Source organism: Onthophagus taurus, chromosome 3 (genome assembly GCF_036711975.1).
Source record: "Onthophagus taurus isolate NC chromosome 3, IU_Otau_3.0, whole genome shotgun sequence".
Classification (NCBI taxonomy): Eukaryota; Metazoa; Arthropoda; class Insecta; order Coleoptera; family Scarabaeidae; genus Onthophagus; species Onthophagus taurus.
Genome location: NC_091968.1, coordinates 11,369,132 through 11,508,508, shown reverse-complemented (window position 1 = coordinate 11,508,508; position 139,377 = coordinate 11,369,132). Strand labels below are relative to the sequence as shown.

Below are 139,377 nucleotides of genomic sequence, written 5' to 3'. Positions count from 1 at the left end.
CATTAACCTCAAAGTAAATTTAAATCTTAATAATTAAATTATTATAAAAATAGAATTTTCAAGTTATAATAGACAATATCAACTTTAATTTAACTTAAAATACCTTCTTAATTTTCAATAAATAACTTTTCAAATTTGTTTAAACATTTAGATAATGTGATGATGATGACATTTAATAATTCAATCGGAAAAATATGCCGGTAAAGTAGATAACTATCACCAATTTTTAAATTAAAACCTAATAATTAATAATATTAAACTAATTTGCTTCTATTTAGAAATAAATCTATAAAAAATAAAAACATTAATTTATTAATCTAAACTAAATTAATCTAATTAATTTATGTAGTTAAAAACAAAAGGTCACTAAAATTAATCCACAAATTGATTACTGCCACATTTTATTAATTAGCAAAGTAGCATCATTTAACTGCAAGTTGTGATATAAATCGTTTCTTAACTCCAATAAATGATGTCAATAAGATTTTTTTTAATTTCGACGTTTCTGAACGTATCCTATTCAACTTAAGGCCTCTCTGAATTAAGTTAAATGAGCGCTGAAGAACAACTAAAACTAGAACTAACACTAGACCTAGAACTAGAAACATGCGAGTTTAGCCGTCTTAAGAGACTTACGGCTAAACCCGAATGATTTTGGTCTACTGGTTAAACTGGTAGTGGTAGTTCTGGTCTAAAGAAGCACCGCTAAACCCGAAACTTTCTAGTACTAGGTCGAGTGTTAATTTTACTTTTAGTTCAAGAAATGTATGCAACAATCTACCACTGAATAACAATTAAAACTAGAACTAACACTAGACCTAGTACTAGAAAGTTACGGGTTTAGCGGTGCTTCTTTAGACCAGAACACTGAACGCACGCCTAAACCCGAATGTTTCTAGTTCTAGGTCTAGAGTTAGTTCTAGTTTTACACTAGCACTGTTACCTGTTACTATGTAGATCTAATACTATACCTAGAACTAGAATCACTTGGGTTTAGCCGTCTTTAAAGACGTGCAGCTAAAATCAAATGTTTCTAGTTCTGGGTATAGTATTAGTTCTACATAGTTTCAGTGGTGGTGTAAAATTAGAACTAACACTAGACCTAGAACTAGAATCATTCGGGTTTAGCCGTCTAGTTCTTGTTTAAACATTTAAAATGACATTTAATAATTCAATCGCTAAAATATGCCGGTAAAGTAGATAACTATCACCAATTTTTAAATTAAAGCTTAATAATAAAATTAAACAATAATAATATTAAACTAGTTTACTTCTAATTAGCAATAAATCTATAAAAAAATAAAAACATTATTAATCTAATTAATTTAGTGAAAAACAAAATGTTACTAAAATTAATCCACAAGTTTATTACTTCCACATTTTATTAATTAGAGAAGTGGCATCATTTAACTTCAATTTGTGAAGTGAAAGTGAAGTCAATAAGATTTTTTTAATTTCGACATTTTCGAACGTATCCTATTCAACTTAATTCCTTTCTGAAGAATGAACGCTGAAGAACAACTAAAACTAGAACTAACACTAGACCTAGAACTAGAAACATTCGAGATTAGCCGTCTTAAGAGACTTACGGTTAAATCCGAATGATTCTGGTCTAGTGTTAGTTCTACTTTTAGTTCAAGAAAATTATACAACAATCTACAGCTGAATAACAATTAAAACCAGAACTAACACTAGATCTAGTGTAAGTTCTAGTTTTAGTTCAATATGAAGTATACTATAATCTAACGTTGAATAACAACTAAAACTAATACAAGCATTGTAACTAATACTAGACGTAGAACTAGAAACATTCGTGCGTCCCTTAAGGCGGCTAAACCCGAATGTATCTAGTTCTAGGTCTAGTGCAAGGTCCGTTGAGCAAACATACTGTATGAGGTTATCCAACTCCATATGAACACTATTGTTATGAACGTATCCCCCCGCAAAAGCCTTGCTGTGACGTCATTGGAAGAATTGACATTTCTATGTATTTATTTATGCAGTGAATTTCACTTAAGAAGCAATATACAAAAATATATTTCCATAGAAACCAAAGCGTACCTACTTACTTTGTCCATGTCAGTGTGTCCCCGGATTGTGTCCCCGTAAGGTATAATTGATGATAAAGTTTTGAATTCAAATTCCATCTTTTGCAATTAAAGTCTGGATGTCGTAAAACGAAATATAACCAAGTTTTACGTCAAATGTCCTCAAAGTACCAAAGTTAACGCAAGAACTTTGTTAACCGTTGCAGGTAAAGTGGTCTTTCTGAGCAATATAGAACAAAAGTTGATTAAGATAAAATGTTTGTTATGTTAAATTATAGCGATATGCCGAATTTTATTAATTTAGGATATATAAGCAAAATGCAGATTTTAAATCATAAGATTAACATTTTCGATCTAAACTAAATTAACATAAAAGCTTATTCAATGATACCACCACCAACAATAACACATAATTCAGACGTTTTCCGACATTGTTTATAACTTTTTCTAATATGGTCCAACGGAATTTCTCTAATAACAGTTTCAATTTCTTGTTTTAAATGGTCTAAATTGTTATTCAAATTTTCAGTGTACACTTTTTGTTACATAACCCCAAAAATAAAAATCCATAATAGATAAATCCGGACTTCTTGGTGGCCATGGTTGCGGACCATATCTACCAATCCTTTTTTTTCAAAATGACGTATTTAAATAATTTCTAATTAAAATGGTCGAATGTGGGCCGCAACCATCTTGTTGAAAATATAATTTATTGCGTATTTCTACATCCACGCCGTGAAGATAATTAAATAAACAATTTTCTAGTATTTCCAAATATAGGTCTGATTCAAATTGCCATTTATGAAGTAAGGTCCAATAACACCGTCCCACGAAACAGCACATCACACATTCACTTTCTGGGAATACTGACGTTTACAAGCTATGCGATAATGTGGATTAGTCTTTGGCCAGAATCGACAATTTTGTGATGTATCCACTCCATTAGTATTATGTTTTTAACAAAGTTCTGTCTTTCAAAATTTTGTACCCAAGCCACAAACAATAATCTAAACGGTTTGCTTTATCACCTAATTCGATAGTGTGGGTAAATTTTGGTGTATACAGCAATATTTTATTTTCTCGATAAATTCTTTGTAAATGGGATTTAATTATACCGACTTGAACTGCCCTTTTTCTTAACGACACCTTACCGTAATCCATTGCATTCGTTACTGTTAACAATCGACCCCGCATCATGTTCATCCAAAAGGTTTTTTTCCTCCCTTTTATTTTCCACAATGCCTGTTTCCGAAAATTTTGTAACAATTCTCTTAATTGTTTTTTTATCTACTAAAAATCCAAATTTTTCCTCAAATTCTCTTAAAACTGCATTGTAACTAATGTTCCCCAATCCATAGCACTGCACTATAAATATTTTATGTAAACATGATCAATTAATATTTGACAATAGGCTAAAGCTAAGCTATCAAATGTTAATTGTTACTTCACTCAGATCATTTATTTTTATTGTAAAACAGAATATTAGAACAAAAATTCCAAGAAAAACTCATTTTTTCTTTTATATGCTAAATTAATAAAACTCGGCATATCGCTATAATTTAACATAACAAACATTTTACCACCACATTTGACCACTTTACCTGTAACGGTTAACAAACTTCTTTCGTTAACTTTGGTACTTTGAGGACATTTGACGTAAAACTTGGTTATATTTCGTTTTTTGACATCCAGACTTTAATTGCAAAAGAGGGAATTTGAATTCAAAAATTTATCGTCAATTATTCCTTACGGGGACACAATCCTGGGACACACTGTATATATAGTGTATACAGTGCGCGTCATATGTAACCCCCCCTGTCTAACTTGAAAACGAATGGAGATATCATGAGCCGAAATGAGGGCATGAGCCGAAACACGTCGATTTTTATTTTTTGCTAACCCAAATAATTTAGCATAAAAAATTGTTTATCAGTTTTAGTTTTTTCATCTTTAGAGACATGCGGCTAAACCCAAATGATTCTAGTTCTAGGTATAGTGTTAGTTTTACATAGTAACAGTGCTAGTGTAAAACTAGAACTAACACAAGACCTAGAACTAGAATCATTCGGGTTTAGCCGTCTTGAGAGACGTGCGGCTTTAGGATTTAGCCGCAAGTCTCTCAAGACGGCTAAACCCGAATGATTCTAGTTCTAGGTCTTGTGTTAGTTCTAGTGATAGTGCTAATGTACAACTAAAGCTAACACTAGTATTAGAAGTAGAAATATTCGGATTTAGCCTCACGCCTCTAAAGACGGCTAAACCCGAATGTTTCTAGTTCTAGGTCTAGTGTTAGTTATAGTTTTAACTCTTTATTTCTTGAGTTTAATAACACTTGTTAGTGTTTAAATAATTATTAATATAAATATTATTATTATACATTATATTAATATTATACAGGTGCCCATTATGTATGGAATATAGCTTATATCTTGGCACGTATCAACTTTATAAAAAAAAATTTATATAGGGTGTCAGATAAAAACGCCCAAAGCTTAAATTGAAGATGGCCTTGGAAAAAAATTATTTGGTGCATAAATCATAGTATTCATTAAACCATTTCATTTGATACCTCGCTCATGAAAATCGGAATGTAAATGACAGAGTTACAGCTTGGGGCATTTTTTATCTGACACCTGTACATAAGTTGTTTAATATTTTATTTGCCATAATAAGACAGCATTCAATTGTTTTTATTTCAGAAAACAAATGAGCAACGAATAACACTTGAAGTTTTTTAAATGGCAATGTACCCTTTCGTTAGGCTCATTTGATAGATTTTTTTCTCTTTACGATGATGTAAAATCAGAAAATTTTCGAAAAAAGTGTAAAAATTGTTTATTAAGAAAATTTAACTAATAATATTAATCTAGATATCCGAGATCGTCAAGTACCTCGAATTATTGGAGATGTACACTAATTTTTCGTTTATTTCTTTTATTTTGTGTGTAAATTTAATTTACGGTAATAATTCGAGGTACTTGACGATCTCGGATATCTAGATTAATGTCATTGATTAATTTTTATTAATAAACAATTTTTAAACTTTTTTCAAAAATTTTTTGATGTAAGGGTACAAACATTTTACGTCATCGTAAAGAGAAAAGTAAACTCTATCAAATGAGGGTACATTGCCATTCAAAAAAATTCAAGTATTATTCGTTACTCATTTGTTTTCTGAATTAAAAACAATTGAGACAACAATTAAAGACTGCATTTATTATGGCAAATAAAATATTAAACAACTTTTGTATAAAAAGTTTGTTTATAAAGTCAACATTTACCGAGATATATACTATATTCCATACATAATGGGCACCTGTATGTATATTATATTATATTTTTCTTCCGATGACGTCACGTTTCGTAGCTCACCCCGTCAACGTCAGTTTGTTGGAGTTGGATAACCTTATAACCACAAAGTATACTCTGTGCTTATAACTACTACACAACGGACCATACAGTGTACAGTGCGTTTCAAAAGTAACGGATAAATTCAATAAAATCATTACAAACAATTTATGAAAAAGTCGCTGAAACGGGTTGAAAGATTTAAATATTTTGCAATTTTTTGGTGTATATTTTAAAATTTTCTGTTATTTTTAAATGAGTTATGACGTCATCGAAGTTTTTTTAATCGGAATTTGAAAGAGGAGATTTTTTTCTGAATTATGTACAATAACTATTAATATCGGTTACATAAGAAAATTTTCGAGAAAAATTAATTTAAAGTTTCATTATTTCCCATTCATTTGATATAGAAAATAGCAGTAGCAGTGCGTAACCATGGCAACTGTAATAAACTAAATTATTTATTTAAATTAATTATTATTACTATTATACTATAGCTTGTTGCATCAAACGCGTCAAAATAAAAAAACCAAAAAAAAGAGGGGGTAATTACCCCCCCCCCCCCAGAATAACGCGAAAAGAAAATGTGTAGTTTCATATGTATATTTTTTTTAATTTACTACTACTTTAGGGCTTTAGCAATAATTATATTTCTAATTTCTGACGTTAATGTTTATTTTATTTTTCCCCATAAACCTTGATTCTAAGCACTATTTGGCGAGCATAACACTGTAATGTTTCTAAATTACCCCCCCTAGAAATAAAAGATATCTACGCCCTTGGACCGTTAGCGGCAAGGCAATATCTTAATCGGGAATCAAACGCTTCTTGAACGTTTTGAACCATATCCGGGCTGATTAATTGAATTTCTTCTGTAATTTTTTGCTTCAGATCTTCTAGGTTATCAGGCTTATTAAAATACACTTTAGATTTTAAATAACCCCAAAGAAAATAATCTAAAGGGGCCATTCAATACGTCCGCGTCTGCTAATCCACTGATTGGGAAATTTTTGGTTGAGGTATTCTCGTACAACTAGTGCATAATGAGGAGGCGCGCCATCTTGCTGTAGCCAAATTCTGGGATGTAGTGAATTTGCATCTTCTGCATTTGGAAAAATTGCAACTAAACTTAGAATTAATTCTAATTGAAGAAAATTCAAATACTGTTCTATATAGAGAAATACGGTACAATAATTCTATTTCAGCCCACACATTGGCCTTTTGGGGATACTGTGTATTTGCCTCGGCTTTCCAATGGGGATTTTCAACTGCCCAATAACGGCAGTTTTGCTTATGGAAACCATTTAAACAAAATGTTGCTTCATCAGAGAATAGAATGTTTTCCATGAATTCCGTTGCATACTTACGTCATTGTTTCGCAGAATTGTACGCGTCGATCAATATTGTCATCGGAAAGCTCTTGCACCAATGTGTACTTTGTAGGTGCATCTAGATCAGGGTTGGGCACTTTTGCACTACCACTAAATTGCACTAGCACTGTCTATTCAGTGGTAGTTAAAATGCAAAATCCATTAATACTGAAAATTTTGTGACAGTGAAAAAAAAATTGCATTATCAGATATCTAATATTTTTATAAAATCGGAGGTGGCCAAAAGGTTGAGCGTATGGCTAGCACATCGAAAATGCTTTGATAAACCACTCTATTTTCTCTTTTCCACTCTAGTAATAGTGGAAAAAATGCACCATCACTAAACTTTTAGTGAAACATAATCTTTAACTAAATACATTTGAATTTATATTTTGTCCGATATTAGTTATCAACTAGTTTGTTGATAAAAATGCTTCTTGGTGTATAAATGGTTAAACGTATAATGTATAAATACCCGGTATAGATGAGTACCCTTATTATATGTGTATTAACTTTTTACATTTTACTTAACACAGGTGTACAAAACTATGGAATAAATGTAATAGGCTAAAATAATAAAAACAGTTTTATCTTCGCATCTGGTTACGCCTTGCGTTACAAGATGGAACTCACTGTATGATTCGGTTTAGAAACTAATAGAACTCAAAACCAGATTAGGTGAACTATGCTACAAGCTGGAAATTTCTACTTTTAATGAGGAAGAAATTGAATATTTGGAAGAATATGCAAGAATAATGCAACCTATTGCAGAAGCTATCGACTTTCTTCAAAGAGACCGAAATATGTTCTTTAGTTATTTCATTCCCACTTTAGTATCCATCAAAATAAAAATGCAATGAAATTTCTTACGGAAATTAATATTCAAATGCAATCAAAGTTACTGCAAAGGTTTGAAAAATATTTTCGTTTGCACTCTGACTCCTGGGATGCAGTTATTGCAGCAATCATCATTCCCGATATCAAGTTAAAATTTTGCAAAGTCTTGCTGGAAAGTGTTGAGTCATACATAGGGCTTGCAATACCGGACCAAAACCTCAATACCGGTATTCGGTATTCAAAATTTTTAAAACCGGGATACCGGTATTACTATAAAAAAGTTTACTCACTAAATTACAATCACTAAATATATCTAATTGTAAAAATTTTTCCCCTCTGCGGCGTCACCTCTACTACAAACAGGTTAATTCCTACTATATTTTTAGATTGGCAACAAAGCATAAGATACAGAATCTGAGAAGATAATCAAAAAATGGAAAGATATTAGGAATCTGACAAAGTACCAATAAACTTAAAGGTCTGGATACCATAATTGTTTTGTTGTCTTTCACTTGGTCCAAAGGTTCAACTTCACTGCCGCGTCAAAAAATGAAATTACACTTCATCATCTGAAGCTCTGTGGAATTCTTTTGAATTCCTGCTTTGGAATTTTCTGGAAAGGTGCAGATTCAAGAAAGAAACTTTAACATAATGGCTCTTGGTAGTTTGTCAGACTTATCATACTACTGTTATACTTGGTGGGACATTACGCGAATCAAACTAACCTGAAACACCATTATGGAGTAAAAACTCCAAAAATAGTTGTATGCAGAGTATTTTATTGTTGGCTAGGTATGACAAATTTATTGAACACGAATATTAAGTTGTCGTCATCAAAGGTTGAGTCTTCGTTAACTTCAACATTCTGTCAGAGTGCAAAATGATATTTCTTGTAGATGGCACTGATCAAAAAATGTTACTTGAAAAAATGAGCTTAGTACAGACATACGATAGATAACAAATTTCTGTTTGGTCAATATCATTTTCCAGCACAGCTTTAAACAAACACAGCCGTTTTTAATCGGTCGCTTCCGGCTAACATTTTTTTAATGAAACGTCAAAAAATGTCGCTTGAAAATGTAAACTTAGAACGGACAGGAAATAGATAACAAACACGAATCCTCTACGTCATTTTCCAGCATGACTTCAAACTAGCACGGCCGTTTTCGAAGACATCGGCCGCTCCCGGCCATCGAGGGCACTAAATAAAAATAATACCGTAATACCGGCATTTTGCCATCAATACCGGTTTTTAATACCGGACAAAAATTTTAAAAGATCTACCGACTGTTAAAGTCCTGCTACAAAAAACTGAAATACCCTGTATAGACTCCCATGGCGGAGTTATAGCAACTGCAGTAACTTTGTACTTGAATGACGATGAGCATTGATGCTTTGCACCACTTTCCTATTATAAAACAAATACTTTTAAAATACAACACGCCTCTTCCTTCCTCTGCGCCAGTGGAAAGACTTTTTTCCTTTGCTGGAATTGTCAATCGATCTACAAAGCAAAATCTTGCTGACCGTAATTTTGAAATGTTGGTGTTAAAAAAGCAAATAAATAATGAATTATGTTTTCTTACTTTTATAAGGCATAATTAGAAGTCTCTACTCAAAAATATGGTTTATTTTGAATACATTTCCTTATACTGCTTCAGCTTATATAGTCTTACTTTTATTCTTCAAGAAGCAATGTTATATTACTGAATAATAATGTTAATTACCACTAAAGGTTTTCACTATCACTAAAGATTTAGTGATAATGTAATTTTTTTTCACTATCACTAAATATTCAGTGATAATGAAATTCGTGTTTTAAGTACCACTGAAAAAGTAGTGGTAGTGAAACGCTTATTGCATTTATTTTTTACTGCACTATGCCCAACCTTGATCTAGATGTATTTAAATTTGCAGCAATATTGGAGATGTTTGAATGCGGATTTTCCTCTCGGTTAACAGGATATCCAATTGACGGTCTTCATTTAAGGCCAATGGAGTTCCAGTCTTAGATTTATCTCGTACATGAAAGAAATTTACTCTCAATTCGACTTATTGTCGATAGTGATATTGGAGTACGGTTTGGATGATTTACGTTAAACAATGCACGGACTTCATTATACGTTTGGACTCTATTTCCGAAACTAACCATTCTAAGAATCTCGATTCTTTCAGTTTCAGTAAGCGCCATTATTACTTTCTTACTTATCGTACAGTCAATAATTAAAAAATAACCAATAATAGATAAACAATAAGATCAAATAACAACAAAAAAATAACAACGAATAGCGATGAATAGCAACAAGTAACAACGAATTACAATGAGTAACAACAATTAACACAAGAAACTCCACAATACTACTCAAAATAATCTCATTAACGCACAATAAACTGTTTCAAATCGAATTTTGACACTTGGAAATTTTAAATCAAAACAATTGGTTGCCATGGTTACGCACTGCTACTACTATTTTTTATATCAAAGAATGGGAAATAATGAAACTTTAAATTAATTTTTCTCGAAAACTTTTTTATGTAACCGATATTACTAGAAGAAGAAGAAAACAATATTTATTTGGACTTGTATAAAAATAATAACAAATACGAAAAGAAATACATATATAAAACAAATATAAAAAAAAGAGTCCAAAAGGGCTATAGACCTTAGTCTTCCTGCCCGTGGCTTTGAATTCGGTTTGGTTGTATTTAGGTCTTCTCAGTTGGGTCTTATCTTTTTAAGCAGTGTAAGCCGTGTTATGGGACAGTGGGTAAGGGAGAGGGGAGTGATGATGAAATTTTGTAGGGCGTTTTTGGGGAAGTTCATAGTTGCTTTAAGGGATAAGGATTGTAGACGGGAGTTTATAGGAGGAATCTTTGTAAGATCGTACAGGAGTTCGTTGGAAGGGTTGAAAAGTGGGTTGTGAGGGTGTCTAATGCGAGTGATAATTCTCAGGGCTGCTCTCTTTGCTACTTCCAGATGGTACTGTGATCCTCTCGGCGCTTCAGTCATGATTAATGAGGCATATTCGATAATAGGTCGGCATATTGCGGTGTATATGTGAGTAGCGCATTTGGTGGATATCCCTCGGCCTCTATATGAGAGTGAGCGGAAGTGTTTGGCGCGGTTTTTGACTTTCATTTTTATCTTGATGGCGTGGGTAGAGAATTTAAGGGTTCTATCCAAGGTAATGCCGAGGTAGTTACAAGTTGGTGAAGCTGTTATAGGAGAAGATTGAATTATTATTGTGGGAGGAGCAACGCGAATAGGGAGGAAGGGGATGAAGAATTGGGTTTTGGAAGGATTTATCAGGATACGCCATTTTCGGTACCATTCCTCTATGTTTTGGATGAGCGTCTGCAGCCTTAGGATTGATGATGGAATGGCTACATCATGTGCGACGAGAGTAGTATCATCGGCATAAAGTAGGGCGTAAGACATCGGATCGAAGACGTCTGGGTTGTCGTTGTAGATGTCATGGCAATAGACGTTGTACAGTGCTGGCGAGATGGAAGAGCCTTGAGGGAGACCTTGTTGAGCGGTGAAACTGTGAGAGTAGTAGTTCTTCACTTTAACCAATGAGGAGCGGTCTGAAAGAAATTCTTTTAGCAGGTTAAGAAGATAAGATGGGATTTTCAACATAGCTAGCTTGTCTATTGTGTTTTTGTTGTGAGGGCAGAACAGGGCCTCATTGCTGAAGGAAAACACCCTCTCAAGGTATTCAGCGTGGATATTTACGATTTTTTCCGGACTAGAGTATCAGCAGCCATCCGTAGGGTCAATAAGCTCCTGGGTTTCTGGGGACTTTTGGTACTTCGAAAGTTTGCGGACTTCTTGCCAGTAGTTTTTACCCTTGCTTCTGTTGATTTTATCACAGGCCTCAATGAATTTTTCACTTCTGAATTGCTGCACTAGCTTTTGGATATTTTTATTAAGCTCATTGAACATTCTTTTCAGAGCAGGCTCCTCATAGGATCTAAAATCGCGGTAGAGTCGTCTCTTTTCTTTAATTAAACGGAGAATAAATGGTGGCAGAGGGAAATTGTAATATTTCTTGTTGTAAGAAGACTCGGGTGTGATAACAGGGTTAGATCTCACATATTCCTTTATTCCTGCGTTCACTCTTTCCATATTACAAAGTTTATAGTTTTTGATCAGAGTAGGAGCTACTTTAGGTATTCGAGTGGTTGTATTAATGCAGATCACAAGACCCAGATGGTCAGAGCACAGATCAGGAATGACATTAACAGACGTGATGAGCGGTCTTATGTTGTTTGTGCAGAAGATTAAATCAGGCTTGGAGTTGGGATTATTTGCCATTACAAACGTCGGAGGTGTTGCGATGCGCACAAAATTTGACATATTCACAAATTGATTGATGTGTCTGTTTTTGGCTGGGTTTGGGTTAAAGTCACCGATTATTAGACAATTGTCGTACCGTGCAGCCATGTTAAATATTGTTTCTTCTATCTTGCTAAAAGGATGTATATAAACCAACAATATATGTATTCTTTCTGTGCCAATCATAAAAGTAAAATGGAGGGCGTTGTTTAGTGGAGAATTTATTCTGGGAGGGTTAGCTTTTCCAATTTGTAATGCAGGTCCGCCCATAACCACCGCTCCTCTGACACCCCTGTTCACAATATTTCCCAATTCTTGGATCATTGTCCAATCCCTGAAGTTAATTGGCCCGATATTACTATTTATTGTACATAATTAAGAAAGAAACTCTCTTTCAAATTTCGATATAAAAAATGGGGTGTTCCATTTAAAAAAACTTCGATGACGTTTAAAAATGGCGGAAAAAATTAAAAATATTCACCAAAAAATTGCAAAAAATTTAGATCTTTAAACCCATTTCAGCGATTTTTTCATAAATTGTTTATAATAATTTTATCGAATTTATCCGTTACTTTTGAAGCGCACTGTATAACAATCTATCGCTGAATAACAACTAAAACTAGTTGCATGATTATCAGCCAGTAACATTAAATCTTAAAACCTGTTTTTATCTCGAAAAAATTAACCTAAAAATAAAAAAAATCATTAAACTTAAAATAAATTTAAATCTTAACAATGAAATTATTACAAAAATAGAATTTTCAAGTCATAATAGATGTCATTATCTTCAATTTAATTTAAAATATCTTCTTAATGTTCAATAAATAACTCTTCAAATTTGTTTAAACTTTTAAAATGACATTTAATTCAATTGCTAAAATATGCCGGTAAAGTAGATAACGATTAACTATCACCAATTTTTAAATCAAAGCTTAATAATTAAACAATAATTATATTAAACTAATTTACTTCTATTTAAAAATAAATCCATAAACAAATTAAAACATTAATTTATGAAATTAAATTAATCTAATTAATTTAGTGAAAAACAAAATGTCACTAAAATTAATCCACAAATTTATTTACTTCCACATTTTATTAATTCAACTTCAATTATAATTATATACTTAATTTGGGCGTTTTAATCCATTAATATTAAATAAAATTGTAAAATATACGTAAAAGGAAAATTGTTATTGCAATAAACCATCTTCTTTATCTGTCATGATCGACCCCAATCTGTCAAAAAGTAAATTTTTCTTAACATTTAAAACATAAACCAACATAAAACCAAGATAAAATCAGTACGATAAGCAACAAAAAGCACAGTTTTATCATATAACAGTGTGTTTTGTTAATAAAAATTCTTTGGAGGACCAAAAATCGACTCTCCACCGCATATTTTTAGGTTAGGTTGCTTGTCATTGTCCATAGGATTAAATTTTAAAGTGATAATTTAACATTTAAAAATGGATGTGGATAATAATGCGGATGGAACGGGAGGTGGAGGTATTGATATTGAACAGAGCCTCCTCCAGCAGTTTAGTTGTATGGGTACGACGGATCGGGAGGAATTGGTTCAACAGTTACAAAAGGTTTTGGGGAGTCAGTTAAATTATTCAACCGCTGCATTCTTTTTGGATATGAACAATTGGAACTTACAAGCAGCGATTTGTTCATACTTCGATGTAGAAAATCCCCAAAAATTACCATCAATGGTTTTAAATTCCGATCCAAAAGCGAGTGAATCAGAAAGCATTGAACCTAATAATAGGTATATTTTGAGAGATTATTATGAACTATTCTTTATTAATTAATAAATATTTACACATAAGGTTTCATAAAACTTGGAGTATAACAAATAACGGATTAGAATCTTGGCCAACAGGTTGTTATATACAATGTGCGGATGGTGATTGTTTAGGTGGTGAAAGAAAATTAATTTCTGCATTACGCCCCGGAGAAAACGGAATAATTACTTTAGAAATGACCAGTCCATCAACGCCTGGAGTTTATCAAAGCAAATGGAGGCTTTGTACCCCAACCGGAACTTATTTCGGAGGTTAATTAATCTATTTTTCTCATAAAATACAAAAATTATATTTAATACTTTTAGATCCAATGTGGGCGATTGTAACTGTTGTTGAAGAAGGTACGATGGCAGTAACACAACAACTTCTTGAATTACACGAATTAGGATCAACACCTGGTCAAATAAACCCTCCAAATCCATTTGTACCACAATCGTTACAGCATTTACAAGGCGAATTTTCTCCAGATGATTCAAATATGTGTTGATGATGAGTGTAGACTTTTTCCTTTTTTTTTTGTGTGAACGGTGGGGTTAATGAATATTATAATGGATTTATTTATGACGATGAGTAGAAATATTTTAGTTTCAAGGGATTTCGTTTATGTACTATTTTTCAATCGGGCCTAAATGTTTTTTAGGCATTCAAAAAGCTCAATTTTCTATTTCTTTGTCTTTTAATGTCACGGAGATTGTTTCAAAGATGAATATAATGAAAATTTATGATAGATCTATCCTGTACATGTTAATTTCGTTACGGATGATGATGATGATGATCATTTCTAATGTGTAAAGTTCAAAGAGAAATACATATTTTATATTTGGATGTGATTATTTTATAACCTCACTTAAGGGGGGAAATTCATTTCAAGTCAAAAATGCAAAATTTTGTTCTTTGTTTTCAAAAAAAGTTGCCTGAACATCTTAAGAATGTGATAGCAAAAGTTTAGAGCAAAATTCTAAGTACTTCTGTCAAAATAGCATATTTTCCCGGTGCGCGTTCTTCGTGAATATATGGACAGCGTTATACATCATGTACAAACTTATATCATGTACAGGGTGTCCAAATTTCGATGGGTTTGCAGGGTATCTCAGTTATTATGAAAGATAGAAAGTTGCGGTTTTCGCGAACCTGAGCTACTTTTTTGTGAAACTTACAATGCCGCAAACCAAATTTTCATAGACCTCTTCGTTTTTGATATATAGAGGGAGTATTTCAAAATTTACGATTTTCAGACACCCCCGTATCTCGGCTATCCGGAAACTTAGTAAAAAAGTAAAAACGGGTTCTAATAGATTTTTTCACGTAGAATCCAATGATGCACGTAGAATTTTTCTTGACATCACGGTTTTTGAGTTATAAACACAACTTAGGTTTTTTTAAATGGAACCACCTACATTTTATTTTTTTATTGAACTAGAATTTTTTCAAGCTTTTCAATGATATATAATACTCTATACTTACCTTTATAATTAACCTCGAAATTAAAAAAACCACATTATTTTATAAGTAGGCTATGATAAATTAAGTGATCGCGTTGCTAGGATACCAGAATAAACAAAGAATTTTGAAAATACTATAATATTAATTATTGACTTATTAAAAAAATGTATCTATTAAATTTTGTTTGCTAAAAACGAAAAATTATTAAAAACTAAACAGAGGAATAGATATAGAGGAACTAAATTCAATATTATTTTGTGCATGGTTCAAATACCAGTTACAGAATTCCAAACGTCGTTCGGCATCTCCCGGGTGTAAGTGGTGAACTATTTGTTCTTTGTAGGGTTTATATTTATACTTTTTTAGAATCGCACAGGCTGTCGATTTTTTAATTCCAACTTAACATTCAATTTCCCTACATGATGTTTTAGGCGCGGCTTCCACACATCCTAACACGGTAATTTCATTGTTATTCCGATTTTCTTTATTATATTTTTTTGGCCTTGGCATCAAAAAACTTCCATAATTGATCAAATTACGCTTTATTTGCAAAAAAATTTTTGAATTTGGTTGCGCTCTTTCTGGATATCTGAAGTGAAACAATCTGCTAATAAAATGTTATTGCTGATAAATGTTGCATTCAATTATTTATGTATAATTCAGCAGCTTGATTAACATTTTCATTTGCATGAATGTAACATGCTAGCATGTCATAATTTTCATAGCGCTCCATTTCAAGAAAAAGATAATTAAGTTAAGTTAATTAAAGGTAATTAAGTAACACACGACTTATTGTTAGCACAAAATTCAAAATTAAGTTTGACAGTAATTAACTATATTTACTTTGTTTATTCCGGTATCCTAGCAACGCGATCACTTAATAGACAACCTAAGCCTTGACGTAACAGAGATGGGCGGAGCTTATATCGACTCCAAACATTTTCATAGCTAAGTGTGTTGCTAACGGTAAATCACCATATGCAATTTTTCAATTAGTGTTCAAATAAAAGTCACTTAGTTTAGACTTTTTATGACATTTCAAATGACATTTTTATTACGGTTTATCATTAGCAACTGTGGTTAGCAACGAAATTGTTTGGAGTCGATATAAGCTCCGCCCATCTCTGTGACGTCAGGCTAGGCAGTCTATTTATCATTGCCTACTTATAAAATAATGTATTTTATTCAATTTCGAGGTTAATTATAAAGGTAAGTATAGAGTATTATATATCATTGAAAAGCTTGACAAAAATCCAGTTCAATAAAAAAATAAAATATAGGTGGTTCCATTTAAAAAAACCTAAGTTGTGTTTATAACTCAAAAACTGTGATGACTAGAAAAATTCTACGTGCACCATTGGATTCTCCGTGAAAAAATCTATTAGAACCCGTTTTTACTTTTTTTACTAAGTTTCCAGATAGCCGAGATACGGGGGTGTCTGAAAATCGTAAATTTTGAAATACTCCCTGTATATCAAAAACGAAGAGGTCTATGAAAATTTGGTTTGCGGCATTATAAGTTTCACAAAAAAGTAGCTCAGGTTCGCGAAAACCGCAACTTTCTATCTTTCATAATAACTGAGATATCCTGCAAACCCATCGAAATTTGGACACCCTGTACATCACTTGACTAAGCGACATTTTATCGTTTTTAGAGATTTTCATGCCGTCTGGTAGGTAAAGGTGTAACTTATCTTAACTGACCCTTCCACGATCAATAATATTGACAATAACTTAGCATATTGACAATAATATTGACAGTGTAATGCGCCTTTCACACGATCAATATACAGGTGTGTTAAATGTCTGGAATGTAGCCAATAACTTCGTCATTTGTGGTTTAAAAAAAAATTTTTCAAATACAAGTATCATTATTAATCGTGGCGTATTTTTTGTCGGTATTTGCTTGTTTGTATTGTTTTTGTTTCGTTGCTATGGCAACCAATATTATTATTTTAAATGGGATGCATATGTTTTTTTTGCATACTTTGATAAAGGATAAGTCTCTATACAGGCTGTCCGGTATCTTCCGCATCAGAGCATTATACGGTTGTAGGATACATTATTCTGAAGCGATCTTTCTAATAAAATTTTTTCGATATGTTTATAATAACCGCACGGGAACTGTTTAAACGAACTGTTTTTCCTCCAATCAGCAGATCGCAATTCAGACTCGGGTAATCGGTGCTACCCTCGGCCAGTCCGCTACGCCGATAATAACTCGTTTCCCACGTGTACTCACCAATAGATTCGTCATGGAAAGAGAAATAAACTTTTTCGATGAATCAAAGTCGTCCGTTATTAGTCGTCGTTAAACAGTTCCCGTGCAGGTGTTATAAACATTTTTCGAAAGAATTTTATTAGAAAGATCGCTTCAGAATAATGTATCCTACAACCGTATAATGCTCTGATGCGGAAGATACCGGACACGCTGTATATCAGAGATGAGCAACATGCGGGCCGCTTGTGGCCCGTTAAACATGTTTATGCGGCCCGCCAAGCATTTCTAAAATTGAATTTATTTTATCGACTTTCTCCCATCATATACAGGATGCTCATTATGTATGGAATATCGTATATATCTTGGTAGGTATCAACTTAATAAAAAAACATTTTATACAAAAGTTGTTTAACATTTTATTTGCCATAATAACACAGCATTCAATTGTTTTTCTTTCAGAAAACAAATGAGCAACGAATAACACTTGAAGTCTTTTAAATGGCAATACACTTTTTCGTTAGGCTCATTTAGTAGAGATTTTTTTCTCTTTACGATGACGTAAAATTTTAGTACCCTTATATCAGAAAATTTTTGAAAAAGATGTAAAAATTGTTTATTAAGAAAATTTAATTAATAACATTAATCTAGATATCCGAGATCGTCAAGTACCTCGTAGTACCTCGAATTATTGGAAATGTACACTAATTTTTCGTTTATTTGTTTTATTTTGTATGCAAATTTAATTTACGTTAATAATTCGAGGTACTTGACGATCTCGGATATCTAGATTAATGTCATTGATTAATTTTTATTAATAAACAATTTTCAAATTTTTTTCAAAAATTTTCTGATATAAGGGTACAAAAATTTTACGTCATTGTAAAGACAAAAGTAATCTCTATCAAATGAGCCTAACGAAAGGGTACATTGCCATTTAAAAAAATTCAAGTGTTATTCGTTACTCATTTGTTTTCTGAATTAAAAACAATTAAATGCAATCTTATTATGGCAAATAAAATATTAAACAACTTTTGTATAAAATGTTTTTTTATAAAGCGAACATTTACCGAGATATTGTAGTAATTCAGACTGATACGAATATCTGATCCATATCCATTCCAAAATCTTATTTTCAAAATTCACCGATAATGATAAAGACTTATTTAAAACCATATTCCTGAAATTGAAGAAATTTAAACAACAAATCGATACAATTGGAAAAACGAAAAGGAAAACATTTAAAATATTTTGATCGACATTGTATGTCATTCCGAAATTCTACATAAATTATCTTTTGACGTATCTTATAAACCTAAATTTGAATTATTTTTGAAATAATCCAAGATTGCCAGAACTTAGTCGCTATGCATTTTGATAAAAAAATTGAAGAACCGACGCTTAAAAAAATAACAAACAATCCAAAACAATCAGAGTTATTTTTGAGAATTTAATTTCGATTTAGGATATTCAGTCCGAGTTAACAACATCACATGATATAAAATTTAAGCCCGTATTAATAATTAAACAATTTATTAACTTATTAATTTTTTTTTATTTTTCTTTTTTTAATTAAATTGGTCTTTTGAACTGAATCCACAATTGAACCCTGAAAAGAACTTTAATTCGTCGATATATATATTTCTTCCATAATTAGTACCAATACAATATATTCTATATTCCATACATAATGGGCACCTGTATTGTTATAAAATTAATTATAATAAAATGGTAGTACAACCGGAACAATTGTTTGTGACGTGTCACACAATTAGTCAGACTGGTATGCTTTTAACTAGCAATTTTAGCAATTCTTGTGTTTCTTGAAAGGTGTGAGTGCAATATTATTGTCAAAAAGGTAATATTAGAGTTTTTTTACTTTCAAATTTTTAATCCATAATAGCATGTCGGAAAAGCAAACAAAAAAACGGAAGGTTGCGGATGAGCACAGACATTATCAAGAAAAGCGGAAATTTGACAATTTTTTCAGTTTCGTCAAAGATAAAGCTGTATGCTTAATATGCTCAGAGACTGTGTCGACATTAAAAGAATATAACATAAAAAGGCATTACGACACAAAACATGAACAACAATATAAAAACTTAACAGGACAACTCCGGATAGATAAGTTTAATCAAATGGAAAAAAACTTGAGAAAACAATAGGCTATTTTTTAAAATCAAGCTATTTTATTAAATATGGCAGTAAAGGCTAGTTTTGTTGTCAGTCAAATACTGACAAAAAAGTGAAACCCTTTGCGGATGGAGAGATGATAAAAGAATGTTTGACTGAATAGCATTTCCTGACAAAATAAATATTATTTCAAACATTAGTTTATCAAGTTTCACTATTGCAAGGATAACTGAAGACTTGTCCGAGAACATAGCAACAACGCTTCGTGAACGCGTTGCAAAATTCGAATACTGTTCTTTGGCACATGATGAGAGTTGCGATATTAGCGATACAGCACAACTGGCTATATGGTTAGGTAGTATTGACACCAAATTTAATATTACCGAAGAATTGTGTTCACCGATTCCAATGAAAGGAACTACACCGGCCAAGACCTGTACGATGAACTAAAGTCTGTGTGGGAAAATTTTTCATTTTTATTAGAAAAGATATTGCTATATCGACAGATGGAGCACGAGCAATGTCAAGGGAAATATTCGTTAACCACCGCATAATTCACCAGGAAAATTTATGTGCGAAAAGATTGAGTTTGCCAAATGTCACAGTACCAATAATTAAAGTAATCAATTTTATAAAGTCGCGCGCGTTAAATCACTGTGAATTTAAAGAATTCCTGAAAGATTTAGAAACTGAATATGGCGATGTGGATTTTAATACCGAAGTACGTTGGTTTAGTAGAGGTGCAATGTTAAAAAGAGTATACAACTTAAAAAGCGAAATACAATTGTTCTTGGATATGAACAGTGCGATTTTGGGTTTCTTATCGACATGACTCAGCATCTCAATGATCTTAATGTGGAACTTCAAGGCAAAGGACAGTTTATTCATAATTTGTATGATAAAATTCAGGGCTTTGAGCTCAAATTAAAATTGTGGAAACAGCATCTTTTGCAGAATAATGTGTCTCACTTTCCACATTTAGAAAAAGAAAACGTTTCTATTTCTCAAGAATACGCACAATATATAGACATTTTAATCAACGAATTTCAATTACGATTCAAAATGTTCAAAGCTGAGAAGACAGTGGTTTCCATGAAAATGTTTTCCTCGCCATTTAATATCGATGTGGTTCCCGAAGACTGTTGAATGAAAGTGGTTGACATGCAGAATAATACCGATTTAAAAAATGTATTTTTCTCAGTAAACATCGAAATTTTTTTCTAAATCTTATGTCAGCCCTGAGAAATTTCCACTTTTGACGAAACATGCAAACCAAATGATGTCTCTGTTCGGAAGTACGTATGTTTGCGAACGATTATTTTCAACCATGAAATTAATCAAAATTGACCATCGATCAAGAATGAGTGATGCATGATTAGAAAGCTGCGTACGTGTAGCTACCTCATCAATTCCGGCTGATATTGATCAGCTTGTATCGAAAAAACAGTGCCAAATTTCTCATTAAAAATTTCAAGTAAATTCGTTTTTCTGTTTTTTGTTTGTTTTTATTTTGCATTAAAATTTATATATAAAATCTTTACTTTTTTTTTAATTTTATATTTTTTTATCCTAATGTTATAAATAAAGTTTTGTAATTTATTAATAAGTGTTACTTGTTGTGCGGCCCGCCAAAAAATTTTAAAATTTAAATTGGCCCATTGATTAAAAAGGTTGCTCACCCCTGCTCTATATGATGAACATATCAAATCATATGGTTGTATAAGAAAAAAATCGAGAAAACTGCGTTGTCCGAAAATATTAAATCAGTAATTTACAATCACAGTAGGCACCGAAATAACGCCGTTGACAGCTTTAAAGTCAAAAAATGACAGTTTCAACAATTATTAATAATGTATGGGTACGGTGACACACATTAATGTAGTTTCGTCGTTGGTAGCTGTCTTCAGGCGTCCACTTTTTGGAAAGTTTTTAACACTTCCGATGTTAAGGAACTTTTTTTAATATTTTGGATACTGTGGATTGTGTATCCGGGTAAATATTATTGAACAGTGTACAAACTTCACTTTGAGTGCATTTTCTATCACCCTACCCATACAGCATTAATATTTGGATTCTTTGTTGTTCGCTTAATTGCGCCATATTTGTTTAAACTGTCAATTTTTTGACATTTAAAGCCGGCAACTATTTCGGCGCCTACTTTGATTGCAATTTGTTGATTTAATATTTTCAGAGAACCCATTGTTTCTCGATTTTTTTCTTATACAACCATATGATTTCATATGAGAACGGCTGTCTAGAACGTTTGGTCACTTTACTATGGCACGTTAACTTTTCAAAATTTGGAAGTACCATAACTTCATTTTTTTAAATGGCACCCCCCATATTTTATTACTCAGTCGTCTTCGGCGTCTCATTCTACTTTTATATCCCATATGTCCCATACCTAACATTAATAGTTTAGGAGATAATTAGGGTTTTTTGAGAAATGCACATACAGGGTGAGTCAATAGTGCGGGGACGGAAGATAGTGGCTATACTATTGAAAATAAAAGAAATGTTTTTATGCCATCATATATTACCATCAAAGCTGTATCGATTAAAATTATTTTCAGCTATACAGGGTGTTTCACTATTCCAGGACCATACTCAACTTCATTTTTTTAAATGGAACGCTATGTATTTTTTTACATATTCTGATTTGCTGTCTTAAATGCTACGACTGCATATCTTGTTTTTAAATTTTGAATGCAAGGTTGCCAAGTTATTATTTTTTTTGTGAAAAAGTTTGAAAATTCAGGTGGTCACTTAAAATTCGTTATCTGCATTAATATTGAATATTGAAGATTGCAATTTGGGGTGTCGATAAACAAAGCTTGGGTCTTTCGAACACTGTTCATACTATTGGATATCATTGTACAGGGTGTTTAGCAAAAGCGATTAATTTATGCAATGTTTGGAGAACCATAACTTTGTTATTTTAAATGGAACACCCCGTATTTTTCTAAGGTTTCGGATAGCCTTATTAATTCTCTTTTATTTTTGTTAAGCATATGATATATCTAATACGTGTACTTTTTGAGAAAATTAGACTGTTTTAAAAATGTCAGTATAAACGTGATTTATTTACAAAATGTAGGCTATGGAACAACATTTTTGAACATATAAGTAAGTTTATGTCGAAAAAGATATAGGTGCAATACACAATATTAAAAAAAATACAATGAAGAATTAAGCAACAACCATTAACAAAACAAAATTAAAGTAAATGTTCAATATAGCCTCCTTGTTGTTGAACACAAGTTTCAATTCGTCTAAGAAATGAAACATTAACGTTCTGCAACATGTTTACGTTTATTGTTTCAAACGCATCGCGAATACGATTCATCATATTTGCTTTCGTCGTTGGTGGTTCTTCATATACCAAGCTTTTTACATATCCCCACAAAAAAAATCTAATTTTGTCAAATCCGGAGAACGTGGTGGCCATCTAACAGGACCTCCTCTGCCTACCCACCGATCAACAAAAATTCTGTCTAAATGTCTTCTAACTATCCTACTATAGTGAGGTGGCGCACCGTCGTGCTGAAACCACATTCTTTGCCGAACGTTTAGTGGAACATCTCCTAAAAGTGCTGGCAGGTGATTTTCCAAAAAATTCCAATAAGATTCTCCGTTAACGTTTCCCTCGAAAAAATACGGCCCGATCAAACAAGATCCTACTATCCCTGCCCAGACATTTACAGACCATCGATGTTGGTGGTCTACTGGTCGTATAAAATGAGGATTGATAGTATCATAATAATGAAAGTTATGGCGGTTAACGTAGCCATTTTTGTGAAACGTTGCCTCATCGCTGAATAATAGATAATCAAAAAAATTATACTCTTGTTGAACTTTTTCTAATGCCCATTCCGAAAATTCTAGCCTTTTCTGGAAATCAGTTGCATCAAGTTCTTGTACTAATTGAATATGGTATGGATGAAATTTATATTTTCGTAAGATTCTTGAAACAGACGTTTGGCTGACGTTAAGCTCATTGCTTATTTTGCGTGTACTAGTGTGCGGGTTTTCAACTACCTTTAATAATACAGAAAGTTCGTTCTCTTCCCGAGTGGTTCGTTTCTCGCGATCTTTTTTTTCGTATTTGACGTGTCCTGTTCTTTCAAACCTTTCTTGAAGGTTTTCAAATGCTTCAACCCTAGGATGCCTACGCTCTGGAAATTGTTGAGCGTAAAGTCTAGAGGCAAGAAATGGATTTCGCTCTCCCGCACCCAAGAAATATACCATATCAATAAGTTCTTCTTGACTAAAATTCATTTTAATCAAACAACAGATTTTGGAAACACGTTATGAACAAACAAAGAGAAATCAAAACTTAATTGTTTGACACTTCGTATTGCTATAAAAATCTTTTCAAAGCCTACTTTTTTTTAATAAATCACGTTTATGCCGACATTTTTAAAGCAGTCTAATTTTCTCAAAAAGTACACGTATTAGAGATACCATATGCTTAACAAAAATGAAAGATAATTAATAAGGCTATCCGAAACCTTAGAAAAATACGGGGTGTTCCATTTAAAATAACAAAGTTATGGTTCTCCAAACATTGCATAAATTAATCGCTTTTGCTAAACACCCTGTACAATGATATCCAATAGTATGAACAGTGTTCGAAAGACCCAAGCTTTGTTTATCGACACCCCAAATTGCAATCTTCAATATTCAATATTAATGCAGATAACGAATTTTAAGTGACCACCTGAATTTTCAAACTTTTTCACAAAAAAAATAATAACTTGGCAACCTTGCATTCAAAATTTAAAAACAAGATATGCAGTCGTAGCATTTAAGACAGCAAATCAGAATATGTAAAAAAATACATAGCGTTCCATTTAAAAAAATGAAGTTGAGTATGGTCCTGGAATAGTGAAACACCCTGTATAGCTGAAAATAATTTTAATCGATACAGCTTTGATGGTAATATATGATGGCATAAAAACATTTCTTTTATTTTCAATAGTATAGCCACTATCTTCCGTCCCCGCACTATTGACTCACCCTGTATATGGATATTTAGCGTAGTACCCGGGTACTTCACTAAATTGTGAAAAGTACTCGTAAAAAGTATCTGATACTCGAATAGTATTAAAGTAGCCGTACCCGTTACCCAGGTACTTTCATTCAGTACCCGTGCCAACCTTTGGTTCCAAGCACCAAAATAATAGCTACGCTAGCTTTTGTACAATTATGCTTATTTGGAAAGGAAAAACCGGCAAATAACCGAGTAAAACTACGTAGATTCACCCTGTTCTTGGTTAAAACGGTCACTTATTGAGCAAACTTATTGACAAAAGTATTGACAATAATATTGATCCTGTAAGGTAGTAAAGTATTAGAGACTGGTTACCACGAGGATTGATGGTTGTATTGTTAATACTATTGATCGTGTAAGGGTCGCTTTAGAAAAAATGCAGAATACCGAAAGACCTAAAATACCATTTGTTTTAAAGAATAAAGCTAAGCCTCATAAAATATCCTTTAAGGTGGGTCCAAATATTTATCTCAAAAAACCAAAAAATTCGAACTTTCAACTATTAATTTTGACATATATATTAACTTCATAAAAATCTTTTAAAATGAGTCCAAACTCGACATATTTAACTTTAATATTAATGGAGATACAATCACTTCCGGTTTGAAACGTCAACGTCAATTTTGACATATTTGTCATCTTCATTAAACAACCTTTAAAATGAGTGCAAAGATGACGCACTTATCTCAAAAAACAAAAAAGTTAGAATAAAAAACATTAAACCCGAAGTTAGCAACAATGAAGATAGCAGTTTAATTTTTAAATATTAATACCAACCTTAATTTTTGATTTTTTTTAATTATGTTTTTGTTTTTGTGACAAATATTAAGATATTTTATAAAAATTAAGAATATGTCAAAATGACATTGACATTTCAAACCGGAAGTTGCTTATATCTCGAGTAATATTGGAATTAAACGTATCATGTTTGGACTCATTGGGCGCGTTCACCAACTGTCAACGTTTGCAAACGGAGACCAAACTGTTGGCAACATTTCTGGTGAACGCAACCCTAGCTTCAAACGTGTTTGCTAAACGGCCGCCATTTTATCAATCGTAAGATTTTTCCGCTAGCAAACGCTGTTTGGTGTCATCTTAAATTTAAAATCAACAAAAAAGAATGGCAGAAGCCCGAAATTATTTATTTAATGGGTTAGTGTATACTATCTTTGAAAATGAAGAGATTATGATAAATTGAGCGGTATGTACCTATAAATTAATTAAAATTGTAAATAAATGTCATTAAAGCGCCATCTGTTGTTATCAAACCATATGTCTATAGAAAAATTGGCCGTTCACCAAATCACCAACGCAATCGTAACCCGTTTGCGTTTACCAACCTAAACGGAATTCTCCGCCCATTTTAAAGGATTTTTCACGACGATTACAAACATGTCAAAATTGACGTTGACATTCTTAACCGGAAGATAACTTCATTAATATTGAGGATAATTATGTCGTGTTTGTACTCATTTTAAAGGATTTTTAATGAAGATTACAAATATGTCAAAATTGACGTAGACATTTTAAACCTGAAGTTAGTTATCATATAATAGAAGTTTTATAACTGAAGTTAATCTAGTGTTTGTCACTTTTACACACTTTCTTTTTAGTTTTAACGTGTTTTTTTGGGTCATTTCACATTGATTAAAAAAAAATCGTCGATTTTAAAGCCACATGATGATTCTTGAATTTTTCCCAAGTTTTTTAATAAAGTGTCAAAAAAGAGCGTTCTTAAATTTTGAACTGTACACTTGTAATATTTCGTCCTTAATTTCATTTTACAACTTTTTAAACTTTAATTTTGTAAAATAGTAACTAATAATCTTATTTCGACTTTGATATGTGATCTTTTTTAACAAAAGAAAAAGAAATATTAAAAAACTTGTTTGTAAAATGAATGGGATAAGGGATGTTAATCTATTTGTAGAGTCTCTGAAGATGGCCAAGGGCCGAAACTAGTTAGACTTAAATTCTATATAAAATAGAAACCAGTTGAAAAGTACAAAATCAAACTCTAGATAATTTTCTTCAAAAATTTTTATACGAAACATCATTTTGACTATACTCTGTTTTTAAACCAGGAGGAGTATTTTAAATTTGTCACCAGATTGACCTTGCACGTGATTGGTTGAATGCGAGGAAGGTTCACACACAGGCAATTTTAAATTTTGATTTTGAAAGTTAGGTTATTGATAATTCGACAGTTTTGTGTCATTGTTGTAAATTCTTTTTAAACCCTTTTATGTCTTCAATTTAATTGAGTTAAATCTGTTCTTTTTAGAACAAGGTATGGATCGTGACCCTAATAGTCGTTCACAACAAATTTCACAATAATAAGTAAATAAATAAATAGTATAATAATAATAATAATTATTATAATAATTTAATTTAATTTATAATTATTATAATAATTATTAATTTAAATTTACCGCCAAAATATCTAGTGATATTTTCTGGTGATTTTTCCTAGTGTAAATCTGACTTTCGCGTTTACTCCTCCTGGTTTAAAAAGAGAGTATAGTATTTGTGATTAAATTTATGCCAGAAACATCCTGTATAATCGTAAAACGACTGACCAAGCGGATTCTGTGCTTGTGATAGCTGTTATCAGTGTTCTGTGATAAAAATAGACAGACACCAAACAATTTTCAATCCAGACGTGCCCATGAGGCCTATCACCTCGTTTAAGAAGTCACCGATTCAAGGTCTGAATTGTTAAAGTCAAATTCAAGAAAAATATATTTAATAGCATTGATTTTGTACCTTCTTATTCCATAATCAATTCATAGATTTGACCAAAAATATCAATATTGACAATTGCCTCTTAATATCGTTTGACGTAACAAACCTCTACCCAAATGTCCCAGTTGAATACACTCTCGAAATAATTTCAAAAATGTTTGATTCACATTTTGACAACAAAAATAATGTAAACCATTTGAATCACATTTTTAAGCACATAGTAAAACAAAATCAATGCAGCTTTGAAGGAGAATCTGGAGACTAATCTAGACTAACCTAGAGACTAATCCTTATCTGAGCAATATTGGCTGTTGGGCTAGATATGTGGATGACGTCTTTTGTGTATGGAAGGGGAATGAGGAATCTTTACATAACTTTCACAAATACAACAATGGTTTACAGAACAATCTTAAATACACACTGCAAATGGAAGAAAAAGGAAAACTAAATTTCTTGGACTTGAGCTTAACGAGAACTAAAGATCATTTAATTGAATATGGGATTTTTAGAAAAACTTCAGCTATAGCCACTACCATACCATACAATTCAGAACACCTTTGTCCCAAAAATTAGCTAATTTTAGATTTTTAATTTATAGAGTTTTCAGCTACCCATTAACACAGAAGAACAAGACAGATGAAATTAATTACATATTTGAATTAGCCCGCAACAATGGCTTTCCTAAAAATATCATTTGTAGGTTGTTTTCTAAACCTCAAAAACAAAAGGATCCATTGTTTATTAGAGAAGTGCAGCAAAATAAATATAGGCCCATAACATTTAATGGCATCACTTTAAAGGCACAACATATTTTTTCTAAATATGGAATTTCATTAGCATTTTCAAATAGCAACACCATTTTAAGACTTTTGTCAAATTATCACAAAAACGATAAAAATATAATGAAAGAAAGCGTGTGTATAGCATTGGATGTGAAAATTGTAACTCACTGTACAGGGTGTCCCAATTTCGATGTCCGCATAGGCTATCTCCGAAACTAAAAGAGATAGAAAAAAGGTAGCTTACATGTCATGATCTCGTTTTTCGAGAAAATGCTAATGCCGAAAACTCCGAACAGCTATCGTCTTTTGTTTTCGCCCTATCGGCAAAAACTGAAAATTTTGCAAAAACGACAATCGCGAATATCTCACTTATTATCAAAGATGGAGTATTATAAATAAAACATTATATGGGCAACTTTTTACGAAGAATTCAGTGGCGTAGGTAGAATTTTTTTCCCATCTTTTATTTTCGAGATTTTAGACGTAACTTTATTTTTTTAAATGGAAACCATAGTTGGCTATGTCTTAAAATAATTTGTTATTTTCTTCTGATAACAAATATATATAGTTTGTGGGGTATATTTCTTATAGTTATTGAATAATTAACAAAAATTCATTTTGTTCCATCTAAATCTAATGTATGTATTTAAAAGTTAATGTTGCTATGGTGATAACCATACATACTATGATGGAATATAATGTATCAATTTTTTTTGTTCTTTCTAAAACTATTGTATGTATTTAAAACTTAATGTTGTTGTGGTGATAACCATACCATGAGGGAAAGCATTGTTTCCAATTATTGCCAAAGTTTGTAGCAAGGACAGTAGAATCTAACAGGACTGCTATATCCATTGTATTTTTGTAGTCGACTACGGGTTGGTTGCCCGCACTCTACGTCACACTATTTGCCACGCCTGGTAACTGTCTGTGTTTTTAGAGGTTATATGATAGACATTAATACGTCTAAAAACATAAAACTTTAAAACTAATATGAATACATCTAGGATATAACCTCTAAAAACACACAGCAAACGCATAGACCATAACAACAGCTGGGCGTGGAAAATGGTGTGACGTAGTTTGCGGGTAGGTAGTCACAACAATGGATGTAGCAGTCCTGTTATATTCTATTGTCCTTGAGTTTGTAGTAGTATTTAAAAATTCACTAACAACTCTGGCATTATGTGTTGGTGCTCCGTCATATTGAAAATATATCATTTGAGACATATTTAATGGTAAATTGTCGATCAAAGGCTCAATGTGCTGCCTTAATATATTGAAGTATTTCCCTGAGTTTAAGTTTTTATGGTAGATACTATATGCCAAAATTCTATTATCTAAAAGGGCACACCATACATTGAACCCCAATCTTCTTTGAACATTCAGAGACTTTATCGGTCCAGATAACATTTTGAACAAACAGCAGATTATTTAATTTTTCTAAATATCATCTACAAAATTCTAATCTTCGATTAACATCTCCGGCACGTAAATAATGAGTTAGCCCCGCTTTGTATGGTTTATACTTATTTTTCTTTCATATTCGGGAGCAGCAGCTTTTGGGTCAGACGTCTTGTTACAATTTCTCTTGCAGGTCATTTTGGTATGCTTTTGCATGTGGTTTGGGGAAGGACCAAATATCTATTAAATTTTCTGCTAACCGACTGAAGGTTCTTACGTACGGTTGTCTTCTTTCCGGATATCTTGTGAAATAAAATTCCGCGGCTAAAGTCGCATTCTTATCTGATAATATATAGCATTCCATCATGTTACATTTTTCATAATTTTCGAAATTCATTGTAATGTTTTATTCAGTTTTGTTATACTTTGACACTTAACATGCTGGTGCATCGTACCAGCACATAATGCCAGAGTTGTTATCGAATTTTTAAATACAAGCTTTGGCAATTATTTGATACATTATGTTCCATCATAGTATGTATGGTTATCACCATAGCAACATTAACTTCTAAATACATACATTAGTTTTAGATAGAACAAAATAAATTTTTGTTAATTATTCAATAACTATAGGAAATATACCCCACAAACTATATATATTTGTTATCAGAAGAAAATACCAAATTTTGCTTTTATCTTCATCCCTCCCACTAAATCGGATATTATGCTGATAATATAAATTCAAAACACCAACTTTGAGTTTCTTTAGTCTTGAATGTGAGATATAACTCTTAATATTCAAAATGTCTTCGTATGCGAAATGAAATAATGCGCCTAGGCCGCGAAAACGCCATTTTCATGGGAATCAGTACACTAAAAGAGAAAAAGAAGAAGTTGCAGGACAAAGTGCAAGTGCAAAAAACTGTCCGGAAGAATTGACCGTATATTGTACCGAATTCTTTGCCGTGTTCAGTGCTTTGGCTAATGTTGTTATTTGTTGCAAATGTAAAGATACCATACAATTTGAGGTAGATGAAATGAGAGGTCTTGGGTTCAAACTCGTTTTGCTTTGTCGTTGTGGCCGAAGAAACATACATTCGGGGCCGTTAATTCAAACTGGTTATGAAGTAAATCGTAGAATTGTTTTTGTTATGCGTCCGCTAGGCATTGGGAGGCAAGGATTAAATTTATTTTGCAATGGATATATGCGACGGTTTGAGTAATAGTGCATACAATAATATTGTTGAACATCAGCATTCAGCCACCAAATCGGTGTTCGAATATTTCAGTGGAAAAGCTGTTGAAGAAGAAAAGAAAGAAAACGAAAGGCAAGAAAGGCCAATCTTGAATTTAAAAGTATCTGATGATGGGTCTTGGAAAAAACGCTGATTCAAATCATTATACGGCGTAACATCGCTTATTGGGTACTATTCCGGTAAAGTTATCAATGTAGTTGTAAAAAGCAGTTGCAGTCAAGCCTGTACATCTTATAAAAATAAAGAAAATACAGAAGAATATGTTGATTGGTATGAAGAACACAAAGAAAATTGCATGAAAACTCACGAAGGGTCTGCCGGTAAAATGGAAGTCGATGCAGTTGTAGAGATGTTTTTGAGATCCTAAGAAAAGTTTGGTGTAAAATACGGCAACTATATAGGGGACGGAGATTCCAAAACGTTCAAAGCAATTTTAGAAGAAAATCCATATGGCGACGATTTTCCAGTAATTAAAAATGAATGTATTGGACATGTTGAAAAGAGGATGGGCTCACGACTACGAAACATAAAAAAAACATATAAACTTGGCGGAAAAGGAAAATTGACAGATGCTCTAATCAGAAAACTTACGACATACTACGGTCTTGCTATCCTCAGAAATATCAACAGTGCGGAGGACATGAAAAAAGCAATAATGGCTGCTTATTATCACATGTGCTCTACAGATGAACATTCAAATCAGCGATATTGTCCGCCAGGACCCGAGAGCTGGTGCGGGTGGCAAAAAGCTAAATCAAATGGGTCGGATTCCTTGATGAAGCATCCAGCGCCATTACATACAGATGTTCAGAAACACATATATTCAATTTATGTTATGGTGTCCAACAGGGCACAGTTTTGAGGCCTCTCTTATTCAGCATATACACAAATAGTTTGATGAATCTTAAACTGAGGGGATCGGTGATCAGTTTTGCTGACGATACCGCTATATTCTATAGATCCCAATCCTGGGAACAACTAAAGATGGAAGCTGAAAGGATTTCACAATGGTTAAAAAATGGTTTCAATTGAACAAATTAACGTTAAATATAGAAAAACTAAATATCTGCCCTTCGCTTCATATAGGAATTATCTGCCAGAATTTGGGAAATCTTGTTATTGATCTGGAAACTTTTATTCCACAAGCATCATCGGTAAAATATTTAGGCATAATTATTGATCAACATTTACGTTGGAATTTACAGACTGATAACATTGTAAAGAAAATCAGAGGACTAACAAGCAGATTTAGATTCCTGTCACAGTTTCTAGATAAAAGACACCTGTAAGTTGTTTACTACTCTCTTGTGCAATCCCTTATGTCATACAACGTTTTGGGTTGGGGAGAGGTCAACAATACTCATGGATATTAAGAATATCCAAGACTTTGAATTGTGGTTCTAAGCTGTCATTTTCTACGTGATCGTCACTACATTCTTTGAGTGAACTCAGAGAACAGAGATTGGTTTGGTGACACTATCGACTAGAACATCGTCGGTTATGTGTTTACAGTCCAAAACATTTAAGTCAATATTTAGCCACTCTAAAATATTTTCGTCATCCAGTTCTTCAAAGCCCTGAACATCTTTTAACGACTGAAACACATCTAAAGGTTCATCACTATCAATTTCATGTTGTTCACAGTTGATTCATCGCATAAAATATTGTTCAAACATTTTTCAATTGTGGTAGCTTTCATATTTTCCCAGCCATACAATATATTGTATCAACCATCTGGAAGCGTAATTGATTTGCAAAAGTGGAACGGAGCATTATTGTCTTTTGCTACCAGATTCATCACTAAATTTTTTCTGTACAACCTCTTCATTGTTTCAATTACGCCTTGATCCATGGGTCGGTCGTATTTGGCAGAAGATACAAAACTGTGATACTCCCGTTCTCACCTGACAACGCTTCAACTGGCGATTGAGATGGCGCATTATCAAGAAGCAATACTGCTTTTTGAGGGAGTCCTTTGCCGTCCATATATTTTTTTACGTGTGGAACAAATTTATTTTTAAACCACATTTCAAAAATGTCTCGTGTCATCCACGCAGAGCAGTTGTCTTCCCTACTATAGCTAATTTTAGATTATCTTCTCCAGTACCATTTGAGCAACATTACACTGTAATCCGATCTCTACTAATTTTATAGCCAGGAGCAATTTTTTCTTTAGCAGATGCTAATGTACGAGTGGGCATTGCACGCCAATATTTGCCGGTCTCATCAGCATTGTATATTTGGACAGGTACTAAACTCCTCTCTTTAATATTTGATAACATGTTACAAAAAATTGTAGCCCCAACTTCGTTAGCACTAAGCTGTTCTCTTTGCATTTGTAATTCTCTAATTCCATGCCTTTGCAACCTGTTGAAAGCGTAAGTCTTTCGGTGATTTGTAACTTTTCTGCAAAGTATTGTGCTTTAACTAACACATACGGACCGGACATTGGCTCTCCTAGTGCTGTTGAAAAAACACTTCACCATTACATTTTCCAGTTTATCACTCCTCGTATCTTTCATTGTTTTTTTAGGTGAAGAGCCAGCTGATGTTTACACACTGTCAGATAGAAACGAATGTTTAAAATTTGGGCTGCTGTTTCACTAAATCGCGTACGGTTTGTTGTCCAACTCAAATATACAGTGTGATTTATAACATACGGAGCAGACTAAAAGGGTAGGTACTAGGGGTCAAACTGAAGAGATTTTCTTAATAATGTGTTGTTAAAAACTTAATAGTTACATAAATTTTGCATGTTAACTTTTTAAATAAATTAATGTCCATTTTTGAAAACCGCTGATATTCTACTACGTGGTATAACTACGTAGTGGCCATGGAATAGGTCCACCTCGACCAATCCATTTTTACGGAAAAGTAATATCGAGGAAATCTCATATATTACTATTAAAATGTGCAGGGCAACCGTATTACCTACGTCGCATATGTAACGGAATACATTCTAGTTGTTCTGACAGATTTTTTTGCAAAAGTTGTAAATAAGAATTTCTATTAAGTCTTGCTGGTAATTCGAAAGGTCCTATTAAAGTCTTGTTCACAATTCCCGCCCATACATTCACTCTGAATCGCTGTTGAAAAGAACCCTAGAAAACAAATAATATGTGGAGACCTTTATTAGGTTGCAAATGTCTTGTTTTTCTTCCCTGTTGGACTAACCGAAAAAAATTGGTTTCTGAATGCATCTGTCGATTTGGAAATCGTTCCAAATACAGACGTCTTGTGTGTGCAGCGTTTTCTCCAGCAACTTCTTAAACAATAAGCTTATTCCTCGTCACTGTAAACTGCCATTGTACTTTTTGATTTATAATAGACCTAATTTTGACGTTAAATGACGTTGTTTATTAAATGTTAAATGACATGTTCGCTAATGTAATAAGTAATAACTTAATAAGTAACCAAATCAATTGGATTGGCAGCAATAAAAACATGGTGTCAGCATTGTATCAGCGGTTCTCAACAAACAAATACCAGTTTTTGACCGTTCTAACAAATTTTTAAATAGCCGTCACTGCCATATTACAAAGATTTTATTATTTTTGTCAATAAAATTATGCATTGTGTAAGTAACCTCGAAATATTCGCAGTTTGAATTAAAACGTAGTGTAATACCGTATATGGTAAGCAATGCTCGGCCATGAATTTAACTTTAACGTTCTATAATCACGGATAATCGGCACTTTACTGTAATGAGTAAATTAAATATAATTATTGAGAGGCAAGCCAAAGTATACGCCGAACAAATGGACGAATATCGAATTACTCGGCAGGAACGACGTGACAAATCCCTATCTAAAGAAGCTCGAAAAGCACAAAAAGACAAGTTGGCGATCGAAAGTAAATTTTATGAAGAAGCTGAAGGTCTGTTATATGGTCTGGGTATTGCAGATTAGCCAACAAGTTATTTGTAATTAAAAAAAAGTTGTTTTCACGACTTGAAACTTTAACGCGTTTTTTTTTCTCAAATCAATGTATTTACACCTCATAAGCACGATAAATAATAAACTACTTGACTGATTTTCACGAAATTTTTTACACATATAAATAGTAATATCGCATTCTATTTGAACTTTTAAATTTAGATAAGTTATTTTAAAAAACTACTTTTTTATTAATTTATATATCAATATTTTCTTAAAAAGCTTTAACATTATATTAAAACACCTGTATTTTTTAAATGATTAATCTTTCTTTTATTTTTTTTTTGGTTCACATAGAAGATATGAATGTTGGGAACAATTTAAATGCATTCGCAAGTAATTCTAACCACTCTAGCGAATGCTACAATGTTTGAAACGGAACCGCTCACTCCGTAACGTTCCCCTATCTGATCACTATTTGCCATACGCCTATAAATGTTTTAGAATATGTGAATACATATTTTTATAGTACAAAGCATCATTAAATAGTAGTAGGTGTCAAGAAGGTTTGAAACTAATTGCAACTTCACGAAAAAAAAACTTGAAAATGCGCTTATTTTAGCGCGTCTAAATGTAAATGCCCCTTAAAAATTTATGTTATGTCAAATGTCGAAAATGTTTTTATTTCTCCACATAATTTTGTTAATGTTTTTAAGAGCCGAGTCGTTTTTGAATCCTGAAAGATTATTGAGGCACAAATTGATTACGAAAAACGATACTTTTTACTGGTTAAAACGATTCGAAATAAAAAATGTATCAGCATCGCGTTATTGCGAAATATGTTGTGTTAAAATTTCGAAAAATATTGTTGGGAAGATATGTGGAAGTCACACGATGTGTCGATACCCAGTGAGTACCAACTTTATGGTTTTTTTGATTATAAAAAACCGCTACAAAATTATTAGGGTAAAACTATTGGAGCATCTTGTCGCGGATTCATAAACGTACAATTAACAGACGAAGAAAAATCTGCAATTTTAGACGTTCATAACAGTTTAAGAAACAAGGTAGCGTTAGGTTTGGAAACTATTGGTAACCCTGGACCACAACCACCAGCTTCAAATATGAGAATCATTAAATGGAATAATGAATTGAGTGAGATCGCTCAAAGATGGGTTGCTCAATGCATATTTTCGCATGATTTATGTAGAGATACATGTAAAGAATTAAATTTCTATGAATATATATTAAAAAGATCTTTTTAGATAATTTTCCGGTTGGGCAAAATATAGGCAAAGGAAATTTGGCCACAGATAACGAATTATCGTTGATATTCACCTGGTATAATGAGGTTAAAAATTTCAGCAACGAAGATGTTTTTAATTTTCAATTGTAACACTTTAAAAAAATTAATTAGGATGATTAATTTAATTTATTGTAGAGTTAGTGATCAAAAGGTTTCTTTTGAGCGATACACCCAGATGATTTGGGCTGATACGAACATGTTGGGTTGCGCCCGAGCTATATTCCAACAAACAAGTGGCCCTACGTTATCGTACATCGAACATTTCGTTTGCAATTATGGCCCAACGGGTAATATCCCCGATCAACCCGTTTATAACGTGGGGAAACCATGTTCAACGTGTCCCGAAGGAATGGGGTGTTCATTAGAATACGAAGGACTTTGTGAAAGTAACAAAATCTTACATATAAGATAAAATCTTTTTTACTATCTTTTTTTAGTAAATAAAGAAGAAACTAATTTGATGGCTTTAGATTTGGATAATTCCTCTTTAAAATTACACAAAAAGAATTATTTTATGTACATTTATTTAACAATTAACTTAATTAAAGCCGCTTTTTATTAAGCAAGATTTACAGTTTCCTGTAATTTTAAAACTATCAAGCTTAGAATCTAGATTTCAAGGTCATAAACTCATCTAAACGTAATTACTGTTACAAAACGTGCATAAACCTTACTTATCGTCGAGTAACGAAGCCTAGCGGACGGATTTAAGATAATTTTTGATTCCTTCTCGAGTCAATTTAATAAATTTTAACCTAAAAAAGTTATTAAGGAAATTTTAAAATTATGGGTGAAGAAAATGTTTTGGTTGGGGAAGAATATGAGCGGACTATCTTTACGTCTTTGGGTAATATGGCCAAATTGTTATTAGAAGCGCACGGTGATAAAGTTTTGCAGGTAAGAAAATGTTAAAATTATTAATGAAAGGGGTGAAGAGAAAATCTCAAGATTTTCTTAATATATTTTTTTAGTTGTATATTGCAAATCATTGTATTACATACTAAGAGATTAGAATTTTTTTAAAATGTGGCAAAAAATCGTAAGAGATAACACAGTTCTCTCCTCTCAATTGAACTTGGATCAGTTACTCAGCATAAAATTTTATTATAAACAATAATTTAATAGAATCAATTACAGATTAAGACGATAATAACATTTAATTGTTATTAATTTTTGAACAAATTGCAAGATTTTAAATAAAATCACCTTGAAATTATTTCAAAATACCAAACAATTGTAACTTTAAATTGAACAAAAATACAAATTATTTTTGTTAAATTGTAAATTATTATAAACTCAAAAGGTAAAATCCTCTATGTTTAAAATAGAGGTGATGTGACTAGAACTAACACTAGCACTAGAGCTAATACTAAACCTAGAACTGAAAACATTCAAGTTTAGCCGTCTAAAGGTGGATTCATGCAACGTGTTTTAGTCGTAGCTGTTGGCAAGTCGTAAGAGTGGAAAGTTAAGGTTGGTTAAGGTATTGTGTTATAGCATGTTCATGCAACACCTTACGACTAAAGTGGTTTTTGTCCTAATCCCAACAGTTGCCCAACTTTTAACTTTTTAAAGCTAAAACAATCGGTCGTAACGTGACGCATGCGCACTTTTCCCTTTTGTGTCTTTGTAATATAGCAGTGTTTTGTTTTATTTTATAAATTGAGGTTAGGTCAGTTATGCTTTGTATTTTATTGTATTAAGGTTGTTGTGCGTTATTGTTTCGACAATTATTTCAATGGAGTCAAATGCGGACCAAATTAACTCAAAATGAATAGAGTTATTTTTATTTATCTCTTGTTTTGAAATTAAGCACAAAAACATTATTTATGAATATTTTATTAATATAAAAAATTTAAGGTCTAACGTACGATACACAGTCATATTTCCATGTTACACTTCCAATACCGTTAAAATATTCACACAACAAATCTCTATTTTTTGGAACCTTCTTGCCGCATTGTTGCTTCCAATCCGTCCTATATTTTGCAGTGGCATTATTCAGCTCGCCACTGACCATTTATAATTTCCCCTGATTTTGACTGAATAGTATCACCATATCCTGGAGGACAGTAGCTTTCGCTTTGCCATTCAATACGAAGGAAGTTATGCAAAAGTACTGTGGCTTTTACAATATTTTCTACTATGTCTACCCTAGCTATGATTGACCGCAGAATTCGCCACCGCTGGCAGAGTATACCAAAGGCATTTTCAACAGTCCTCCTTGCCCTGGATAAACGATACTTGAAAATGTTTTTTTCTAGCCTTAAGTGCTGTCCGGGATATGGTCTCATTATATTTTCCCTTAGAGGAAACGCAGGAAATGTCGCTTCCAGGCAATTTCTTTTTAAAAGGAATATCTATGTTTCCATTTAAAAAAGCTCTCCCGAAAGAAGATTTTTTACAGATAGTGCTGTCATGATTTCTTCCACTAGCTCCAATATCTGCTATAATGAAATTATAATCCGCATTTACCATGCCATTAAAACAATGCTCAAGTTATGTTTATAATTGAAGAACTCACTTCCCGATGCTTTTGGTGCTTGCATATGGATGTGTTTCCCATCAACAGTCCCGATACAGTTGGGCATGTTCCATCTTTTGTAGAATGTATCTTCAACAGAGGCTATTATGTCTCTTGTTAGCTCTGGTAACACTCTGGGCTGTAGTACGTTCCACGGAACAGTTGTTGTCTCTTTAATTATATAATGTACAGTGGAATTTCCCATTCGAAAATTTCAAGCTAGCTCTTGCATAGAACTACCTTCTGACAAATAACTACAATAATTTTATTACATAATTTAAATTTTTTTATAATATAAAATTAAACAAAAACTTACTGTAGGGTTACTATCAACCTTTGAGCGTGAAATTGCACCTTTATTTGGTGTTTTTGAAAAAGGTTCAACCAGTCTTAACAATTCCTTAAACTTTTCGAACGACATGCTAACATATTTAAAAAATTGCAAATCGTCTTACCTGTTTTCCAATATGTTTCTAATCTGAGTGGCATAATATCCCTCTAATTCTCTATTTTTATTGATTGGTCTTCTGCCAAAACGCCGTCGTCTTTTATTTCTTAATCTTTGTGCGATTAATAGAGCTGCATTCAAGCACATTACACTATCAGCGACAACAATTTTCTTTTTATTCATAATAAACAAAACAGTTTCACTCCCGATTTCTTAATTTGGCACGAGTTGTGGCACGACTGTTTATATGTCAAAATCTTCCTTTAATGTGCTGTACTTAAATATTGCATGAACCAATCCCTTTCCTTATAACTACAGCTAAAGCAAACGCTTATGACTATGACTAAAACTAAAACACTTTGCATGAACCCACCTTTAAGAGAGGTACGGCTAAACCTGACTATTTCTAGTTCTAGATTTAATGATAGTTCTAGTTCTAAAAAAATACCGGGTGAGTCGAGAGGAGCGGACCAAACTTTAGGAGTGTATTGTACACTAAAAGATAATGTAAAAAAACTGATATGTCCTTATCCGATTTTCTTTTTTTATTGCATAACTCTTACTGTAATACTACAATGAAACAAAATCTTATACATTAACATTAAATATTGATCATCAGCGTTATTTTAATAATTTTTCGGAAATATCGCCATTTTCTTCTAAACTAGCTTCTACTAGCTTTCCTATTTGCTGCATATTAGTGCGCCTCATATTTAGAATGTGCCTCAGAATTGTAACCCTAGGGTCAACTTTGACTTTGTATACTTCACTTTTGAACCAGCTCCATAAACAATAATCAAGTGCTGTGAGGTCTAGAGATCTTGGAGGCCAACTAATAGGATCACCACGCCCAATCCAACGCCCTGGAAACCTTTCGTCCAAATGTTGCGTGACCATCGTGTTGAAAGTACATTTGACTTCTAATGTTTAGAGGAACATCCTGCAGTAAATCATTCGATTCTCCAAAAGAAAGGGCGAATTAAATAACTGTTTATCATACCACACCACATATTTACCAAAAACTTGTGTTGAAAGTTGTTTTCGATTGTTGTATGGCGATTTTCATCCGACCATACGTGACTAATACGAGTATTATGTATGCCGTCACGGGTAAATGTTGCTTCATCCGTGAAAATAATATGCGATACAACACGATGATCATTATTTATCCACCGACAAAATTCGACTCGTTTAACATAACCTTCTGGCAGTAGATGTTGTACTTTACCTAAATGGTATGGATATAAGCATTACTTTTGTAGAATGTCTAATTGAACAGCAATTCTTTGTGGGCTGGTCGTTGCATCTTCTTCTAGTAGATTCAAAATATTTTCTACTTCATTTAAACATTGACGAGTAGCTCGCTCAGATGTTATTTTAACGATGGAAAGTGTACCGGGCTCGTGCAGTTTATTAAAAACGTTTTTATTAGGATGTCTGCGATTTGGAAACCGTTGACGATATTCATCTGTAGCACTCCCATTACAAAAACCATTTACAAATAACATATCTGTATACTCTAAATCGGAATAAGTACTTGGCATTTTGTAGCACTTAATGTCAATGAAAATGTCAAATCAACGTTAAATCGGATAACAACATATGAGTTTTTTTAACGTTTAACGTTTTTAACTTTTCAAGTTCAAATTGGCACCAATCAAATTTAAAAGGAACATCTAATTAGCATTCAATAATTTAACAAACCAATCTTTAATTCCTGATTAACATTTTAAATGCATAATTTTATACTTGGTAATAAACAATATTGTAAAGTCAAAAGGTGACATCCTCCATGTTTAAAATAGAGGCGATGTGCTTTTGAATTCCGGCTATAATCCTGTTACATTTAATTAATTTTTGAAATAATGGTCCTAATTATATTCTCTAATTTTCGAATTCTGTTTGAAACAAATTTTCTCGGTCATTTGCCTCCAAAACATTTGTAATTGAATTTGCCAACTCCGCCATTGCATCTGCTTTCAAAATTGACCAAGCGTGTTCAATTGGGTTTAGCATTGGACCGTAAGGACTTAGCCTTACAAATTTATGATGAAGAAATTCTTGTTCTTCAAACACTTGTTCAACACCACAATGGCAAGGAGCATTATCAATGACTAAAGCCTCTGAACATGAGCTATCTTGAGGTCTCCTCAAACATTGCCTACCAAACTCATTAGCCTCTTCTCTTTTAAATGACCCCTTTTTAATTCATGATAAATCAATTCCAAGCTATACATCCGATAAGATGCACATTTACTCCCCGACTACCGGCAATGATGAAAGTAGAACGACTTCCTTTTTGAACGACCTTGACTTCCCAAGATAAAGTTTGTTTCGTCTAAATAAATTATGAGCGTTTTTTCACTTTGAAGTTCAAGCAAATTCCTTATACAGGATGGTTCAGATTTTAATCGTGACACTTTATTAGAACGTAGTACTTACCAAAATAACACAAGTTTTTTATATAAACATAGAGTCGCAACTCTTTTGTTTTCGAGCTATGAGCAATCAAACTTGAGCCAAAAATTAAAAATTTTATATGTATTTACTACTTAAACTAGGCCTTATTTGCAAGCATACCTTGAGCTTGGAATTCACAACCCCTTTGAATTTTTTATAAAAACTTTTTAATGCTATGAAATACTAACAGAAGAAAATATGAGTTTTAAAGCTCATTCTTTAATGCTACTTTTTTGTCTGTTAACCTTTTTCTTAAAGTCAATAGCTTTTGCGCAAAAAAATAAAATATCGTGCCATGTGCCGCCATGTTTAGCTAAAATTATTCTAAAAGTTGGCTCTGAGTTTCATTTACGTCGAATACTTATAATTGTTGACGATTATTAATACTTTTTGACTGTTATTAAGCAAGAGTATCAATTTTTTAATATTTTTTTCTATTATTTAAAACAAAGTAGTTTGTTCAGACAGATATTCATATTATTTATGATTTTTGTAGCGGTTTAGATCAACCTCTACATAGAAATTAATTATTTTTATTTATACCAATCACAAACTTATGGTCAATTCTTTTACTTCACAAACTGAGAAGACACAACGACAGACTCGATATCTACATTACATCACTCAATTTACTTCTGACATTAGATTTATAAAAGGTGTTGCAAACATCGTAGCTGATACTCTCTCTCGAATCAACATTACCGACTTTGAATTTTCTTATCCCGATTTACAAGCAATTGGATATGCTCAATCAAAAGATAAGCAATTACAACATTTACTTACTAAACAATCCTCGAAAAGCATTGTTTGCAACTTATAAAAAGTAACTTCATTTTCAAATTTATCCCTCTGGTATGAGACTTCTTATTCTCATCGAAGACTCTATATTCCAGAAAATTTTCGCTATATTGTATTCAAAAAATGTCATAACATCTCTCATTCTGGATTTGGCGTCACTCTTCATTCTCTCAAAACACATTTCTTTTGGCCTCATATGTCAAAAGATATAAGATTATGGACCAAAACTTGTATTTCTTGCCAAAAAGTAAAGATTACTAAGCACATCAAATCTCCTATTCTGAAAATCCCTATTCCGAAAGGCAGGAATTTTTTGTTAATTCACATGCTTTTCTTGAGACCGAGCCGCTACTTACTAGTTTGCGAGAAACATTTTCCACTATTAGACCGATTCCTACATCACATCAATCTACAAAAAAAAACCTTTTTATCCATAAAGAACCCCTTAACTCTAATTTTGTTTTCCTAAAAACCGCAGGTCTTAAACGTACTCTTTCCCCTCAATATAAAGACCATATAAAGTTGTTAAAAAGTTTGAGAAAAATTTTGTTATTTTGCGCAGCAACAAAGAAGTAACGGGTTAATATCGATCGCTTACAACCAGCATTTTTACTAAATAATAATTGTTGTAACGCGATCAATGACAGTAGCAATATACCTCACTTTAAAAAGAAAAAAGTTCATTTCAATTTTAGTATAAACAGTTTTTCTATTATTTTTTGATGTTGCTGTTGATTCGTTTGTGTTTCTGTGAAAGGGGGACTATCTGTAGCGGTTTAGATCAACCTCTACATAGAAATTAATTATTTTTATTTATAAAATCATGTTACCTTTTTTGTCTCTAAGACAACAATTTATTTATCCAAACAAAAATTTATTGCTTTCCAAATTTTCTACACGTATACACGTTATGTAAAAGTCTCTAAAATTAAATAATTTATATTTTGAAATATTTATTACTTTTTCATACATACATATGTGTGTGTAATTGGTGACCCCGAACTACAATTTTTGTTATGAAAATCACGATTAACTTATGTTGTTTTGTTGGTAGTAGATCCTAGTAAGTGCACAACTTACGTAGTAGCCTATTATAAAGTAAATTTTTTTAATAATAGCAGCGCTTTGCAGTACACTGTAGCATATTTTATTTTTTTACGCAAAAACTATTACCTTTAAGTAAAAAACACTAGCAACAAAAAAGAACCATTAAAGAAAGAGCTTTACAACCCCTATTTTTTATGTTAATATTCCATAGCGTTAAAAAGTTCTTATAAAAAAATTAAAAAGGTTGTGAATTTTATCTCCCTAGAGGGCGCAAAGGAAGCTTAAGGTACGCTGAAAAAAGGTGTTAACCAGTAGTAAATACATACAAAATTTGAATTCCACGGTTTACTTATAATCGAAATAAAAAATAAAATGTAAATTTTTGGCTCAACTTAACCAAAAAGTTGCACCCTATGTTTATATAAAAAATTTGTGTTATTTTGGCAAGTACTACATCCTAGTGAAGTTTCCCGATTAATTACAGAACCATCCTGTATATTAAGATGTTTTTGTTTTCACTCTGACGGTGTTGGTTCTTTCCGGTTCAAAACGTATTCGTTTTAATATAAACATGAGGCCATCAAGGTGTTGTTGAATACAGTCCTTGCTTACATTAAGCTGAAACTCATTTCGTAATGTTTCTTGCAACTGCTTAAGTGTGATTTTAGGATTTTCTTCAACTTTAAGTTTAAAGAAACGGTGATGTTCATCTGTAATTTTTATTTTACGTTTCCCTTCTCTTGGTTTTTCTTTTTCTTTTTGATTTTTTTACCCATCTGAACTGTTCTTTTTGCAACACAGAAGAATATCAGCTAAATTGCGCCAGACGTAATTCGTATTGTCAACACAAATTTGGTGTTTTACATTCGCTGCTTCCTTTTTCTTAATATAAGGCATTTTGTAGACAGTTTGATTAGTGCCGATTTGAACTTGAAATGGTATAATGTTTAACATTTCGTTTAATGATTCTAAAAAATGTTAAAAATAAGATAAAGATTTTTAAAGATTTAAAGATTTTAAGAAAATCTAAAATGTTTGAAAAAGAACCATAAACCCTTTAGTAACAACTCAGCAAAATTTCATTTAAAAATGTTAACCAATTTGGGAGATAAAATTTTTTATAAAAATCGAAATGTCAAGAACATGAAAATAGAATATGTTTTATCGATTATTACATCTTATCGCAACTAGTTACATTAACATTTTTTGTTTATTTACCAAAACCCAGATAAGATAATCAACTTCAACAAAAAAATCATTTTAGGTTGACGCTGATACAAACGAAGAACAAACCGCCGCTCAAGTTTTAAGCCGTGCAGCTTCCTTAACTCGATGGCTAAGAACTCAAAAATTAATCACCCCCGGAGATGTGATAACGGTCGCCAGCGAAAATCGCTTAGAATACGGCGCTTTAGTTATCGCAACATTCTTCAGCGGTTGCACATTCGCCCCATTAAACCCAGAATACACACCAAGTAATACAACAATTAATTAATTAATATTGAATTAAACCAATTTTCATTTTAGATGAAATTGTGCATGTGGTAAATCTATCAAAACCCAAAGTAATTTTTTGTACCGATATGACAATAGATAATTTAGCAAAAACCATTGATAAATTTCCATTTGTTCGGGCCGTAGTTAATTTAGATAAGAAAAAGCCAAATTTGAAAGGAGTAAAAGTTCATTATTTAAGGGATTTAATAAATGATAACGAAGATATTAGCGAATTTGAAGTAGCGGAAATTGATCCAGATGATGCAGTGGCTACGATTTTGTGCTCTTCCGGTACAACCGGACTTCCAAAAGGTGTTATGGCCACTCATGCAAACATCACGAATTTTATGGAAATTGGGCGGTAACAAAAATAATTACCTAAAATAACTTGATTTATTAATTTTTATTTATTTTAGGTTAGTTGTGGGAGATTTACTCGATGAGAACGTTCATAGGGTTTTATTAGGTTTAACCCCATTTTTCCATTCATTAGGTTTTATGTACATGTTTTGCAACCTATTAGCTGGAAATTTGGTTATTGTTGTAAAAAAATTTAAACCAAAAATCTTTTTAGAAGCGATTCAAAGATACAGAGTGACCAATTTAGTCGTGCCACCACCAATTGCTTTATTCATCGTTAAAAACCGTAACAAACAATACGATTTATCGTCGTTAAAGGATGTTAGAACTGGCGCGGCCCCAATGAGTAAAGACATGGAGATTGCTGTTAAAGAAAAGTAAATAATAAAATTCCTTTTAAAATAAAGTTAACATAAAAATTAATTTAGGTTAGGACTTCATCATACTTCTCAAGCTTACGGAATGACAGAAACGACTTTGGGTGTAATTATAAGTCGTACTGGAAAGAGCAGGGTGGGATCTGTCGGACAATTAGTACCTGGTATGATGGCAAAAGTTATTGATGAAGACGGAAAAGCTTTGGGGCCATACAAAGAGGGGGAAGTTTGTTTCAAAGGACCTTTAATAATGAAAGGATACATTGGGAATGAAGAAGCAACTAGGAATACCATTGACAAAGACGGATGGATTCACACTGGAGATGTTGCATACTACGATAACGATGGTTATTTCTTTATTGTAGATCGTATAAAAGAATTAGTTAAATACAAAGCGTTCCAGGTAACTTAAAGAAATAATCAACTTTTATGATGATAAAATTTTGCGATTTTAAGGTTGCTCCAGCTGAATTGGAAGGAATCCTTTTAAACCATGAAGCGGTAATAGACGCGGCTGTAACCGGATTACCAGATGAAGAAGCTGGTGAATTACCATTGGCGTTCGTCGTAAAACGACCGGAATCCAACGTTACTGAAAAAGAACTTGAACAATTTGTAGCAGGGCAAGTTTCAAGACAAAAATTACTTAGAGGAGGGGTTTATTTTGTTGACGAGATACCGAAAAATCCAACAGGGAAAATTTTAAGGAGAGTTTTAAGACAGAAAGCTGTGCAACTTAAAAAATCTAAACTGTGATTTTTTTTATAAAATTAAGTTAAAAAGAAATTAAGTACAAAAATGGGGTCATTTTGTTATTGTTGTTGCTTTTTGTAATTATTTTTTTAATTAAATAAAGGGAAAAAATAAAAAAAATATTTTAATTTTTATAAATATAGGCAACCCAATCAACTTAGTTGTCAAATCAATTTTATAGGTTATTTAAATAAATCAAAATGAAAAAATGTACTTACATTCTAATTTACTTCTTTCGCCCACCACGTTCTTTAATTTGCAATTGAATAGTTGCACCTGGTACGATATTGTAATAAGCCAAAGTGTTGGAATCTTTAAAAAACATTCCCTAAAAATAAAGTTATTAATTTTGAATTAATAAATAAATAATTTTCGTTTTAAATTCTTACATCGTAAAATAATTTTTGTTTCGCGGGGGCCATACTCGTTTCTTCCTGAACCTTAACCTTAACGTTAGCGATAGTTTCGCTTAATGGCATCGTGTAACTCAAAGTTTGCCCATTTAATTTCCATTCGGATTTTTCTGGATTCAATGGAATCGTTATTTTTATTGTAACCGGGCTCTAAAATTAAATCAAAGAAATAATAATTTATATCTTACTTATTATATTACTTACGGTGTTTCTTGCTAAAAATACAGCTTCTGGTATCAAAGAATCTTCGTTTCTCATTTTTTTATTAATAGGTTCATCGTCGACAGGGCCCTCATTAGAGTGTTTAACACCCATTGGTATTTGTCCACCCATTTGAGGTGGCATTGGAGTTACAAAACCTGCCATAGGTGGTGGAGCGGCCACTAAATAACTTAATTAATATACCCAAATTCATTTAACAAAGGAAGTGTCGGAACTGTCCCTCACCGATTTCGTTGTAATTTGTGACAACGACAGTGTGGGCCAAAATAAGGTTTACGTATTTTTTTATACGTGTTAATAAAGACCCTGGGGCGAGTTATAAGGGTTGGAAATCGGGGCGAAATATATATATTCGCTTATAGGCTGAAAACGAAAATAGCTATCAAAATGTGGTAAATGTAAACTGATATTCATTTTTAAAGACCTTTCATTGATATATCACACATATATCTGAAGGCTGCAGGGGGTAAGTAAACTACCCCTACTTTTTTGGAATTATTTAAAAACTACCCTGTCGATTTTGGCGGCATTAAGTATCCATATAGTACGTTTAAAAATATTAATTATGTGTTTTTTCTCATTTACCTCTGACCATCACCTGCAAAGTTATGGTGTGTAATAGATAACCCCTTTTCTTAAGCGGTTACACCACCTTACCGCTCGGGTAAATAGGTATAAAAATAAAAATTTTTTGACACAACCAGTAAATTTATGAAACAATCTTTCTTGCACACATACACACAGTAGTTTTGTAAACAATTTGTGATATTAACGAATAACAAATATTAAAAAATGACGGAGATGTGATTCGATAAGTAGGACACTTTTGAAAATCGTAGATGATGGTGTACATCATATCTCTATCAGGCATTGCTTGAAACACAAAAACAATTTTTTTCTTATTTAGAAGGGTAATAGCTAAGGGATTTTTTCTTTTTTAAATTTTGACGAAATGACAGCTGTTTGAAAAAAAAACTCAAATTTTCATCGACATGAATTTAAAACATTCATAACTTTTAAACATGGCACCCAATCGAGTTAGATAATATTATGAAAAATAAGTGTTATAAATTTTAACCAAATTGGTTGAGTAGATCTTGAGATATCGTGTACATCAGTTTAAAAAAGTAGTTTCGAGAAAACGCAAATGAAAAACAGTACCTCGTCAACGTCTTAAAACTAAATATTTTTCTAATTATTTTCAATCTGCAGCTGTCTGAGCAGCGGTCTTCAATTTTCTGGCTTCTTTTGTCTCCTGTTGAGCTCTAATGTTACCAGTTGAGAATCCAAGTTATTGGACATTTGCAGTGCGTTTGGACCTATTACGAGGTTTAATAACTGCATCTCTGGTATATGCATCGTTAAATATACTAGCTGCAATATAAGATGCAGTCTCAACTACCTTTGCGCCGCTGTAGTGTAGTTTTGGAGCCATAGACCAAATGACAGCGTTCAAGCTTTCGTTGTTATTTTGATTATATCCTTCTAAATAGCGTTATATACTGGTTTAATTACTTCTTGAACATCTACAGGAATTGAATTTTTGTGTTAATACGACTTCAAAGATGCGGAGGCGTTCGCTTTCTGGTATGAACACCAGCTATCTTCACCGAATGGACACATGCCATGCTGTCATTCAGGACGAACAGTTTGGTTTCCGACCCAAACATTCGACCGTACACCAGGTACTGCGACTTGTCGAATACATAACCGAAGGCTTCAATCGAAAGCAAAGCACTTGTGCGGCGCTTTTCGATGTTGCCAAGGCGTTCGACAAAGTATGGCATGAAGGACTTTTGTTCAAAATGCTAGAAGCGGGCGTGCCCCTGGCGTTGGTTCAATTGATCGCGTCCTATCTTGGCGGTAGGAAGGCGCGCATCAAATTGAACGGTACGCGTTCGACAGAGCGAATCCTAACTGCTGGCGTCCCTCAGGGGTCGTTGCTTTCACCGATACTCTTTTGTATCTTTGTTAGCGACCTACCCCGGTGCGAGGGCACTCAGTTAGCGATGTACGCCGACGATGTGTGCATCTACAGCAGATCTTGGTCCCCCGAGATCGCCGCTCGTAGACTGCAGACAGCATCGGATCAGCTGCAAGACTACTTCGCAAAGTGGCGGGTCAAAATCAACGCTGATAAAAGTACCGCAGTACTCTTTACTCGGCGTAGACAGAGACCCCCCGATGCGTTGGTACTGCGAGGGAACGAGCTTCCCTGGCATTCCGAAACCAGGTATTTGGGTGTCATTCTGGACTCTAAACTAACTTGGAAAAGTCACATCGAGGCCATGGCGAACCGGGCGAAGGTAGCTCTGGTCAATCTGTACGCTCTGATAAATCGCCGAAGTAAGTTGGATCCTCTCCGGAAGATTCGACTCTACAAAGCGGTTATCAGACCTGCGATGACATACGCTTCTTCAGTCTGGGGTTACGCCGCGCACTCGCACGTGCAAAAACTCCAAGTGGTTCAGAACAAGGTCCTAAGGATGGCATTCGATGCTCCTTGGTTTGTCAGTAATGCGACACTGCACAATGATTCCCAGATGGTGACCATCGAGGAATTCATTCGGAACAAAGCCAGTACCGAGTTTACGCGGCTCGAAGACCACCCAAATCCCCTCCTAGCGGGATTAACGGATTACGACGTTGAACACCTTCGCCATAAACGGCCAAGGCTGCTTCTCGTCTGACGATCCGGGAACCCGACTGTCCTTTCCAAATCCACTTCCGATATCGCTAATTTAGCGAATATTAACTAATATATTTTCCGTCTGTTTTAGATCCGATGAAGAGGGTTAAGGAAGATTCCAGGAACCTCAAGAGGCCCGTCAAGTTCACCGTTCACCTTAACATAGGTTATTTTCCAAAAATATTTTAAAGGATTTTTTATTTAATTTTTTGATGTTTTTTGCAAATTTTAAATTATTTTGTATTTAAGAAGAAAAGCTTATACCTAATCCCAAAAAACCTTAAATATTTCCATCAATTTGTAAATTAATTTAAGTAAGTTTTCCTTTTCAATTACACTACCTTCATTTTTTACCGTTTTATTGTCCTTCCGTTTAACGTTTTTGTTAATTTTTTCTTTTTTCCTATATTAGGTACTGAAGATGAAATAATAGTTTCGAAACTTGTTTACTATTTGAATTAAATTAAATATTTTAGTATTTCTCATAAAAAGTTTCTACTTATTTCCTATATTAATTTATAATATAAACTCTATGAACTCTTTTTAATAGATTAATTATATTCGATTTTAGGTTCATTTGAGATGAAAGTAGTAACCCGTAGACATCTTTACGAGATCATGCGAAATTGTCCAGAAAAAACTTTGTCAGAAAAATTAGTTTTCATGGAAAACTATTTACTTACCGATAAGAATTTTAATGAGGAGGAGAAGGCAAATGTTTCTCAACAAATAAGAATTTTAAAATCCAAATTTAGGACTAAATGGCAAGGTGCTCATAAAAAACATGAAGTATTTTTAAAGCAAAATGCCGCTTGGTTAGATGGTACAATCAGCATTCCCTGTGAAAACCGAACTTCTGGTGTTGGTCGACCAACTAAAACCTTTGAGGAATCAAGCGAACGAACCAAGAGACGAAAAACAACAGAATTGCGAAGTTTATCGGTAGATGAAATAACATATGCAGCGCAAATGAAATTACGTGAATCTGGAAACGTATCTGCTTCTCGAGTAGTAAAAGACGTAGTAGTTTCCCCAAGGCGAGGACAAAAATATGAAACGGCATTTTCCGCTGCCAGTACTGCCGCGGCCGCTAGACAAATGTCACCGCAAGACGCTTTGGCGATGTTTGTTGAAGCTGATTTGTCCAGAAGACAATATGAAATTATTAGGACTAGCGACAAGAAATTATACCCATGCTACAGCGTTTTGCAACGAGCAAAGAAAGAGTGCTATCCATGTAAGGATGCCATAACAGTCAGCGAAACTAGTGTTGAAATAAAATTACAAAACTTATTAGATCACACTTCTTCGCGATTATGCGAATACTTAAAAGAAGTTTTATTAATGTTGAGCGATGACGAAATAAAAAACTTAGAACTAATATATAAATGGGGATGTGATGGCTCACATCAATCACAATATAAACAAAAATTTGAGAATACCACTTCATCTGACGCAAACATCTTTCAAAGTTCTATGGTCCCGTTAAAACTGTTAGCAAAAAAAAAAACTATTTGGGTAAATCCGACCCCCTCTTCAGCTCGTTTTTGTAGACCGATAAGGATACGATTTCTACACGAAACTGTGGACGTCACAAATGAAGAAGTAGACTATGTTAACAACCAAATTAAGAATCTAAACCCGACTAATGTTGCAATCCAGGGAGCCATAGTTAAACATATCTTAATTTTTTCAATGGTCGATGGTAAAGTGTGTAACTCCGTCACACATACTTCATCTACCATGAGGTGTTATATTTGTGGTGCTACCACAAAAGATTTTAATAACATTACGCAGAAAATCCCTGTAAAGAAAGAAACCTTGGAGTTCGGATTATCTATTCTCCATGCGAGAATTCGTCTGTTTGAACATATTTTACATGTGTCATATAAAATTCCCATAGGAAAGTGGCAAACGAGAGGGTCTAAAGAAGAAGCCGATATTGTAGCCGATAGAAAAAATGAAATAAAGAATTTATTTAAAACCGAAATGGGATTACTGGTGGACATTCCTAAGCCCGGTTTTGGTAATACCAATGATGGGAACACAAGCAGAAGATTTTTTGACAATCCTAAACTTGCTGCTAAAATTACTGGAGTTAATGAAAACTTAATATTTCGCTTCAAGGTAATTTTAGAAACCATATCCTGTGGAAAAAAGATCAACATTGAAAAGTTTGGCACTTACACCTTGGAAACTGCCGAAACATATATTACTTTATATCCATGGTATCCGATGTCCCCAACCGTTCATAAAATTTTGCTGCATGGACCTGACATTATTCAAAATGCTTTGTTGCCCATAGGACAATTGTCAGAAGAGGCAGCGGAATGCAGAAACAAACATTTTCGCAATTACAGGGAGAGATTTGCGCGGAAATGTTCAAGAGAAAAATGTAACGAAGACGTTTTAAATAGATTACTTTTGACGTCAGATCCGCTGCTCTCTTCGATAAGGCCAAAGGGAAAAAGACTTTCCAAACCTCTGCAAAAAGAAACAATTGAAATGTTGCTTCCTGAAGAATCAATTGACGAAGAAGAAGATTACGAAGAAGATGAAAGCGAAAAAGAAGATGAGGAAGAATATGAATAAATATTGTTTTCCAGTGTATCTATTTTTTTAAGCAAGTATGCATATTATTGTTTGTGTGAATTGTCATTTCTACCCTAAGATAAAATAAAGTGGTTCCTAGGCTTAAATACATATTTCCGGGAAATCTCGTTTAAATAGGTATTCTAGTTATTGTTTGTGTTTTTCGTTTATACTTGCAATGTAATTTAAAAAATAACCTATTTTATTGAAATTTGTTACAAATATGCTTGGGATTTCCTATCCTGCATTTTGGAAAATAATGAAAGATATATTTATTTTAAGCAGGTAATCAAGTTATTGTTTACATGTATTCTCATTCTACCTTCAGGTAAAATTTAATGCAAGCGTTGTTATAAACAAAAAATACAGTACATTTACCTGTTTTCTTATTATTTTGAATTATTTTCATATTACTTGCCTCAAAAATTATTTTTAATATTTTTTTCGTGTTTAGCATATCAAAATACGTAAAATAAGACTATAAACGAATTTTGGCCAACTTTTGATATCAAATACCCCACTGTGCGTCGTGCAGAGTAGGGAAGACCCAACGAACAAAGCTACTGACTATTAATAAATTCGCTGCAGATAACTTTAAAGTGTTATAATTTCGGAAATAATTGAAATAGGAAAAAAAAGAACATATGTATCATTAACATTTTTTTCTGGTAATTGGATTAGCTATCATATGTCAAAGTTTTATGGTGAGCTAATAAATCATGTATATTCAAGATTTTTGTGTAGGAGTTTGAAAATTATTAGCGAAAATATATTTTCTACCCTAAACTTCTAACCCTTATAAGTACTATCAACGTATAAAGAAATCATCGTGGTAGATTGCACCAACATCGACAAGCAATACTTGCAAAAAAATTAATTCTTAGGGTGGTTAGGGTAGTTAACCCTAGCAGTTAACCTCAAATATCGACAGGGTAGTTTTTATATAATTCCAGAAAAGTAGGATTAGTTTACCCCCTGAAGCAGTCAGATATATGTGTGATACATCAATGAAAAGCTCTTTAAATATGAATATCAGTTTCCTTTACCACATTTCAAACGTTGCTTTCGTCTTCAACCTATACGCGAATATATACCTTCGCCCCGATTTCCAACCCTTATAACTCGCCCCAAGGGCTTTATTAGCACGTATAAAAACACGTTAAACGTTAAAAGCACGTTCCGACACTTTCCTTGTAAGTGATAAAACTTACTCATTAAAGGTGGTGGCCTCATTTGTGGAATTGGAGGTGCTGGCATCATCATAATAGGTGGTTGAGCTGTTAACATGGTAGGTTGAGGTGGAACTTGAAGAATTGTGGCTTGTGGGGGTGCTTGAGGTGCTGGTGGCTTTATCGGCTAAACAATAAATTATTTTAAAATTACAAACTTGATTTTTTTTTAATTTTTTTATAAACATACCACAGGATTTGGATTTGCTTGAGGTTTCCCTGTAATAACAGCTGAAGTTTTTCCAGCTTTTGATGCAACATTTTTAGGCCCAATTTTTTCTTTTTCCTCATCTGGTAATAAACCTTTTACTTTGTGAATTTGATGAATCTGCTCTTCTAAAGTGATATTTGCCCTAGCGGCCCTAGTAGCCGCTTCAACACTAGAAGTATGTCCATCCCAAGTGACTTTCTCATCTTTTCTAACATCCTCCTCACCAATTTTTTTACCAATCGCTGTCTCTTCATCACCGACACCAAAAATATCCGTTCTTCTTTCGGCCAGTTGCTTCAAGCTAGCATCGATTGCAAAACCGGCAGCGTAAACATTATCTTGATTCATTTTTTCACTGATATGTTTATCTCTTTGCTCAACCCATCGTGGATCCAAAAGACCAATTCGCATATGTTCTTGTACTTTACTTGCAGGAATTTTTTCTCCAGTTATTGGGGATATTAAATAATCATCACCAACAGTAGGTCTTGTTACTTTTACGGCTTGTTTTGGATCGTATTTTTTCACGAGGACTTTATCGGGAGCGGGGGGAAGTGGAGGTTGAATTTGTGGTATATTCGGATGACTATCACCTTCGTCTCCAGAACTTTCTTCATCCATATCTTGAAGACGATTATCATCTTTTGCGTCTTCCCTTTGTTTTCGATTTGTATGATCTTCCATTGTACTTAAACCTTCATCCTATTCGAAAATTATAAGTAAATTTAAAAAATAAATTATTAAAAAGTACCGTTCTTGATGGTTGATCTTCATCATCACTTTCCAACTGCATCTCGATATCTTCCCCTTCCTCAACACGTTCTTGAATAAGAATTCTTGCACCAACTTCTTCCGGAGTTGTTGGCGGTGGAAAATTACCCATTTCAAAAGGTTGATAATCAACAGTTTCAACAACAACGAAGTCATGCCAATCAATTTGAGCATAAGCCACTAAAATAAAAAAAATTAAATCTAATCTAACCTCTAAATTAAATTCAAACCTCTTTCTCGTTCTAAAATTTCTTCTTCTTTAGCTCGTTGCGCTTCTTGATACTTAAGCCACTCAGCTCGATATTTGACTTGATCGAGTACAGCGGGGGCGCTTTTAGCTTCATCCCTTAAACGTTGTTGCATACTTTTCGGTGGGATTAAAACTTTTGTATATTGTTCTAAAAGTTTAGTGAAATATTGGAAAAGAGAGTGTTGCGGTCGTAAAAAATCGAATTGGAAATTTCTTTGTTCCCGATTCATCAATTGGGTGAGAAATTGCCGACCGTTACGTGCCACAAATTGAGCTGTAAGTTTCACTATATCTAAATCGAGGGCTGAAATCGAAGGTGGATCAGCTATGAATTCAAATTCCGTTGGCGGTTCTTTAGGTACAAAAGGTTGTTCAACAAATTTTAAGATTTCTTGTTGTTTTTGTTGGGCGGAAACATTTACTGATAGTTTTGCTATTGCCGCAGGTAATCCAGAAGTTGGTTCTTGACCTAAAAAAAAATCATCAAAATTAACCCAATTAACCAAAAAATTTTTTTTTAATATTAATAAAAACAATCAGAAGAAGCTTTCTCGATTAAGCCTATCAAAATACTCAAGGAAGGTTTTTAATCTTCCGAATACTCAACTATGGCTAAATTTCATCATTTCAATAAAAATATAACCTAAAAATACCGGGCCAAGACATTAGGTGAATGGGAGAAATATAAACAAGCTCTAAGGAATTACACCAAAAACATACATAAGGCAAAAAGAGAGTCTTGGAGGAGTTCTGTGAGGGAGTGAAAGACACACCCAGCAGTGCAAGAATTCAGAACATTCTCGCTAGAGATCCGACACTACCCCCGGGCTCACTTAAGCGGCCTGACGGTAGTTTTACGGCCTCTAGCAGAGCCTCGTTAGAGCTTCTCATGCAGACCCACTTCCCAGGGAGCCTGATGATGAAGGCTGATAATGCCACAGCGGGCTGTTCCTGCAAGGCAAAGCGCCCCTCAAATACGGATTGGAATGTGGCTAGAAAAGTCGTCACTTGCACATCCGTGGGCCAGGCGATTCAAACGTTTAAGCCGTTCAAATCGTCCGAAGAAGACAATATCTTTCCTGCTTTGTTACAACAAGGAAGCTCACTGTTGTTGCCTAGGGATGTGACGAAGGAAACTTTAGTGGTAAGACCTTGCTTGAATTTATTATGAGTAATAACTTGGAAATAACCAACCAAGGCTGTGAACCCACGTTCGTCAATGCTAGGTGTCAGACGATTATTGATTTGACCTTGGCATCGGCGAACGTATCTCAAAAGATTAGCAACTGGTTAGGTGGTTAGGTGTGTCTGCCAGGAGGCGTCTATGTCTGACCATAGATGAATCACTTTTGATTTATGACCAATTATGCTCTTGCAAAAGAGGATCCGGGATCCAAAGCGGACCGACTTGAGCATTGTTGCAAGCTGTCTAAATGAGCAATTGCGTGATTTTCCAGATGCCCTTTCTGGAAATACCGGTGAATTGGAGAATTATTCAAACCTCGTGGGTGACACACTTCCACAGAGCATGTCCTTAGAGAATTGTGGAGGAGAGAGGAAGGGCTACACCTTGGTGGACTCCTGATCTACATTCACTGAGGGTTACTTGTAGAAAAGCTTTCAATAAAGCAAAACAAAGTAAACCCAACCAAACTCTGACTGGTTCAAAACACATCAGTCAGAGTTCAAACGTTTAGTACGACAAAAGAAACGACAAGCCTGGAGAGGTTTTTGTGAAGAGGTGGAGAGCGCTGCTGAGGCCTCACGCCTAAACAAAGTACTATCTCGTGGCCAAAAACACAGTTCTGATATTTTAAAAAAGTCAGATGGCAGTTTTGCCAAGGATCCAGAAGAATCGTTGCATTTACTAATAGATGTTCATTTTCCAGGTTCTTTGCAAGATTTCTCAACGCTTCTACACCAAGTGGAATTTAACAGCTCTCCTACCAGCCAGGACTGGCAGATAGCCCACCAGGTTGTACAGAATGAGTTGGTTGAGTGGGCCGTTGGCAGTTTTGAGCCTTTCAAAACACCCGGACCCGACGGTATATTTCCTGCTCTTCTTCTCACTTGATGAGAGTTTTTAAAGCCTGCTTAGCCTTCAATTACGTTCCCATCAGCTGGAGGAAGGTTACAGTAACCTTTATACCAAAGAATGGAAAAAAGGACACAACGGATCCTAAAGCCTTTCGACCAATTAGTTTCTCATCATTTCCTTTAAAGACACTTGTCTTTCAAGTGTCTTTAAAGGAAATGTGAACATTACATTAGGGAAAATGTACTTAAAGCATTTCCTTTGCACTTGCACCAACATGATTATATCAAAGGTAAATCTGTGGATAGCGCACTACATATGGTAGTGGAGTCTATTCTGGGAACTTTCCTTGACATAGAGGGAGCGTTTGACAAAACCACCTTTAGTAGTATTAACCTGGTATTGGAATCTCGAAGAGTGCCATTGGTCATCGCGGGCTGGATAAAAACAATACTAGCAAGCAGAGTTGTTCAGGCTAAGGCGAAATGTCACACAGTACAGAGAGCTGTGGTTAAGGGTTGCCCACAAGGTAGGGTACTCTCACCGCTTCTCTGGTGCTTAATAGTTGATGATCTCATTCGTGAGTTAAACAATAAATATCTCTTCACAGTTGGTTACGCCGATGACGTGGCTATCTTGTTAAGAGGTGAATCTGACAATTTTCTTTGTTACAGAATGCAGCAGGCGCTTAAACTTGTTGAATAATGGTGTGAAGGGCTGAATGGCTCTTCACTAAACGTTAAGTGTGCCAGTTTCTTGGCACACTTAACGCCACCCAATTTCTGTAATAATCCATTAACCTTTGCTCCAGAGGTGAAATATCTGGGCGTTATCTTGGACAAAGGACTAACTTGAACATCACACATTAGTTACAAAACCAAAAAAGCAACGATTGTACTGACCCAGTGCCGAAGAGCTATCGAGAATACTTGGGGACTAAATCCGAAAGTCACAATGTGGATCTACACTTCTATGATAAGACCCATGGTAGCTCACGGAGCCATAGTTTGGTGCTCAGCACTAAAACATGCATATAAAGCTAAATTGCTGCATCAATTGCAATAACTGGCCTGCCTGCTAATCACAGGCGCCATGAGATCTACACCTACGCTTGCGATGGAGACTATGCTGAACGTGCTGCCCCTAGATATTTTTATCAGGGAGGTGGCCGTGAAGGCCTTGCTTCGATTGCGATCAGTAAATGATAAGCAGGTTAGAAAAATGGGAATAGTCCGGAGCAAGCTCTGGAATGAGGCTGTTCGTAAACAACCCCTCCTTAAAGCTCGCACAGACTACATTACACCTACTTTCTTAGGCAAACCACACTTTGGCATTGAAACGATACCCCAGAGCAACTCAAGCTCGGGCAAAACGCTGACCATCTGCACTGATGGATCAAAGAAGGCTGGAGGTTTCGGAGCGGGAATTTTCTAGCGTTATATTTTCCACTTCGTTAGGATCGTATTGCACGACTGCTGAAGCCGAATTAACTGCTATAAACATAGCCGCCGATGCGATCATCGGCTCCAAAAAAGTCGGCAGAAACATTGTAATCTGCTCTGATAGCAGACAGGCTATGCTGGCGGTTGGTAGGCACCAAACTACATTATCGTTGGTCAAACTACAACAACGTTACGATAAAGTGGCGAAAAGGAGACATCGGAATTAAAAGACATGATTATGCGGACAGACTGGCGAAACGGGCGGCTAACAAGTCACCGATCTCCCCTGAACCGTTTGTACCACTAGCTGTTAATACAGTATCAAAACTGATAAACTCCATCTCCTATCGAGGTTTTGGCGACAGATGGGATGGGACAGCAGCAGGTGTCTTTGCTAAGAAAACTCTGCTCTACCCTTACCGGAAAAGATCTACTCAGTTTCTGGGAAAATCAAAAAGTGACTTGAGGCTTCTCACCCACATCCTGACCGGACACTGCAGGTTACGTAAGCACATGTTTTACATGAAGCTGGCGAATACACCCCTCTGTAGAGGGTGTGAAATGGAAGACGAGATGGTAAGTCATATTGTTTGTGACTGTCCCAACTTCGCGTACTTAAGGGAATCCATTTTCGGAGTACCATGGCTCCAAATTTCGGATATAAGGAACATACCTTTCTGATCTATATTAACGTTCATGAAAAGATTGAGCTGCTTTTCTGACTCTTGAATGAACAAGCTTATGCTGATGACTGATGACATTGTCGTTATGGTTAAAGGAACCTGTTTGTCCAGGATATTTAAAGTCCTCCAGGTGACCCTAGATTTCATTTGCGCTTGGTGTAAGGGAGAGAACCTCTCGATAAACCCGCAAAAGACAATTGTTGTGCCCTTCACCAGGAAACGAAAGTTGGATGGACTAATCCGCCCAACTATCCAAGGTGAAGAAATTCCTTTCCTAAAGGAAGTCAAATATCTAGGAGTAATCCTAGACAAAACCTTGTCATGGAATGGACATTTGCAGGGAGTTTTGCACAAAGCTAGACTATCCTTGTGAACTTGTCGCAGCTTTTGTGGAAAAAATTGGGGTCTTACCCCTGAAAGACTGTACTGGCTCTATGTTACTGTGGTTAGGCCTGGTATAAGAAAGTCTGACAGACTTCAGTTATCAATAAACTTTCACGAATTCAATGAGTAGCTGGATTGGCAATCTCTGGTTGAGATTGAACATGTTTTATGCCGCTACCCTGCCATTAACCATATCAGATTCTCGATTTTTGGGTCGCAGTTTATCTCCTCAAAGGATGTGAATGACCTTTCACCGAGCAAGGTATTAATGTTCGTTAAGAGTGTTGGACTGCAATATCTATCAGGGTACAATAGATGCTTAGGGTGGCGGTGCAAGGTTGGTCTGCCTACCCGATATGTAGTCTATGTAATATAATGTAATATAACCTAAAAAAAACAAATTAATAATAATTACCTTTTCCCTCTTGAAAATCTTTAACTTTATGTTGATAATAAGCATGATAAGGATCCCCGGTATTGAGAAAATTAAACTTGGGGTTTCCAATTTCATTTTGGCGAATCCGGGCTTCAAATTCCGGTCCATTTCTCGCGACGAAACTTGCAGTTTTATCGACGATGTCTTAGCCGCAATTTCAGGAAAATGCACTCTAAAGCGTAAAAATACCATATACTTACTAATTAGAGGTATAAACTGCTAAAATGGATGATTATATTAAAAAGGATACTCCTAACCTCTGGGGGAGGGTAAATTATCCCAACAACGGGGTTGATTGGACCCGGTTCTTCCTGATTTTCCGGTGGGGGATTAACCGGCACATCTACGACCGGCATAACTTTAATTAATTGTTAACTTTAATTCGAAAAACGATGTTTAATCAAATTTTTTTGCAATGTTGCTTTTGACATTTGATGAGAAGCGTTGATTAAGTGCGCCATCTAGCGTATGTTATATTTAAATTATTAAAAAAGAGAAAGGATAAAAGAAATAAATTGTTTAAATTTGAATTTATTTATTGTTAAACTTACAATTATATTTAGTAATATTTATTTATTAATATTCATTATTATATTTTAAATAAAAAATTTTTTTGACAGTTAATAGCGCCATCTGTTATTAATTATCAAAATAATATACAGCTACAATTTATATATAGTTTAGAATTACAATAGTTAAATAATTCTCGATTTAAATTATTTAAAAAGGTTTAAATTAGGATTATATGAGTAAGAATGGTGTTGGGAGTGATTTTGAAGATTAAAAATATGGTAAGTAAAAATGATTGGTAACATAACCTCAAATTAAGATTTTGAACTTGTTTTAACTCGTTTATTTTTTTAAGTTATTTTACTAATTAATTCTTAGATTTAAGAAATATTAATTATAATATTTAATTCATTATTATATTTTAAATTAAAGAAAAAAAAATTTGACAGTTAATAGCGCCATCTGTTATTAATTATAGAAATAATATACAACAACAATTTATAGTTTAGAATAAAAATATTTAAATAATTCTTGATTTAAATCATTTAAGAAGGTTTAAATCAGGATTATTTGAGTAAGAATGGTGTTGGGAGTGATTTTGAAGGTTCAAAATATGGTAAGTAAAAATGATTGGTAACATAACCTCAAATTAAAATTTCTTGATTTAACTTGTTTATTTTTTTAAGTTATTTTATTAATAAATTCTTAGATTTAAGAAATATAAACATTAATAAGTAAAGTCGATTGAAACGAATAGTTACAAATAGAACCGGCGTCCCCAAAAATACCACCATCGAAAAAACTGAAAGATTAATGAATCATAAATGAAAAAGTAGCATACACAGAGACGAAAACTTGTTTCGTAAATCCTCACGCGTCGACAAGAATAAGGCCATTCGTTCCGTTTTCGTCCCGATTCCCGTTCCGTTTGCTTTGTAAATTAAATCTGGCACGGTTCCAAACCTCAATGCTTTATAAATAGGCCCCAATATTCCACATATACAGTTAAACATTAGTAACCACGATGGAGGGCAGACCAAGAAGAAGTTTCCGAAGCTCGACGCGAAGCCGGGAGTCTTCATCAACAAGCGATGTTTCGGCTAGAGAAAAAATTAAGGATTGTTGTCGAAAATTAGTGGCTTTTATGTGTACCCAGGTCGGTGTGGGAGGACTAGTTGTTGGTTACACCGCTGTCGGTGCTTTCACATTTCGTTACATCGAAACATTAACAGATGATGAGAGTTATCTCCAAGTTGAAGAGGCGAGAAATCGAACGGCTACGGAATTATTTCAAATCGTTTGTAAAGTGAATGTTTTTAATCGAACAGTTTTCGAACAAGAAATTAATTCAACTTTGCGAAAATTTCAAGATAAAGTTGCTAATGAAACGAAATTACACGGTTATAGTGGTAGAAAAAACATTGAGATTTGGACTTATCCAGCGGCGTTAATGTTCTGTTTAAGTGTTATAACGATGGTTGGGTATGGAAACATGGTAGCGAGGAGTGATTTAGGAAAATGCGTAACTGTTATTTACGCAATGTTTGGAATCCCTTTGTACGTTTTATATTTTATGAATATGGGTGAAGTTTTAGCGGGGTGTTTTCGGTGGTTATACACGTGGTGTTATGAGTGCACAACGGAAAGAGACGAATCGGAACCCCCTCGGAGGGTTATTGTACCCACAACAGCTTCGTTATGGGTGATTGGAGTTTATGTTTTTACCGGGGCGATTATGTTCGCGGCTTGGGAGAATTGGTCTTACTTGGATAGTACTTATTTTTGCGTTACAAGTTTGTGTAAAATCGGTTTGGGAGATTTCGTACCGGGCGCGAATATATCTGAATCGAAAGGTGGGAATTATTCGAAACTAGTCGTTAATTTTATTTACATGTTAATCGGTTTAGGATTAGTCGCGATGTGTTATAATTTAATGCGCGAGGAGATTCGGGTTAAAGTGTCGGAATTTAAAGAGGACATGGGACAATGTTTGGAAGATACTCGACAAAGGTTTTTGAATTGTTGTAAATGGTGTAGAAGAAATAAATAAGTTTTATTTAATAATTTTATTTATATTATAGTTTAGGGGTGGGCAGAGGTGAGATCAACAGGTGCTTTTGCGAACCACGTCATATTACTAATAAAATTGGATTCGAAAAGTAAAAGTTAATTGAAAAACAGCTAACAAAAAACAAAATATTTAATAATTATAAGTTCAGCCGATTTTCCTTTGATAATTTTTTAAAATTCCGCGTATGATTTGTCAAAGCAGTTCGCAGCAATTCTTTGAGATGTTTAATTGTGAGCGATATTTTTTCTTAACTAACTTTATGTGTGAGTGAGTAGAAACTCTCACAAGAATATGTTGTAACAAAAATTGAAAATTGTCGACAAGATGCATTCTTTAACCTTTCGGCAGGCGCGTCTATTTTTATTACACGTGCAGGCGCGTAGTGTACAATGTACACATAGGAAAATTTCTTCGTTTGGGGGACATGTACATCTTATTTCAGAAAAAAAACAATAGAGAGAATACACGACACTTTATTGTTATATTTTATGTGTTTACAATATAGAGTATAAAATAATGGATAACTAATAAAGTTGGACCGCGTTATATATCACTTGATTAAGCGACATTTTATCGGTTTTAGAGATTTTCATGCTGTCTGGTAGGTAAAGGTATAACTTATCTTAGAAAAAATGCAGAATACCGAAAGACTTAAAATACTATTTGTTTTAAAGAATAAAGCTAAGCGCCAATCACGTTATACGATTTTTATACGATTCGTTAACCGACTTATAAGTAACACTAGGGAAGTGCCATACGGCGATTTTCTTGAAACTTGGCATACAAGTAGTGTATGGAAAAATATTCGACACGTATATTGTCATTTCTGCCCGATCGCCGCGCCGTTTTAAGGGTAGAAATCAACCCTTTTCGATGTTGGAGATACGTTCGATTATTTTACGAATTATTTTTACGATTGTTGCGAAATTATGTCACTAAAGGTTTTTGAGGTCGCTGATGACAAATCTGATGTCCGTTTTTAAGAATTTAAAATGGAGGGCGCATTTTTTAAAAAATTGTACAACCTTGATAAAAATTGCGATAAATTTTAAAAAATGTAACAAATGAGGATAATTTTAAAGCGGATTTTTAGGAAACGGCTAATATCAAAAACCACCCCTAACAGTAACGAATGGAAACTCATCACTACAAGTAAGGATGCATGTAAAAACTTTCTACAAAGCAGACACACTGAGGGAAATTATTCTTGACTCTCAAGAAAAATTTATTCTTGAATGTATTTCTTAGAAACAAGTACATATAAGATACTCTTAAAACAAAAATATTTTTTTGTTTTAAGAATAGAAATATTATCGAATGAAGTATGTCATATTCTTAGCATCGAAGAATATCAATTTTTTGTATCAAAAAATTCATGCTTGCGTCAATAATTTATAATACTCAAATGAAGAATTATACAAGATTGTTGTTACATGAATAACTTTTTCTAAAAAGAAAGATAGGTTATTCTTGACTTAAGAAATCTATTCTCGATACGAAAATGGGATTGTTGACGCAACACTAAGATACTCTTTTTCAAGATTATTGACTTTCACTAAGAATTCGTTTTCTTGAGAATCAAGAATATTTGTATACTTGCTTTGAGAATATATGGTTTTTCTTCACTCAACAAAATGATCTTCTTGTGGATATACAAGAATATGATAAGCTTGAGCCAAGAGTAATAATCTTCGTTCAAGAATATATTTCTCTCTGTGCAATATTGCCGTATTTGCAACAAAGGCAAATCAGGCAAATTAACATCCGATTTTGCCATAAATTGGTTCAAACACGGTTTTTACCAAACACCCGAGAAAACTCTGTTCTTTTGTTAGATTCTTGGACTGACCAGACTGAAAAAAAATTGGACAATATTGATAAAGGCAATAAAAATATCCAAGTTTTTACGATTCCCGCTGGAACAACTGAATTCACTCACCCGCTAGACGTTTAAAATTTTAGGTTCTGGAAGAATTTTTTAAGACAATTTTCTGACATTGTTATACTGTATAATTATGATGTAAATTTATATTTACGGAACAACATTCTCATACTACAGTCTTTAATACACAACCAGTTTTCCTCTGCTAGATTTAAGAATATATATTATTTCCCGACAAATGCGAAACCCCTGCAGAATGATATTGCAATAATTAAATATGCTTGGTGTTTGACATCAATGCGTATGCAGCACTTCTTTGCGGTAACAAACGACAACTCTCCACATTACTGTACTAATTTTAAAGTATAGGTCAAAACAGCACCCCGATTCGTGAGAGGCAAGAAGTCTCACGTTCAAAAAGCACCCCAATGGGATGAGAACCCTATCACGTCCACGTCGTTCATCCTTGGTAGCGCTAACAATAAGAAAGGTTTGATTGTCACATGCATCACTACTTCTAGTGATGAGTTTCCATGATTCGTTACTGTTAGGAGTAGTTTTTGATATTAACCATTGTTCTAGAAAGCTGCCTTAAAATTATCCTCATTTCATACATTTTTTTTTCATTCATTTCTCAATTTTAAAGTAGGGTGTACAATTTTTAACAATACGCCCGCCATTCTGTATCCTCCATTTTAAATTTTCGAAAATTCGTCATCAGCCCATAGTCACATGATTTCGCAATAATCGTAAAAATAATAAGTAAAATAATCGAACTTATCTTCAAAATCGGAAAGGGTGATTTCTACCCTTAAAATGGCGATCGGGCAGATATGGCGATATACGTGTCGAATATTTTTCCATACGCTACTTGTATGCCAAGTTTCAAGAAAATCGATGTATAGCACTTCCCTAGTGTTATTTGTTAGATACGCTAAGAAATTCTACAATAGAAAAAATAGATGAACCTACAATTTCGGGCCAGTGTCGTTTTCTAGATGATAGTATAAGATTAAAAGTTTATGTCTTTTATTTTATATAGAATTTAAGTCTAACTAGTTTCGGTCCTTGGCCATCTTCAGAGACTCTAAAAATAGATTAACATCTCTCATCTTATCCATTTTACAAACTACAACGGCAGGTAGCGTTAGTTAGCATTAGATATCACTATGTTACACATTTTTATTGCACTAAAACTAACACTAGACCTAGAACTAGAATCATTCAAGTTTAGCCGTCTTGAGAGACGTGGGACTAGTTCTCGGTCTAGTGTTAGTTCTACTGGCAGTGGTAGGTAGCACTAGTTAGCATAAGATATTACTATGTTGTATATTTTTATTGAACTAAAACTAGAACGAGAACTAGAAATATTCGGGTTTAGTTGTGAAAAAAACTTTCAATTGTCAATGTCAACTTTAATTTTATTATTATATTCGTAATATTCATAAAATAACCTTTAAAGTGAGTCCAAACTTCACGCATTTATCTCAAAAAACAAAAAAGTTCGAACTTTCCACTTTTAATTTTGACATATTTGTCAACTTCATAAAAAACCCTTTCAAATGAGTCCAAACTCGACATATTTAACTTTAATATTAATGGAAATACAATCACTTCCGGTTTGAAGAGTCAACGTCTATTTTGACATATTTGTCATCTTCATTAAAAAAGCCTTTCAAATGAGTGCAAAGATGACCCACTTATCTCAAAAAAAAAAGTTTGAATAAAAAACATTAAACCCTAAGTTAGCAATAATCAAGGTAGCAATTTAATTTTTAAATATTAATACAAACCTTAATTTTTTATTTTTTTTTTTTAATTATATTTTTGTTTCTGTGACAAATATTAAGACATTTTATAAAAAATTAAGAATATGTCAAAATGACATTGACATTTCAAATCGGAAGTTGCTTATATCTCGAGTAACATTGGAATTAAACGTATCATATTTGTACTCATTTTAAAGAATTTTTCATGACGATTACAAATATGTCAAAATTGACGTTGACATTCTTAACCGGAAGTTGAAAATAACTTCATTAATATTCAAGATAAATATGTCGTTTTTGTACACATTTTAAAAGATTTTTAATGAAGATTACAAATATGTCAAAATTGAGGTTGACATTTTATACCTGAAGTTAGTTATCATATAACAGAAATTTTATAACTGAAGTGAATCTAGTGTTAGTCACTTTTCCGCACTTTCTTTTTATTTTTAACGTATTTTTTGGGTCATTTCACATTGATTAAAAAAAATCGTCGATTTTCAAGCCACATGATGATTCTTGAATTTTTCCCAAGTTTCTTAATACTTCTTTTGTTAAAAAAAAGCGTTCTTAAATTTTAACCTGTAAACTTGTAACACTTCGTCCTTAATTTCATTTTACAACTTTTTAAACTTTAATTTTGTAAATTAGTAACTAATAATCTGATTTCGACTTTGATATGTGATCTTTTTTAACAAAACAAAAAGAAATATTAAGAAACTTGTTTGTAATATGGATAAGATGAGAGATGTTAATCTATTTGTAGAGTTTCTCAAGATAGCCAAGGGCCGAAACTGGTTACACTTAAATTCTATATAAAATAAAAACCAGTTTAAAAGTACAAAGTCAAATTCTAGATTATTTTCTTCAAAAATTTGTACATGAATCGTCATCATTTTGTCTCTAATTTTAGTGATTAAATTTATGCCACGACTTGCAAAAACAACCTGTATAATCGTAAAACGTAACGAGTGACCAAGCGGCTTCTATCCTTGTTATAGCTGTCATCAGTGTTCTGTGATAAAAATGGACAGGCACCAAACAATTTTCAATAGTTTGAGCCTGTCTATTCAGAGAAGTCTTTTTTTGTGAAATACAATATTTGCAAGTTTATTCTTTAAGCAGCGCACATCTTATCAACCGTATCTACTGCTCCTTTTGTTTGATTATAACTTAAAATTATTTCGGGTTTACCCAACCTACCTTAACTAATTAAGAATGACACGAACAGGTGCATCGTGTATTTTGTACACAAACTCATTTATCTCACTAATTTATTTATTTTTTTAATTTTTAAGCCTCTCAAAAAATTTTCAACCGTATCCCTCAAAAGACAAATTAACTTAAGGAATACCTGCTAAAGAAAGTTTTATTTATCCGGAAATTACGTCATTCTACCCCTTAAACACAATTGTGTGCACTTTACACACAAGCGCGCCTGCCGGAAGGTTAAATTAGGATATTTTGTTTCTGGCACCAGTTTCCAAAAGTCGGCCAGAGAAAGAGATATGTGCTGAATTTGTAATGCCTGATCCTCCTTCATTTCTAGTACTTCTAAATCACCTGATGCTATATCGGATAGTATTTTATCAGAAATTGAAAAACCATCTTGAATTATATTAATTGCAATGGATTAACAAAAAATGAAATTGTTGATTCTCATATTTTAAAATCTGGTTGTAAAATTCGTTGTCAACTCTTCAATTTTTTCTTGATATTCATTAAGGATGCCATGTTGCAACCTTGTTCAGAAACTGGTTCGAAGTTCATTTCTCAAAACCCGAATGTTTCTAGTGTTAGTTGTAGTTTTAGTTCTAATTTTAGATCAATTTACACCGGCCGTGAAAGCCTTCGTACTTATAAAATGATATATCTTGCAGCCAGTTTTTGTCTTCCAGTTCTAGATATTGCCTTCTTTGTTCTTTTAAAAATATGCAAATGTGGAGTGAGTAATTCATTGAACAATTCATCAAACGGACAAGAATCACTAATTGTGGAATATCCTGAATGCAGTACAGTTATTTAAATCATAATTCAAATTATTTTCAAGTTTCATTTATTGCAGAAATACGACGCTCTGTAGCACGGCGTGATGTTGGAATTCGGGTAATCAGTTTTTGCAATTTTTCATTAGTTGGTTCCAGAATGTTAATTACGTTTACTAAGTTTTTTTAATAAATTCTAACATTCCATGATATAATAAAACTAGCTTCAATTTTCCTGGTATCTTCGTTACAGCATGAAGCTAAGAGGCCTTGTTGTTTCTGGGGACAATTTTTTAACGACATTAATTTTTGTTTCGCAATTTTGAACTTAGTAGATACTGGATGGAAAAATGCGGATGAGTGTATCATGGATGAGTGACCATTGTATTCAATAAATGCAAAACTTTCCTCCCATTCGCTACGAAAATATGTATTTTCTTCGAGTGCGGGAAGTTAGCCCCCCATTTTTTGATTTTTAAATTTTTCATAGTTGTTCTAGAGTTGTTCTACATTGTTCCAAAGCGGCAAATAAGAAAAATAAAAAGTCGGCAAGAAAAACCGAAAACGGGTTTTTTAACTAGCCCCCCATTTTTGGAAAAATCAGATTTTCTTTGTTGTTCTAGTTGTTCTAGTTAGTGTTCTAAAAAATCAAAATTATGGGATACATCATTACGAAGTTATAAATGAAAATAGGTTTGGCTGCCAAAATGTCTAGTTGATTGCTGTGACCATAGTTTTTCTATTTTCAATTCCATATTACAAATATATACTTATTATACCTAAAGCAATCTGGAACAGCTATTATTTTCACTAGAACAACTCTATAAAGGACACTTTATTCTTTGAAAATTAAAGTTTTTGGAAGTTTTAGTCAGTAATTCGTGTGTCAGTGGTTTTAAATTACATAATAAGAATTAAAACACATAGAACAATCTAAAATAACTCAAACTTTGCTGATTCAGATTGTTCTAGATGTGTTTTACGTTTAAACTAGGGAAAAAAAGGTTTTCCTGATTAGGGTCATTCTTAGAAAGGGTGGAAAAAAGGTTTATAAGAAAAAAATTTGTGTAATTAGTTTTCTAGGTTATATATTTATCGAAGAAAACATATTAGTATAACAAAAGTTTTGTACTTTGAGAATATAATTAAATAATGAAAATAATGTTAAGTTTAGAGGTAACGGAGTTGAGAAGTGGTAACGGAGTTGACAAATAATTTAATTCCAAGTTTTGTTCCTAACATCTCAACTTATTGCGTACTAAACTCAATGGCATATCATCATCCAATGATGATGAATCTGTATATACAACGCTATAACGTAGAGCTGTTCTATACTCCTTAGATCCAAGTTATAGTGTGAGCAAAGCTGGCCGGATTCACAACACAGACGTGTCAGTTCTCTGAAAGTAAGTCTATTCCTTAGTTTATTGATCCAGGCTACTTTCATCGTACCTTTAAACGTAGGAATATTTTCTGGGATCAGTTCGTCGATCATAGGGATTAGTTTTTCATCGATACGAAAGATCTTGATCCCCTTTATTGAGTTTTGTAAGACTTTTACTAAAGTATTGTAATCTGGTGTGGATACTTTTAATATACAACTAAGGTATGAAAAGTGTGGTAAGGTTGCTTGATAGACTTTACCACGCCGCAATTATATCTAAGATATCTGATGCTTTAAAGAGCCAAAGTGTGCAGATTGTACTTTTTCAGTATATTTACAGAAGTAATTTTTAGAAAAATCCATATGGATCAAGATTTTATCAACAGACAGATTCTTTTTCACTACATTTATACACCGATACTGATGGGATATATTCCTGAGGTGCAACATATATGTATCTCGGAATAGATTGTATCAATTCTGTAACTACTTGATGTTTTTCTAGCTGCCTTTTTTGCTTGGTAAGTTTCTTACTATGTTCCCTCCATTCTTCCCTTTTACGTCTTTTATCTGGATCTGTTAACATTGATATCTTTTTTATTTTATCGTAATTAACTCTGCGATGATACCGCTCTCTTTCCTTCGATTTAGCAATTTCATAAGCCTCAGGATCATTTTTTCATTGCGCTCTCAGTTTTCTCAACGCATCCCTCTTCTTTTAATTGCATATTTTCTTTTACTTTGATGTTGTAACCGCAGCCTCACTTAAGACCTTACTTCTAGTTTTCACATTTTGGAACAAAAGAATAATGAAACGTAAAATCGAAATTATACTCAAAATTAGATCTCGTCTAAAGCAAGAGAAACATGGTGCATATAAATTTGGAAATTATCACATTTGAGCACTGTTTTCTTTTTCTTTAACTTTTAACTAAATGTTGGATACATTGAAAATAAAATATTTACAGTACATAATGCGTTGTAACTGTTAAATGTGGCTGTAAATGCTACTGCCTAACATTAGTAACGGAGTTGAAATTCACGGAGTTGAGAAGACGCGCTTTCAAAAATATTCAAAATTAAACTAAATTAGATTTTATGCTGATAGTTGCATACCGTGTTCGTATATTTTTTAGTAATTTACTTAATGTAATTACAGTAAGAAATCACTTAAACTTTACCTTTCACGACAGGTAACGGAGTTGAGAAACCGAATAGCCAGAAAATATTTGTAGAAATCAATCAAAATCTTGAATATATTCAGCGTGTCAATTTTATATTTTTTAACAGTTATAGTGTCATACTAATATTAACTTCCCTATGCAGTGTTAACAATGAGCCGGGTAACCATGGCGACACGAATATTTATATTAGAAGATGTGGTAACGGAGTTGAGATTAAAACGAGGGACACAACATTTACGAGATTAATTTAAAACCAAAATGTATAAGAAATTGCAAACCATCTTCAAATCGATTTGTTAATTACCCCATATAAAAAAGACAGTAATAAAATGATATAATACTATTTTATTTTCGATTTAGAAATAGTTTTAGTTGCAATTTTACCAGAGAGACACCTGAATATTTAATGAAGTGCGAACCAACTTTTAAAAATTTTTGAATTTTGTGTACATAAAATATTTGTTACTTTAATGTAACTTAATGAAGTAATACTAATGAGTCTCACCATATAGCTTTTTGCTCGAATGAATGTACTTAACTCAGTATATAAGATTTGATATTAGAGGGACACTTTTTTAGCCCTTCTGAGAACGACCCATTATACGGACATTAATTTTGCAAAATCATAATTCTCTAATCTTCTTAAAAATACAGCAAAATGCAGACCTAACAAGAAAAATAATAAATTAACAAATGAATAATCCAACTATACGATCAGCAAACAAAAATACACTAAATATCTCTGTGACCCACCCACACAGAGCTATATTTATATATTTAATATAGCTGTACCTTAGGGGTAAAGGATCGTAATCCTAAGGATCGTGCCCTATAATGAGTTAAACATATTCCCCAAATTTCAATTTCCTAGCGTTTATGGTATTTGAGAAAAAAAAATTAAACCAAAATTTTCCGCCATTTTTGGATTTTTGGTTCATATATCAAAGTACCCTTAAAAATCACTAAAGAATCACCCCTTGAAGTTTGTAGCAGTCATTCAGATACAGCCTGTATAGACGTCCCGGTGAACGCTACGCAGCCGCTACTATACAGGAAGTGGATAGATTTGGTCGGGGCTCTGCTACGGTTTGGGCTGGAATCAGTATAGATATCAGAACTGATCTTGTTGTTGTTCCTGGTAGACTAAATGCCATGAATTACATCGAAAACATCTTGGAGGACCATGTGGTGCCTGCTTCATATGGGGTCGGTCAAAATTTCATCCTAATGCAGGACATTGCAAAACCACATACCGCCGCCATCACCAGAAATTCTTTGCAAGAACGTGGAATTCAGGTCATGGAATTGCCGGCGTTAAGTCCTGACCTGAATCCTATTGAACACGTGTAGGATCAGCTTGACCGACGCGTTCACAAGCGTCCTAATCCACCACTCACTATACAGGCACTGACACAAGCCCTGAGGAATGGGAAAGCGTACCTCAAGAATCTCTTCGCAGACTAGTGCGAAGCATGCCACGCAGGTGTGAGGAAGTGATTCGTGCTGGTGGAGGGCATACACGGTATTAAACCTCACCAATTTACAGAAAATCCGACTGTCATCGATGCTATAAAAGTCGTTTCCACCTTGTTTTGCGTTATTAATTTACATTTTTAAGTATAACTTAGAAGTAACTAAGAGCTGTAACATTGTTTTAGTAATTTTCCTTAGTTAAATATATGCCGTTGAAGTAAACCAAATTTGATTTGCTTAGAACTATTATTTAAAAAGTTACAGATTTCGAAAAAATTGTTCCTCTAATTTTTTTGAGCAGTATATTTATATGTATTTATACATACAGGGTGATTCAAAAAACCGCTGACAGACTTCTAGAGTAGATAATACATGAAAAATTAAGATGAATAGTCTTAATATACATGGGTCGCAAATGCTTCGTTGGCGAGATATAGCGGATCAAAGTTTCTTTAAAATTAAACATTATCTGCTATAAAAAGCACTTTTTTAAAAATATTGTCTACGCCATAACTCTCTACGCGTGTAAAGTGATCAATTATCTATCAATTGGTCTCTTACAAAACTTTGATCAAAGCAATAGTTTCTAAGAAAAACACGTTTATAGAAAATTTGTTAATTCAATCAAAAACTGTTACTTTAATCAAAGTTTTGTAAGAGACCAATTGATAGATAATTGATCACTTTACACGAAAATACTGCCCGTTTGACAAAATTAGCGGTGGAGTTGAAAATATTTTTAAAAAAGGGCTTTTTGTTGCAGATAATGTTTAATTTTAAAGAAACTTTGACCCGCTATACCTCGTTAAGCAGGCATTTGCGACCCCATGTATATTAAGACTTTTCATCTTAATTATTGATGTATCGTTGACAGACTTCTAGGGCAGGTAACCCTAGAAGTCTGTCAACGATTTTTTGAATCACCCTATATATACTATATTTGTTCCCTTATGTTAATAACATAAAATATTAAAATTCGGATGAAGAATTATACAGAGTTTCCCAAATGTAACGAATAAATTCGTTAAAACAACTAATAACAGTTTATAAAAAAATCGCTGAGACATTACGGAATATGAAAGAAGACCTTTTTCTGAATCTACTACAGTCAATATTAATATTGGTTACATAAAAAAATTTTCGAGAAAAATTATCTGAAGTTTAATTATTTCCTGTTCAATTGAGATAGCAAAATAGCAGTAGCTAACCATGGCAACCAACAGGTTCAGATATCAAAAATTAATCATTGTCTTAATAAATTATCTGAAACAACTGGTTGCCATGGTTAACCCCCACAACTCTTCTCATCCATCGCTTCCCCTCTCCCCCCTCTCCCAAGATCTGCCCTCGGTCCAGCTCCTCCTCCCTCAACTCACTGCACACATTCAACATCATATTCCATAATAAAAATGGGGGATTGCTATTTGAAAAAAATAGCGATGACATCATAACTTCTTTAAAAATGGCGGAAAAATTTTAAAATCTATACCAAAAAATTGCAAAAAATGTAAATCCTTAGACCAGTCTCAGCGATTTTTCCATAAACTGTTATTAGTTGTTTTAACGAATTTATCCGTTACTTTTGGGAAACACTGTATAATTCTTCATCCGAATTTTGATATTTTATTTTATTAATATATGGGAACAAATATAGTATATATAAATATATAATAAGTAATATACAGGCTGTTCAGAAATTGGCGGATAATGTACACGTAGCGACATTCTTCGCTCGATTCTAAAGCGAAAGTCTTAATAGGGTCGTTAAGTATGTTTTTTTATTGGCTTATTCAAAAGTTTTTTAAAACTGATTGACACCACATTTTTTAATTTTTGATTCGGAGGCTTAGTTTTTCAAAAAAAATAATAATAAAGTTTAAAATTACAGGGCGCGAACTCCAAAGTACGTCACACAGATTTGAGCGTACGATTGGAGCGTATAAAAATCAATAAAATTCCTGGAGAGAGACAATGCTACGAATCTTATGCGTTAGAAGATAACGGGAGAGAACGTAACGTCTGTGATTTCTTTCTTCTTAAAATGTCATCTGGTGTCGAGGGTGGGGAATTTTAAACTTTTACATTAATTATTGCAAAAATTAAACAATTTTCGAACGTGAAAACGTTACTAATCCGTCTAATTTAATTTAGATTATCGATTCTGTTAAAGACGGTCTTTCTAATCTATTGAACTTAACGGCCCTATTGTTACATCATGCTTCATACGTCTTCATGAGGTTCTCAAAGGTCGGATAATGTGTCCATAAATAATCATTAATATTCAATATGATATGTTGATAAACTATTTTTTTTGTTAAAGTTATTTTTTTTAGCTTTAATGTTTGTTTTTAACATGTTTTCATTATCATATCTTCATGAAAAACACATTTGGCAACATATTAGAACAACATTATTATTAAGATTAATATTAAGATTTTCGATTCAGATTCGATCGTAGAATTATCCGCCAATTTCTGAACATCCTGTATAGTATAAGAAATATATCTCGGTGTCGGTGGGTCATAGAGTTATTTAGTTTTATACATAATGTATAAAACATAATACAAATAGTGTATTTTTGTTTGCTGGTCGAATAGTTGAATTGTTCATTTCTTGATTTATTATTTTTCTTGTTAGGTCTGCATTTTGCTGTATTTTTAAGAAGATATGATTTTGCAAAATTCATGTCCGTGTTTTTCCCTAGTTTAAACGTAATACACACCTAGAACAATTTGAATCAGAGAGATCTAAAAGTTTGAGTTATTTTAGATCGTTATATGTTTTTTAATTATTATTATGTAATTTAAAATCGCTGACGCAAGAATTATTGACTGAAACTGTCAAAAACTTTCATTTTCAAAGAGTAAAGTGTCCTTTATACAGGGTGATTCATAAGTAATGGGCCAAATTGTAAATGTACGTTCAGGAGGCCAAAATAATAATATTTTCATTAACAATAATGGGTCTTAGTCTGCTCCTTACTGAGATACAGGATGTTAAAGCGAAAAAAATAAAATAGATTTTTGTTAATAGATCAGCTACTTTTCTACATAATGACTCATAGTTGACTTATAGTTTTTGTAAGGGTAAACAATAATGTGTGAGAGGATTTGAGTTAACTCGTAGATGTCGCCACATGCGCCATATGAATTATGAAACGTCAATGAGCTTTTACGTTTAATGAATAGTTTAAAACATTTTATTGTTAAGTAAACTGATTCATTCTTGTCCTAACATAAATCAAAATGACATGTTAGACATGTTATGCGTTTACGCACAAGAACGTTTTTCTGGGCAAGCAGCATCCAGAAAATATCGTGAAATGTACCCTTACAGAAGGCAGCCAAACCGGAAGATATTTCAAAATATTTATAATCGATTGGGTGAAACAGGTTCATTTCGTCCAAAATATCATACAGGACGTCCTAAGATTATCACTCCGCAGCAAGAAGATGAAATTTTGGTAAGAATTGCGCAAAATTCTGAAATAAGCACTCGTCGATTGTCTGCAGCAACTGGAATAAGCCAACCATCCGTGACTAGAATTTTACACAAGGAAAATTTATATCCCTATCATTTTATACCTGTGCAAAATTTACTTCCAACAGATTATCGAATCAGAGTTCAATTTTGTCAGTGGCTAAAAGGAAAATTGAATAATAATCCAACATTCCTAAATAACATTCTTTTCACGGATGAAGCAACCTTTACCAGACGCGGAGTTTTTAATTGGCGAAATAGTCATGCCTGGGAAACCGAAAACCCTCGTTTAAAAAAAGATAGACATTTCCAGCACGAGTTTAAAATAAATGTGTGGTGCGGTGTAATAGGCAATACATTACTGGGCCCAGTTGAATTACCTCCTAATTTAAATGGAGAGTCATATTTAATTTTTTTAAATAATGACTTAGTCGACCTCTTGGGAGATCTTCCATTACAACTAAGAAGAAATATGTGGTTCATGCAAGACGGTGCTCCTCCACATTTTTCACGTGCTGTGCGCGAACATCTGAATGAAACATTCCCTCACCGTTGGATTGGACGTGGTAGTGAATTTCAGTGGCCACCTCGCAGTCCCGATTTTAATCCACTTGATTTTTATGTGTGGGGTTACATGAAATCAATGGTCTATGCTGAACCTACTATAAATACACGAGACGAGTTATGGAATAGAATTCAAGATGCAGCCAATTCAATACGAAATAATCCTGCAACATTTTTTAAAGTCAGACAATCCTTAACCAAACGGTTAAATGCGTGTATAAATGTTGGTGGTGGTCATGTTGAAAACCTTTTGCAGTAGCTCATAATTAAGCTTAAATTTAATTTAACTTCGCACAACATTAACATGTAGGTTTTGATAACAGTTGTCGTAAGTGGTCTTAGTTCAAGTCTGTTCTAATGTTGTATTTCGTTTTATTAACTGGCGTACAATAAATTGTTTTATTACGTAATTTTTTTATGGTTTCAGTTTAATATTGTTATCAATTATCAATTACGGTTAGGTAAATGTCAACATTCCATGCCATGCTTGTGTCTTAACAGATTAATGCTACGTCGACCACCGTGAAATGTAGTGTAGTGAATTAGTAAAATTCAAATATCTCGAAAATCGTTAATATTTTCAAGATCAAAGAAGTATAGCTTTTTTCTACAGAAATGATGGGGCTATCCAAATTAAACAAGTATGTTGTAAAATAATGAGCGATAAAAAATTTGTAGCTGATTTCATCTAATTCATATGGCGCATGTGGCGACATCTACGAGTTAACTCAAATCCTCTCACACATTATTGTTTACCCTTACAAAAACTATAAGTCAACTATGAGTCATTATGTAGAAAAGTAGCTGATCTATTAACAAAAATCTATTTTATTTTTTTCGCTTTAACATCCTGTATCTCAGTAAGGAGCAGACTAAGACCCATTATTGTTAATGAAAATATTATTATTTTGGCCTCCTGAACGTACATTTACAATTTGGCCCATTACTTATGAATCACCCTGTAGAGTTGTTCTACTGAAAATAATAGCTGTTCCAGATTGCTTTCGGTATAATAAGTATATATTTGTAATATGGAATTGAAAATAGAAAAACTATGGTCACGGCAATCAACTAGACATTTTGGCAGCGAAACCTATTTTTAGTTATAACTTCGTAATGCTGTATCCCATAATTTTGGTTTTCTAGAACAAGGCTAGTCAAAAAACCGGTTTTTCCGTTTTTATAAAAATTTTTGTCCACGACTACCTTATAATATATACCTTATGAATGAATTTTCTAAAACAAAATGGTAATCATTTTTCACGGAGTGATTAATAGCGGTGAATAATAATCATTATCCACGGGTATCTTGACCAGACTAATAATAATTATTTGAAACGTTAAAAGTTCAAAAAACGTCAATTTAATTCAATTTTTTAGGAGTTTCTAAATGTTTGACATTAAAAAAACCTAAACAAATTCATTTTTTCGTATGATTTAAGCATAAATTAATTAATTTTCCTAAAGAAAACGATGTTTTATAAAACTGACATTTAATTTTGACAAATTGTTGTGAAGTTGGTTACAGTTAGTAACATTGAATTTGTGTCACATTTATTTTTTAAATAAATTTATGGAATCAATTTCAATAGTCGTGGACAAAGTATAGTATTCTACTCGCATATAATTATTATATGCTCATATAATAATATACTATTATTTTCCGTTTTAATAAAAAAATTAAAAATCAAAAAATGGGGGTTAACTTCCCACAGTCATTTTCTTCATATTTTCGGTTATCACGTTGCCTAGTAGCATAATAAATATCAATTATTACAATAAATAATTGAATAACAACTTACTTTTAAAACCAGTAAAAAGGCTGAAATTATAACATTAACACGTCCAAACACGTACCGGCTACACAAACCAAGCTAAATATCGTAAAATAGTAACTTTTGTCATAAATTTTATATTATAATATACTGCTCTTTGGAGCTGCATTAAGCAATGAAAGAGCCGCATGCGGTTCATTGAGCCGTATTTGCCCACCGTTGTTACAGTTGTTTTTTTAATTTGATCAATTTTCCAACAACAAATTTTACAGGTTATTTAATCAAAAAAATGATTCGAACCGTTCCAATAAGATTTCCTTCAGTAAAAGGTTACGAAAACCGCGTTAATGACATCATTTATTGCCCGCCGATTCGAAATGGATTAAATTCGGTTGTGATTTTTTTTGGTGGTGACATGCAGGTAAACGGTTAATTTTATTAACAATTAATTTTCTTATATTAATTCTTTTAGGACTTGTATGAAAATATGGAATCCCACCGAGATGCTAAAAACTACTTAAAATACAACCTCGAAGACTGTACGCTCCGATTAAGAAACAAATTCCCCGATTCTCACCTAATAAACGTCCGGCCATCTAAAATTATCTTAAAAACGTTTAGTTGTTACTCAAATTTTGTTCCTACAGGAGATTACGGATCTCCCGAACACGTTTCAATGAATTTCGCATTAAAACATTTGCAAAAATTGCTTCAAAACGTCTCCGAACGGTTAAATCATATGAAGCGAGAGGAATTTATTGAAAATACACAGAAATATCGATCGGATTTATTAAAAGACACGGAAGAGAGAGAGCGAATTTTGTTAAATTATGATCAAAATCTATTCGGAAAGAATTTACAATTTGAAAATTTCGATTTAAAAGCTATCGGATTTAGTAAAGGTTGTGTCGTTTTAAATCAATTTTTGTATGAATTTCATTATTTAAAAACCGAAAATAATGATTTAAATCTAAACGAATTTGTGCATCGGTTTAAAGATTTATATTGGTTAGATGGTGGACATTCCGGTGGAAAAAATATTTGGATTACTTCAAAACCAATTTTAGACACCCTTTCCAATTTAGGCAAGAATTATTTTATTAATTTTATTATTCATTTTAAAGTTTGAGGTTATACAGTAAAGTGCCGATTATCTGTGAACCATTTAATATGTTACAAATTTGTTCATTTTAAGCAGAAAAGTTACTAAAAACATGTGCTCAATTCTCAAAGGTAACTGAAATACAGCCAGTTAATGCATAAATTGATACCCACGGCTGTTGTGAAACAGTGATTTGTCAATGTTTGACATTTACCATTATTTGGTTGACGTGTCGACTAAGCTGTTGATAATGCCTCACATATTGACTCATGCAGAATATATTATGCTGATATGGTGCTTTGTTACGGTTTCTGCTCGTCGAGACAAGAGCTTGTATGTATGTATGTTACGGGGAGTGCGTATACTATACGCGGCACCTAGGCCCCAACGGGCCCCTTGTACATCCTCCTCTAAGAGGTCTGAGATGTTAAACGCGAGCTTAACTCGATTTCTGGCTGATTCCGCTTCCTGACCGACCCCCCTCACCGGGCGTGCTATGGCACAGGCCCAGTGCGGGTTCGCCCCTGTCAGGTGCCGCTCAACGATGCCACTCACTCGCTGGCCCCTCCGTACCAAGGTGGAGCAAAGCTGCTCATCAACCTTGGCCCGGGTACGCTCTCACGAGGTGTAGCTTCATGAGCGCTAACGCGCGTTCAGCCATGTGTTCAAACCCCTTACACACATGGGTGATAACGACAACCAGAGGTGTACGACTGGTTGCCGGGACCGACGGCTTAACGTCCCCTCCGAAGGACGGGTGGGCGGCTTGGTGAATATGTTTAAACCGGGACTCGAACCCGGAACGTCTGCGTGTCAACCCGAGAGTTTAACCGCTGAGCCACCGCCCAACCTTTACAAGAGCTTTTACTCGAACATTCAACAGATTGCAAGAACCGGTTCTGTTCCAAGTATAAGTATTCATTCTCAACGTGCAAGTGTGCAAACTCTGAATGAAGTTGAACAAATTCTTCAGTCGGTAGAATGCATTCCATCTACTAGTACAAGAAGACTTTCTGCTCGTCTTGGTGTTCCTCATGTAAAAGTATGAAGAACTCATGGCTTGTATCCATTCCATGTTCAACCAGTACAACACCTTGAACTAACAGACTTTGCCAGGACATTGGAATTTTGTGGATGGGTAATATCTAACACCCGCTTGGTTCCTGTGATACTTTTTACTGATGAAGCCACTTTCACCCGCAATGGAATCAATAACAGTCGAAACCGTGGTCTCACCGTGGTCTGAGAATAATCCGCATGCCAGTGTTGAAACAAATTTTTAGGTAAAATTCTCTGAATCTATAGTGTGGAATGATTCACAATAACTTAATTGGGCCTTTCGTACTACCCGAGCGTTTAACAGCGGACAGATATTTAGAGTTCTTGAGCAATGAGCTTCCAATACTGTTAGAAGATATTCCTTTGGCTACCAGAGCCAATATGTTCTTCCAGCATGATGAACCAAACCTTTGCGGAATGGTGGATTGTTCGTAGGGGTCCTATCAGTTGGCCAGCAGGGTCACCGGACCTTAATCCGTTAGATTACGGAATGTGGGGATGGCTGAAAAGCGATGTTTATCGCTCGTATTACGGCCAGTGCTGCACGAATACGCAGCACAGTGCGTGATATCTTCAAGAGATCAGCCAAGTGCATCGAGTTAGGCGGTGGGATATTCGAACCGTGCCTTTAAAGTCCGAGTTTCGATATTTTATGAAAGTACACATTTAAATAAATCAGTTTATGCATTAACTGGCTGTATCTCAGTTACCTTTGAGAATTGAGGACATGTTTTTAGGAACTTTTCTGCTTAAAATGAACAAATCTGTAACATAAACGTATGTACTATTGCTGATAAAACACCTTGTATATTTTTTAATTTTAACAACAAATTCTTTTCGTACTCCGCTACGTCTAATTATTTTTTCGAAAAAAATCTATATTATATATCAGAAAAAAACACGAACGGAGTGTAAAAACCCCGTTTAAACGTTCCCTTGGCACCTCCAAAATTAAAACAAATTCGGGGAAACTCAGACGGATGTTTTCATTCTTTCTGTGTAAATTCGTGTTGCGTAGATACAGTACTGTAGCGCGTTGCTGTACTGTAGTAATGGCTCCTAAGCGAAGACGGGTGGTTTTAACAGTGAAAAAAAAATTTTAAATTATTAAAAGACGTCAACATGGTGAAAGTATCACTTTGCTGGCTGATGATTATGGAGTTGCACAACAAACTGTACGCAATTTAATGAAACAGCAGCCCAAATTGGAAACATTCGTTTCTATGTAACAGTGTGTAAACATCAGCTGGCCCTTCACATAGAAAAACAATGAAAGGTACGAGGAGTGAGCAACTGGAAAATGTAATGGTGAAGGTTTTTTCAGCAAACAGCACTAGGAGACCCGATGTCCGATCCGTATGTGTTAGCTAAAGCATAATACTTTGCAGAAAAGTTACAAATCACCGAAAGACTTACACTTTCAACAGATTGCAAAGGCATGGAAGTAGAGAATTACAAATACAACAAGAACAGCTTACTGCTGACGATGTTGGGGCTACAATTTTTTGTGACACCTGCTCCAATATACAATGCTGATGAGACCGGCCTCTATTGGCGTACAATGCCCACTCCTACATTAGCATCTGCTAAAGAAAAAATTGCTCCTGGCTATAAAATTAATATAGATCGGATTACAGTGTAATGTTGCTCAAATGCTACTGGAGAAAATAAACTAAAATTAGCTGTAGTAGGGAAGTCAGATTTTCCTAGAGGTTTAAAGAAATAAAAAAAACTGCCAGTGGAATACTACAAGTGTTGTGCGTACAAAGGTGTCCCTCAAGAAGCAATATTGCTTCTTGATAATGCGCCATCTCATTCGCCAGTTGAAGCATTGTCAGTTAAGAACGGGAGTATCACAGTTTTGGATCTTCCGCCAAATATGACCGCGCTAATTCAACCCATGGATCAAGGCGTAATTGAAACAATGAAGAGGTTGTACAGAAAAAATTTAGTGATAAATCTGGTAGTAAAAGACAACAATACTCCTTTTCACTTTTGGAAATCGTATGCTTGGGAAAATGTGAAAGCTACCACAATTGAAAAATGTTTTAACAATATTTTATGCGATGAATCAACTGTGAAGAACATGAAATTGATAATGATGAACCGTTAGATGTATTTCAGTCGTTAAAAAATGTTCAGGGCTTTGAAGAACTGGATGACGAAAATATTCTGAAGTGGGTAAATATTGACTTAAATGTTTTGGACTGTGAACACATAACCGACGATGATCTAGTCGATAGTGTCACTAAACCAATCTCTGAACCGAGTTCACTCCAAGAATGTAGTGACGATGACGTAGAAGATGTCAGTTTAGAACCACAATTCAAAGTCAGCTGCAAGGAAGCATAGCAGGTGCTGAAATTCGTTTAAATTTTATGGAACAACAAGATGTTACTGACTATACAGGGTAATTCATATTCGACCCCCACCATTGGGATCTCAGAAACTATAAGAGATACAGAAATGGTTAAATTTAGGCAAAGTTGCGCATCTTAGAGCTCATCGTTTTTCAACTAAGTTTTTGGATCTAGCCGTTTTAGTTTTTAAAATATGGCCGAAAAACAGAAAAATGACTTTTTCGTTTTTTGCCTATAACTTCTTCATTTTTCGCTTTATCGTGAATCTGAAAAAACATTCTTAAGGCAATTTTTTATGAAAAATGTCATGACACAACTAAAAATTTTCTCCGACGTTTCGTTTTCGTGAAACTATCATCAGGTTTATTTTTTCTTATGAACGCCATATTTGACTTTCACACCAAAAAAATAGAATAATTAATTCTGATTTCAATGATATGTCACAAAAAAAACTAATATCTAATTAGGAGGTTGTAATTTGTGCGCTAAGTGTTTCCATAGAAACCAACAAACAATACTTATGAAGGATACTTCGAAAGTACTGATTTAAGATGGCTTTTACAAACGAAGAGAAACGAGACATGATAAAACTTTATTATAAATATGACAGAAATACAGTGAGAGCTTCGCAAATGTATTTGGAAATGTATCCGGAGAGACGACAATCGGACAGAACGACGGTTTGGTTGAATATGGAGCTTTTCAGAAGCCACGGAGAAAGTACGGTGATAGAATGAATCAGGAAGTTAAAGAAAACATAATAAATGAGGTATAAAGTTAAACTTACAAACTGAAAGAAGAATATTTTCATTTATACAAATCAAACTGCAAACTCAATTAAGTACTGTTTTAGATAAGAAATAATACTTCAAAATCTACGTATGAAATTGCATCAGAATTTGGGATTCCGCAAACTTGTGTCTGGAGAGAGTTTAAAAGGAATCACTTAAAATGTTATAATGTACGCGTTTCACAAAAATTACACCCAGGAGATCCTGCTAGAAGACTAACGTTGCAACTAGATTATAAATCAAATTAATATTTCTCCTGAATTTTTAAACAACATAATTTGGACTGACGAAAGTACTTTTACAAATTCTGATGCTGTCAACAGAAACAATGAGCATAAATGGGATGAAATTCTCCATATTTCTCTAATATAAATAGGATGTATGTAAAAGTAAAAACTTTTTGAGAAATACTAAAATGTTTTAATTCTATTTAAGCAGACATGTTTCGAAACTAATGTTTCATCTTCAATACATAGAATATTATACAATATAATGGAATAAAATTATGTTAGTAGGTGGGGTTCAGGAAATCTCTTTTTAACTTAATTTACAAATAAAATTTAAATTAAATTTAACAAAATCAAAAAATTAAAAATCTTGAATAATAAAGATAAAATCATACGATACTTTCCAAGATTTTATCTTTATTATTGAAGATTTCTAATTTTTTGATTTTGTTAAATTTAATTTAAATTTTATTTCTAAATTAAGTTAAAAAGAGATTTCCTGAAACAATGAGCATATTTAGAGCATCAACAATCCTATGCAATTTAGGGAAATTAGGCCACAAATTCGTTTTAGATTAAATGTATAGGCAGGAATCTATGGAAATCGAATATTAGGTCCACATTTTTTCCGGGGTAATTTGAATGGAGAAATGTATCTGCAATTTTTGAGAACAACATTTGGGGAATATTTGGAGAATTTACGTATTGCAAACTACTACAGGTATTGGTTCCAACACGACGGAGCCCCTGCTCATAACACTCCAGCAGTGTGTGATTTTCTTGATGCAGATAAGATGACCTGCAAGATCTCCAGATCTAAATGTTTTAGATACATTTTTATGGTGAACTTTGAAGAACAAGGTGTACCAACAAGAACATGACAACAATGAAGACCTCAGAGAGAGTATCATAACTGAATTTAGATCCATAAGAAGAAGAGATGTAGAAAGAGCTGTAGGAAATATTAGTCGACGTACACGTTTATGCATCCAAGAAAATGGCCATCACTTTGAACTTTAAAAATATGCAACTGCTTTAGTTGCATATTTTTTTATTTACAATACTGTTTTTGTTTTGTTATTTAACATTTAAAATTAATTTTTATTTTATTATCATAAATACTTTTCCTGTAGTTTGTGAAGTGTTTTACATTCAACAAAACGTTGTTATTTTAAAAACTAAAACGGCTAGATCCATAAACTTAGTTAAAAATGATGAGCTCTAAGATACGCAACTTTGCCCCCATTTAGCCATTTCTGTATCTCTTATGGTTTCTGACAACCCAATGGTGGGGGTCGAATTTGAATTACCCTGTATAGAAATTTTAAAAATTCATACTTACATAACAAATATTAAACAACAAATAATTAACCAGAAAAGAAAACAAGTAAAAATAACCGACTTTTTTTAAAAATAATGAAGTGTTTTGTTATTTGTTTTTATTATTAGTTTATTATCTGTTATTATTATTTAGTTTTATTGTAAAGAAGATTATTTTACACAAATTTATTTCTTTCATTATACAATTCTCTAACCTTGGCTTATAACAAAAATGAAACATTGGTACTTCAATTTTAACACTAATTTTAAAAACGTCAGGTTGTATTATCCCTGGTTTTCGATTATCCGGTTTCTATTTTCCCTCGATTACCACGGTTAATCGGCACTCTACTGTAATTAGTTTTTGACAGATTAACTTTGATATAACTTTACTCTATTTTTTAATTCAGAGGAGTAAGATGAAAAGTCACGTTTACACAGTGTAATTTTTCAAAGTTATTTTTTGGCGGGAGTTTTAAAACCAGAGAGGATTTTAAGTAAACTGTAGTTACGAATTTAATGACTTATTTGTTTAAACGTAATAAAAACCAGGGCGTACCTTCTTACTTTATCCTACATAAAATGCAACATGTCAATATAATTTGACATTACACTAAAACCTCGATATAACGGATTAATACGGGGAAGGCAGTGTCCGTTATAGCTCACTAAAGATATACAATAATCTAGCGCTGAATAACAAATAAAATTAGATTAATACTAGCACTTGAACTAATACTAGACCAAAAACATTCCGTTTAGCTGTACCACTCTTAAGACGGCTGGTAGGTGGTAGATAGCCCTAGTTAGCATAAAATATCACTATGTTGCATATTTTTATTGAACTAAAACTAGAATTAATACTAGAACTAGAAACTATCGGGTTTAGGTAAAGTTCTCGGTCTAGTATTAGTTCTAGTTTTACACTAGCACTACCACTAGAACTAACACAAGACCTAGAATTAGAATCAGTCGTGTTTAGCCGTCTTGAGAGACGTGCGGCTAAATCCGAATGTTTCTAGTTCTCGGTCTAGTATTAGTTCTAATTTTACACTAGCACTATCACTAGAAATAACACAAGACCTAGAAGTAGAATCATTCGGGTTTAGCCGTCTTGAGAAACGTGCGGCTAAACCCGAATGTTTCTAGTTCTCGGTCTATTGTTAATTCTAGTGGTAGTGGTAGGAAGCGCTAGTTAGCATAAGATATTATTATATTGTATATTTTTATTGAATTAAAACTAAAACTAACACTAGACCTAGAACTAGAAAGTATCGGGTTTAGCCGTACATCTTCAGACGCACTAACACAAGACCTAGAACTGGAATCATTCGGGTTTAGCCGTCTTATGAGACGTGCGACTAAATCCGAATGTTTCCAGTTCTTGGTCTAGTGTTAATTAGTTTTACACTAGCACTATCACTAGAAATAACACAAGACCTAGAACTAGAATCATTCAGGTTTAGCCGTCTTGAGAGACGTGCGGCTAAACCCGAATGTTTCTAGTTCTAGGTCTAGTGTTAGTTCTAGTTTTACACTATCACTAGAACTAACACAAGACCTAGAACTAGAATCTTTCGGGTTTAGCCGTCTTGAGAGACGTGCGGCTAAATCCGAATGTTTCTAGTTCTCGGTCTAGTGTTAGTTCTAGTTTTACATTGGCACTATCACTAGAACTAGCACAAGACCTAGAACTATAATCCGAACTCAACCCGAATGTTTCTAGGCGGTCAGCAACATCTAGAATTTTCCTGGTGTAATTTTTGGTTAAAACTGTTAACTAAAACTGACCATAGCAATTCTTTTTTTTGGCGCTTCAATTTGAAAACAGTCCTCCGAATTAAAAAATAGAGTATAGAAAAATAAAGTGAGTTTAGGATCATTTAAACTTTACTTTTTAATTAAATTTAAGCTATTTTTCTTTCAATATCTTTCTCTTTCGTTAAACAGATTTAACCAAATAATATTATTGAATTATTTTTTTTAGAATTAAATGTTCAAGTCCATGTATCACCATATCAAATCGAAGATGATCGTAGACCTTGGATTCGAAAAGAAGAAAAAGCTTTCAGTGATTCATTAAAACGTTTAAACGCCTCAATTTTCAGGCGGGTTCATTTCGAGAATGTTCAACCGAGCTTATTTACCCATTTTGAAGTATTAAATGCCTTTAAAGAAGACGAGGACCTAAATTGATACAAAAAATATTATGTAATTGATTATAACAAAACATTGTTTTCTTTGGCTTCATTTTAATGCTTCGCTGAAACTGAAAATGGTTATGAAACGTGGAATAATAATAAAAAATGAGATAAAAAAAGATTGTGTATTTCATTACCATCTGGTTATGAGAAGTGTTTACTGGACTGTTCTAAAAATAACTTGCGTAACCATGGGATATTTCTTATGCAAGATAAATAATTTATGATTAAAAAGAAATAAAATTATTTAAATTAAAAAAAATTTTTTTTAGGTTAACTTCATAATTGACAGTTAAATTAGATTGTAATAAACGCATACCGTTGCTAGGTAACGCTTAAATATAAAATACAAACGTCAAATTTGACGTTTAAATTAAATTTGAAGTATTAAAATGAAGTTTTTTAATTATTAAAATCTTTTTTCTTTGTTGTTAAGTTTGGGTAAGAATAATAAGGAATTTGTTGATGTAAACCAAAACAGTTTTCGCCCACGTGTTCAAAGCTCATCTCAAAACATCACACCGTATTTTAAAAACTGCACAACACAAATTCCCCGGCTTTTCATCATCATCGAAAACCAGATGCTGCTTTTCCTTTACACTTCTCTTCGTCCCCTTTGCCCTAACACACCGCGTCCCTACTCTGCTCTATTCTCACCAAAACACCCTTCTTTTAGCCTCTGTTCAGACCCATACAGACCCGGCGAGCCTTTTCTATAGGTAGTATCATGTACAGTCCCTGTCTACAACACAACGAAAACGTTGTCTCTTTAACGTTTTTTGTAGTATTTACTTTCGCTGGTGTGCTTGGTTGTGATTAAACCGACAAGTTTATTTCCAAATCAATCATATTCTGTGCAAATGAAGGAGGTAAACTTTTATTTAATTCTTTTACGCTTTATGTATTCGCTTTAAACGTGAATGAATCCATTGTTGGTGTTGATATCAAGTTTTTTTTTAAACACCACGAGGTTTTAATATAGATTTCAAAATGAAGTGTTTGATTACGTTTTTCCTGGTTTATTTAAACGATCAATATCAACTGTAATTTAATTTTTTTGTTATTGATTAGGTATCGAGGCAAATCAAACATTGAAGTCACTAAACACCATTTAAACATTAATTTCCAGAAAATCTAATTTAAATAGTGACTAAAAGTTATTTCGGAAAACCGCAGGAAATTAACAAGATTATTCATGGTGTTGTGTTAGTGTGTTTATTCGGGTAAAAGCCCTGATAAGAGACTTCCCGTGTGGTATACATATTATTAAAAAGTTCCGTTGTCCTTTCGTTTAACGAGTTTAAATGATTCATTTATTTTGTGGAAAAAAAGTTATTGCATATTCCGTATATTTGAAAAAATTAAAACCACCCAGTGTTTGTTAATTCTTCAAATTTAAAGTTAGTAAGTAATAAGTAATGCTTTAATTTTATGAATCACATAACCTCACTTTTTGAAATGTCATATAATTAACATTTTATTAATATTATATCGAAAAAATAATGATTGGAAATGTTTAAATAATTGCTTTTAATTATTTAATTTTTACTCTTTCATGTTTTATAATACTTTAAAAGTTAAAAATTTATTTTTAAATTTATATGTTCATAACCTAAAAATAACTGTCAAATATTAATCTGTCATTAATCTTATTTAATAGAAAAATTAAATGAGAATTGACTCACCTTAAATAATTCTCTTCATAAGTATTGATAAAAATAAAGAAAACACTTAAATAAGTGCTTAAAATTAAAAAAAATTTCCATTTAATAACTGTATAATTACTTCGAGTTTGACATATTTTTAAAAGAGCCATCTAGTTTAAATCAATAGTATTAGTTTTAAATTTATAACTGTCAAATATTAATCTGTCATTAATCTTATTTAATAAAAAAATAAATGAGAATTAACTCACCTTAAATAATTCTCTTCATAAGTATTGATAAAAATAAAGAAGACACTTAAATAAGCACTTAAAATTAAAAAAACGTTCCATTTAATAACATTATAATTACTATTTTTGAAAGAGCCATCTACTATGAATTAATAGTATTAGTTTTAAATTTATTATTTATTAACCTAAAAATAAGGAATTTAGATTAAATTTTTGTTTACAACAAATTCATTTAAAGCGTACCTGAACTCAAAAGCTTATTTTCACTTCTAAGAAAAAATTGACCCTAATTTTACGGATCTTATTATTCTTATTACACAAATTCCCTGTGGCAGGGTTTCCCAAACAAGAAGTTTCACCTTGAATCAGCGACCAATGAACGCAGGTAAACTCTACCTCTTCTCTCCTACCCACCTTTTTTTTTATTGCTTCTACCTGTTGCGTTCTCCAGTTGAACGCTTACCCACAAAACTTATCGTATAAAACCCAAAAGAATGTTGTAATATTTCGAAAAAATCCAACAAATTCTGCAATATGGTATTAGTAAATTTGGTTTTGCAACAACAGCACTTCATAATGACACAGAAAAACATTTAAAATAAGGTGAAAAATAAGTTTTAATTGTTGTGAAAGTGGCCAAAAGGTTCAAAGTGTAAATTTTAATGAGTTTTTTTTTGTTTTACCTTGTTTAGAGAGAATGCAAACGACGGAGGTGTTCATCATTTTATTCACGTTCTCGACGGCTTTGGGTCAAACTTGTCGTGAATGCCAGATATTTAAAGATGTAAAGAGACTGAAAACTGCTAATTGTTATCGGAGGGAGCTTGTTAAAGTGCCCAGGTGTCACACAAGTGGAATCGAGGTGAGTTCATTTCAAGGACTTTTCAAAGTTGTTTTAATACTTAAATTAATTAAATCAATTATTTAATTTCATTAACTAATTAAAATAATTATTATTTAAATTAAAAATTAATAAAAAATTAAATTATAAATATATGCAACCACTCATACAAAATCGATAAAGTAGTTATCTATTTAATTTAATTAATGTTATAATAATGAGTCGCACAATTATAAATATAGCTTTATTAACTATTAACTCTACAGATCTTTTACAGCCAGTACACGCACGAGTTGCTTGTCATGGAATACTTATGCAACTTGTCGTACATCTTTATGACACCTCCCCTATCAAGTTAATACATCACATAATCGTTAAATTTAATCGGCTTTCGCATTATTCGGGACGGCTTAGTTTTTAGATTAACAATTGGTTGTTCATTATTTGTAATTAAAGGTACAATAGCATTTTCTACCTTATCACCTAACTTATTATTATCATGATTAGAATCAATGTCCTTTGGAAGAGCAAGAGGAATCGTACTCTCTTCTATATTTGTAGGTAGTTGTCTGTCAGTTTCTGATTTTCTCAAGACTTGACTATTTCTTCTTAGTACATTCAGTCCTGTGTTTATTAAGTATGATCTTGGACTTTCATGTTTACCTATAACTACGGCTGGCTCCTTGTTCTTTCTATAAACTATCCTTTCTCCCACATTTAAGTCTTTCAATGGTTTTGTTCCCTTGTCATAGTATTTTTTCATTATATTTTGTTTCTTGCTTAAATCATTTCTTAAGGGGGCGTTTCAAAGCGTCCATTTTTATATACGCCGGGAGAGGTTACGTAGATGTACATTCATGACTTAATGCTACATATTTATAAAAAAGTAAATACGTAGGCTTGAAGTACATATATTACTCTATGGAATGACATATTTAGTATTCTAAAATAATCATGACGCTGACAGAAATAAATTACGAAAGTTAGCCATAATAAGGGCTTAATACAAGTCGTTCTCTAGAAGAGATTAGGGACTTAAACGATGTGGCAAATATGTCATCTAATGCTTATGTATCTTAGGAACAGATTCCGTATTCGTAAAAGTACAATAGCTGTGTGATTATTTCATGAATGTGTTTTTTCTGAAGATATGCGATTTTGTCACAATTTTTAGTCATTACGAAAAGGTGTAAAATGGGTTGCCTAAAATCGACAAAACAGTACTAAGTAAACCTTTGGCAATTACTTTGTAGATGGCTTTAGGTAAAACCCTTTGGGTTTTGCATTTGAATGCATTTACTGCACTAATCATGTCAGCGATATGCTGATTTTTCCCTTGTATTTTTAAATTTAATTCATTCAACTTTGCCGTTATATCTGTCAGAAATCCGAGGTCGATTAGCCAATCCTTATTTTCTAATTGCTCGTAAAATTCGCCTCTTAATGCAATAAATTCCTTTATTTGTGGCAAAAGCATGATAAACCGCTCAAGTATTTTACCTCTGCCCAGCCACCTCACTTCAGTATGTAAAAGAAGATCTGTGAATTGAACGTCCTCATCTTCTAAAAGTAATTTAAACAATCTGTGGTGCATAGCTCCCGATCTTATGGAATTAATAATTTTTGCTACAATCATAAATATGTGTTGAAAACCGATTGTTTTTGCGCATAACATTTTCTGATGTATGAGGCAATGATAAGAAATAAATTTCGAAAAAATATATAAGGAATCCTGTCTACATAAGGCAATAAATCCTTTTTTCTTACCAGTCATCGCTGGTGGTAGGTAATTTTACATCTGTTATATACTTTTTAAAAGTAGAAAAGATATCTTCTCCTCTGGTGTTTCCCTTTAATGGCAGAACTTTAAGGAATTCTTCTTTTGTTGTAAAATCAGAAAATACCATCTTCACGCAAATTGCTAATTGTGATATATTTGTCACGTCTGTCGATTCATCCATCTGTAGCGAAAAGAAAATACTAATATAATACTAAATATTTGCTAATTCTGCCTCCAAATTCTCCGCAATTACTTCAATTCTTCTAGTAACAGTTCGTGCTGATAATTGCAACGTGTTTATAGCTGAAACTATTTCCTTTTTATTTTTAAATTCTTCAAAAAGTGAATCAGCAGCTTCTAACATGGCTTCTTTCACTAATTCTCCATCTGTAAATGGTTTTTTATTCTTAGCTAGCAAATGCGATATTTTATGACGCGATCGTTGCTGCTTTATGTTGTTGCAGTGGTTTAGTAAAAAAACTTTGCTGGTTAGTTATAGATTTTAAAGAAATAATTTTTTGTCTTCTAATTTCAGAGTTCATTGGATAGTCACTATCAAAATTGGTATGAACGGTCTTAAAATGTTCAATATTACTTTTCTTGGGAATCGCAACACTATTATTACATCACAAACAAATACACTTCCCTTTGTAATCAACGAAACAATATAGATGTTCCCATTCATCGTTAAAATAATATGTTCTTTTTCTTTTACATTTATCCATGAAGGGTTTTGAAAAAAAAGAATTTTTTCGGATTACTTGGTAGTTTTAAATGCATGGTCTACGCGTGGTCTATTCGAAATACGATCACACACTAACAAAAAATACGTGCGTGTTATTAGATACGCTCAAGGTTAGCAAACTGCTAATCTATCTAGCACAATCCTAAACTCAACTGACTACTTGCTGTATATCGCCGCAGTCCAACGAGGGCGCATTAAAAATCGATCGGGGGCGCCGCGTTGCCTACCCCTGATCTAGATCTTTAGTTTTACGAAGTATGTTCTTAGCTGTCTGAACAACGCGTTCTGCCAAACCATTCGATCTTGGATATCTCGGGCTGCTGGTTTTAAATTCAAAATCATATTCTTTTGCAAATTTTCTACATTCAAAGGACGAGTAGAGCATGTTATCCGACACAACAATGTCCGGCACACCATGAGTTGCAAACACATTCTTAAAAGCATTTATTATGTCCAAACTCTGTTTTGACTTGAGAGGTATAATTTCTAACCACTTTGTCAGATAATCAACCATAACTAAAAATGACTTATTACTTTAATATTTGTTTAATGTCACTAGCCATACCAGGCCAAAATAAGACTTGACGAGCTCTCGCAGTCGTTCTGTTTATACCAAAATGCCCTTCATGTAAAATTTTTAATATTTCCTGTCTTAATGATTTAGGTACGACCACTCTATTCCCACAAAAACCATTCCATTATGCACGTCTATGTCACTTTGTATTTGAAAATATACTTTCATTTCTCCATTATAAGCACTTTTTACTTTTTTATACAGGGTGAGTCAGAAAGAATGGGAAATTCGAATACCGGAGACACTAGACACCAAAATATGACGATTTAACCTAACATGTCTTATACAAATGTCGGTGGTTTTTAATACACAGGGTGTTGAAAGTTAAATTTTTATTTCGAAATTTCTTGATAATTTTGAAGGTTTTTGTACTATTAACATAAAATTTGGTAGTTAGATGTTTTCGAGCATAATAAATACGAATTTGATATTTGTTTTGTGATTACTCGTAGAGGGCGCTAGATACACACTGTACGTTTGAGATATCAAGTCATGACTATTTTGTCAGTTGAAGTATGGTGAATTAGAACCAGAAATCTGAAGGAGTTTTCAATTCTGCACAAAAAAGGTACTCTTGCTTACATTGTCTAAGTCTACTGGTTTCCAAGTTATCTGCTTTTAATTGTTTCAAAGTAATTTTAACGTTAACATTTAAGATCAATAACACATAGTAACTATAGCAATTTGTAACGATAATAATCGGTAACAATAACAATTAATTAATAACAATAGAATATTGTGAGCATTTTCAAAAATCCAGTGGACTTAAATCTGGATTTCTCACTATTAAACAACTCATTATGTCGTGGCATTTTCAAATTGGTAATAACTTTATTGTTGGTAAAAATGATTATTGCACACGGAAATTAGATCAATGTTGACAATTAACAGGCAATTGTCGAAACATAAGCGGAAAAATAACCCAACTTTGCTTATGTTAAAAAATAAATATTTTAGAAGAAAAAATACATTTAAACATTTAAAAGTAAATAATTCGAAAACCGATAGATTTGGACAATTTCAATAAGTACCTTTTTTATGTAAAATTGAATGCTCTTTGTGATTTGCAGCTCTTATTGGTCGTAGCTGTCGAGCCAAAAAACTTATGATTTGATTTATCAAACGAGCAGCGTGTATCTAGCGCCCTCTACGAGCAATAACAAAACAAGTTTTAAATTCGTATTTCTCATTCTCGAAAACATAAAACTACCAAATTTTATGTTAATAGTACAAAAACCTTCAAAATTATCAAGGAATTTCGAAATAATAATTTAACTTTCAACACCCTATGCCTCGAAAACCACTGACATTTGTATAAGAGATGTTACATTAAATAATCATATTTTGGTGTGTAGTATCTCCGGTATTCGGATTTCCCATTCTTTCTGACTCACCCTATATATTTCCTATCTTCTAACTGGAAATTAGTTCTTCCTTGACTGCGCCATGTTATAATAATGAGTCGCACAATTATAAATATAACTTTATTAACTATTAACTCTACAGATCTTTTACAGCTAATACCATTGAGGTCTTATATATAATCTAGAGTGCGTATGCTGTTGTCCCCACCACGCCTGAAATGAAGCCAGAAAGGTCGCCATGTTAGATGTACCAACTTAGCGGGAAATTCGAAATTCTTATATATACTTATGCAAGAATTTACATTATTATAAACTAGAAAGACAGAAAATAATAACCAAAACAAAACACATTAATTTTTTATTGATAAATAATTATTAATTATATAATATTTTAAAAGAACTTAATAATTTTTAACAATAACTCTTATAATTAACATAAACTAAGAAGAAAATATTTAAAACAATTCTGATTGATCACGTTAACCTTTTGCTTATAAATGATTGTTAGTTTATTTTAAAAGAACTGAACATTTCTTAATAATAAACTTTACTTGAACTTCAATTGTTAATTTCAAATCAAGTAACCAGAAACATTTTATGGACTGTTGGAAATAATCTTCCAACCTAATAAATTATAAAAATATATGTGAAACAAAAAGAATTCGAACACCTTCAACAAAAATAAAATTTTATTAAAAATAACAATATGTTTATAAGAATTGTGAGGTTATAATTGTAGGATTTGTAGGTATAATACAAGGTTTATAGAACATAAGGTTACCTCATTCCCTATGCCTCTGTAGTATCGATTATTACCCCGCAAATTGACGTCACTGGTTCGATACAGTCAGAATAAAAGATAGCCTATACGTGCCTATACTGTGGTACAGTCTATATAAAATATTTAAACCTCGCATCGTGTTGTGTTGTTCATAGAACCAGCTACGTCACTGACCCACCTTGCCTCTCAGAGGAGGAGAATCGGTATTGGGTAACCTTATGTTCTATAGACCTTGGGTATAATAGAGACTTGAAACTATAGCTAAGTTCAGGTCGGTACATCCAACATGTCTGACTTTCTGATTACCCCCACCACCACCACATACGCACTCTAGATTATACATAAGACCTCAATGGCTAGTACACACACGAGTTGCTTGTCATCAAGGTTTATAAATATATAAAAGGTTGTCTAGGTTCGTACGCAACCAAACTGCGCATTACGTCACATGTGGAAAATAATACCGCCAAGCAATTCAAATTAAACAAATGCATGGAGCGCCACATGGTCATGAGGTTGCGTGCGCAATCCGTGATCGCTTACGTCACGAAACACTCCTGCTCTTGCCCCTCGCCCACTAACTAAAATCAAAGTATTGCAGCATAGGAACTTAGACAACCTTTAATATATAAACCTTGGATTGTCATGGAATACTTATGCAACTTGTCGTACATCTTTATGACAATTAATTTTTATTTTTTTTGATTTTAGGTATTGGATTTATCGTTTAATAGACTTCGAGATATCCAAAAAGATGATTTTGACTCATACCCAAACATTCAAGTTTTATATTTATCGGATAACTTCATTAGAGAAATCCACAACGAATCGTTTATGGATAAACCTTATTTAGAAGGTTTAGATTTATCCTCAAACGCTTTTTATCACATTCCTATCTCGATTTTTCATCTTTCACAATTAAAGTGGTTACATTTATCAAACATAGCAAATCCTGGAATGGTGGAACAAATCGAGAAAGCCGTCCCTATTACGAGTCCGTTAACTTACTTGGATTTAACCAACAATAAATTAACTCGATTACCCGATTTGGGCGAATTACCGACTTTATTACATTTGAACGTGTCTGAGAACAAAAATTCTGTTTTAGTGAATATTTCAACGTTTGCTGGATTATGTTCATTGAAAGTATTCGCTAATGAGAATTTTAAGGGTAGTTTTAATGATCCTTGTGATTGTTTGTACTTAAATCGGTGGTTGATACAAAGGGGGGTAGTTTTTAGTAATTTTTCTTGTGAAAATAATTTTCGTGGTGATTGTAACGGATCAATACCGCAGGAGTACATTAATAAATATGAGACTTGTAAAAAAACTTTCGAAGAACAACAACAAACGTTGTTTAGGCACCAAGTACTTAAAAATACGGGAATTGGGATTATTGTGGTTATGATTTTGATTACTGCATTATCAACGATTTTATATCGATCAAAAAGGAACAAAAAACGTAAAATGGAGGAGCATGAAGAACAAGCTAAACGAAGAAAATTTAATGATAGGAATTATGATTAATTTTTTTGTTTTTGAATATTATTATTTAAAGTTAGGTTGTAAATATTTGTACATATTTGTATTAAGGTTCATATCACTAAATAATAAAATATCTTATAAATAATATATATCTTTATTGCCCAACAAAGTACCAATTACAGGATCATCTTACACTATACAGAAATACTAACTTACATAAACAAGAATCAATTAAACACTAAGCGAAAAACCTTGTACTTAATCGTCTCTCAGGTTTACAAGCCTTGCACATTCTCTGTAGCGCTATCCTACACGTTGGTTCTAGCGATGTCCTAACTGGGGTTTTCGTCTAACCGAGTTTAAAATTTGCGTAAACTGAGTTAGTAGCAAAAATCTAAAATCTGTAAATTTGCAAACCGCGCACTGGTTTGAATTGAAGTCACTATTGTATTCTTTCACTCACATTATGGTATTGTTTTAGGTAGTATCGGACATTGTTATTAAAATTGTACTGCAGGCAATAAATAAAATACTATCATTCCCGTTTCCAAACATTTTTTCATAAATTTGCGAGCCCCAACGAAAAGTAATCGTGCCAATTTAGAGCTTTTTTGATTGAATGCTGGCTAGAATATGGGGTTTTAAAGAACATGAATAGAGAAAACTTTATTCGGATTTTCGGTCAGCAGGAATTAAAAGTAAAACATCTTTTTAAAATCGCTAATATTTCGATTGTTAAAATTACAATCTTCTTTAGAGCATTTTATTGCTAAAAGATATTACAAAGAACAAAACGTAAAAAATAAAATAAATACTAAATGATTAGTACCAAAAATTTTAATGTAGTACATAATTAGTACATAAATAGCACAAAATTATAGCACTATCAAAATGTTGATATCTTAAAAGGGGGGTGTAACTGAACGTCCAGCTACACCCCCCACTTTGATATTATACAAAAAGTACTAGATGATTAGCACAAAAATTTTTAATGTACCAGAAAATTAGCATATAAATAGTACCAAATTATGGCACTATCAAAATGCTGATATCTTGAAAGGGGGGTTGTATATGGAGGGGGGTATAACTGGACGTTCAGCTACACCCCTACTTTAATAATAATTGAATTAAATTGACGTTTTTTGAACTTTTAACGTTTCAAATAATTATTATTAGTCTGGTCAAGATGGCTACCCGTGAATAATGATTATTATTCACCGCTATTATTCACTCCGTGAAAAATGACTACCATTTTGTTTTAGAAAACTTATTCATAAGGTATATATTATAAGGTAGTCGTGGACAAATATTATTATTATATTAAATTTATATTATATCATATTATGTTATATTTTTCCTCCAATGACGTCACGTTTCCCACCTCACCCCGCCAACGTTAAGTTGTTCGCGTTGGATAACCTTATAACCAATACTCAACGGACCTTGCCTCAAATGTGCTCGAATTTCTGTCAGTGCGCTGCCCGAACATCCTCTCAAAATATAAACAAACCGCTCAGACAAACTGACGTCATATCGGCGCGCAGCGATTGCGCAGTAACAAATCTACGAACACGACTTCAAACGCGCCGACACGAAGTGAGACTACTGATTCACTTTATACTGTGGCTCAGTCCAGTTGATAATCATGTCACTGTTCTGTGTGCTGACGTACGCTTCAGACGGGACGTGGCGTCTTTCCGTCTACGTAGATAAAATGATATTTAAAACCATTTGCACACTGAATTTAACGCAATTGAATTGATATGGGCCTATGTTAAAAACAAAATGACAAAGAACAACAACACCTATAAAATTAACGACGTTCTCAATTTGTGTCGCGATGCAATTGCTTCAGTTACGCCACAAATCTGGAAAAATTGTGTCAGACACGTTAAGAAAACTGAAGAGAAATACACCTTGTCGATATCGCCATGTACGAGGCAACAGTTAATATGAAAGCGATAACAGTGCTTCATCAGACGAGATTGATGAAACGATGTTTGGTGAAGTATAGAGTAGTATAATCAATACTAAGTGTCAATCACTAAGTGTAAAACACCATTAATGGTACGTATTAGTAAATAAAAGTAGTGAATTAGAAGGAAGACGGCCAAATGAGAAAATATTTGGTCGCTTGGAGGAAAATTTGAAAACATTTGGTTCTTTCAAAAAATCTGGACCAAAAACGTATAATAAAGAAAATGAAGAAATAAATGTTTACTGGCATTTCGAAAAACCACTGTTTTCGAGTTTTACATAAACACCGCGATAGCCAAAAAAGGCTTGAATTTTGTCATTGATACCTAGTTCAGGTTAATGAAAACCCAGGTTTCAGTAGAACAGTTATCTGGACCGATGGAGCACACATTAGCAGTGCGGGCATATTTAATAAAAATAACCAACATATATGGTCAAACGTAAATCCCCAAAACACCATTGAAAGGCGTATTCAAGGCCATTTAGGTTGTAACGTATGGGTAGCATTACTAAATAATCACGTTTTAGCATATCAAATATACGAAGAAAATTTAAACGCCGAACGGTATTTAAACATTTTAACAAATCACATTGAAAGATATGTTGATGGTTTACCATTACGTGATGTGAAAAAAATATATTTTCGCTGGCGCATAAAGCTAGGCGTATATCTGATTTTTTAAATATTAATTTTGAATATAACCGGATTGATTTCAGCGGACACCATGGGTGGTCACCAAGATCACCGGATTTTTTCTTTGGGGTTACATAAAAAACCAGTTATATTTCATGGATAATGGAAATATAAGAGAATTAAAGACAAATGAGCGTTGTCTCAATTCTTTTTCCAATATAAATATTTTTAACGCAATAAAGTGTTAGAAAACGTTGTGAAATTTGCATCGAAAAAAGAGGTAGTTAATTTAAGTATTTTTTATAGCATTGTTTTAATAGTCTTTGGGAAATAAAATTATTAGTTTTTGTTGTTAAATTACTATTTTTTGCGTTAATAAAACCCCCCTACCGCCCTGTAATTTACAGGAAAGTGTAAATTTAATTTCTTCGACGACACTAGATGGCGGCGTTTGAAAACAATAAGAAATAGACCTGTCGAATCCTATATTTTTGAAATCGGAAAAAATAACGAATTTAATAAGCGAAAAGTCAGTGGTTATTTCCATTTAAAAAAATGAAAATTGTCATATCTCAAAATCTAAAACCGAAAAATTTTTTTGACTACGTCATGAAATTCTCTGTAAAAAAGTGTCCATATAATGTCTTAGTTAGAATACTCCACCTATAATAATAACCAAGATAATTGTAATTTTTGCCTCTTGGGGGAAAACAAAAGATTTTCGGCATTAGCAGTTTTTCCAAAAACGAGATCATGACATGTAAGCTACTTTTTTTCTATCTCTTTTAGTTTCCGAGTTAGCCTATTCGGACATCGAATTTGAACCACCCTGTATACTCTTCCACATCCAGAACGGTTTTTATGACAGTCATAAATAAAAGCCGGGGTGATTTTTGCCCGCTCGAATACCTGAAAAGGACAATCAGACAAGGACAGGGTCGAACTTAATTTTTTTTAAACTAAAATTTAATAAAAAACAAAAGTTTAGTTATAACTAAAATTTAATTATAAAAACTAGTATAAAAGTCAATGTATAAATGCTAAAATTTAATTATTCGTCGTCGCTATCACAGCTATCATAATTTTCAAAGCTGCTTTCATCGGAACTCTCATTTCCGATATCTATAATAAATCGTTGAATATTTGGCGATACATAAGAATTTTCTACGTCCTTTACGTGTTTTACGCAGTTCCTCCATAATTCTACTGGTATGTTGTCAACCTCTTGACGAATTAAATCCACCAGTTTGGCGCTTAAGGTTGGAGCTGCATTATGTTTTCTAATATTTCGCTTTAAATTGCTCCAGATTAATTCTATGGGGTTCAAAATACAATGGTAAGGTGGTAATCGTAGAACTATATGTCCCGCTTCTTTTGCCATGCCATCAATTACGTATTCGGTTGGAATGTCAACTTCATTGACTTTCGCTAACAGCTTATCTTTGGTAATCTTACCGTTCGGCATGGCAATATTATGTTCTTGCAAGTAGGATAAAACATATTCTTTTTTATGCCTCTTTGCAGGTTTGGGGTGTAACATTCGAGAATGATAACTTGCGTTGTCAAGAACGATTACCAAAGTCTGATTTAATAAATTTGGTAATAATTGATTTTGAAACCATGTCTCAAACAACGCAGAATCCATGTCTTGGTGATAATCTGCAAAACAGCCTTTAATATTTTTTAAATTCCCACCTCCATTTTTTTAGCCGGGGAGTTTCGGTAATAAATTATTAATAAACCGATTGTCGGTCGTCAATAACAACCGATCAGGTGAGTTGACTTGACGCCACCGACTCATTTTCTAGGAGAACAAGTGGAGGGGCTGAATCGTATCGTACCGTTACAAAAGTTCCGGGCCCTAGTAATAATATTACCTATTATGAGGTCGTCCGTCCAGTGATTTGTACTTAAATCCAATTGTTTGAAGATATCGCCGAAAATGCTCTTCAGAATAAGGTATTTCTATATGATTAGTTTGAAAATCCATGTTGCAAGTTTACAAATTTTGAGAATGGAAATTGAAACTTCTTACTTGCTGTTTAAAATTTATTTTAACGATACAGTTTCGGGAAAAACTCAGTTTCCCATCATCAGCCGAAGCTAAATATATATAAAAATAGTTAGTAATATTCAGATAAATATAAAACATGAACTTACTGTCAATAAAACTATCATGGAAATTTTGTTTTTACACGTTTTTACATACAAATCAATCATTAAAACTTTTTAAAAAACGACAGATGTACACGTATATCTTAAATTATAAATAACATTTCTACATATAAACGAATCACGAACACGTTAAAAAATTTTTTTATCGATGTTATAGTTCTGCACTTGAACCCTATGAAGAAACGACTGGTTGTATCTCGGAATGAACGAAGGTATTGAAATATTTGAAAGAGGAAGAACTTGTTTTGTTGAGCTGGTATTACGATGTTATGTTTTTTAAATTCATGTAAAGAGGTTTATGTTGCAATTGAATTTGTTCATTAAGTAATTTGTGTTTGTTTTTAACTTTATGTTTGTGAATTTCCAATGATTCCAATAAATCAAGCTTAAAGCCTTTTTCGCATTTATGAATGAGGTTCACATTTTCATAATCTATTTTATGTTTTGTTTCTGCTGCATGTTTATAAACGTTTGAGTTTTCTTTAGTTTTATGTTCTTGAATTCGCGTTTCAAGCTTTCTTCCTGTTTGTCCAACATAGATACATTCACAATCAGAACATGCAATAGAGTAGACCCCACTTTCCTTCAATTTATCCTTGTTTTTATTATTATGATAGTTAGAAAAAATGTGAAGTAAATTGTTGTTGTTGGAGAATGCTAATGAGATGTTATATTTTGAAAAGGTTGATCTTGATTTAAATGTGATACTGTTAAAAGTGATAGGTTTGTATATATTTTTCGTTTTTTCAGGTTTAACATATACAGGGTGTCTCAGCGAGACCGGTCATTAGACGTTTCTGGAATTCTGGCCAAACAAAAAATTTGAGAATGTAGACTTAAGTATTATCAATTACGTTCTCTTCATCTAAAATATTTTCAGATTTCTAGCACTTCCGGTTATACCGGAAGTCGCCACCTACTTTATTTTTTTAAATGAAACACCTGTATATTTTTACATATTTGGATTTGTCTGTTTTAAAAGTTTATAAATAACTTTACTTTTTGCAATTTGAACCAGCAATTCTCGAGTTATTCGAATTTTTCTAGTAAAATTTGTTCCAGCGGACATTTGTTCAAAAAATCATAGAACACTCAATTTTTGAGATATCAATTTAGGATTCAGAACATGCTTAAACAACATGATGGAGTATGTTTTGGTGCCGAGAACGGCTGTCTAGATCGTTTGGTCACTTTACTATGAAACGTTAACTTTTCGAAATTTGGAAGCACCTTAACTTAATTTTTTTAAATGGCACGCCCCATATGTTATTACTTAATCGTCTTCGGCGTCGCATTTTACATCTTTTATATTCCATATGTCCTATGCCTAACATTAATAGTTTGAGAAATAATTAGGGTTTTTTGAAAAATGCTCACATATCATATGGATATTAACCTAGTGTGCCATGGGAAACAAATGTTTAATGACTTATTGATAAACGTCAAAGTCTAATTTAGGTTGTTTGATGCTTGTGAGTCTAAAATCAGTTAAAATGGATATTAATAACGTAAATAATGTTTATACAAATGAAGAAATCCATAATTTACTTTTTGTGCACGAAAAGTGCGACAAAGTTCTTACTAGAACTTGCAGAATGTTTAATGAAAATTATCCACATTTATCTCCGATGACAAAATGTAAATTTAGAGGAATAGCAGCAAATTTTCTGCATTTTGGACGAATTAATCACTGACCAAAAAATGTAGTAGATAATGCAACGGAAGAGGTGAATACCTTGGCTTATTTCGAGCCCAGTCCCAACACCTCAATTTGAGCTACCAAAGAAGATCTGTGAATCATACTACGAACTTTGTCGCGAAAATTAAATTAAGAATTTCTTGATTTGTGTAAATATTACTTTCGTTATTGTTATCGATTTTAACTCGTTTCAGTACTAATATTAAAGGGCATAACAGATAATTATTAGCTCACATGCATCAAGTGACGTAAACAGGTGAGTCATTGACAAGAACTCATTGAGAAGGCTTGTTTTTCATGGCACATTAGACTAAATACCCATATGATATGTGTGCATTTTTCAAAAAACCCTAATTATCTCCCAAAGTATTATAGAAAAATTCGAATAACTCGAGAACGACCGAATCAAATTGCAAAAAGTACAGTTATTTATAAACCTTGAAAACAGACAAATCCAAATATGTCAAAATATACACGGTGTTCCATTTAAAAAAATAAAGTAGGTGGCGACTTCCGGTATAATCGGAAGTGCAAGAAATCTGAAATATTTTAGACGAAGAGATCGTAATTGATAATACTTAAGTCTGAATTCTCAAATTTTTATTTTCGCCAGAACCCCAGAAACGTCTAATGACCGGTCTCGCTGAGACACCCTGTATAGTGGATCTGTTTGAACATGTATTTTCCTGAAAAGATTATTTATGATTTTATTAGGGAAACCATTCTGAGCCGCTAGATCATGTATGTAGTTATATTCCTTGATTTTGTTATCTTCTGATAAAGGATATTTTAAGAGCCTGTTTATCAGAAATTGGCTAGTTTTTGGTGGAGAGGGTGGACAGACTCATAAGGGATAGTTGTTGGTATCATTGATGGTTTTCTAAAAATGTCAAATTCTAATTTGCCATCTTCTATGCGTTTCACGGTTAGATCTAAGAAGTTTAATGTTTTATCTTCTTCTATTTCAATAGTGAAGTTTTGTGTAAGTTGTTTAAGTAATCTAAAAAATCATTTAACGTATCTCTACTTCCCTCCCAAACACAAAAAACGTCATCAACGTATCTTATTCAACGGTTAATGTAAATGTTATAAGGGTTTGAGCAGTTAATTATTTTGTTATTTTCGATGTGATCAAGGTACATGTCGGCAAGTATTCCTGAAAGAGGCATTCCCATAGGTAAACTGAGTGATGACATGTTTTAGAATGATGTTTAAATGTTTGATTGCGTCTGTGTTATTTTTAAAATTTCATGAAAAAAGCTTATTAGTTAGTTCCAGTGTGATGTCTATTGGAATGTTTGAATATAAATTAGTTACGTCGAAGGAGACTATAATTTTGTTTCTAAAGTCTATATTTTTTATTTGTTCAATAAATTGATAGGAATTTGATACTGTATATTTTGGTTTGAAATTTGTTTCTTTAAATATGTTTAACATAAATTAAAATAAATTTTAAAATAAAGTTAAAATAAATTTTAAACAGCAAGTAAGAAGTTTCAATTTCCATTCTCAAAATTTCTATATGAAGTTCTTGTAATCTATTCTTTAAAGAGGCGATAGTAGGCACGATATTTTCCAAATACATATCGTAAATAACTGTTTTTATTTCCGTTGTGTAAGTATCCGGAATTCTTTGGAAAAGCTGAGAAGCTTTAGTGGGTCGAACGCATGCAGTTTCTCTATTTTCCAATTGCGCAATGAATCTACGTACCGTTGTTACAGGTACCCCTGTCAATTCACTGGTAACTTTACACGCAGCAGCACAACCCTTTTCTTGTAATTTAACGTAAACGTTAACAACTATTCTTTTTCTTACGATACCTCTCACGTGCCGTTTAACAAAATACTCATCGACAATTTCCCCTGTCCTCTTTTATAAGTAGTTTCCATAAGCTATTTTAAAGTGTTTCTTAGACAAAAATATTATTTTTAGGCATGTCTAAATAATAGAATAAAATTTTAAAGAATCTAATTATCCTCCGCCCTCTTTTGTAATTAGACAATGCATGCTTTCTCAAAACATTTCTTAGAAAAAATATGTACTTAATATTAGAAACACAACAAATAAAAGATTAATGAGTATTTGTATATCACCCTATTATTTTTCTACAATTTGCAAGTAAAGGCTGTTCCTTAATGCGGTCCTGAGTGAGGAATCCCAGCATTCTACAATGGGAAACTACCTGTTACAACCCCGTCTTTGTTCGTTTTACAACTACAGTAGGAAAGTGACAGAGTCATAAAAACCGACCGGGATGTGGAAGAGTATACCACATCATATTGACAATCAGAACAATTAACATAAAAGTTATGCAATTTTGTATGAAGACCGTTAACATTTTGATAACACACGTTGATACTACAGGACACATTGTTAGGCAAGATTAGTTTTCCGAAGCAATAACAATCGAGGGAATACTACGGACGTATTTTTGGACCAGACTCCCTTCCCCTGCATCAGTTCTCGATTACAGCTCCGTTTGAACCGTCCTATAAACTTTGTTGGAAAGGCGTACGATCATTAGATATAGAGATGTTTCTGTACATCTGAATGGGACTTCAAGTTACGCATATTACGAAACGCGATTTTAATAGAATTCCGATTGGATAACTTTACACGAATAGGTCTGCGTCTAGAATTATTAGAAGGATCAAACTTTTCGCCGTTTATTAAATAAAAACGATTTTTTCGGACACTCACTAGAAATGGCCTATATTTCCTTATTACAAATCGTAAAGAAAAGTACCTCATTTCTTTATAGCAACCAAATAAACAATTACTTATTTATTAGAATAAATATTAAACGTACAATTATTAATTAAGAATTTTATCCATGTTGCAAGTTGGGAATATATTAAATAATATACTAAAAAGATATACTAGAAAAAACTTCTTTAACTTGCTTTTATTTAAATATATATCGAGACTAGTTTCGAGGTTACACCCTCATCTTCAGTCGAAACTAGCAAAAACGAAAAACACATTAAAATATTAGAATAAAACAGTTTAAAAAAACTTACAGTCAAAATTTCAAAGCAATTTATACATGAAAAGCGAAAAACTCGAACGAAAAACATTATCACGAAGAAAACTTCTTTAAAAGGTATGAACACGTTAAAATTTAAAAATAAATAATCACAACAAAAACATTCACAATATAATTCAAAATGTAAAATTAACGTACGACATCAAAATATATTAAAAATTTTGTCAAAAACGAAAAACGAAAAGATGTCGACGGTGAGACGAGAAGAAAGGAATTGGGAAAAAGACTTGAGCGGGTTTTAAACCTGCATTGAACTACCCGGGCAAATAAACTTGAAATATAAGCCCATTCCTTTCAATAATGTCACTTTTCAGGCAAAACACATTTTTTCTAAATATAAGCTTTCCTTGGCATTTTCGAATAATAACACGATTCTTCGACTTTTATCCAACTACCATATGAAGAACAAAGATATTTTCAAAAAATGTGGCATATATTCAATTGGATGTTCCAATTGTAACTCAGTATAAACTGAGTTACAATTGGGCAAACAGGGCGTAAATTGGAGACTCGTATACGAGAACACAAAACTAAAGATAATTCCAATGTATTTAAACATCACATTGAAACAGGCCACAAGATAGACTATAATAATACAAAACTTCTACATAAATGTGAAAAAGGTAATAAATAGGCTAGATCTGCTCGAAATTTTAGAAATTAACAAACACAAAAATAACAATAACTGCGAATTATTAAATGATCAGCTTCAATTATATAATAAACCTATTTTCATGTCTCTGAGAGATCATAAAACAATTACATAACAAGTTTATTTGCCCGGGTAGTTCAATGCAGGTTTAAAACCCGCTCAAGTCTTTTTCCCAGTTCCTTTCTTCACGTCTCACCGTCGACATCTTTTCGTTTTTGACAAAATTTTTAATATATTTTGATGTCGTACGTTAATTTTACATTTTGAATTATATTGTGAATGTTTTTGTTGTGTTTTTAAATTTTAACGTGTTCATACCTTTTAAAGAAGTTTTCTTCGTGATAATGATTTTCGTTTGAGTTTTTCGCTTTTCATGTATAAATTGCTTTGAAATTTTGACTGTAAGTTTTTTTAAACTGTTTTACTCTAATATTTTAATGTGTTTTTCGTTTTTGCTAGTTTCGACTGAAGATGAGGGTGTAACCTCGAAACTAGTCTCGATATACCGTATTTTCTCGAATCTTATCCGCACTCGAATCTAATCCGCACCCCGATTTTAAAAATGCAATGATGGTAAAAAAAGTTGGTTTTCCAATGTAATCCACATCCGATTGTAATCCGCATTTGATTTTAGAGCATACAAAATTTGTAAAAAGGGTGCGGATTAGATTCGAGAAAATACGGTATATTTAAATAAAAGCAAGTTAAAGAAGTTTTTTCTAGTACATATATCTTTTTAGTATATTATTTAATACAATTATTAAGATTAGAGAAGCTTATACTTGATGTACACTGTTGTTACTGTAAATCACCACATGTTAGTGACGATTTTGATAACACCTCCTGATGAATCACTACTTTATTTTGTTTGTTTGGTTGCTGTAGTAAGGGAAACGGCAGAAACGACAATTTGTTTCTCGAGCTTGTCGTGTACTTTTTAAATAATTTCTTATAAAATGTAGGTACTTCATTTAAATTGAGTGTCCGAAAAAACTTCATGTATTATTCTTAAAGAAAAGTAACTTCTTCTTTACTCATCGCGTTTCTAATCTCGGCTTCGCCTCGATTAGAAAATTCGCGATTCGTAAAGAAAAAAGTATACTTTCTTCACTTATAATACAAATAACTATTTAAATTTTTTTAATAATTAAAAAAAGGATATAATAATAAGTAATAAAAGCTAGTGAATTTTTTATTTTATTATGTTTGAAAGTAGATCATTAAATTGTATTACAATTATATCGTTTATAATTATTAGATTAGCACTAGAAAGCAATCTACAATAGTACATAAATATTAAAAACCAGCTATAAGCGAGTGATGAGATGAAAATATGTAATAAAACGGAAATCGGAAAAAAGTGAATCTTTTTTTTACATCAAAAACATCTAAGGATTCATTTTTTGGTGTTACTCGTTTTTTTTAAATCTTATTTTGTTGGTATTGCTTTATTTTTAGGTAAATATGTATATTTGTAGTCGGGGGAGAACTCGTATTGCACTTGGTTTTTTTTCTTGGTTATAAATACAAAATAACTAATAAACTGAGAGTTAAAGAGTAGTAACAATTTAGAAATTACAATTATTATTACAAAAAAAATTAACATATTGTATATTTTAACTAATTGAAATAATTTTTTTAAAAAAAACCTATTTTTTTGACTCGAAGACGCAAATTACATAAGATAATTAAACGTATCACAGATGATCTTTATTTATTTTTTTTTTTAATTCAACAAGTTAATATCAAAAGATTCGAAATAAAAATAGGTTTTTTTTAGATATTAACAAAAAATTTTTCTTTTAAAAGAAAAAGATAACCTCAAAAAATTTATTACGCTAGTTAAACTATTTTACTTTTTAAAATAATCCCCCTTTATCAATAACATTTAACCAACAAAAGTATTGCACTTTTTACGTTTTTTTAACGCTTTTTTACGAGGAATTTGATATGATTTATACTGACAGATTAAAACGTCACATTACCAACTTAATTTTTTTTTAAATTTTTAAAACAGTTTAACTTTGCGCTAAATAATTTTAACCAAAAAAAAAATAATATATTCAATGCAGTCTTAATAAACATATTTGTTTTTAATTATTATTAGGGCACTTTGTTATACGATGTGTGTATTTAAAGGGGTTTAATAAAAAATAAAGAATTCTTTTAACATTAAACACGAAATTAACTCGAAAAACGACGTTTCGCATGTTCATTTTATTTTAATAAAACATCTTTGAGGGATTTATATTTTGATGTAAGTTGGAACTAATTAAAACTAAAACTTGGATTGAAAAATATAAATAAATAAAATTCTAACCTGCAAAATTTGACGTGTAATAACAACAAGTGTCAAATTTCAAAATAACCCTCTTTGTATGAACATACTATATTTTTAAAGGCACACCTATATAAAAAGACAATGACGATTACCGATTTATTTTAGTTTAATTTTTTTTCATTTTTCTTTTTGTACAATAATTATTTTAAATTTTTTTCATCTAAAAGGATAAATTTACAATTATTTACGTTTTTTTTTGTTGAGGTGGTGAAGAGAAAGAGATACAGTGGCTCACAGCTTATTTGATACACTAGATAATTTAAAATCTAAAGAGGTGTGAATTCTAAACGTAATTGTTAACATTAGAACACTAACCATGCGTAAAATTTATGTATATAGAAAAGAAAAATGCCTAAACATGATCTTTGAAGGTCAGTAGTCTCTTGAAGGTCATAAAATTCCAATACGACTGTTTCTTGAAGTGCAACGCTCCTCACATTTCCAGAAGTTTTTTTTAATAGTGGTGAGTAAATTTTATGTATCGTTAGTAATAAAGGAATAAAAATTTGATAGAGAGATCAATTTGCCTGCTGTGGTTAGAAACTATAATAACACCAAATGGGCAGTCCATACATTCGATCAAATGTGCCATCATATGAATTGTATTCGAAAGACATAGCTCCCATACATTCTTATGTGCCATTTTCTAGATCTGACTACACGTTCTCCTCTCATCAGCAGTCTCTGTCTGTGATTAACAGCTACGCAGACTAACAATACCCACTTATTTAAAGCAAACTATTGAGAAAAATGTTGTTATGGAAGCTCATAGCAACCAAGACACTAGAACAATGGGTAGTTATTTTTTTATAACCATTTTACGCATGGTTAATAATAAAGTATTATATTTTATTCATTAAATAAAAAACTTCATTTATTACTCAAAATTGGTTAATTTTATGTCACACCTTATTTGATATAGTTTATTCAACACTTAATTATTTGATACATAGTGAGCCTAAGTGGGAGGTGTGATGACGTTTGTTGCTATGTACACCGTGTTAATTAATTATCGTACCCGACGTCATCATTGCAAGTATGCAACCAATATCACAGTATGCGTATTGCAATACGCAATTTGCGTATTGGGTTGCATACTTGCAATGATGATGTCGGGTACGATAATTAATTAACACACTGTATACTAATTAAGTATTATTTTATCATTAAGTGCAGTACTGCTTCATTTTTAGAGTGATCTAATAACTATTTAAAAAATGGAATGAAAAAATGGCAACAGTTGAACAGCAAGAACTGGTTTTAAAACATTTCAAAAATGGGCAATCTATTAGAAAAATTGCCAACATGGTATTTTTAAGTACATCCACAGTGCTGCACATTATAGAAAGATTTCTGCACGAGAATTGTATAATAAATAAGGGGAGAATTGCGCCAAATAAGATTTTCAACGCAACTGACGAGCGATTGATTATTCGGAAAATTATGGCTAATCCAAAGTTATTCGCTCGAAAATGGACTGTCGAGATCCAAAAAGAGTTAGGAAAATCTTCCAGTGCTGAAACTGTTCGGAGAGTACTTCGCCAACATAACTTCCATGGGCGAGTAATACGTAAGAAGGCCCTTTATAAATAAAAAAATCAGGTAAGTCGGCTTTACTTTGGAAAAGAACATATTTCGAAGAACCTAGAGTTTTGGAATGAGGTAATTTTTATTGAATCAAATACGGAACTAAAAAAGGAGAATTTAAAAGCTACAGTTAGGTAACCATGGGGGTGGAAGCTGAACGTCTAGGCATACGACGCAATTTTAACTTTTATCAGTTTCAGCTTTTGCTCTCACTTAATGGTACCACCAGCATAGATAGGAACCCCATTAAAAATCTATGGACAATGTTGGATTAAAATATACGAATGTATAAAATATTCAATAAAGAAGACTTGAAAATGGCAGAATATTACGCCACAAGTAATCAAAAAACTTGTCGAATCAATGCCAAATCGATTAAAGGCGGTGATAAATGCCAAAGGCAATCATACCAAATATGAAATTAACAAAAAAAAACGAATAGCAGTTTATTAGTTGGATATCTGAATTCAACTGTATCAAATAAGTTGACATAAAGATGAATAATACTTTTATTTTCTAGTTTGTGTATTGTTAAAAACCAATTTGTTTAATAAATGAAGTTTTTTACGTTCAAATTTTGTCTAAAAAAAATCTCTTTTAAATTCACTTCTCTTTAGATTTTGAACTATGAAGTGAATCAAATAAGCCACTGTAAACATAGAAAGCGACTTTGTTTCCATAAAAAGACAAGGCCTACTAAGTACAAAAAACTATTTAATTTATTTTAGTAATTTTTGAATTATTTGCATCTAAGAAAATTTAGCTTAAACCCGAAATTTAAAAAATAGAAGAATCTTTTTGATCGACACACACACGTCTAAACCACGAAATAGAGATGTTTAGCGAAAAAACGGGAGGCTTAAAATATAAACTAACGAACACGAACGCTTTGAAAATTAAAAAAAAAAAAACTAACTAAAAACGACTCTGGAGGTAGAACGATTCTGATTATTTTTTTTGTTGATTTTCCATTTTGTATAAGCGAATAAAAAATTTCGCTCTCCTTTCATTATTTAAATAATAATTAAAAAAAAAACAATGAGTGTGTGGGGAAAACAAAAAATATATCAACAACACATGGCACTGGCGATTACTATTGTAATAATAAGAGGACGTTCCTAAAAAATCTAAATTACCTTTTTTATTCTTCATTTGCATGTAGAGTTAATTTTCTTTTTTTGCATTTTGAGATGTAACTAATCACTATTGTTGAGGTATTCTGAAGCGTTTCCACGACAAATTGGGCACGTTCTATTCGACTACAATAAAATTTAATTATCCATTTTCCTTTAAATAAACTTTTTAAATACTTACCCGAAGCCATTTATCAACACATTTAGCGTGAAATTCGTGCGAACAAGGCAACACACGCAGCAATTGTCTCGCCTCAAAATCGCACATACAAACCACGCAACTGGTTTGATCTCCTTGATGCGTATCCGCATTAAATTTATAACTAACCAACTGCTCGATTTCTAACTTAGCCAAACCGCGCGGTTTCGCCTCACCCAATCTCTCCGCCAAATTCAACAACGCTTCGTAATTTTCGGTTTCTGTGCTCTCCGAACTGCTTAAGTCGGTTTGATTGAACGGTGACATGGGCGGATTGGAGAACATCGCCAAGAAATGAAGGAGAAAACCGGGATATTGGGCGGGGGCTGGTACTAATCCGTTGTGCCAACGGGCGCGAGGTGGAGGTGGTAAACGTGCGCTTCTATGTTGAGTACGTCTGTGTAACAATTCTAATTGTTGATTACGAGCTTCAGTCGTTGAAAGGAAAAATGAGGACGGTGGTGGCACCTGGATTGGGGATACATGGAGGGATGGAGCACCGTGAAGAGCTGTGTGTGTGTGAGCGTGATGATCGGACAGAAGTTCTAAATCAATACTATCTGGACGCTAAAAAATAAAAATTAAGATTAGTTTTTAAAATGAAACTACAGTAAAACCTCGATATAACGGATTAATACGTTAAAAGTCTGTCAGTTTTGCTTCAGAAGAACAAATCAACGACGAATGTCGTTCAAGCACTGGGATTGATCAAGATTGTTTTGAAGTCAACAATTATTTACAAGCCACATTTTACCATCTAACGAAGGAATTTGACTGCGCGTCTCATGATTTACTTATTAACAAACTAAGCACATTAATATAAGGCTTAATATATTCTAGTGGGCAATATTCTAGCCGTTTACCAGTTGTACATGGTGCCCCCTAGGACTTCTATATTTAATTTTTGTCAATGACCTGCCCAAAATCATTCCGAGTGATTCTCTTTGCTGATAATACAGTAGTCATGGCTTGCGCGAGTGATGTCGATACATTGCATTATCGTATGATGGATTCACGCGCGATCATCACGAACTGATTTCAAAAAAATAGACTAAGCTTGAACGAAGCCAAAACGCAAACTTTACATTTTCCCTTAGACGTCTAGAGACTTGCAAGGCGCCAGTTAAATATCTGGGACTCTACCTTGACTCGGGTATTACATGGGAATCACATGTTTCACATTTAATAAAAAAAACTTTCGATGTATTGACTACTACATATTATGGTTATTTACGCCTTATTAGCTTGGAGTCATTCTGCCCATACTGATCGAGTTTTTGGAGCCCAGAGAAAATGCGTCAGAGTAATAGCAAACTTGGGATTCCAGGATTGCTGAAGAACTAAATTTATTAAATTTCGAATGTTAACAATTCCTTGCCTTTACATCTTCCACTGCCTTCTATACATTAAAAATAACGTCACCCAATATAAAACGGTTAGTTTTGGTCATAACTACAGTACGTCCCCGGATCGAGTTACAAAGACGAAAAAAAATTTTATTACTGATTTTTCAAACTTATTTCAGCATAAATAATGCGTCGGATATGTTCAAACCACTAAATCGCACGAATTTTATACTTTAATTATAGAAGTTAACTAATTATTTCCAGTTTTATGAAAAAATTGGACTTTCTTAGTTTTAATAGTTCTGCGTCTCCTTGTAATAGTTCACTGTAAACAATTTGTTTCAATCATCCCCAAAAATAAAAATCCATAATTGTCAGATCAGGACTATGTGCTGGTCATAAAATAGGACCATTCGGTCACAATGTGTGATGGTGAGCTAGGCAACCGTCTCGCTGAAAGTACATTGACCGTATAAAATTTACGGGTAATTCATCAAGTTATTCATTAAAATAATTTTGTAACATATCCAAATATTTCTGTTGATTTACATTTCCGTCGAAGAAATATGGCCCAATTACCCCGTGATATGTTATAGCACACCACACATTTACTTTCTTGAAATGTTGACTTCGTCTAGAGAGTGTAGAATTTGGATTTACATCACTCTTCTATGGTTACATATGATGAATTGACTTTGAAAAATTTTTAGTTTAGAAAAAAGGTCAAATTTTTACATAAAAATGGGAATAATTAGGTAACTTCTATAGTTAGAGTATAAAATTCGTGCGATTTAGTGGTTTGAACATATCCGACGCATTATTTACGTTGAGATAAGTTTGAAAATTCAGTGATATAAATATTTTTTGCTTCTTTGTAACTCGATCCGGGGACATACTGTATAATACGAGGTCGGGCCCAAAATTAGCTTTAAACTATTATCAATGGCGAGGGCGAGGGACGGCGTTAATTACATGGGCATAAATTTTATAATGTCTTGCCAGATCGTTTCGTTGTGTTATAGACGAATCTATTTAAACGATAAACTAGGAATTATTTGACAGAGAAAGCCTTCTACAGGCTGTCTCAGCGAGACCGGCCATTAAACGTTTCTGGGGTTCTGGCCAAAATAAAAATTTGAGAATTTTGATTTAAGTATTATCAATTGCGTTCTCTTCGACTAAAATATTTTCATCAAACAGTTCCGGTTATACCGGAAGTCGCCACCTACTTTATTTTGTTAAATGAACACCTGTACATTTTTACAAGTTTGGATTTGTCTGCTTTCAAGGCTTGTGAATAACTTTACTTTTTGTAATTTGATTCAGCCGTTCTCGAGTTATTCGATTTTTTCTAGAAAAATCTGCTCCAGCAGACATTTGTTCAAAAAATCAGAGAACACTCGATTTTTGAGATATCAATTTAGGATTCAGAACATGCTTAAGCAACATGATGAAGTATGTTTTGGTGCCGAGAATGGCTGTCTAGATCGTTTGGTCACTGGAAATTTTCAACTTCTCTTTTTATAAAGGGCACCCCCCACATTTTATTACTTAGTCGTCTTCAGCGTCTCATTTTACATCTTTTATACTCCACATGTCCTATACCTAATATTAATAGTTTGGGAAATAATTAGGGTTTTTTGAAAAATGCTCACATATCATATCGATATTAACCTAGTTGAACAAATGTCTGCTGGAGCAGATTTTTCTAGAAAAATTCGAATAACTCGAGAACGGCAGAATTAAATTGCAAAAAGTAAAGTTATTTATAAACCTTGAAAACAGACAAATCCAAATATGTAAAAATATACCGTATGTATAATATGTATAACCGGAAGTGCTAGCCATCTGAAAATATTTAGTCAAAGAGAACGCAATTGATAATACTTAAGTCTGAATTCTCAAATTTTTATTTTGGCCAGAACCCCAGACACCCTGTATAGCGTGGAGGAATTTTTAAATAATAACTTTGTCGACCTGTAGAACGTGTGTCGCCCCTCCTATTTTGATTTTTGTTTCGTGATTTTGCTGTAGATTTTATATAATTATACATGTGTCTGACTTACGAAAATCATGTAAATGATATTATCGTCAATAAAGTATTATTATTATACAAGATATTCGGAAATTGGCGGATAATCTACACGTCGCGACATACTTCGTTCGATACCATGCTTCATACGTCTTCATGACGTTCTTAAAGGTCGGATAATTTGTCCATAAATAATCATTAATATTCAGTATCTGTTGATAAATAAGCTGCAATTTAGAAGAAAAAGAATTTTGAAAACTCGTTTTTTTGTTAAAGTTATTTTCTTTGGCTTTAAACATTTGGCGTTTTTAACATTTTTTCATTATCATATCTTTATGAAAAACACATTTGGCAACATAATAGAACAACATTTTAACATTAAGATTTTCGTTCAGAGTCGGTCGTAGAATGTCGTTACATGTAGATTATCCGCCAATTTTTGAACACCTGTATAGTAAAACTAGAATCATTTGGGTTTAGCCATAGTATTTAGACGTATGGCTAAATCCGAATGTTTCTAATAGTGGTGGAACGGATATCCGGCAACTATCTGGTCTATTCGGCCATTTTTTAGAATCCGGCCGGATATCGGATAGTTACCTAATATCTGGCTTTGGCCGGATATTAAAAACCTATTACTTAGTACTCCACCACAGGAATTAGTATCTCTTTTAGGTGTTTGACACTGCAGAATCAAGTTCTCAATCACAATAGGACTCTTTTCATTGAATACAACTTTATTTATCATTACCAACCTCATTGTAATAATCCCAATACGATATATAAAATCTCTTGTTGCAGTTTCGTCTAGTTTCCTTCTCTTCGTTTGTAATTCATCATAACATTCATTACTAACAGAACTGTCGCTGTTATCACTTTCGATTATAAATTAAAGTAAAAAACACTTTTGAAAAATCACTTTCAGTTCTTGAGAAATAAATTTATTTCAAAAACCGACAAATTTTTTCGAATTTTGCAATTTTCGCCGATTAAGTTTTAAAAATTCGTATAAAATGGATTTCTTGGAATATGAGTATGAAAATTTCCCAAAATGTTAATAAAAGTGGGCTCTTTCCAATGAACCAACCCGTTTTGAAAAATTACTTTTAGTTTTTAAGCAAACAATATTTGAAGTTTTGATAAAATTTTCGATGTTGTAATTTTCATCGATAATTTTCAAAATTCGCTATAAAATTAATTTCTTGAAGGATCCTTGTGGAAATATCACCAATTATTAATTAAAGTAGTGCTCTTTTTAATGCAACAAGCCGTTTTGAAAAATCACTTTTAGTTCTTGAGAAATAAATTTTTGAAATAATCGACAATTTTTTCGAATTTTGCAATTTTCGCCGATTAATAATTCGTATAAAAGCGATTTCTTGGAATATGAGTATGAAAATTTCCCAAAATGTTAGTAAAAGTTATTCAGCGTTAGATAGTGGTATAGTATAACCAGAAACATTCGGGTTTAGTCGTGCGTTTCTTAAGACGGAACATTCAGAGTTATCATAAAGACGTTACCTTTTCCAAGCAACACTTTTCCTTTGCATAACTACCCAATGCCTGTACTATTAAACTATGTTGCATTTTAAGTGGGATAATGCAAGTGCATAGTAGTTATGTAATTATGGTTACTGCATTCATATACAGTCAACGCCCGCTTAACGTACGCCCGCTTTACGTACGTTCGCAGATACGTACAAGACGTTTTATGACCTCGTGTTCGTACAACGTACATTTGTCATCTGCATTAACGTACATCGGCGATCCAATTTTATTATTTTTTTTATAGAAAGTGAATGATTGAATTCAAATAAAACTAGAAAAGTAAGAGCCTTATTTTTACATTTTATTCTAATTTAAAAAAGTCGGTACAAGCAAAGATAGCATAAATAACTTAATAAATAAACGATTATTAACTTATCGATTCTTAAGTTTTTTTAGTTAAAAATTGTTTTAAGGTTAATTGCCTAAGGCCAGTCTTCTTTTTCTCTATGTACATGGTTTTGTAACAAGTAAACGCATCACGGAGCATACCTACAACATTAGAACTTCGTTCCATATTTGGGTCTACATTCTCTATGACATCGGCGAGATTTTCCATTTTATTTAAAATTTCACTTAAAGTTTCTAAGTTTAATACATTTTCTTTGGGCAGGTCTTCAACGGTGTCATCGTCATTCGTTTCGACATTATCTGTCTTCTGTAATTCCATGAGATCTTCGATAGACAACTCTTCGTCATGTGATTCTATTAACTCTTCGATATCTTCTTCGTTTATTTCCAAGCCTAAGCGTGTTCCAATTTCTATCACGCCTTCTACAACTTCGTTTTGAAGATTTTCAACATTTGTTTCTTCGTCATAAACAAATTGCGGGCACAACTTTTTCCACGCTCTTTTCATTGTCGTTTCTTTAACTTCATCCCAAGAGGCAGATATATTTTTAATTCCATTATGAATATTGTAATCTTTCCAATAAGACTTAACCGTTAATTCCTTATTATCATCAATAGCTTTAATCATGCTTACCATAGTTGCACGTAAATAATATTTCTTAAACGCGGCTATAACGGTTTGGTCCATCGGTTGGATTAATGATGTCGTATTTGGTGGCAAAAATATTACCTTTATATTGGGACATAACTCATTTAACATTATTGGATGCCCTGGGGCATTATCAAGAAGTAGTAATGCTTTAAACGCTAAGTTGTTTTTAGAGCAGTAATCTTTCAGTTCTGGAATAAAGTTGTTTCTATACCAATCTTCAAATACAGATTTCGTGACCCAAGCGTTACGATTTGATTTCCAAATCACTGGCATTGATGACTTTGATACACCTTTAAGCGCTCCGGATTTTCACTATGGTAAACCAACATTGGCTTCAATTTAAAATCACCTGCCGCGTTTCCACCTAGTAATAAAGTTAGACGATTATAGAGTATATTTATTTGTAACTCTATATTAATTAACCATATAATAAAATATTAAAAATTAAAATGGAGTATTTGGTAGACTGTTTTATGTTTGTCTACCAGTTTATTTATTATTTTATGACTATATCAAAATCGCCATGGGAAAATACATTATGTTGATATAACAACCCATGGTGATATAACATGATGTTTCTATATAAAAATAATAAGAGTGCGTGATGCGCTACAATTATTCCCCCCTTCAATAAAAATTAAAAATTTAAAGTAATGACGATGTTTCAAACATAGAAATAAAAAGAACGAAGAAGGAAAGGAAATCCATAGGGGGTGGTAACAATTGTCTTTAGTCTGCACAAGAAAGACATTATATACGTTGAAATAATAAGTATTTGTTTAAATTATAAAAAGGAAAATTTTACTTTTTTAGGATTTTCTTTAACAGTATTAATATCATGCAAGGTTTCATTCAACAAGAATGCTGGTTGTAAATGATCAATATGTATTGAAGTGTGGCGATTATTCTTTAGAATAACAAAGTATTTATCCATTCTCTTAATAACTTTGAAAGGACCTTCAAATCTGGACGATAAAGAATTTTTTATTCCTTGAATTTTTACAAAAACAAAATTTGATTTAAACAATTCTTTGTGTATGAAAGGTTTTAATTTTGAATGAAAGTTAGTCTGAGTTGGTCTCAAGTTTGCAAAAGATTCACGCAGGCTAATAAGAAGTTGATCTGTGTCTATCGAAGAGTTTGACTTAAGAAAGAATTCGCCTGGAAGACGAAGCGGTTGTCCAAACACAAGTTCAGCAGAAGAACATCCCAGATCTACTTTTAAAGAAGATCTGAGTCCTAATAAAATTATTGGAAGATCGTGAAACCACCTGTTGCTACTGCCACGTGCAACAATGGAATTTTTGAGTGTACGATGAAATCTCTCCAAAATTCCATTGCTTTGCGGATGATAAGCAGAAGTACTAATTTGTGTAGTACCAATTAACATGGCAAATTTTGAAAAAAGTTGAGATTCAAATTGTCGCCCTTTGTCATGAGTAATTGTGTGCGGAATACCAAATCGTGAAAAGTAATTCTGAAAAAGTGTATTTGCTATGGTGCTTGCTGAAGTGTCTATAACCGGAAAAGCTTCTGGCCATCGAGTAAAACGTTCAATAACAGTTAAAATATATGAATAACCAGAAGAAGGAGTAAGAGGTCCAACAAGATCTATATGTATATGTTGAAATCTTCCTTGTGGAACCTTTATATGCTTTATAGGAGATTTTGTATATTTATTAATTTTAGTTTTTTGACATGGTATACATGATCTAGTCCAAAGATAAATGTCTTTACTCATGTGGGGCCAAAAGAAACGCATCTTTAATAAATGACGAGTTGCACGTATACCAAGATGTGAAACATTGTGAAATTTTTGGAAAATTTGTTTGCGAAATTTTTCGGGAATATAAATTTTAGGAATGGATGTTGAGACATCACACCAAAGAGTTATATCAGGAAAAACTGATTTTTCTTCAACGAGTGTAAAATTAGTATTACCTCGCGATTGGGCTTGTAAGAGATGTTGTAACTGAAGATCTGTAGATTGAGCATGTTTAATCTCTTTTAAATCAGGATAAGAAAAATTGAGGGATTCTATATTAATGCGTGACATTGTGTCTGCAATAATGTTAGAATCGCCTTTAATATACCTGATGTCTGAAGTGAATTGAGATATATAATGAAGATAACGTGTTTGTCTTGGTGTTTTATCTGATTTGGAATGAATGGAATTAACTAACGGTTTGTGATCAGTGTAAATTGTAAATTGGTTGCCGTATAAAAAATGTTTGAAATATTTAATAGATGAATAAATAGCTAAAAGTTCCCTATCAAAAGTTGAGTAATTTATTTGACTAGGTGATAACTTTTTTGAAAAGAAAGCAACGGGTTGGGTCGTATTATTAATAGCCTGAGACAGAACTGCACCCATACCTGTATTAGAGGCATCTGTTGTTAATGTCAAATTGGCTGAAGGATTTGGATGCGCGATATATACGGACTGAGATAATAGATCTTTAGCACGTGAAAAAGAGTTGGTGTGCTCGTCTGTCCACACAGTAATTTGCTTCTGATTATTTTTGCAAAGTGTGGTCGAAAGAGAATGCAAGGGTCCAAGAATTTCAGAAAAATTGGGTACAAATCTGTGATAGAAATTGATCATTCCAAGAAATCTTTGGAGTTCTTTCAGATTTTGAGGTTGAGGAAAATTATTTATTGCTTCAATTTTTGATTGAGTTGGACGAGACCCTTTGGAAGATATATGATGGCTTAAAAAATCTATTGAACTTACTCCAAAAACACATTTAGACGGTTTAATGTTGATTCCAAAACTGTCTAATCTTTCAAAAAGTTGTCGAAGGTGAATTAAATGTTCATTTTTGTCTTTACTAGCAATAAGGATATCATCCAGGTAGACAAAAATGAAACTTAAACCGGAAGTTACTTCATTTATAAATCGTTGAAACGTTTGGGCTGCGTTTTTTAACCCAAATGGCATTCTAGAGAACTCATAGAGACCGAAAGGGGTAGTGATAGCGGTTTTGTAGATATCTTCTTCTGCTACTGGTATCTGGTGATACGCTCGTACAAGATCGATTTTTGAAAAAATTGTGCAACCATGAAGGTTCAAATTAAAATCTTGCAAATGAGGTAATGGGTATCTGTCTGGTACCGTTACTAAATTTAACTGACGATAGTCGCCACAAGGACGCCAGTCTTGACAATCTTTTTTAGGTACCATGTGTAAGGGTGAAGCAACAGAAGAAGAAGATGATCTACAAATACCGAGTTCTACCATATCATTGAATTCTCTTTTGGCGATTGCAAATTTAGTTTTGTCAAGTCGTCTCGGCCTACAAAATGGAAGATGTGAATCGGTTATAATATAATGTTTAACATTATGTTTAACAGGTAAATTAAAATCTGGAATAGTGGTTAAATTTGGAAAGGATTTTAAAAGATTTGTAAATTCAGTTTCGATAGAAAAATCCTCACTTATAGAGTATATTTATTTGTAACTCTATATTAATTAACCATATAATAAAATATTAAAAATTAAAATGGAGTATTTGGTAGACTGTTTTATGTTTGTCTACCAGTTTATTTATTATTTTATGACTATATCAAAATCGCCATGGGAAATTACATTATGTTGATATAACAACCCATGGTGATATAACATGATGTTTCTATATAAAAATAATAAGAGTGCGTGATGCGCTACAACGATCTTTGGCAGCTTTATATCCCGGCATACGTTTCTCATCTTTAGTGATATATTTGTTGGAAGGCATCTTCTTCCAAAACAATCCCGTTTCGTCAACATTAAAGATTTGATGTGGACTGTAATTTCCATCATGGACAATAGCTTTTAGTGTTGCTATAAATTCACTAGCAGCGTTAGAGTCTGCACTCGCTGCTTCTCCTGTCAAATCTTCTAAACCATCCCCAACTTGCATTAAACGTATCAGTTGCGTTCTCATCCATTTTTTTTCTTAATTCTGAATAAATTTCCTTAGCTTTTTGTTGGATAGCAGAAAGACTTAAAGGAATATTTCTGTGTAATTGAGAGTCTAACCAAACTTTCTAAATCCCATCCATTTCTTCCATCACATTAGAATGTATACGAGTACCTGAAGTTTGTTGAAGATTTATCCCATCTTTAACATAACACTTCAAACATTCTTTTGATTTTACTATTGTGTTAACTGTTGATCTACTGTATCCTAAACGTCTTCCTATTTCCGCTAGGTTTTCACCCTTCTCTGCCATTTCAATAATTTTCAGTTTTTTAACAAAAGTAATCGTTTTTCTTCTTTTCGAACCTTGTTCTATCTCGCGGTCACCTTTCCTTTTATTCATTTTCAACTTTTTATTTCTAAAATCCCGTTTGATCGAAATGTATTGACGCGGACGATGTCTGAAACGATCTGAAGCGAACTCAGGACATGTATCGATTGAATTCACAAAGCTATTTTTTCGTCCGGTCTCTTTCGGTAAATCCCCTATGCAAAATGTGGTAAAATAGAGTAGTGTAACGAGCAAACTAGGAAAGTCCCGAGTCGGCCGTAAGTGTACGTTCGTACGAACAAGTTTGTACGTTCGTGCGAACAAAGATCATCTTGAAACCAATTAAACATAAATATACGTATTCTTATGGATATTTCGTGTTCGTTTAACGTACAATCGTTATACGTACGGTAACTCAGGAACGCATTGTGTACGTTAAGTGAGCGCTCACTGTATTGCAACTTAAATGAAATTCCCGGTATATTTAAATATACTGATATATCCGTTATATTGAGATTTTACTGTAATCTAAATTTCCGTTTTCAATTTGCATCTTTTCCCTGATACATTTTTTCACTACACTATCTATAAGATAGTAAATTACCTGTGGTGCTAAATTTTGATGCGGATGCGGATAATGTTGATTGGGCACCGAAAGAGCATTTGGCGGATTTGGAAAACCTCCATAACCTTGATGCGGTAAACAACCAGGAAATTGTTGAGCTGCCACAATTTGCGGCGGATACATATTGTGAACGTGGCACGTGTGCATATGGGGAGGAGCCCCTGGTGGTGCGCTACACAACGAAATGTGTGGCGTTATGTTCCAAATGCTGTCGTGGTGATGATTCATTGGTATTGTAACGGGTACCTAAAAGTTAAAAATAATTATCATAAATTTAACTTAAATCATTTAATATAACCTGATTTAAATCCATCATAACAGCTGTACTTTGGTGTGGATGCGGATGAGCAACAGGTGGTGGACTCGGTAAGAAAGTATGATGATGAGTATGCGTGAATTCACCCCGATCTCGATATCTAAGCCTACGTAACGGAGGCGGACTTCCTTGTAATCCCGGAGGTTGATGCGTTGCAGCTCCACCCAGCGGTTGATGTTGTCTTGGAGAACGTCTCGGTGGCGAAGACGGTTGAGCATTAAGCGCATCAATATGATGCCCGGATCGCGACAATCGCCTTCGTTTCCTCGACGGACTCTCACTTTTAATGCTTTCATCGGAAGTTTGTCGGTGAAAAAATTGCGGCGAATGCTGTTGAAAATGCACGGGGCTTACACGCATATCTCTGCCGTGTCTTCTTTGAGTAAAATCAATCACATTACGGGGGTGAATCGATTCACCTTGAGGCGATCCTAATAGAGAGGTCGTGTTTTCGCAGATACTTATACGTAAGGGAGGCGATATGTGGCGACGATCGGATAAATTGTGACGACGGTCGTTGTGCTGTTGGTAACTTGGCCCCACACCTACGTTATGACGACGTTCTACCGGATTCGGAAGTTGTATGTGTCTTCTTTCTTGATGTTGATGAGTTAACCCTAAAATTTAAAATTTATTGTTATTAAAAAAAATTATTTATTATTAAAATTGTTGTTATTTTAAGCTAAAAGTAGACCAACTCTGTCCCATTTAATTTTCTTTAGTCCCAACTCATCATTTTTTATTACCAACTTATAAAAGAACTAAAAATAAACTAACTACATGTAAACCATTGCTAATTTAAGAATAAGTAATCATAAAACGAACTATTCAACACCCTCTTGTTTGCTTGTAAATCCATTATTACAATTATTAACTTATTTAAAATAACCTAATCCTATAGTTTCGCTATTCTTATTTAGTTTATGTCTATTAAGACCTTTAGATAATATATCTGTTAATTGGCTTGCACTTTATTGTTATATTTTACAATAAAGATGTACCTAAATAAAAATTAATTTAACACATTTTATTTTTCAAGTAATGAACAATTAGCAAGGATTTAACAATTATTTTCAAAAATTCCGGCTCGTGTGAACTTTTCATCCACCCCCAAAGTCAATAATTGATGGGGTTTAGATCAGGTGATCAGGCAGGCCAATTCTGTGGACCACCACGCCCAATCCAACTATTTGGAAAGTGAGTATTTAGAAGTTTCTAATCATTGGATTAAAATGTGCAACATGATGGAGCCCCTCCATCATGTTGGAAGTACAATCTTTGCCTAATATTCGAAGATACATCACCCAAAATTTCTGTTAAGTGACTTCCAAAAACTATAAATACCTTTCCCCAGTGGGACGCTGATCCAATACAAATAGACCGAATAATCGATCGTCTAACATACCACACCATACGTTGACACTAAATCGATTCTGGAAGTTAATTATTATTGTTATTTCTATAACAGTTGAGAATCGGACTTAAACATAAGGGTTTATTTGAATTATTTTAACCTTCCGAATACGTCCTCGAAATATTTTCCTTTCCTCCTGAAACACACTGTATAGAGTATAAAATAATGGATAACAAATAAATCAGTTGGACCGCGTTATACATCACTTGACTAAGCGACATTTTATCGTTTTTAGAGATTTTCATGCTGTCTGGTAAGCAAAGGTGTAACTTATCTTAGAAAAAATGCAGAATACCGAAAGCCCTAAAATACTGTTTGTTTTAAAGGTTAAAGCTCAATCACGTTAGACGATTTCAAGTTCGATTTGCATCGTACGACACTTAGATTCTACAATAGAAAAAAATAGATGAACCTACAATTTTGGGCCAGTGTCGTTTTCTAGATGTTAGTGTGAAAAACAATACGTGATCGCTTTTAAACGTGTCGTAATTTTTTATTATTTTTTATTAAACACAAAAACAGTATAAAAGCGTAACTAATAACCATCTTTTTTATATTGACTACTTGGTCACACCTAATGTTTTATAAATATATACAGGGTGTCACACAAAAAACGCCCCAAGCTGTAACTCTGTCATTTAACTTCCGATTTTTATAAACGAGGTATCAAATGAAATGGCTTGATGAATGCTATGATTCATGCTACAAATAAACTTTTTCCAACGCCATCTTCGATTTCAAACGATTACCAACTTTTGATTTTCAAATTGCTAGGTATGTTTTTCTTCACGTTAGAGATGTTTTTTTGAGCCCATCGATCTACAATACATTAACATTAATAGTAATTTTAGCAGAGAAAAACAATTAAAACATTTTCTGAACATTGTCTGTAATACTGCAGTGTGCCATGGAAAAAATAACACGCAAAACTGATAACAGTCATTAAATGCTATGTCAATGCCCGAAGCAGTTGTAAATGATACTTATAAGTTGTTTTTTCATTTATCCCGTGGCACACTACAGTATAATACAAGTGACTTTAAGAGAATGTTCAGAAACTATTTTAATGTTTTTCTATGCTACTATTACAATTAATGTTGATGTAGTGTACATTAATGGATTCAAAAAAAAAAAAACTCTATCCAATAGCGTGAAGAAAAACATACCGAGCAATTTGAAAATCAAATGTTGATAATTGCTAGAATTTGAAGATGGCGTTGGAAAAAGTTTATTTGTAGCATGAATCATAGTATTCATCAAACCATTTCATTTGATAGCTAGGTCATGTTAATTGGAAGGTAAATGACAGAGGTACAGCTAGCGGCGTTCTTGTGTGGCAACCTGTGTACACAGGTGTCTTTTCTCTACTAAAATTATATTCAAAATGGATGTATTGTATATCAGTGGATTCAGAAAAACAATCTCTATCCAATGACGTAAAAAAAAACATAGAGCAATTTGAAAAGCAAAAGTTAATAATCGCTTAAAATTGAAGATGGCCTTGGAAAAAATTTATTTGTAGCATAAATCATAGTATTCATGAAACCATTTCATTTGATACCCCGCTCATGAAAATCGGAATGTAAATGACAGAGTTGCAGCTTGGGGCGTTTTTTGTGTGACACCCTGTATAATCTAACACGCCTCCTTACATTTATAAAACATTCACTATAAAATAAACAACTTGAAATACTAAACAATAAATCTTATACTACTAAATTCAACATTTCTCTTAGTTTCACAAATTTATCCTTGCTCATTGATTTTGTAAAAATATCTGCTAGGTTTCTATTTGAATCTACTTTAATTATATCTATGACTCCTTCCATATAACATATAATGCACTTCAATATACTTAGAATTTTTAATAAAATTTCCATATTTAGCAATACTCAAAGTTCTTGAATTATCTTCATATATCTTAATAGGTGCCTTAAAGTCAATGTTAAAAAATTCGAGTATTTCTTTTATTAGTTTTATTTCGGTTACCGTTTCTGATAAGGCTACATATTCAGCAAATGTTGAAGACTTAGTTATACTATCTTGTTTTTTAGATTTCCAATGTACATTTCCAAACAATCCCATAACACAGCCTGATGTAGATTTTCTATCTAAATTGTCTCCTGCCCAATCTGCGTCTACATAGCAATTAAGGATTTCACAAATATCGTTCCTATTGTAAGTTAATTTAATGTCCTTTGTCAAATATAAATACTTCAAAACTCTCAAGGCATATTTAAAATGAGTTTCATTATAACAATGTTGAAATCTACTTACATAATTAACGCTATAGCTTACACCTGGTCTAGTCGCAGAACTTATATGCAGCAGTGCCCCTATTAGATTTCTGTACGTAAAATTATGAGATATCTCCTGTACAGGTTCCTATTTTAAATTTGCTTCCATTGGTGTTTTAAACAATTTTGAGCTTTTAATTTTATATTACTCAGCTAAAGATTTAATGTATTCTTCCTGACTAAGAGTCATAACATTTTTCGTGTAATTAATTCCAAGATAATTTTTCACTTCTCCCATATCTTTCATTTTAAATTTACTGAACAATAAGCTTTTGATGTATTGAATCTTTTTCTTATTTTTACAACATATTAACAGATCGTCAACAAACACTACTAGGTAAATCATATTGTCTTCATCTCTTTTGTTATATAAACAATAGTCACAGTTCCTCCTTATAAATTTCATATCACATAAAAATTCATTGAAACAATCATACCACACACGAGGACTTCCTCTCAAACTGTATAATGCTTTTTCTAGTTTACACACTCTGTCAGTCCCATCTTCAAATCCTCTCGCTTGATTTACAGAGATTTCTGAAAAAATCTTACTATTCAAGAAAGCAGTCTCTACATCCATTTGTTCTATAATCAGTTTTTTCTGGCAGCAATATTTTTAATAATAATATTTTTAAAGTTTGCATTTTAGCTACTGGTGAATAAATGTCATCTACAATTTCAGATCGTTGAAAACCTTTTACAACTAATCTAGCTTTATAAATGTTAATTGCCTTTTTTGTAAAAACCCATTTAACATCTAAACTTTTCTCTCTTCAATCTTCTCAATTCTTGAGACGTTCTTTGTTGTTCTTTTTTGTTTTATTTTCGAATTTAATTTCTGTACTCTCATCTTGTATTTCAGAATCAGTTTCAATCTCATCTCTAGAAGAATTGGTTTCAATTTAATTGTAAATTCTGTTTGTATCTAAACCCTTGCATTTAACATTCTCCTCCACAACATCAACATGTCTAGCTGCAATGATTCTGTTATTTACTAAACCTTTATACCCAACTTCAGTATAATGCAGCAAAATTCCGAAATCAGCCTTTTTATCCCATTTAGACCTTAACTGTTCTGGTTTTCGAACAAAAATTCTACTTCCATATAGACGTAAATATTTAATAGTAAGCTCTCTTCCAAACATTATTTCGTAAGGCGTTTTCTTTTCTATAGTATTTGCTAATGTTCTATTCTTAAGACATGCAGCTGCGCATACTACCTCTAGCCAAAATTTTCGATCTATTTTTGCTTCTTTTAATAAACAACTAGACATGTCCATAATTGATCTATTATATCATTCTCTAGTTAGATGTTTAATATTCGAATTTAAATATTCTTTTCCATTATTGCATCTTAGTTTACCATCGTAGTTTTTTTATAGTTTTACCATATACTCGGTTTCTAAATGTTCAGGTATGCCATCTAATAATTGGCTTTTACACAAAGTTCTTAAATCAGAAAAATTTACATTACCCAGAATACGATGTCATTTTTCCTTTAACGTCATATTAATTTTAGTATTACTATTTGCAATATTTACTTCCTAGCAATACCCTCTTTCCTAGCAATTGCAATCAATTGATTATGTCTGTTATAAATTTTTGAAGTGTTTATCTTTGATATAATTTTATTTTTATCTGTGATTCTAGCATAACTAATTAAATTTCTATTCATTTCTTTAACATAAAAAACATTTAACATTCTAATTGAAATTATTTTATCATAAACTTGAAAATAACTAATTACATGACCTACTTTAGTGGCTTTCAAAAATTTACCATCACCAATTTTTACATTTACAGGTTCTTTTAATGTTATACAGTGAAATTTCCCTAACTCGAACTTCTATATCTCAAATTATCCTCTAAGGCCCACTTTTACCACCTCTTGATAAATTTATCCGATAGATAAATCCAACTCTTAGCCAATGAGAACGCTTAAAACCGCCGTAACCATGGCAACTATCCTCTAGATAGTTTATCAGGAGGATGGTAAAAGTGGGCCTAAGTCGAATAATTTTCGTAAGCTCAAGCGTTTGACTAGGTTTCAAATGTGTTTTTATCTCTCTAAGTCGAATTTCCCTAACTTGAATTTCTCTGTAACTCGAACTGAACTACTTGTCCATTTTAAGCCAAAAGAAAATTACGGATTACTTTAAAAAACTTGATTCATTTTCTACTTATAATAGTATTAAAGTTTCTGTTTTAAATATACATATTAGAAAAGTACATTTCTAATTGTTTTCTTTAGAGCTGAAATTCTACTAATTTTTCTCTAACTCGAAGTTTTCTTCCGCTCCCTTAGTGATTCGAGTTAGGGAAATTTCACTGTACTATCATGAAAATATTGATCATTATTTATTACATGATCAGTACAGCCACTGTCTAATAACCAATGAATTTCTATTTATCACCTAAATCTGATCTTTTGTCTTTACATATCATCATAGTTTGGACCTGCGTATAAAAACTGTTCATTCCATAACTTTGTTCTTCGCCTCTACCACGTTGTCTGCTTCTATTATAATAATTATGAGAATAATTATTACCTCTTCATTGACTGAAATTTCCTTGGATGTACTGTTGCTGCTGCATTCCACCTAGTTTCCATGAACCTCTGCCTTCGCCAACATAACGATAATCTTTCCTGAAATGGCATGGTTTCCCACATTTATAACACACTTCTTGATTCTGTTTCTTTGTAAAAAAGGCATTTGACTTTTGGTCACAATTTGTGGATTCTTCTTAATCTTTCAATTTGAACAAGCTTATTTTACTTTTTAAATACTCTGCGGTCTGATCCTCTTCTTTTAAAACATCAACCAAATCTCCAATATAACTCAATGAATCTGGTAGTGTTTGCAACATGTAATTCATTTTTTCTTTTTCCGTTACTTTTGCACCCTCGGCTTTTAATGAATTTATTGATTTTTCAAATTCACTAAAAAATGTTGGAATATCTTTAAAATTGTTTATTCTCAGTTTTTCCAATTTATTTCTGTTCTCGGTCTAGTGTTAGTTCTACTGGCAGTGGTAGGTAGTGCTAGTTAGCATAAAATATTACATTGTTGTATATTTTTATTGAACTAGAACGAGAACTAGAAACATTCGGGTTTAGTCAACTTTAATTTTATTATTATATTCCTAATGTTCATAAAATAAGTTTTAAAGTGAGTCCAAACTTGACGCATTTATCTCAAAAAACCAAAAAGTTCTAACTTTCAACTTTTAATTTTGACATATTTGTCAACTTTTAAAAAAATCCTTTAAAATGAGTCCAAACTCGACATTAATTTAACTTTAATAGTAATAAAAATACAATCACTTCCGGTTTGAAACGTCAATTTTGACATATTTGTCATCTTCATTAAAAAACCTTTAAAAGGAGTCCAAAGATGACGCACTTATCTCAAAAAACAGAAAAGTTAGAATAAAAAACATTAAACCGTAAGTTAGCAACAATGAAGATAGCAACTTAATTTTTAAATATTAACACCAACCTTAATTTTTTATTTTTTTTATTATATCTTTGTTTTTGTGACAAATATTAAGACATTTTATAAAAATTAAGAATATGTCAAAATGACATTGGCATTTCAAACCGGAAGTTGCTTATATCTCGAGTAATATTGGAATTAAACGTATCATGTTTGGACTCATTTTAAAGGATTTTTCACGATGATACAAACATGTCAAAATTGACGTTGACATTCTTAACCGGAAGTTGACCATAACTTCATTAATATTGAAGATAATTATGTCGTGTTTGTACTCATTTTAAAGGATTTTTAATGAAGATTACAAATATGTCAAAATTGAGGTTGATATTTTAAATCTGAAGTTAATTATCACTGTGTTAGTCACTTTTCCGCACTTTCTTTTTATTTTTAACGTGTTTTTTGGGACATTTCACACTGATTAAAAAAATCGTCGATTTTTAAGCCACATGGCTATTCTTGAATTTTTCCTAAGTTTCTTAATATTTCTTTTGTTCAAAAAGAGCGTTCTTAAATTTTAACCTGTAAACTTGTAATACTACATCCTTAATTTTATTTTACAACTTTTTAAACTTTAATTTTGTAAATTAGTAAATAATAATCTGATTTCGACTTTGATATGTGATCTTTTTAACAAAACAAAAAGAAATATTAGGAAACTTGTCTGTAAAATGGATAAGATGAAAGATGTTAATCTATTTGTAGAGTCTCTGATGATGGCCAAGGGCCGAAACTGGTTAGACTTAAATTCTATATAAAATAAAACCAGTTTAAAAGTACAAAATCAAACTCTAGATTATTTTCTTCTGTGCTTGTGATAGCTGTCATCAGTGTTCTATGATAATAATGGACAGGCACCAAACAATTTTCAATAGTTTGAGCCTGTCTATTCCCGTTTTTCTCAACATTATTCATTTGTTGCTTAGTCAAGTGATGCATAACGCGGTCCAACTTATATTTAACATATTAGTGGCTCTTCTTCCTTTTGTACCTTAAATTCATATCCATTTTCCCTTGCAAATATCTCAATACCCTTTTCAAATGTATCCAAACCTCTTCATTGTTTGTCTTGGTAGCGTCAGAAGTAATTTATAGCAAAACTAATATCCGGTATATTAATTTAGCATCTATAGGTGTACTGCATGATCTACAATTTTGAAAATTGAACTCGTTTAGTGTTCCATTTAAATATCTTCCTTGGTTTATTTCTAATATGCCTGCTTTACTATCATATTCTAATTCTAATCCTAAAAAGTGTTTTAAATCTGCTTTATCTTTCATATATTTTATTATATTTATGCGCTGTAAATTTGGTCCTGATAAAATAATATCATCAATGTAAAGTAACAAACTAACAATATTTTCATCACATTCTTTATCTTTAACATATAAACAGTCATCGTTTTTAGATCTAACAAAACCTAAATCTAACAGATAACTGTTTATTTTGTCATTCCAACACCTTGATGCTTGTTTAAGTCTGTATAGAGATTTATTTAGTTTTAGCACACATCCTGGCTTACATTTTACCCTCTTTGGCGCATAAATATAAACATCTTCCTTCAAGTCACCATTCAAGTCTCCATTTTGTTATGAAAATTTAACTTGATAGTGGCGGTATTAAGATGTGATAATGGTAGAGAATATTTAAAAGTTTACTGGATAAGGCAAGAACGAAATTAAATGGGACAGAGTTGGTTTACTTTCAACTTGAAATTACAACAAAAATAATTAAAAAGAAAATAAGATTTTTTTTTACCTGATGCTTCATTATTATAATGCATGTGATTTGAACGGAGGACGGGGCTCAACTGTGCTGGTTTTGGGTAACCATGAACGTAATTAGCATCCTTCGGGCTGTTGTTATTCGCCACGGAACACTCTCTGTTATATAATAAAAAAATTAGTTGTTTAAATTTAATTTTTATTAACAAATGTAATAAAAAGAAAATTTGAAACTTGATTGTCACAGATAAAAATAGTTAATCTTAAAGTATTAAATTCTAAGCGTAATTCTTTCTATTGTTCATTTGAAAATTGAAACATTCCTAGTTTTATCTAATAGTTGTTTTCAATTACAAAAAAATGCGCTTATTGATTTCTTTCCTGGAAAATTTTATTTTAATGACAGCTGTGTTATACATAACCTCAAAATAAAAATAAATTTGAATTTTTAATTATTAAAATATCGTTTTAAACATAAATGGGAATTTGGAAAGCAAAAAGAAATTCACAAGTTAATAATTTACAAAGTAGTATAAAAGAAAGTTAAAAAGTAAAAAAAAATTTTGAGGTTATATCTCGAAAATGAATCGACTCCAAAAAATGCTTCATTTTTTTGTAATAAATTCAAGTACTCAAACAATTTTTTTAATTTTTTCTTATCATACTCACTCAAGTAAAAAAAAATAAATTAATTATTTATAAAAAGTAAGGTTATGTTAATAAGTGGAAAAAAAATGTTAAGTTATGTAACTATATTACAAACCCTCTGTTGCAATTTCCGTCATAATCCCTTGAATAGTCTTTTTGATACCTATTGTTCCATTTCTGATGTGGAAGGTTGTGGCTGGGCCTTCCATTCCTGCTAAAATTGGAAGAGTTTCTACGAGGTTGTCCATGATTGTTGGGATTCATCCTCGAATAGACTACAGCAAAAACAAAAAAAAAACTAAAAAAAACCCTAAAGCAAAAACATAATTTTTTAACCAACCTTGTGACATGCACACGAACGTTTCCCGTTAAAACTTAACTATGTAGACAATGAAAAGACGATAAACGGGCGTGATTAACGCACCGAGAACGACGAAATCGTTTATGAATAAGAAAGGATGTGGGTTCGTCGTCGTAGTTAAGTTTGCTGTGTTGCCTTTCTGTATATATAGTACACTATCGATCCAGTAGGTGTGCTCGCGATCGTGCATCAAAATTATCGTTCCAAAAAAACCCTTTTTCTCACTTCCAAAAATTAAATTTTAGTTTCTTAAACGTTACGCGAAAACAAAGATCACTTTTCCACGCACAACTTTTCCTTTTTGTGTTGTGAAACTTCTTCTCCTCACCTCGACTTTTGTGTGTGTGTGCGGCCCACACAGCACGGATTTCGCCGAGGCAGCGCTGGCAACCAACACAACAAACACAAAGGTCCCAAGATGGGTGTCGACGGGGGTGATGGGACGCAAAGGAAGAGGAAATGGCGTTGGAGACGGTGGTGGGGAAACGATTTCATCGATTTTCTCACAAATTAAGAAAACTTATTGAAAGGTGAAAAACGATTAATTATTTCTTTTTAGCGTTAATTGCGAAATTAAGTTTTAAATTCACGAAGAAAATTCGTTACAAAATTTACTGGCTAATAAGCGCCATCTTGTTTATTTATTTTTATTTAGAGTTAAAAAAATCAAATTATTTATTGAAGAATTTTTTAAATGACATCGTAATTAATTTATTAAATTAAAAATTTTAAAAAAAATCAGTTTTAGAATTTAGAATAACAATATTTTTCATCTTAAAATTAAATTAAATCGTTCTAATTAGATATATCAAAGATAGATAGCGCTATAACTTTAAATGTCAAAAAATATCTTTATTTTTGAAATAATTAAGTATACAGTGCATTTCACTTAAGATACAATATACAAAACTATATTTCCGTAGAAACCTACTTACTTTGTCCCACATAAAATGCAATATAATTTGACATTACTGTAAAACCTCGATATAACGGATCAATACGAGGAACGCAGTGTCCGTTATAGCTCAATAAGAATATACAACAAATTAGCGCTGAATAACCAGTGTTGTTAAATACCCGGGTATTTATTTTCCAAGGAAAATTTCCCGGGGGTATTTACCCAAGATGGGTATTTAGAGGTATTTATAAAATTTAATTTAAATTGAGTTGATGGCAGTTTTGCAAGCACTTCAAGAATGCAGAGTCGATTATCGATATACCAAACTTATTTATAACATCTACAAGAATGCTACAATGATGGTAAAATTGCATGAAAGTACTGAAGAGAGTAGAAGTAGTAAAGCACTGATTGTGAGTAAAACAAGGCGATACACTGTTGAACCCAAATTGTTCATCACAGTCCTCAGAGTGCATTTAAACAACTGGATTTGACCCAAAAAGGCATAAAAATTAATTGCAAATGCTTAAGTAATTTGCGCTACGCGGCCGATATAAGATAAGTCGGGCTAAATATCAACGAGGAGAAATTAAAATTTATGATAAATCTTGTTCTCAGCTCTAACATCAACATTGGGGATAATGAGATTGAGAGGGTTGACAGCTATGTATATCTTGGCTATGAGGTTCGTGTATCGAGAGATAATCAAACAAGCGAACTAAACAGAAAGATCACACTCGTATGCGCATCCTACGGAAAACTTAGAGACATATTCAAGAGAAAAGGCCAAGAAAGGCTTTCAATCAATACGTGTTTCCGGCTATGACATAAGGCTCCGAAACTTTAACATTAACGGTAGCCACTGCCAGGAGGGTCCAAGTAACGCAAAGATAGATTTCGATCCTAGGTCGATCCAGGGCCTAACTCTAAGGAACTACATACGAAATGAAGACCTATGATGAAGAACTGGCGTAAATGATGTGGTCAACATTGTGGCAAAGCTTAAGTGGAACTGGGCGGGTCATGTCGCGCGAATGAAGAATGAGCAGTGGACAAAACGATTACTTGATTACCGCGAGCGAACAGACGAAGTAAACGTCAAAAGAATGAGCAACAATTGGATTCAGACAGCACAGAATAGAATCGCCAAGTCTATGTCACAGTCTATGTCCAACAATGGACGCAGCCCTCTGATTGATGTGCTTGATGATAATAATCATAATAACTTGATCTAATCTAAATTACAACAGATTTGTTTAATGATAATACGTCTTTGATTATTGACAATTCCTCGGTTTGTCCTCATCATCTTACTCTTCATTTTTTTTTGAATCTGATATATTTTTACTGGTATCACTTTTATACCCACTGTTTGAGTATAACCCTGGGCCGGGGTAAATACCCGGATAAATACCAATTTTAGAAATACCTACCCGCCGGGTGTTTACCCAGCGCCTATCACTGTGAATAACAAATAAAACTAAACTAACACTAGACCTAGAACTAGAAACATTCCATTTAGCCATACCTCTCTTATTTTCTTTTTATTTTTTTTTGCTTAATAGTGTTCTTTATACTGTCTAGAATGAGAATCCATTGACAGAAAACATTTGTGGAATGTTGTTATAATTATTCGACTAACGCGTTAGGAGAAATACTGCGCACAGTTTGACCCTGCACGATTTGCAAGCCTAACATTACCGACATCTAGCGGGTGCAATTTTAATAACTGTTAATAAATAAAATATGTATTTAAAACTAGAAAAATGGCTTATTCACACCCTGCAACCGGTTTTTACAAAACTTCTTTCGTCTGATTGCAAACAAATTTAAAAAATACCTATTATTTTCGGGTCTTCAAGGTGGCATACTCCCTTAAGATGACTGGTAGGTGGTAGGTAGCGCTAGTTAGCATAAAATATCACTATGTTGCATATTTTTATTGAACTAAAACTACAACTAACACTAGATCTAGAACTAGAAACATTCGGGTTTAGCCGTGCGTTTGAAAACTAGAAATTTTCTAGATCTAGTGTTACTTCTAATTTTAACTGTTATGCAGTGCTAGACCAAGAAGTAGAATCATTCGGGTTTAACCGTCTTTAGAGACGTACGGCTAAACCCAAATGATTCTAGTTCAAGGTATGTATAGTGTTAGTTCTACATAGTAACAGTGCTAGTGTAAAACTAGAACTAACACTACACCTAGAACTAGAAACATTCGGGTTTAGCCGTGCGTGGATTATCCGAAATTTTCTAGTTCTAGGTCTAGTGTTAGTTCTAGTTTTAATTGTTATGCAGCGCTAGACCAAGCACTAGAATCATTCGGGTTTAGCCGTCTGAAGAGAACGGACTAAACCCAAATGTTTCTAGTTGATTACCGCGAGCGAACAGACGAAGTAAACGTCAAAAGAATGAGCAACAATTGGATTCAGACAGCACAGAATAGAATCGCCAAGACTATGTCACAGTCTATGACCAACAATGGACGCAGAGGGCTGCTTGATGTGCTTGATGATAATAATCATAATAACTTGATCTAATCTAAATTACAACAGATTTATTTAATGATAATACGTCTTTGATTATTGACAATTCCTCGGTTTGTCCTCATCATCTTACTCTTCATTTTTTTTTGAATCTGATATATTTTTACTGGTATCACTTTTATACCCACTGTTTGGGTATAACCCTGGGCCGGGGTAAATACCCGGATAAATACCAATTTTAGAAATACCTATCCGCCGGGTGTTTACCCAGCGCCTATCACTGTGAATAACAAATAAAACTAAACTAACACTAGACCTAGAACTAGAAACATTCCATTTAGCCATACCTCTCTTATTTTCTTTTTATTTTTTTTGCTTAAAAGTGTTCTTTATACTGTCTAGAATGAGAATCCATTGACAGAAAACATTTGCGGAATGTTTTTCTGCCTAAAAAATTGATTTTTGTAACACACCTCACCGGAAATTCTAAGATTTCTGTAACCACTTTTTGTTTCATTTTTTATCCATTGTATATGCAGGTATTTTGACCTTGTTGTACAAAAAAGTTAAAAAAATTATATACTCATATACTCATTTTCGTAGAAAACTTTACTCGACTTCTATCAAACAAAGGGGTAATTCCAAATATAAAGTCAAAAATTAGTAAGAAGTGTTGTTACTGGAGAGGTAAAGATACTGTGGAATTTCAAGATTGGGTCGAAGATCATAAAGAAATATGTGATATAAACCATGTCGGATCTTCAGGAAAAATGGAAATGGACTCCGTCGTAGAGATGTTTCAACGATCCGAAGAAAAACATAATTTGAAGTACTGTTTTTACGTAGGAGACAGAGACAACAAAACCTTCAAAGGTGTTATGGACGCTCAGCCCTATGACCGTATAATAGTAACCAAAAAAGAATGCGTCGATCACGTTCAGAAACGAATAGGCACACGGTTACGAAATCTAAAAAGAAACACCGGCGGATTAGGAGGCAAAGGAAAATTAACAGGAAAATTAATTGATGAACTTTCCTTATATTATGGATTGGTTATTCGCAGAAATTGCGATTCTGTGAAGGACATGAAAAAAGAGATCTGGGCTACTTTGTATCATAAAATTTCAACAGATGAAACTCGAAAGCATGACAATTGTGCAGTTGGTGCTGACTCGTGGTGTTCCTGGCAAAAAACGTACGCTTTGTCAGAAATCGATGAGTACACTCACAAGCCGGCAATCGGCAATGATGTTTTCAACGCAGTGAAACCTGTGTACGAAGAACTATCAAGGGAAGATCTTTTGACAAGATGTTTAGGGGGATATACGCAAAACAGCAATGAAAGTTACAACGCCGCGTTATGGTCTATCGCACCAAAAACTATTCATAGTGGTAAGAAAGTGGTTGACATTGTGTCTGATATAGCTGCTTGCAATTTTAATGACGGTCTTACAAGCATTATGGAAATAATGCAAGCACTGAAATTAACAATTGTAAGATCGTGCTTCGACTTTTGTCATGAAACGGATTTAAATCGCATTGCTCGCGCTGAGCGCTCCATGACTGCTGAGGATAAAGAAGCTCGTAGAAGCCTACAGTCAGATAGAAAAGCTGCAGAAGATGAAAATAAGCTTCAGGAAGGACTGCTGTATGGTGCAGGAATACAAGTTTTTACATTCGAAAACTTTAAACGCGTTTTTCTGGAAACTACATTTTTCAAATCTGTGCACACGATAACTTCCAAATTTTTCAACGGATTTTCAAGATTTTTTTTTCAAACGTTTGTATTATCTTATTCTAGGTACGTACGTTTTTCGATATGTCTCAGATTCTCTGTTTTACAACCATTTTTATGTACGGTTTTATCGATAAATACGACATTTCTTGTAAAATCGTCACCATTTCGTCAAAAATGAATATTTTTTAAAAATCCTACGTAGTTCCCTAGTTTTTGAGTTTACTAAAGTAATCGTATTCAAGTTTTAATTATTCGACTTACGCGTTAGGAGAAATACTGCGCACAGTTTGACCCTGCACGATTTGCAAGCCTACCGACATCACCGGACATTACCGACATCTAGCGGGTGCAATTTTAATAACTGTTAATAAATAAAATATGTATTTAAAACTAGAAAAATGGTTTATTCACACCCTGCAACCCGTTTTTAGAAAACTTCTTTCGTCTGATTGCAAAAAAATTTAAAAAATACCTATTATTTTCGGGTTTTCAAGGTGGCATACCCCCTTAAAATGACTGGTAGGTGGTAGGTAGCGCTAGTTAGCATAAAATATCACTATGTTGCATATTTTTATTGAACTAAAACTACAACTAACACTAGATCTAGAACTAGAAACATTCGGGTTTAGCCGTGCGTTTGAAAACTAGAAATTTTCTAGGTCTAGTGTTACTTCTAATTTTAATTGTTATGCAGTGCTAGACCAAGAACCAGAATCATTCGGGTTTAGCCGTCTTTAGAGACGTGCACAGGAAAAAATCGTGTCGTGTAAAAATTTTAGAGTAGTTGGTAAAAAGAATTAGAGTAAAAATTGTAATATCACATGGTAAAAATAACTCTAATGTACACTACATTTAATATTAATATAGAGTTCATATATTATTCACTTAATAGAGTAGTTTTTACAGTTCTCTAAAGGAGAGTTCTTTTTTACTTATGTTAGTGAAGTATTTGAATATATAAAACATTAAATTTTACACTAGACGTGTACTTTTCCTTCGGGTACTTCATAGGCACCGCACTATTTTGCTCGGGATTACTCGTCGGTACCACGTGATTAACATGTGGTGTGATACAGCTAAAATTTAACGGTCATTTACTAAACGAGTCGGAACTCGACAGCGTCTCGAGACCTGATTTACGCGATATAAAAAGAAAGAACGATTATTTTTATTTTAATTATGTTTACCAAACATTCGTATTGTGAAATTAATGGAACTTCCGGAAGATTTTACGTACGAGTTCCTTGCGAAGATTGGTAAGTATGTACAACTATACATGCAGAAAACTTATAGAAGACTCATTAGATGCAGTTTTCATGGTGACTCGGTGGAAACTTTAAAATGGATTAAGTATGGTTATATAAAAACAATTTAATTTTTTTTAAATTTAAGATATAACAATATATTACAAGTAAAAATAAAAAGAAATATATTTATAATTTTAATTTTTATTACAAACCTAAAACCTTCCTAAAAATATTCTATACTTCCTATTAAAAATTAACACTAATAAGTGAAAGATACACACTATTTAGTGATATTTTGTCACTTAATAGAGTAAAATTAGAGCGAATTT

General features: G+C 32.9%; 10 protein-coding genes and 2 long non-coding RNA genes across 15 annotated transcripts; 8 read left to right on the top strand and 4 right to left on the bottom strand.

The window, feature by feature from the left end:
* Nucleotides 1-13,148: 13,148 nt before the first annotated feature.
* Nucleotides 13,149-14,348, top strand: LOC111416902 (protein ILRUN). Its single transcript, XM_023049018.2, has 3 exons — nucleotides 13,149-13,716; nucleotides 13,778-14,004; nucleotides 14,059-14,348. The coding sequence occupies exons 1-3, from the start codon at nucleotides 13,412-13,414 to the stop codon at nucleotides 14,238-14,240; spliced, it is 714 nt and encodes a 237-aa protein (XP_022904786.1). The 5' UTR covers nucleotides 13,149-13,411; the 3' UTR covers nucleotides 14,241-14,348.
* A 20,992-nt stretch (nucleotides 14,349-35,340) lies between these two features.
* On the top strand, nucleotides 35,341-36,536 carry LOC111416911 (venom allergen 3-like). Its single transcript, XM_023049028.2, has 5 exons — nucleotides 35,341-35,571; nucleotides 35,628-35,880; nucleotides 35,928-36,054; nucleotides 36,104-36,354; nucleotides 36,406-36,536. The coding sequence occupies exons 1-5, from the start codon at nucleotides 35,368-35,370 to the stop codon at nucleotides 36,528-36,530; spliced, it is 960 nt and encodes a 319-aa protein (XP_022904796.2). The 5' UTR covers nucleotides 35,341-35,367; the 3' UTR covers nucleotides 36,531-36,536.
* A 96-nt stretch (nucleotides 36,537-36,632) lies between these two features.
* On the top strand, nucleotides 36,633-46,354 carry LOC111416889 (luciferin 4-monooxygenase-like). The gene is made up of 6 exons (XM_023049002.2): nucleotides 36,633-36,865; nucleotides 44,510-44,720; nucleotides 44,773-45,103; nucleotides 45,159-45,479; nucleotides 45,531-45,882; nucleotides 45,936-46,354. The coding sequence occupies exons 1-6, from the start codon at nucleotides 36,755-36,757 to the stop codon at nucleotides 46,233-46,235; spliced, it is 1,626 nt and encodes a 541-aa protein (XP_022904770.1). The 5' UTR covers nucleotides 36,633-36,754; the 3' UTR covers nucleotides 46,236-46,354.
* On the bottom strand, nucleotides 45,821-60,043 carry LOC111416888 (splicing factor 3a subunit 1). Of its 2 annotated transcripts, none has more exons than XM_023049001.2 (10): nucleotides 59,840-60,043; nucleotides 59,569-59,733; nucleotides 54,590-55,078; nucleotides 54,340-54,539; nucleotides 53,568-54,290; nucleotides 53,360-53,504; nucleotides 46,850-47,028; nucleotides 46,622-46,795; nucleotides 46,451-46,560; nucleotides 45,821-46,082 (listed from the first exon to the last, which is right to left on the bottom strand). In XM_023049001.2, the coding sequence occupies exons 1-9, from the start codon at nucleotides 59,943-59,945 to the stop codon at nucleotides 46,459-46,461; spliced, it is 2,283 nt and encodes a 760-aa protein (XP_022904769.1). In that variant the 5' UTR covers nucleotides 59,946-60,043; the 3' UTR covers nucleotides 45,821-46,082; nucleotides 46,451-46,458. The 2 variants fall into 2 exon arrangements, with proteins under 2 accessions (XP_022904769.1, XP_022904768.1); XM_023049000.2 differs by having other exon boundaries at nucleotides 45,821-46,071.
* Nucleotides 60,044-60,204: 161 nt separating this feature from the next.
* Nucleotides 60,205-86,847, top strand: LOC111416914 (mitochondrial protein C2orf69 homolog). Of its 2 annotated transcripts, none has more exons than XM_023049035.2 (4): nucleotides 60,205-60,380; nucleotides 77,939-78,087; nucleotides 78,139-78,751; nucleotides 86,513-86,847. In XM_023049035.2, the coding sequence occupies exons 2-4, from the start codon at nucleotides 77,956-77,958 to the stop codon at nucleotides 86,719-86,721; spliced, it is 954 nt and encodes a 317-aa protein (XP_022904803.2). In that variant the 5' UTR covers nucleotides 60,205-60,380; nucleotides 77,939-77,955; the 3' UTR covers nucleotides 86,722-86,847. The 2 variants fall into 2 exon arrangements, with proteins under 2 accessions (XP_022904803.2, XP_022904802.2); XM_023049034.2 differs by lacking the exon at nucleotides 60,205-60,380 and adding an exon at nucleotides 60,536-60,715.
* LOC111416912 (TWiK family of potassium channels protein 18) lies at nucleotides 60,732-62,163 on the top strand. Its single transcript, XM_023049031.2, has one exon. The coding sequence runs from the start codon at nucleotides 61,124-61,126 to the stop codon at nucleotides 62,147-62,149; it is 1,026 nt and encodes a 341-aa protein (XP_022904799.1). The 5' UTR covers nucleotides 60,732-61,123; the 3' UTR covers nucleotides 62,150-62,163.
* LOC111416915 (uncharacterized) lies at nucleotides 84,697-88,940 on the bottom strand. The gene is made up of 3 exons (XR_002706617.2): nucleotides 88,864-88,940; nucleotides 86,214-88,805; nucleotides 84,697-85,840 (listed from the first exon to the last, which is right to left on the bottom strand). It is a non-coding gene; the product is annotated as an uncharacterized lncRNA (long non-coding RNA).
* A 377-nt stretch (nucleotides 88,941-89,317) lies between these two features.
* On the top strand, nucleotides 89,318-96,335 carry LOC111416913 (nephrocan-like). The gene is made up of 2 exons (XM_023049033.2): nucleotides 89,318-89,482; nucleotides 95,417-96,335. Exons 1-2 carry the CDS (start codon nucleotides 89,318-89,320, stop codon nucleotides 96,230-96,232), a joined length of 981 nt encoding a protein of 326 aa, XP_022904801.1. The 3' UTR covers nucleotides 96,233-96,335.
* Nucleotides 96,336-97,697: 1,362 nt separating this feature from the next.
* LOC111416904 (uncharacterized) lies at nucleotides 97,698-99,158 on the top strand. The gene is made up of 2 exons (XR_002706615.2): nucleotides 97,698-98,832; nucleotides 98,885-99,158. It is a non-coding gene; the product is annotated as an uncharacterized lncRNA (long non-coding RNA).
* Nucleotides 99,159-99,852: 694 nt separating this feature from the next.
* LOC111416903 (uncharacterized) lies at nucleotides 99,853-100,446 on the bottom strand. The gene has a single exon (XM_071195038.1). The coding sequence runs from the start codon at nucleotides 100,444-100,446 to the stop codon at nucleotides 99,853-99,855; it is 594 nt and encodes a 197-aa protein (XP_071051139.1).
* A 7,107-nt stretch (nucleotides 100,447-107,553) lies between these two features.
* LOC111416885 (ring finger protein murashka) lies at nucleotides 107,554-133,095 on the bottom strand. 2 transcript variants are annotated; one of them, XM_023048996.2, is made up of 7 exons: nucleotides 132,656-133,095; nucleotides 132,431-132,590; nucleotides 131,702-131,826; nucleotides 122,717-123,351; nucleotides 122,398-122,664; nucleotides 111,617-112,201; nucleotides 107,554-111,561 (listed from the first exon to the last, which is right to left on the bottom strand). In XM_023048996.2, the coding sequence occupies exons 1-7, from the start codon at nucleotides 132,663-132,665 to the stop codon at nucleotides 111,499-111,501; spliced, it is 1,845 nt and encodes a 614-aa protein (XP_022904764.1). In that variant the 5' UTR covers nucleotides 132,666-133,095; the 3' UTR covers nucleotides 107,554-111,498. The 2 variants fall into 2 exon arrangements, with proteins under 2 accessions (XP_022904764.1, XP_022904765.1); XM_023048997.2 differs by having other exon boundaries at nucleotides 132,431-132,613; nucleotides 132,656-133,071.
* Nucleotides 133,096-135,708: 2,613 nt separating this feature from the next.
* On the top strand, nucleotides 135,709-137,829 carry LOC139429293 (uncharacterized; the record flags this gene model as incomplete). Its single annotated transcript, XM_071194956.1, has 1 exon — nucleotides 135,709-137,829. A coding segment is annotated over exon 1 (996 nt), but the record flags the coding sequence as incomplete, so codon positions are not given.
* Nucleotides 137,830-139,377: the final 1,548 nt, after the last annotated feature.

Coding starts and splice junctions, on each gene's coding strand:
- LOC111416902 (XM_023049018.2), top strand. CDS start 13,412: ATGGATGTGGATAATAATGCGGATGGAACGGGAGGTGGAGGTATTGAT. Junction 13,717..13,777: donor AGCATTGAACCTAATAATAG/GTATATTTTGAG, acceptor TTTACACATAAG/GTTTCATAAAACTTGGAGTA. Junction 14,005..14,058: donor AACCGGAACTTATTTCGGAG/GTTAATTAATCT, acceptor TAATACTTTTAG/ATCCAATGTGGGCGATTGTA.
- LOC111416911 (XM_023049028.2), top strand. CDS start 35,368: ATGTTTTTAAGAGCCGAGTCGTTTTTGAATCCTGAAAGATTATTGAGG. Junction 35,881..35,927: donor TGATTTATGTAGAGATACAT/GTAAAGAATTAA, acceptor AGATCTTTTTAG/ATAATTTTCCGGTTGGGCAA. Junction 36,355..36,405: donor ATACGAAGGACTTTGTGAAA/GTAACAAAATCT, acceptor ATCTTTTTTTAG/TAAATAAAGAAGAAACTAAT.
- LOC111416889 (XM_023049002.2), top strand. CDS start 36,755: ATGGGTGAAGAAAATGTTTTGGTTGGGGAAGAATATGAGCGGACTATC. Junction 36,866..44,509: donor ACGGTGATAAAGTTTTGCAG/GTAAGAAAATGT, acceptor AAATCATTTTAG/GTTGACGCTGATACAAACGA. Junction 45,883..45,935: donor TTAAATACAAAGCGTTCCAG/GTAACTTAAAGA, acceptor TGCGATTTTAAG/GTTGCTCCAGCTGAATTGGA.
- LOC111416888 (XM_023049001.2), bottom strand. CDS start 59,945: ATGCCGGTCGTAGATGTGCCGGTTAATCCCCCACCGGAAAATCAGGAA. Junction 53,505..53,567: donor AAGCAAATCCAAATCCTGTG/GTATGTTTATAA, acceptor TTTATTGTTTAG/CCGATAAAGCCACCAGCACC. Junction 47,029..53,359: donor GAGGCCACCACCTTTAATGA/GTAAGTTTTATC, acceptor TAAGTTATTTAG/TGGCCGCTCCACCACCTATG.
- LOC111416912 (XM_023049031.2), top strand. CDS start 61,124: ATGGAGGGCAGACCAAGAAGAAGTTTCCGAAGCTCGACGCGAAGCCGG.
- LOC111416914 (XM_023049035.2), top strand. CDS start 77,956: ATGATTCGAACCGTTCCAATAAGATTTCCTTCAGTAAAAGGTTACGAA. Junction 78,088..78,138: donor TTTTTGGTGGTGACATGCAG/GTAAACGGTTAA, acceptor TAATTCTTTTAG/GACTTGTATGAAAATATGGA. Junction 78,752..86,512: donor AGACACCCTTTCCAATTTAG/GCAAGAATTATT, acceptor TATTTTTTTTAG/AATTAAATGTTCAAGTCCAT.
- LOC111416913 (XM_023049033.2), top strand. CDS start 89,318: ATGCAAACGACGGAGGTGTTCATCATTTTATTCACGTTCTCGACGGCT. Junction 89,483..95,416: donor GTCACACAAGTGGAATCGAG/GTGAGTTCATTT, acceptor TTTTGATTTTAG/GTATTGGATTTATCGTTTAA.
- LOC111416903 (XM_071195038.1), bottom strand. CDS start 100,446: ATGGATTCTGCGTTGTTTGAGACATGGTTTCAAAATCAATTATTACCA.
- LOC111416885 (XM_023048996.2), bottom strand. Junction 131,827..132,430: donor GACGGAAATTGCAACAGAGG/GTTTGTAATATA, acceptor ATTATATAACAG/AGAGTGTTCCGTGGCGAATA. Junction 111,562..111,616: donor GTGTTGATAAATGGCTTCGG/GTAAGTATTTAA, acceptor ATTTTATTGTAG/TCGAATAGAACGTGCCCAAT.